This window comes from Schistocerca cancellata, chromosome 6 (genome assembly GCF_023864275.1).
Source record: "Schistocerca cancellata isolate TAMUIC-IGC-003103 chromosome 6, iqSchCanc2.1, whole genome shotgun sequence".
Taxonomy (NCBI): domain Eukaryota; kingdom Metazoa; phylum Arthropoda; class Insecta; order Orthoptera; family Acrididae; genus Schistocerca; species Schistocerca cancellata.
The window spans coordinates 397,608,670-397,752,848 of record NC_064631.1 but is presented as its reverse complement, the minus strand read 5'-3'; the positions used below and the strand labels follow the sequence as shown (position 1 = coordinate 397,752,848).

The window sequence follows — 144,179 nt, the reverse complement described above, 5'->3', positions numbered from 1 at the left end:
TGAATAAATATTAATATGAGTAAACAACATTCATTTTAATATTATATACTTGAAAACAGCTTTCATTATAAATGCTTGCATTGCCACCACCTCTAATACATAACACAAATGAAAAGAAAGCATGACAGTCACTACCTTTACAAGCGACATGTCTTCTGAACAACGAAATTAGAGTTCCCAAGCTGTTTTTCGCTGTCAGGTTACATGTTAAGGTCTGACAGAGAATTGCTGGCCCAGTTAAATGTGGCATCTGGAAAGTTGCTGTTCCAATTTCTGATTCAGTCGACACAATCGTAGTTTCTCTTCACTTAAATATTAGAGATAGACAGCTTCTTGCTCAGTCTAATACTTCTGTTTCTCCTTCACTGCACATTAAGTCCATATTTTGAAAATAAGACGTATCTTGACAACTCAGCATGTTTCAAAAACAGTTATGCGTTCTATTGGAGCGAAAATCGATTGCAGAAGTGGAAAATCGGCAGCTAGAAACGGATTTCCAGAATCGATTTTGGAGTGTTCACATGACCAACCAGACCAACCAGAAGCGGTATTGGGAAATCGGTTTACGAAATTCGATTTTGGTTGTCCCATGTAAATGAGGTGAGTGTTAGTGAATGACCACATTTGGTAATCAAATTCACCCCATTTACATGGGGCTCCCAAAAGTGGATTTCGTAAACTGATTTCCCAGTACCACTTCTGGGTAGACATGCAAACACTTTACAATCGATTCTGGAAAATCATTTCTAGTTGCCTGTTTTCCAATTCCGCAATCGAGTTTCGCTCCCATGTAAACACAAACGGTTTTGAAACGCGCTTAGCCTGTCAGGTTTCGTCTTATTCTTTAAAAAATTTGGTAGATCATTTCGAGCCCAAGATAGTAAAATTATTTGTACATGTGCTCACCACAACCTACACTCCTGGAAATGGAAAAAAAAAAAAACACATTGACTCCGGTGTGTCAGATCCACCATACTTGCTCCGGACACTGCGAGAGGGCTGTACAAGCAATGATCACACGCACGGCACAGTGGACACACCAGAAACCGCGGTGTTGGCCGTCGAATGGCGCTAGCTGTGCAGCATTTGTGCACCGCCGCCGTCAGTGTCAGCCAGTTTGCCGTGGCATACGGAGCTCCATCGCAGTCTTTAACACTGGTAGCATGCCGCGACAGCGTGGACGTGAACCGTATGTGCAGTTGACGGACTTTGAGCGAGGGCGTATAGTGGGCATGCGGGAGGCCGGGTGGACGTACCGCCGAATTGCTCAACACATGGGGCATGAGGTCTCCACAGTACATCGATGTTGTCGCCAGTGGTCGGCGGAAAGTGCACGTGCCCGTCGACTTGGGACCGGACCGCAGCGATGCACGGATGCACGCCAAGACCGTAGGATCCTACGCAGTGCCGTAGGGGACCGCACCGCCACTTCCCAGCAAATTAGGGACACTGTTGCTCCTGGGGTATCGGCGAGGACCATTCGCAACCGTCTCCATGAAGCTGGGCTACGGTCCCGCACACCGTTAGGCCGTCTTCCGCTCACACCCCAACATCGTGCAGCCCGCCTCCAGTGGTGTCGCGACAGGCGTGAATGGAGGGACGAATGGAGACGTGTCGTCTTCAGCGATGAGAGTCGCTTCTGCCTTGGTGCCAATGATGATCGTATGCGTGTTTGGCACCGTGCAGGTGAGCGCCACAATCAGGACTGCATACAACCGAGGCACACAGGGCCAACACCCGGCATCATGGTGTGGGGAGCGATCTCCTACACTGGCCGTACACCACTGGTGATCGTCGAGGGGACACTGAATAGTGCACGGTACATCCAAACCGTCATCGAACCCATCGTTCTACCATTCCTAGACCGGCAAGGGAACTTGCTGTTCCAACAGGACAATGCACGTCCGCATGTATCCCATGCCACCCAACGTGCTCTAGAAGGTGTAAGTCAACTACCCTGGCCAGCAAGATCTCCGGATCTGTCCCCCATTGAGCATGTTTGGGACTGGATGAAGCGTCGTCTCACGCGGTCTGCACGTCCAGCACGAACGCTGGTCCAACTGAGGCGCCAGGTGGAAATGGCATGGCAAGCCGTTCCACAGGACTACATCCAGCATCTCTATGATCGTCTCCATGGGAGAGTAGCAGCCTGCATTGCTGCGAAAGGTGGATATACACTGTACTAGTGCCGACATTGTGCATGCTCTGTTGCCTGTGTCTATGTGCCTGTGGTTCTGTCAGTGTGATCATGTGATGTATCTGACCCCAGGAATGTGTCAATAAAGTTTCCCCTTCCTGGGACAATGAATTCATGGTGTTCTTATTTCAATTTCCAGGAGTGTATTTCAGATACGATGGAGAATTTTATGAACAGGTTTGTGGGGTAGCCGTGGATTCGCCACTTGCTCCAGGGATTACCAATCTCTATATGGAGCACTTTGAGGAGTTGGCACTAGAAGCGATGTGGCTTAAACCTAAACACTTCTTCAGTTACATTGCCATCACCCAGCATATCGGCACATCGTTCTAACGCCGCTGGTTCACAGAGCATGGGCCATCAGTGACAAAGACAGCCTTTCAACTGAGCTGCAGCAACTTAAGTATGTGTTTCGTCGGAATGGTTACAGCAAAGTGCACATTAAACATGCTTTGAGGGAGAAAAAGAGTGACACAGCCATCCACAAAGAAGAGGAAGAGGAAAAGAATCTCGCCTTTATCCCCTACATTGGGCCCCCGTCAGCCAAAATTGCGAGAATAATGGGAAAAAAGAACATGAAAGCAACTTTTCGACCACCTCCAAAAACGAAGGAGTTAGTGGGCTCGGTGAAGGACAAATTGCAGCTACAAGCTCCCAGTATATATAGTATACCATGCAAGTATGGGCTCCAGTACACCGAGCGAGGTGGCGCAGTGGTTAGCACACTGGACTCGCATTCGGGAGGACGACGGTTCAATACCGCGTCTGGCCATCCTGATTGAGGTTTGCCGTGATTTCCCTAAATCGCTTCAGGCAAATGCAGGGATGGTTCCTCTGAAAGGGCACGACCGACTTTCTTCCCCGTCCTTCCCTAATCTGATGAGACTGATGACGTCGCTGTTTGGTCTCTTCCCCCAAACAACCCAAGCCCCGCTCCAGTACATCGGTCAAACACATCGCTGCATCTCACAACGCTGCCAGGAACACATTAGATGCGTACGTCTGAGGAACAAGGACAAATAGGCCGTGGCAGAACACAGCCTCGATGAGGGATACACCTTCCAATTTGAAGAAACGAAAATGCTTTGCCGAGCCAGTGGCTTCTGGGAGAGCGTCATCAAGGAATCAGTCGAAATAAGATTACATGACAATCTCGTCTCTAGGGACTAGGGCTACCTAAATGGTAGCTCTCATCCCTATTGTCGAGATTCTCATGTAATCTTATGGAATGGGACTCTGCAATAGCAGCTATACGCCTGGACTGTGCTCAGCTGCTAACGCCCCACAATTCTAACAAGGGAACCTCCCCATCACACCCCCCTCAGATTTAGTTATAATTTGGCACAGTGGATAGGTCTTGAAAAACTGAACACAGATCAATCGAGAAAACAGGAAGAAGTTGTGTGGAACTATGAAAAAAATAAGCAAAATATACAAACTGAGTAGTCCGTGCGCAACATAAGCAACATCAAGTGTAAGTGTAAGAGCGGCGTGGTCCCATGGTTAGCATGAGGAGCTGCGGAACGAGGGGTCCTTGGTTCAAATCTTCCTGCAAGCTATAAATTTATTGTCTTTATTTTCGCAAAGTTATGATCTGTCCGTTCTTCATTGACATCTCTGTTCACTGTAATAAGTTTAGTGCATGTGTTTTGCAACCGCACCACAAAACCGTGCGATTAGTATATGAAAGGATGTGCCTCTCCAATGGGAACCAAAAACATTTGGTCGCATGGTTGTAGGTCAACCGATTCGTCCACAGAAAAACGCGTCTGATTTATTCTATACAACACTGGTGACGGCATATGCGTCACATGAAAGGAATATGTTATCGACCCACCTATCTTGTACACTTGGCGAATGGGTAAAAAGATTCTTCTACCTTGACCGATTTAGGTTTTCTTGTGGATGTGATAATCACTCCCAAAAAAGTGATGAAAACATTTTCTGCTTTCCCCTATAATCTTCGCTGTGAAAAACTATGCTAAATAACTTTCACTGTCACTGTTTACAAACTACAAGAACAAGATGGCGGACATATGCAACTGGTCAACTGTCCACCATCTTGTTTTTGTAGTTTGTGAACAGTGACAGTGAAAGTTATTTAGCATAGTTTTTCACAGCGAAGATTATAGGGGAAAGCAGAAAATGTAAGTGAAACACACACACACCATATTTCACATAGGATTAGTTAATGTTAGACCTAACCATAATATTTCCAGTTGTAAAATTTCGAAGTAGGTAACTTTTCTATACTATGTTCTATATGGTCACTTATACTGACCTAATCATCTTACCTGAAAACGGAGTTTCCACCACTGTTGTCATGAATTGCAGGCGTCTGTCGATAATATGACTACTCCACCTATAAAACCTGCCAGAATGATCCCATCCCAGAAGTTCAACAAAACCTCCAATCCTTGCTTAAGGCTTCAGGACTTTCCCAGAACCTCTCGCCTGAATTTATTTCCCTCCTAACTGCTATGACATCCCACACTCTCATGCTCTCCAAAATCCACAAAGCCAACAATCCTGGACACACTATTGTGCTCCCACTGAAAGAATTTCGATGCTCACTGACCGACATGCCCAACCAACTGCCTACCATCTATCCTCTCACGTCAAAGATACCAGTCACTTCCACCATCACCATCCCTTTACCTCCTGGATCAGTACTCGTTTCTGTTCCCTATACACCAATATCCCTCATGCCCATGATCTTACCACTATTGAAAATTATCTTTCCCAACGTCCTCCAGACTCCAAACCCACTACCCTATTCCTTATGAACCTTACTGAATGTATCCTAGATCACAACGACATCTCCTTTGAAGAGAAGATCAATTGCCAAACCCATAGTCTGGTTCATTGATAATAACTCCGTGACCTGGATTGAGGGCCAAGACTACCTATCCCCAATCTTTCACAGCCTCAGCACCTCCTCCATCTGCTTCACCTGGTCCTCCTCAACCCAGAATGCCACCTTTCTTGACATTAACCATCTCCTCTTTGATGGTTCCACCCACACCTCAATCCACATGAAACCCACCAACCACCAACAGTACCTGTATTTTGACAGCTGTCATCTCATCCACACCAAGAAATCCCTCCCACACATCATGACTACCTAGGGACAGTGTACCTGCAGTGGCAAGAACTCACTTGCTCTGTGTGCTGAGGGCATCACCAAAGCCTTTGCAGACAACCCTGTCCCTAGATACAGTCTGCAAGCAAACCTCCCATGGCATTTCCCCTCACACCCCCAATCCTCACATAGAACTAGTCACAAAGGAATGCGTCCTTCATCACCCACTACCACCCTGGACTGGAATAACTGAACTGCATATTTTGTCAGGGCTTTGATAGGGACATCCTACTGAAGACCCTTCCCACTGCTGCTAAAGTGGTGTTCTGTCGCCTTCTCAATGTCAACAACATCTTAGTCCATTCCTATGCCACTCTCAACCCGAGCCCCTTGCCACTGGGATCATACACCTGTGGAAGACCCAGGTGTTAAGACCTACCCAATTCATCCACCTGGCACTTCCTGTACCAGTGCTGTCACAGGCTTATCCCAGCCCATTAGAGGCCAGGCCTGCTGTGAAAGCAACCATGTCATGTACCAGTTTGTTACACATTAAGCACTTTTTATTATTTCTGTTGCTCTTATGCTGGGAACTAACATTTCGCAATTTACTGTCGGTGCCATCTTGAAACTAAATATCATTCCACCCACTACCCTCTGACACAACTCCATTGCAATTTTGAAAAGACACAGTTTTTTCAACTGTTCATTATTTATTTGGGTTTTGAAGTATTGCTTGCTGGCATTAAATCATTGCACCAGAATATTAATGCTATTGGTGACAAGAGTACATAGTATGCACTTTAATGAATCCTCATTTATTTACCACAATTTACTTTCCAACAAAAGAGTACAACACAGGCACATTTTTTACAGCTAGACAGTAGTACAAAGAAAATACAAAAGATAATAAAATAAAAGATATAATGCACAATATAATGTTCAACTTCTTGGTTGTTGACTATTGCACTCACCACTTTAGCTCCCACCCCTCCTTTTCGAGAACTAAGCTTGAACAAATGAGTCACTCTCACTCTGGAAATCTGGAGTACCCTGGACCTCAATATAGTTGAATTTGATATATCTACCAGAAGGTCTGAGGGGCTGGAGTGGAGGGGAGGGGGACATGTCTGGCATGAGAGGCTGAGGAGGATTGGCCAGAGGACCCACACACTGAGGGGGGGGAGGGGCTGTGGTAACCCAGTAAATGCCAGTTCCAGGTGGTCAACTGAAACTGTGACATGTTTTCCATTTTCATCAACTATGAAGATTTTTGTGTTATGGAAAATTACAGTTAATAGTCCTAAATAAATAGGAGACAATAGCCAATGACTAAGAAGTCGAACATTATATTTTGTGTATGTCTTTTGTTTGATTATCTTTTGTGTCTTCTTTGTGCTACTGTCTAGCTGTAAAAATGACAATGGTGAATTGGTCCACGTCTGAAGTAATGTTGTACAGTTGAAAAATGGTGACCACTTGTGTGGACCATAATTGCAGCCTAGCAGGTCAAAAAGGCAGTAACTTCACATTATCATCTCAAGGTGTTGCCAGAAGAAGCAGTATGTAATTCAGGAACAGTAGGAGATTGTAGGGAAGAACCAGTTGCTGGCAATCCTTAATCTTCTGTGTTGACAGTGGCTGGTGGTGTTGTCATAATGTCGGAGCATAATTATGGCTCAGAATAAAAAAGAAATTCCATAACAGCTCACATCAGGGTCACCACTATAGGTGACAAGTATACACAGTATGCACTTTAATTAATACTTCTTTATTTACCATAATTTACTTCCCAACAAAAGAGCACAATGCTATTGCCATGTTGCCACCTGCCACATCTGTCAAGGAATTACAGGCATTTTTAGGCAGAATTGCATACTACCACAAATTCATACTGGACGTTGTTACTATCCCACAACCAGCCCATTCATTATTATGTAAAGATGTTCCTTTCCACTGGTCCCTAGCCTTTGACCAGGAATTCAAGTTATTGAAATCTAAGCTGCAGCCAGCCCCTTGTTTGGTCACTTTTCAGTTGGGCTATCACCTTGTGTTAGCATCAGATGCTTCCAAGTTTTTCCTTGGCTCTGCCCTTGCTCATAAGTATGCAGGAAGATCTGAACACCCTACTGCATAAGCCCCTAAATCCTTAGTTTCATCTGATCACAGACCAAAAGGCACTGGTGTTTCTTTTTAACCCTGTGGCATCCTTGCCGGACAAAGCTTCACATCACTTACAGCAATGGGCTTCTTCCTATCATGACAACAATGGGGTTTTTTCATGTCATGATACGAGGGTAATCCCAAAAGTAAGGTCTCCTATTTTTTTATAAGTACATAGACCTGCTTATTTCTACATTGGTTTATACCACTTTACAGCTTGAACATTTAGCTATTTTTTGACATAATCACCATTTCTGTCGATGCATTTTTTTAGATGCTGTGGCAGTTTTTGTATGCACATGTCATACCAACTCACCACCATGCTGTTCAGAAAGTTATGAACCTCTTCCTTCCACTGAAACTGTTGCAGGAGAGCAACTGTTTGTTGAGTGATGTGTGGGCGAATGTTGTCATGGAGAATGTGTACGCCCTTGTTCAACATTCCTCTTCTCCGGTTTTGAATTGCCCGTTTGAGTTTTTTCAGAGTCTCACAGTACCTGTCAGCGTTAATTGTGGTCCCAGAGATTCAGCTCCGATGACAAGGTGAAAGAAGAGGTTCATAACTTTCTGAACAGCATGGCAGCGAGCTGGTATGACATGGGCATACAAAAACTGCCACAGCGTCTACAAAAATGCATTGACAGAAATGGTGATTATGTCAAAAAATAGCTAAATGTTCAAGCTGTAAACTGATGTAAACCATTGTAGAAATAAACAGGTCTATGTACTTATAAAAAAATAGGAGACCTTACTTTTGGGATTACCCTCGTACAATTATGAGACAGATTTTCAACCTACAGCACAACATGCAAATGCTGATGCCTTATAGCGTTTGCCTATTGATCCGGATCCTGAGTTTGATAAAGAGGAATTACTTTTATTTTCAATTAGAGGTGCAAGCTCAAAATGTTGCTGATGGTTTCCCTATTAGCAGCACTAAAATTGCAGTGAAAGTAGCTGCAGATCTGTTTTAAGTAAAGCTGTTTCTTTCATACAACACAGCTGGCTAGACAAACCTCTGGGCTGTGCTTATAATCCTCTGTGAAATTATTTTGCATTACAGAATCACCTTTCTGTTTGGGATAGAATGCTGCTATGAGCTACAGAGGACACCACTCCATGGGTTGTAGTCCTGTCCTCCCTTTGGCGTTAGATTATGCATTTATTACATGTTGACCACTGGGTGTGTCACATACAAAAGTGTTAGCACACAGACATATTTTTTGTCCAGGCATTGATGGGGAAATAGCATAAGTTGTAGAAGCCTGCCCACAGTATGCCATCCATCATGTGGCTCCCCATGCTTCTTTGTCCACAGCAGCCTTGGGAAGAAATTCATGTCTGTTTTGCAGGACTTTTTTTTTTAAATTCTACTACCTTATTGCAATTTATGCTTCCTCTAAGTTTCCATATGTGGTGCATTGTCTGTCTACTTCTGCGGTGGCAACTGTTCGAGCTTTGTCAAAAATTTTTGCAATGGAAGGTCCTCCGCACATGTTTTAAGATTTTTATAAAATAAGTGGTGTTCGTCATGCCACACCTCATTTTTTCACCCTCAGTTGAATGGGAAAACAGAATAACTAGTACAAACACTTAAGGCTCAGATGAAAAAATACATTTTGGATGTGTCACAGGAAGTAGCTATTGACCAGTTCCTCAGTTCTTAAAGTTTCTTCCCTGATGATGATAAAAGTGCAACAGAGTTGTCGCATGGTTATCAGCCTTGGATTCTGCTACATCTGCTTTGGCCAGCACCATGCAATCCACAGGCACTGGCAGCACAATGTCTCCAGCCTGGTACATGAATTTGACCTCTGGCTGAAATGGGAGCTGGTAGTAATTGAGAGTACCCTTGGCCAACGTCTTTGTGTTGTCCACCAGGCTGAGGGGAGAGCATCACAATATATCAACCAGCTATGACATTTAATGGGCAGCAGCGTGCCGAGAGTGGATCTGCTGCCACTGCATCCTCCATCAGCTGGGCCATTTTCTACACCATGGCCAGTGCCCTCACTTCTGCCACCATTGCTGACATTTTTTGCAATTGTCTCCTCTGCTGTGGATGCCCCCTTCAGTGGTCAGTGGCCACGAAGGGACACCAGCTTCTGTGATGTTGTAGCTGACACTCTGCCACTGCTGCTTCCATCATGGCCGGTGCCACCTATTCCACTGCCACCACCCTGGGTTTAGACTCAGATGTGGAAACAAAAGCTGTGCCAGCATCACCTGTTCAACTGTGTGGTCTCTCACAGGGATGCGGTGCCACACCTATCCTTGCTCATATCACTTCTGAACCTACACACTGGTCACACCATGTTGCATGACTTGCCACACCATTTTGTCCACAGAAAAATGAAGGTGAGCACAGTGCTCACTTCTGCACAAAGAAAGAGGAGTGCTGTAACTATTTTGTGTGCGCACCGTTTCACAGTTTGTATGTGAAGTTTGTGCTTGATTTGGCCACTGGTGGCCAACAGGCCTGCTAATATGACAGCAGTTGCATGTGCAGCCTGCCGTCTGTGCCCCTGTTGGAATTAATGTCTATATGGACCAGCTTGCTAGTCCCCACCAGCCACCTGTGTATTGCTAATTGTCTTGTATCTTGTTTTCCATGTGGGTGTACTGTTTGAGCAACAAATTACAATGTTCTTAGGTAGAACAACAACACATCCACTAAAGTGAGAATGACCTTTCACATTTATTTGCGTATTACTTTCTGCATTTTTGTTGTTTTGCACCAACTCAACTCACCAATTACCAGTAGACTCATTATAACTACTTCATGACTCTAAAAAACATAAAGAACTTGACATCAAAAACATCTTGTGTATGTAACAACTATTTTTATGGGTGGAGCTCTCCAAATGCATTAGATTTCCAACATTTACAAAAGAAGTTGAACACTTGGTTAATCATGATATGACATATGTGCGAGGTTTCATAAGTATAACAAATAACATCAAATGATACAAACTTTCATACATAGAATTTCTCCGTGTAGTTTTAAAAAATAAGTAAATATTTTATTCTTATCTTTTCCAAACTTACTCTGGTATTGCTTTATCCCACTTTGTACTCTTAGTAGTTTATGCACAACTGAACATGTAAGATAGATATATACATAACTATTAGTGGAAACATTTGCATAAGACTGACACAAAGATCAGTATGAGAAAATATGACATCAGAAACATGAAATTGTGGAAGTAAATATCACATAGTTTGGGCCCTTGCATTTTCCACATGCATGACACATAGCAGAGAGTGCCCCCCTCCCTTTCCCTCTCCCCCCCAATCGACTCTCTATAAATATGTGCTATCAATTGACTATATGATTCATTTACCATATCATCATCATAAGACTCTCACGTTCCACATAATAACCCCTTTCATCCAACTATGCAACCAACCTGATTTGGTTACTACTGTTATTGTTATTTATAATTACTATATTTGTTTCAGAGCAAATTTCACTTTTTGGATCTGTGAATAATAACATCATGTCACCCCAATTGAAGTCAACTTTTACTTTTACAATCCAGTACATGGCCAAAAACAAATTTTCATTCAGGTCCTCTATCACTAAGCAACCTCATACAAAAGATGATGATAAAACTTGCTTTTTCACCAACTTACTATATCTCCCCAAATAAAATAATGTCTGACATTTTAGACACTAAGTACTGTATATCATGAGAAAAACAGTGTAATAATGTGTTCAACAAAAAATTAGTAAGACATTATGTAACTATGTATATCATAAGCCAAAAACTGACATGCCTCATCTACATCTACATCTACATACATACTCCACAATCCACCATACGGTGCGTGGCGGAGGGTACCTCGTACTGCAACTAGCATCTTCTCTCCCTGTTCCACTCCCAAACAGAACAAGGGAAAAATGACTGCCTATATGCCTCTGTATGAGCCTTAATCTCTCTTATCTTATCTTTGTGGTCTTTCCGTGAAATATAAGTTTGCGGCAGTAAAATTGTACTGCAGTCAGCCTCAAATGCCGGTTCTCTAAATTTCCTCAGTAGCGATTCACGAAAAGAACGCCTCCTTTCCTCCAGAGACTCTCACCCGAGTTCCTGAAGCATTTCCGTAACACTCACATGATGATCAAACCTACCAGTAACAAATCTAGTAGCCTGTTTCTGAATTGCTTCTATGTCCTCCCTCAATCCGACCTGATAGGGATCCCAAACACTCAAGCAGTACTCAAGAATAGGTCGTATTAATTTTATATGCGGTCTCCTTTACAGATGAACCACATCTTCCCAAAATTCTACCAATGAACCGAAGATGACTATCCGCCTTCCCCACAACTGCAATTATATGTTTGTCCCACTTCATATCGCTCTGCAATGTTACACCCAAATATTTAATCGACGTGACTGTGTCAAGAGCTACACTATTAATGGAGTATTCAAACGTTACGGGATTCTTTTTCCTATTCATCTGCATTAATTTACATTTATCTATATTTAGAGTTAGTACTGTATATCATGAGAAAAACAGTTTAATAATGTGTTCAACAAAAAATTAGTTAGACATTATGTAACTATGTATATCATAAGCCATTCTTTACACCAATTACAAATCCTGTCCAAGTCATCTTGTATCCTCCTACAGTCACTCAACAATGACACCTTCCCGTACACCACAGCAGCATCAGCAAACAGCCGCACATTGCTATCCACCCAAACCAAAAGATCTCTATCTCTATGCTAAGATGAATATAAATACAGTACAATACGCCTTTGTATTTAATCCCAGTTACCGGAAACTCAACAAAATTTTCCACACTCTATCCCTTAACTTTCCTGAGATTCCAATTATAGGACTTCCAGAGTCAACCAGGCATTTCATTTTATACACAAATGTATGGTCTCCCTTGCACATCACTTTGACCTTTATTCTCAGCTTCATCTAACAAATCATTTCCTGTTTCCTTAAATTCCATATCTTTCCGTTCTTCTTTAACTCTACTTCTATGAACAGTTGCAAAGCACCAAAAGAACATTACAGCCTGTTAATTTGTTATTTGTTTTAAAATCCATCCAACACCCATTCTAGATGCACAACCTGATAAAGCTCTTTCATATACCATGTATCTGACTACCACTTCCCATATAATTAAAATGCTCCCATGTTACCTTCAGTATCTTATGTTCAATAAGTTCACTTTGCTTTTTACATCATTACCAGTGGACATTATTTCACTGGTGTCTACAGGTGTGACCTGAATATGGTGAACTTCCATAGCATTCTTTCGTTTTTCCCTACCTCATATGGTTGTGTCTCCAGTAGCATTTCTTACTGTTTATTCCTTCTTAACTTCATCATAAATCATCCAATCTAATTCTTCACAAAGGAAAGCACCTTCCTATTCTTCAGAATCAGAAATGTCACTACTGACACTGCCATCTATAACGCAACTGTCTGTCTACATCTCTTCATTATCCTCAGTAGAAACAACACTAATAATCTCAATATGCTCCTCACAACTACCAACTATTTGCTTTCTTCCCCATTCAGTACATGATCCTCAGTTTCAACACATTCAAGCTCAGGATATTCATTGTAATTATTGTTACTCTCTCTCCTGCTGACACAGATTGCCTACTAGATTCATCAAAAAGGTTTGTCAAAACATTCTCATCCAGTTCTATTTCAATATTCTGATTTTTGCCTTTTTCGTCTTTCATTTCACTTGGTATGGCTTCCCAGAGTTTCTTGTCAAAATTAATTCTGTTAGTCTGACATGTTCTCCCATTTCTTCCTTGGTGGAATCTTGTTTACAAATAATTTCTTCCTCCTCTTCTGCAACTATTAACTTAATTTCTGTGCATTTTTCTTGTCATAAACTGGCAGGCTCCCAGTGGTATGCCCCTCAGTTTCCCTAATCATTCCTTCTATCTTTTGCCCTGTTATTTTCTTCCCATGTTCTACCTCTCTATTTATCTTCCTTATTTTCATTTCTATTCCTGTCATTCCAAAAGTTTTCACTCCCATTATAAGTCCACTGATAATCATTTCTATGATTTCCTCGCTCTCTTGTCCTATATCTTTGCCCATGATAATTTTGAGACCACCCCTATCCTAGCAGTGACCATATTCCCTTTGTCTGTCTCTTTGTCTTTCATTTCTCTCCCATGCCTTGTCTAATTTGTCTACATAACTTAGAAACTGTTCAATAGAAACGTCTGATCCATATATTAATCTCCACAGGACTTTGTTCATTAACCTACTGTTTAAACCATTAATCTGAATCCATTCTTCAAGTTGCTTATCCAAATGTTTGAATGTTTTTAACTATTGTTTACCGAAATTTCTCATCCAGCCACTACCTTATCTCAAATTACACCCATTTATGAATTCACTTTTTATTCTAGGTTGCTTAGTATCTGACCCAAACTCTTTTAAAAACATATTTCAAACTCATTGAAAGTCATATCTAAGCTAATATAAATAAAGGTAATGCTTCTTCATCCAAAAACTATTCACAAATTTGATTTTAAAGGCTTCAGGTACTCCAGATACAATCTTTACACTGGTAAATAAAACCAACAGAATTTAATTTAATGCCTCCTGGAAAATTTTCATATTTACATTTTCCTATACATTGCCACAAATACTAACAATACTCTTAGTAACTAAGCTCTCTTGTAATTCAAACAGTTTATTACTATATCTGGTATGCTACTTTGACATGCATCAACATTACTGCTTGCATTGGTGACTTTGTGGTGAATTTTGTTCATTTCCCCTCCTATTTTACTGCCTACATCTACCAGCTTCCCACCGACAGACTCTTTTCATTTAATTAATTCTTCTTCAAATATTTTCCTTTTATTTTTAATAATCCTATGCATTAACTCAAAACTTTTGCTCAATACTGACATACATTTTGAAACTGATTAGTCCTTAAAGTTGTTGACCTGCATGTTTGTGTTGGTCAGGTGGTCTTTCACTTCTTTTACATGTCTGCTTATATTGTAAACCTTATCCCCTCGGACCTTCCTTAGCACTTCAAGAATGTTGCTCTGTTTTTCAATATTTTCTTTTATGTGCTCGTCCTGTTTGCCCAAACTTTTCCCCTAAGAATTATGTGTGCTGTTTAAATAAATTGCTGTTTCTGCCTAACAGTTCCTAGTTGTCAAAACCCACTAAAAGGAGAGAAATCACTACTTAAGTCTCTGCCTACAGCTCCCTCTTCATGACTTCCATCAACTGTTCACTAAAGACTGCATGTCATTACTGTCTTGTTCTGAGTCTACATTCTTATCTATTTCCTGTTTCTCTTAAACAACTTCACCAAGGTCACTGATTTTTAATAAATTACAAACGAACAAAAATAAACAAAAAGTTCTTCTCATGACCTAAAAACATTGGGCAAAGCAAAGAAAATGATATAAATTTATAAAGTACTTATCTTGGTTGTTGGAGTCCACGATATTGATAATCACATGTATAATTTTGGCTCCAAAATTCAATTTTTAGTCTCTTAGTTTCACTCCAGCATTTTGCTAGACAGTCGTGGTTTGAATTTATAAATACTCACGATGGAAATGGAAATGAGCATATGGCATTGTTGGCCGGGAGGCCCCATGTGGTGGAGTTCGGTTGCCGTATTGCAAGTCCTTTTTAGTTGATGCCACTTTGGTGACTTGTGGGTCAATGATAATGAAAATGATGAAGAAGGACACACAACACCCAGTCCCCTGCCGGGAATCGAACCCAGGCCCCCTGCGTGATAGGCGGAAACGCTACCGCTATGCTACGGAGGTAGACAATACTCATGGTGAAAATTCTTCTTAAAAACTTATTAGGAGTGGGTTGATATGAACTTGCTGCAAATGAGTCTCATCAAAATTATTCAGATCAGATCAGTGGTGTAAAAATATACTTAACTTCTTCTTATTCATGTCCTGGTGATCTTGGCAAGTTTAGGATTGGTAGAATTACCCTCAGCGTGCAACACGACTTGAAATAACAGGTACACTTTTATATGTTTTTTTTAAGACATTTTATTACTCAGTGCAAAGAGTTGGTCCATCGTAAATAACAGCTCAACAGTGAACCTAGAATTCCCCAACTCACATCCTTATATACATTTTCAAGCAATTGCACCATTGTTGACATTCACAAATACAAATTAGCCAGGAAACGATGATAAATTTGAATTTACATCAGATTTGCAGTTTAAACAACGACTTTGACAATGTCATTAATTACACAATAAAAAAATTAAGTATGGTGTTCCTACCATGTTTTCAATAGACATTTTTACAGAGCTTTCAGTTAACATTTGCAGTAATTTTGTATTTTACACAGAAAGTATTCTTTGATGATTTGTTGACGTATGTTGGATTTTGTTACTTGATTAAACTCACACAATTACATTAAATATCGGTAAACTTTGTGCTTATGAATATGGATAACAATAGTCCTTTATTATTATAAACAATGCTCTATGTATATTGATAAAAAGGAGCAACTAGGTGTAACACATTTTCATTAGATGTTGATTAAAACAGAATACAATTTTAGATGTTCCTATGAATTAACTGTGTTTTATGGGTTTGATATGTTATTACTTCATAATCATTTACATATTACATTATCCAGTAGGTGAAGATCACTGCTTTTTTGCATTTCTGACATGATTATCTTGTTCTTTGTCTAATTTAGAGTGGTTATATAAGATACAATTAGTGTAATAACATGATATACAAAACAGATGTGGCTGGCTCTCAATGAAGTAAGAGTTGTGATAACGATTTGTTCAATTTGCTTTCCATTCAGGTCCGTTATTTTAATGTGTTGCAGGAAAGAAACTTGCATCAGAATGTGGGAATATCCCTTTTTTAAGTCCCACAGGGATTGGATCTGGTCACACTCCTGTTCTTGACATCAGAAATCTTAACATCTTCTACAGACTTCAAAGAGCAATTAAAAAACTGCAACATTTGCTGATGATGCAAGCATATTAATAAATGCTCCAAACTCAGCCTTACCAACTAAAAATAAAATGAGAGCTGAATACACTGACAAATGTCTCATAGCAAAAGTTGAAGTCTTGATTTATCAGGTTTATAGTATGTGATTTCAAACAAGCCAAACTGATTTACTAGCACATTGTTGTTATTACTGGCACCAGAAGAAGACATGAGGGATCATACACTGAATTAAACATTCCATGTAAAATTCCTGGAGGTTCAGTTTGATATCAAGTTAAATTGGAGTTGACACATAGACAAACTATCAAGAAGCGTGTTTTGGCATGTTTTGTCTTTAAAAGCAGCTCTCATTGTGTTGAGCTAAGGACAAGAGTGTTGGTTTATTTTGTATATTTTTACTCCTTGTTGTCTCATGGAATTATCTCCTGGTGCAATGCTCCTAAAATAAATGAAAAGTTTAATCATCAGAAGCACACATTAAGAACTATGTTAAGGTTTATACTTACTGATAGTTTTTATTCCACATTTGCTGGAGAGACAAACAGTGAACAAGATGTTCAGAGTCACATAGTTAAAGAGTAGTCTAGGTCCAAGGTGGTGGTTGTCATCACTAGGTGGCAGGTGTAATATGCAGATCACACAGAGCACCAACAAGAATTGCCATTCCTGGCGGAGTGCCCACTTATATATCAGGCAGGTGAGCCACAGGATCCCACTAGATGATGCTGTGATTGTCTCAAGGACATGGCTTCATTCCAGAATTTGTCTTGCAGTGACCCCTCGAAGCTCACAGCACCATTGGTGGTGCAGGCATCAAGTATGGATTGATTCTGGAGAGTTGTGGTAACTCCATCTTGCTGTCCGAGTCAGTTATGTCAAAGAATGTGTACAGTAGATAACTACACAGCTTGCAGAATTCTTAAACTTACTTTGCTATATACTTATTCCTTAATGTCATTTTTGTTACTGAAAATACAAGTATAGAAATCAATATTGCCTCCTCGTCTATGGTTCAGAGTGGAGTAATCTACTCTGGTGCAAGTTACAATGTAACATTAAGCAAGAAATTGGTAATACATGCCTCAATAGTTTCTCTTTTATAAATTATCTGAATATTTGGCCTCAAGGATTGAAAAATTCTGGTAGCTGTATGACAAGCGGCGATGTTCATTGTAAGGCTGCATGTCAAGTAGAAATGTGCTGTAAACATGACTCAGTATTTACAGATACAGGTAACTGTTTTCTTTGAAACTATAGTTGCTTTCCAGTAAATAATTAGCTACCAATAGCAGATAAACAGCAGATGTTCAGCTTGACTTAGGAGACCACAGCTTGTTCCACTTTCCTGAACAAATGGGATCCACAGAAAACAGTGAATCAATGAATGTTCACTGAGGTAGAAATGGACAGTCTACACAATGAAAGGCCTTAGCGAGGTTGCCTATATTGATAATAATTTTTTTTTTTTTTTTTTATCTCCCAGGACTTCTTTCTGAGATTATATGCAACGCTCTATGGAGAAACTTAGATGCCATGGACATGTTGCACTGTGATAAATAAGCAAAAATCTGTTGTATTCCACTTTTTCCTAAACTGACTGAAATGTGTATGCAGTTAAACATGACTTACTTATCTACATGCTTACAGTCATATGTATTGTTGTATGTACAACTCTGACAGGAAACATCCCTTCAATTGTTCATTAATTCTAAGATAGCTGAAGGCTGGAGCTATCAATTTAGCATACTGAATTTGATACTCTGCTGGAAATGCCAACATAGGCAGAAGAATTACCGTTTTTAATGACAAATATTTGTTGTAAATAAAGAACACACACACACACACACACACACACACACACACACACACACACACGTGCTCTCTCTACATTGTGCTTTCTCAATACACAATGCTGAGACAGCAGCTTGGCAGCTAGATTGGGGTAGGATGTTATGTTGGGCGGGATGGCTAGAGTGAGAATGTAGGCAGAAGGAAAGGTTGGGGAAGGCTGGCTGACAGCTCAGAGGGAGGCAGCAAGGGTGTGCAATAAGAATGAGGGAGGGAGTGGCATCAGATGCATGGGATAGGAATGGGACACATGGACACTGCAGCCAGTGAGTTTGCCCAGAACATGATGATGATGCATGGAGGAGCAGATTGGGAAGGGGTGATGGGTCAGAGGAAGGGGAGACCATTTGGAACAGGGTGTGGGTGCAGTGCATTTATAGAGTTTGAGGCCAGAAGGATTACATGAATGATGGATGGGTTGCAAGGATAACTCCTGTTTACATAGTTCAGAAAAGCTGGTGCTGGGTTGAAGGATCCAAATGACATGGGTTATGAAGCAGCCATTAGACTTGAGCATGTGATGCTCAATTCTGCTATTGGCTACAATTTTGTTGCGGACATTCATTCTGGGAGGCAGCTGGCTGGTGTTGTTACATAAAGCGGTGCGCAGAAATTGCAGCAGAGCTGGTACATGATGTGGCTGTTTTCACCAGTTGCCTTGCCTCTTAAAGGATAGAATAAGCCTATGACAGGACTAGAATAGGATGTGCTAGGTGGGTGAATCAGAGAGGTCTAGTACCTGGGTCTTCCACTGGAATGAGACACCTCTGACGAAGGGTTGGGAATGAAAGTGGCATACGGATGAAACGGGATGTTGTGTAGGTTGGGTGGGTGGCAGATACCACTTTATGAGGAGTGGGAAAGATTGTGGGAAGGATCATGGATGGGATATCTCTTGTTTCTGGGCATAATGTATGATAGTTGAAGCACTGGTGAAGGGTATGATTCAGTTACTCCAATCTGGGATGATGATGATACTGGGTGACGAGCGGGGTGCTTCTTTGCAGTTCGTTCTTGGGAGGTGGCAGGAAGGTTAGGGTTGTGTGAGGATATGACATGGGAAATCTGTTTGCGAACTAGTTTTTGGATATAGTGCCTGTCTACGAAGGCCTTCAGCACTCTGTGCAAGGGAATTCTTCACTGCAGATATGCCATTCAAAGGTGGCCAGGTTATATGGGAGCAATATTTTGATGCAGAAGCAATGACAGCTGTCAAAATGCAGGTACTGTTGATAGTGAATGGGCCTGATATGTACGGAAATGGAACTATCATGGAGGTGGAAGTCAGTGTTGAGGAAGGTGGCACTTGGGCTGTCGAGGACCAGATGAAGTGAATGGGAGACAAAGTGTTGAGGCTGTTTAGGAATGAGGATAGGGTTTCTTCATCCAGGGTTGAGTTCATGAAAATATTAAGGAACCTGAAACAGACAAGACAATTAAGGCTTTGGGAGGGCAAAGAGTGTGTCTTTGCCCTTACAAATGTCTGCTTGTTGCTGTGTATGTGCGGATGGACATGTGTGTGTGTGCGAGTGTATACCTGTCCTTTTTCCCCCCTAAAGTAAGTCTTTCCACTCCCAGGATTGGAATGACTCCTTACCCTCTCCCTTAAAACCCACATCCTTTCGTCTTTCCCTTTCCTTCCCTCTTTCCTGACGAAGCAACCGTTTGTTGCGAAAGCTTGAATTTTGTGTGTATGTTTGTGTTTGTTTGTGTGTCTATCGACCTGCCAGCGCTTTTGTTTGGTAAGTCTCATCATCTTTGTTTTTAGATATATTTTTCCCACATGGAATGTTTCCCTCTATTATCTTCATATCATTAATTTGAACCAAACTAAAAGTTTACCTTGACCCCAGATGTAAGTTACTGATTCATGTCATTGCTATTAGGGATATCTATATACTTTATAAGATAAAGGTGCAGCTAGCTCATTCATTTGTAAATTACCCAATGTGTGTCAAACTGGGATGGCAATACCACATTAATAGAAGGCATTTTGCGTTCTCTGTTCCAATAGTTGCAATCCAGTTACAACTTTGTGGTTTAATTCTCATTGCGAGTATGGCACTGCACCCCCAACAGTTCAAAAGTCACCGTGTGTCTCATATAAGACATAAATCACATTAAATAGAGTTTTGCATGTAGCTCACAGAGGAGTACTTATGCCAGCCTAGAGTTAGACACTCCTCATGTGTCTGTCTCGTGGTCTGATGTCTGTGTTTCAGACCATGCAGGATTTGACTGCTACAAGCCCTTCAATGTAAACAACAATGGTGGGATGTTTTCAAACTATTATGGGTGTGGGTATGGAAAAAACAATTTCATTTTATATCTATTGTTCAGTAATGAGGCTAAGTTCCCTTTAATCTAAAAGTGAACAGACACAATGTAAAAGCACAGGGAACACAAGAGTCTCACAGTCAGTCAGGCATGAGATGGATTCCCCAAAGCTTCATGTGTTTTGCAGTTCCCCAAGAAGCTATGGCCCATATTTTTTTGTGGAAAAGAGGGTTACAGTAATCATGTGATAGGATATATTGATGATCGAGTTTCCACACTAGTAAGAACATGCTAAAAATTTAATTTTTAATGGGGGCAGAGTACTGCCATACTGGCTTCTGCAAATAAAAGCATTTATTAACAATGAGCTACCTCAACAATTGAATGGCCATAAGGGGCAGAAGGATAGCCTGTAAGGGATGTATGGACCTCCCATTGCGTCATTGGCCTCAAAGATCACCTAATGTCATGGTCTATTTTTTGGGGGGGGAGGGGGGGGGGGAGATGATGTGAAGACTCCATCCATGTGCATCCCCTTCCAACAACTTTGAATGAACTGCAATGTGGCATAGCAACAGCAGCAAATGCAGTAACTCTTGTTGTGCTCACAATTATATGGGGAGAGTTTGGCTATTGTCTGGATGTTTGTAGCTGGTGTACGTCTGATATAGGACACACTGCATATCTGTGAAAGGTAAATGAAAACTTTGAGCCTAAACACAACTGTAAATTACCTGAAGGTCATATGTATATGTGTGCAAAAGATGTATCCCTTATGAAATCAGATAGTTCTACTGAAAATAAAAACATTGTAGTTCTGTCTATAAGTTAATATTTATCCTCAGTGTCTATCTTAAATACTGTAATCTACTCATGTGACTATATTTGAAAATTTTGAAAAAAAATTTTTGTTTTTTTCTATGAATCCTTGTACCTGATTTTATAATTGTTTTAATTTTTTTTAGTTAAATTTAATCAAAAAATTTATAATTGAGGTAGTCAAAGTGCCCCATCCCCCATTTGTAGGAAGTGTGACTTTTCACAAAAATGTCATAGTAAATATTTTCAGGTTCTATACCATACATACACATCAGTATCTCTTTAAGAAATATGTTTTTAATAAAAGTCAAAACTTGTACTTTTTTAGCGATAAATTATTCCCCCCCTTTTTCTCCATAGGTTGCATACATTATTGAAAATATCTTTATATTGCTAGGGTTAACTTTTTGCAGTGCTGATGTTACTTCATTGACTTCTTCTTGTTCTGAAAGAATTTGAATCAGTCAAGGAGTTACTGTACATTTGTACCAACACCATATGCATCTCTGTTGCCATTTCTCCATCACAAGGATACTTAAATAATATGAATACAGTACTCATATTTGAGATTTTTTCCCCTTCAATACTTGCAATCTCATGGGAAATATTCATGGGAACTCAGGATCTGTTCAAAGGAATATCCTTGCAGTTCAGAACTGGTTTTCATAACTGATTACGAAAACAGTACATCAACAAGATCTTTATTACCCAAGAATAACAAAATTAACAGAACAGTGTCCATGGCAACAAAATGTTTCACATACATTAAAAATATGTCAGCAAAGTTTGTTCTGAAAGCATGTGTGATATAATAGCATAAAGCAAAGAAAAATGCTAGAACTAGTAGATATCACGTGCATAAGGAATGCAAAATAAAGAGTATTTAATAACAAAAGAAACATATAAAAATATACAATAATTTTTGAAAAATATCTCAAGTTGTCCAGAAGAAAATACTGAATATCAACTATACTTGCTTCAATAAATAAAGCAATTATAACTCCTTCCAAAACAATTGTCTCAAGAAATAAAATGTAATCTCAATCTGAAGCAGGTATCACTTATCACATGCTGTAAAAAATATTCCTTCCAAGTGGTGCAAAATTAAAAGACAAATAAAAATCTGTAACATCACATAAAACAGAGTCTAAGTGCATGATCACTCACAAAAAATACATAGCAATGGAAAATTAACACCATAGTGTTCATGTATTAGCTTTTTTAAAAATAAGTAATACAAGCTATTGCCAAGTTTTTAAGTTTAACATAAAGGGTCGCAAACAGCTAGATTATTGGCAGAATTATTTCTCATTCCATGCATAATTGTTTAAGTTATAATAATAATCATTTCAATTAACAACATACAGCTGATGACTAAGCGTATGTCATGAAACAGCAGTGTCTACATTCATTTTTATAGAACATTTTTGGCATAGTATGTAAGTCTAATTCTTCAATGAGCGATAATGAAGTTAGTGGAACTTAACTCTGCAATAACTGACCTCTGTGCATTTCCTTTCTCTCTTCCGACTAATCTCCATGGCATCAGAATATCACACGTGTACAACTCTTCGATATCATGCAGCTGTAACAGTTGCTTGTAAGAGTAGGTGCAGAGATGGAAGTGGAGATTTGTTTTCTGCTCACTTGTGATTTTTGCAAGGCTATAGCTGTAAGAGGCAAGTATCTGTCTTCTCTTAGTATGTGTTAATAGCATTTCTTGATGATACAAGGGAGAAAACTTTTATCAACTGGTGTACAGTACCTCATTAGGGTATTCTGTGTATTCAGCCAGTCTCTTGCATCAAATTTAAACATGTGTGGCTCACTAGGCAGTGTGTAGATGAATTGAACAGTATTTCCACTGGATTATTTTCTGTGGTTATTAACAACTGGTTTACCCTCTGTTGATAAAACCTGTATGGTCAGTTGCAATTCACATATGTCATTTACAGATCACAACAATAAACCTACACTTAAACAATAAACCTACTATTTACTTCATATGATCACAACATAACTCTTGTATAATTTACCATGGGTCATGCGAGGAAAATGAACTACAAAATATACAGCATGATCAGTTCAGTAACCTGTGATTATCAGTTTCATTAATGTCACACATAAACATAACCATTATGGCAGGTCATTGTTGGTAAACTAATTATTGTTCTCGAAATACTTGTGTTTCATCTAGGAAGCTATGAAAAATATTTTTTCCCCACAAAAATTTAATCCAGTGTACATGAACACTGCTGATGTCATATGCAGAGGGAACATAACCAATGACATAAGAGAAAGTGTAAATCCAAAATATTCAGAGGATACAAATAAAACTTTTAAAACTGATAATTCTCATGCAATATTATTAGATATGAATAACTGATGTCAGCATACGGGAGTCACAAACAATGTAAATAACAGAGTGATAATGAATATATTACTGAGTAGTTGAAATGAACGCTTAAATGAATTATAAGTGTGATAGAAGTAGCTACCACATTACCAGCTCTGTGGCAATCAAATATGCGAAGGCAATCTTCACTTCAGACCACTAGGTTTTCCAGTGTACCAGTAATATATTACACAAAGTCATTAACACAAAGTTAATGTGATTTGTATAGAACCAACCAAACTTGCAGCTGTGTCACACTCTAGGATTGCAAAATATAATCACAAAATGAAAAAAATGTGGTTACTGTAGGGTTTGCTGACACAACAATGAAAAATAAAAGAATGAAGACATGAAGAAATGGAGTGAAGAAAGAAGTATGTTAAAAGAAATGATAATTGAAAACTCATGCAAATGGGAATACTTTCACAGCAAAAAAGAAAATACAAAGTGATTGAAAAGGATGACATTCCCAGATTTTGAACAAAGATAAGTAAGTAAATAAATCAGTTAATGCATACACTTCTTAACATCATACAAAGAAAAGTGGGAGTAGAAAAGGCTGAGGAATAACAGGAAGACTTCAGAAACATTGTATCAAGCATGCATAGGGTTTGGATATACGATTTTGGATTCTAGTGCTTGGTGAAATGGATATGCTGAAGCTCAACCTAGTTTAGTATACTGAAGGATAGAATACATTTAAATGTGCAGCAACAGGGATATTTAATGAATTTGGTTCAAATCTGCTGTCCAAACATCTAGATTTTGATTTTCTGGCAGCTGGTTGGTCCTGTTGGACCTTCCAAGGCCTGTTCGAACAGAGTTAATTTTTTAGTGTTTCTCCAGATCACTTCAGACAAATGCTAGGCTAGTTGCTTTGAAATGCACATGGGTGATTTCCCACCAATCCATGTTCCATTTGAGCTTGTACATATTTCTAAGATCTTCACAGCCGACGAGATTTTGAACCCAAATTTTCTTTCCTTCCTTGGTGAATTTGTTGGCCATGGGCTGGGCAAAAGCAACAAAAATAGTTCAGGGGGGGGGGGGGGGGGGCAAGGGAACAGTAGCAGCTTGCAGAAATAAAAAATAAAATGGTAAATAATGAAGTAATTGACTTGCTCATAAACAGAGTACTGTGCAAATTCACATTACTATTTTGATTCAAATTTCAGTCTGATCGCATTTGAGGTGGTTCCTACACTGGGACATGATCTCCTCAACATACTGACATGTCCATGTCATCTTAAGGGTACAAAAGATAAAATTTTAGTATGGAAGAACAAAGTCTCCATGCAGAGATTCATTTGTTACCGAGATGAATACTTGTTACAGAGATGAATATCTATGTTAACAAGGTTCAGGAAACCCACCTTCAAGGGTCCAATAGACCAACATAAAACAGTCAGTTTCTGCAATGTTTTAGTACCACATGCCTCGAATATCTGTCATCTGTAATATGGTATCGAGTGAAGACAAATGCCAACAATATATCTGAATACAATGGATATCTGAACAATGACCTGGAATGTGGAATGCTGACAGGTTATCTTAATGAATGAGATTAATTTACCAAATCACACTGGTTGCAGATGGTTTGAAATCATTGCAAACAACGGTAAGGAGATTTAAGTATCAATGTCACACTATACCAGAGGACTATTTATGTTTCCAGTTCCATTATGTACTGTCCACCATCCTATTAAGGAAATTTTCATCAATCAATGTCAAAAGATTTTTTTTATACATTCCATTCCTGGGATTATATCATGACAGGATGAAGCCTATACTTGGTACCGCCTGACAGAAAATTGCATTCTTTCCTTAACATATAATTACAGACAGTTTACTGCAGCTGAATATTCTTGGTAAAATGTCTGTTTCAGAAATACATTGGTAGGTACTTAAACTTGTCCTGGACCTCTCCTGTGCTCAGTGCTTTTGTTCTAATTATTATATACACTGAACAGTTTCATTTCATCTAGAAACATGATGTATTACATATTGTTCCACAAATAACAGATGCATCAAACTTCATTATTTTAATGCTTGAATTTCTAAAATTTTATCACTGCCAGAAATGTTCTGTAACCAGTAACTAAGAATGTACACTATGGAGATCCCGAGGAGCACAACCAAACAAAGTTTTTTACAGGCCTGCTTTAAAACTTCTATGAAGTAGAGATCTGCATAAAATCCATGAGAAGAAAGCAAATGGCTATCAAAAAGTAAAATCACTCTCACAAAAGTCCATTTACTGTATACATTTTCTTACAAATATCAAAATTTGTAACAAACAGTTATGATTCCTTCTATCATAAAAATCGGTGATACATTGTGAAATTCATATAATCACTGCCGTAACAAAGCTATTACCCTCCAGTGGAAGACAAGATAAGTACAGGGTAGTGTTTGCCTTTTCCTTACACCATAGCTAAGGAACAATATCATTCAAATGCAGCTGAAAATGACTAGCAAATGAGGAGAGAAAATCTTCTAGTAAAAATCCATCAGCTTTTTTCATCATCTTATACATATCTGTCAAAATATTAATTTAAAATATATATATATATCGAGTTAATTCTTTACTGCTACTTTAACAGCAAATGATGTTACATTCAATCAGTTAAATATTTCAGTCTTTGAGTGTCAAACATTGGAAAAAAAAATGTGATGGCTTTCCCCATGGAGCAATTATGGAAACACATTTTACAATTGTAACTTATCAATTTGACATCCTTGCCCCCCCCCCCCCCCCCCCCGCCTCTCTCTCTCTCTCTCTCTCTCTCTCTCTCTCTCTCTCTCTCACACACACACACACACACACAGACACACACACACACAAAGGAAAAAAGAAGCTTTGAAAAACTGTGTACAAGGTTCTTTTGGCTAATTCTGTACAACAAAAATAATCTCTTTAATTCTGTGTTTATAACTGCAGAAGGAATGCTACAGACAGTTGTAAAGTGTGGGACCATTACTCCATTTCTACAACTGCAATGTCTGTTCCACCAGACCATGTTGCTGGCAAGATTTAACCTCAAATATTTATTGTGATGGACTAGAAACACATGTAATGTCTTACTGCCAAGGTATATAATAACTGATATACGTACACAATCCATTATTAATGTTCGATTTTCCCTTAACAGGCATAACGAAACTGTAGCAATAAATCATAATTATAACATTAATGGATGTAAGAAAGGCAAAGTTCTATAGATATAGGTTAATACTGTTGCCTCTTAGAAGTTGGCATTTTGAAAAGTTATACTTTGGTTCGATAAACAACCATTGAACACTTTCTTGGGAATCAAGACGGATGTACCGATTTGTTGCACTTCCAAAGTCAGCAATGTTGTCATATGAACTGAAAATAAAAATAAAAAATTGAGGTGAACAGTATGTTATGTATATATGCTAGAACAACATAAACAGCAATTGTTAAGATATTGACTACATTGATTTCCCTACAAAATAGATCACATGAAACCAATGTTCCATATTAACTATATACTACTACATAACTGTAATTAATGATATGAGTAAATCGTGAAACATCTTTTTATGGTCCATGTTCATGTCCATGGGTGAACAATGCATACCTGGCAAGTTAGCTAATTCTCTCCTATTTAGAGTGTAAATGTAAATTACGTTAAAAAGTGTTCTTTGTTTCAAAAGTATGAAATTTAAGACATCTCAACATCAGCTGTGTATACTGTCTTTAAAAAAGAGTGACACTTCGACCGTGTAGTAAGCCATCATTTTAATCTTCATATGCCTCTCTACCAGTCTGCATTTTATCATAATGGCGATGGTCTATTGTTGCAATCACTGTTTATTTTCTATTCAAATTACTAATCTGTTATGTATATAAAGCAGAGTGAATGTGTGTATGTCTGAGATCTCCTCCCTGATTTCAACCAAAGAACCAATAGGCTACCCAAGTATCAGCAGTGTAGGGTTTATAACCTCCTAGCTCCAATAGGGGGAAAGATATGGACAAAACATGATTTTTCAGCCCCCGTCATCTACGCTGCCCTGCATGACAGTCATGTTGTATGGGAATAGTAGCAGCCTGCCAAATCAACCTGCTTTGCAGGGCAGTCTATATGTAAGGGGACAAGAAATAGTTTTCCAGGCTCCAACATGTAGGCTGCCATCCATGACAGGCATGTTATGGGAGCAGTATTGGCCTGATTTATTGAACAGTATTGCAGGGGCTGGTCAGCATGGCTGGAGACGGGTTGAGATAGACAGAGGAGAGGATGGACAAAGTGAAGAGGAGGAGGAAATTGAAAGGGAGAGGGAGGAGGGGGAGATGCAAGAGGCAGGTGGAAGGTGTAGAGGGATAGTGGGTAGATGGAGAAGAGAGGGAGGTGTAGATAGAAAGAGGGGGTATGTGGATATGGTCAGAGGGCAGAGGGAAGGGGGAAGAAGATATGGTCAGAGAGTGGAGGAAATGGGCAAAGAGAGTGGGAGGAAAAGATAGACATATAGAGGTGGGAGGATGAGGTGGACAGATACAGGGATGCAGAGGTAGATGCAGAGGAGGAGGAGGAGGAGTGTTCAACATATTTGTGCAACCAATTCTTGAGAACTATTCCAGTGTAACAGAAATGCTCAGGGAATTCAAACTGGCCAAGGGAGGAAGACAACATAGTTCCTGCAAAATCTTGTTGGGTAAATTTAGAAAACTTCTACTTGAAGAAGGCTATATGGCCATTACACTGCCACCATCGTCTATCTTGCTTAGGGATAGCAAGAATAAGAGAGCAGAAATTAAGAAATGTCACTCATACACAAAAGAGATAGAAAAGAAAACAGATGATACTGGTAAGATCTGATCATCATTGTGCAATGTGCAATGGCTTGTGGAGTGTATAGATGAAGATGTAGAAAGCTCACACTGCTTTACATTCCTGATGGAGTTACAGAGTAGGGAGGTAGTGGTGGTTGTTAATGAAGCAGGACAGACAGACAGAGAGAGAGACTGCTGAGAAAACAGTGTGGATTGTGCTCCATAGATACAAACATGGGCAATATAAACTGACCAGGCTTTAGGTGAGGGGTCTCTGGAGTCGATGTGGGTGACATGGTTCTCTGAGGTGTGTTTAGAATGCCTCTCCAGCTGCTGGAGGGTCAAGATAGGCTACACTCTTCATAAATATCTTCAGAAAATACTTTCTACCATTTGAATTTATATTCAGTGTTTCCAAATATCTCTTTTTCAGAAACACTTTTCTTGTTATTGTCAGTCTGCAGTTTTATGTCATCTCTGTCTCATTTCCTAATATAATTCCCTCAGAATTGCCTGATTTAATCTGACTATAGTCCATTACCCTTGTTTTACTTTTATTACTGTTCATCTTCTTACCTCTGTTCAAGACACTACTGATTCCACTCAACTGGTCTTCTAACTGCTTACCCATCTTTGACAGAATTATAGTGTCATCGGAAACCTCAAAGTTTTTATTTTGTCTGGTTGTTGTTTTTTTTCCAAATTTCTCTTCGGTTTCCTTTACTACTTGCTCAAAATACAGATTGAATAACATTGGAGATACGCTGCAACTCTGTCTCCCCATCTTTTCAACTACTGCTTCCTGTTATGTCCTTTGACCACTATAACTGCAATCTCATTTCTGTACAATTAGTACACATTCACTCCCTTTATTTTGTTCCTGCTATCTTTAGAATTTCAAAGGGTGTATTCCTGTCAACACCATCAAAAGCTATCTACAAATGCTGCAGTGGTGTACAGAGATACCACACAAGAAGAATTTGCAACAAATAGAAGTACCATGGTCAGGGACGTCTGCCCTCAGCAGAAACATTGCTGCACACAAATTATTCATGCTGTCCATAAGAATCATGCCCCATGGAGTGACAGCACCACCAAGAAAAGACATTCACACTTAAGTAACCATGCACAAGCATGAGTTCCATGTTGTAAGTTGTAAGTCGTCCGAGACTTGCTAGTGAGTTCCTGTGGAATGTTTGTCATGTCTTCAAGTTGTCATGTGAGACAGAAACAGTGCCCGATAGTTAGACAGTGGTTAGTACTTAGTAGAAACAGAACAGTGTATAGAATTATCGTATATGGACACAGGTCACCTGCCTAGAGATTTGATTGAATACTGTTAGTTTGGAACTGTTCTTCTTAGAATAGTACATCAAGAAAGAAGATTAGTTTTCTTCTGACTTTAATCCCGAGAACATTATTAGTCAGTATTCACGGAACTGTAGTCACTGCAGGACATGTAGGCTAAACTTGCATTCTACAATTGCTGTAACACACATTACCAATGTTGGATAACATATTTTACTATTCTGTGTTACTGTCATTGTGTGTGCGCTGCTCTAGAACCCACGCATATGTCCTGCCAGGAAATCTCTATTAGTCTTTTTCAGTGGCAGCGAGATTTTGATCAAAGTAGATGCCTCCAATCCACAACAGCTGCAAAAGTACATATATCTTTCTTCAGCCTCTCTCTGAAGATAAGTTGTAGTGTCAGTATTGTCTCACATATCCCCACATTTCTCTGGAACCTTTACTGGTACTCCCAAAGGTTGTAATCTACTAGTCTTTCATTCTTTGTATAACTGACTATGTTATCAAGCTTTCGCCAAACTGGGTACATCCCTTCAGTTTAGATGAATGCATTATGCAAACAAAATCTCAAGAACAAACAATATTTCCATCAGTTAGAAGCCACAACTCTATTAGATGTCTCTAGCAAATAATAATATGAGCTGAATGAAACACATAATACTCCACTAATGAATGAAAGATCTTGGCAAATGATCACTTGGTTTTATCATGAGAAGCAAATAGCTAGGTTAACAATTAACTTCTCATGAAGTTTTTTATTTATTATTATTATTTTGAACTTTTACTCATTACAGAGGCTTATCTCCAACATAATAATTTGCTCGGAAATAAGAGAATAAACGTTCTTAAACTATATTTTCAAAATATTCCTCCAGGTGTTTCGATCTTGTGTGCCTCTTCCTCTGCACCCATTCTGCTCACTGTGTGCTGTACATTTTGGAGCCAGGTGGTCATAGGTCGTCGTCTTCTTCTTCTCCCCTCCGGTTCCCACTCCAGCATCAATTTTGATATTCAGGCTTCCTCCATTCGTAGTACATGCCCATACCACTGTAATTTCTTCATTCCCATACACCATATATTCTTTCTTTTATTTCCATTCTCCTTATTATTTCAGTGTTCCTTATCTTTTCTTTCCTGGAGATTCTTGCCAATCTTCTCCAGAAGTCCATCTCTAGAGCTTGTAATTTTTTAATGTGCTTCAGGTTAATTGTCCAGGTCTCCGTTCCATACAGAACCACACTCTCTAATGTGGATTTGTATATTAATTGTTTAGTTCTGCTCATTACATTCCTGCTCCATAAGACTGAGTCAAGCATCCCAATGACCTTCCGTCCACTACTAATTTTTTTATTGATTTCTGACTCTGATTTTCCCTCGATTTCTATAAGGATCCCAAATAACAGAAAGTGTTTATCTTTTTGATTTTCTTTCCTTCAATGTATAGCTCATCTGAATCATTGGTCAAGTATGCTGTTTTCTGGTAATTAATCTTCAAACCCCAAGTTTTGTATGCTACTGCTAGTTGATTGCACATATAGTTAGCATCCTCCCCATCTTGTGCTACGACTACTTGATCATCAGCAAACAATAAATGATGTAGATAAACTCCATCTCTTATTTATAATCCCATACTATTACATTTGTGAGACCATGTTCTAAGGCTAATATCTATATAGGTTTTAAATAATGATGGTGACATGGGAAGTTTTTTAATCTACTTATTTTTAATACAACAAACAAGACATTAAAATTTGTATACAGGGTGACTCATGAAGATATGTAAATATTTTAACGTGTTATTCTACAAGTAAAACTAAAGAAAAAAAGTTCATATAAACATAGGTAAGCAAATGTTTGGTTATGGAGTTACGGCTAATAAAAGTTTTTGCCTGAAATTTACAAAATTCACTAATATGAAGCCATCACAAAACTGTACGAGGTTAAAGTAAAGCATGATTTCCATTTATTTTGTTGTTATTGATCTGGTGAATCTAATGAAACATGTCCCAGACATGTATCTGCGGCAGTTTTCCACAACATCTAGAGAGGCAAAGATATAATTTCATAAACTACTTGGCCCAATTTCTATCTTAAATTCCAGACAATTGCATAAAGTTTTCAACACAAGTTGTAGAGAATTTAATTGGAAAAATGATGGTAATAATGTTAACTGAAACTGTATGAATGTGTCAGATAAACTGCTTTTATTAATTCATGTTAAGCCGGAAAAAGCAAAGCTCCCTGTTAACGAAGTTGTGCAGCATACATACAATTTCATAATACAGTCTCAATATATGTTCAAAAATGTCTCCACCGGGTTCAATGCATTTAGCTTCATGTGTACGAACAGATTTTGTTGTTCGTTTCAGTTTCACAGGATTATTATGAATTTTGTCTATTGCATTCATAATGTGAGCTGTCCTGATAAACTATGTCTTTCATCCACCCTCATACAAAAAAATCCATTTGTGTGAAATCGGGTGATCTGGGTGGCCACAGATGTGTAGCACCATGACCAATCCATTTCTGGGGAAAATATTCATTTAAATGTGTAGTAACTTAAATATTCTGTTGTTATTATGATCTTTCACTGAACAATACAGAAAACTAACTCGTTTCAATGTTAAGAAATGACTGAAACAACTCACTAACGTTTGCCAAAAATGAAATAAACATTTCTACATTCTTAATGGAAAATAAACAAATTTACTTCTATAATAATCTTTGCTACTCTGGATGTTCTGGAAAACTACTGCAGATACACCTGGGGCATGTTTTATTAGACTCACCAGATCAGTAACAACAAAATAAATGGAAATCATGCTTTACTTTAACCTCATAAAATTTTGCAATGGCTTCATATTAGCAAAGTTGCTAAATTTCAGGCAAAATCTTTGATTAGCCATAACTACGTAACTAAACATTTCTGGACCTATGTTAATACAAACTTTTTTCCTTTAGTTTTACTTCTAGAATAACGTATTAAAATATTTGCATATTTCATGATTCACCCTGTATACTAATAAAGAATAGTGGTAAAGCTTGAACTGGTGTGTTTAACTTCACCTGATCTCTATTTTTAATAACTGCATTCTTATTAAAGTTTCAAAACTTACTAAGTTATAATTTTGCTATGGAGACACTTGCCATTGTAAGCAGTGTACTACAGATATACAGCTGAATCTGTTTGTGTATTATTTCTGTGACAACAATGGAAATACTACACCGAAATCACTCTTAATGCCATAGCAAATGCTTGAATTGTTGCAACCACTATTTAATGAAATGATCATCTCCAGCACTAACTTTTACAATAGCTTCATTCTGCTATGTCCCCCCCCCCTCCCTCTGCCACCCCCACTACATGACGCACTGCATGCAACTGACTGATTTCTTCCTATGTTTAGAACTGACTGTCCAAACAGCTTTATCAGTGAGTGGTTCAACAGCCGACAGTGTGAACATCATATTATTTCAGACAGCAAACCTTTAATTTGGCCCTAGATCAAATCCATTGGGCTAAATGGCAGTGAAAATGTGGCATGCTCTTTACTATATCCCCAAAAGTTTGTCAGTACAATTTCATATCTCTGGAATAGTGGTTTGTTAGGGGATTTTATTTCCAGAAGTCCCACTTCTTTAAGATTCTGATTTACTGGGATGTAATGCTGAAGTCAATCAATTATACTCTCCTATCACTTTCCCACAGTGTGCACCTTAATGACAACAACAGAATAGTATGAAGTATTATAGATTACAACTGTTGACAGTTTTTCCATATTTGATCTTACTGAGTCTGCAAACCACTTTGTAGACATATCAGGATTCATTTATTATCACAATATCCTATCTTTCTTCTCAAAACCAGGAGGTAGTTTAGGACAGTATAATATAGATGCCTGCATGCACAAACATAAGTCTGTTTCCCTAGCTGAATGCACTGCCATTGTTTCTAGTGCTACGTTATTTGTGCAGTACTGCTTGAAAATATGTCAAAATTGACTTCAGTTTAATCAAGCTACACCATTTCACTGAATTCATGTCACAGATCTGCCTTGAAAATGTGCATCACCATGTCTCTGTCTCCATCAGCAGCTTCAGCCAAATGTCTACAAATGTCTACAGTGGAAGTCCAGTTTGCGACAAGTTGCAAATAATGATTCATAACTACCTTTCAAAACACCTGCTTCCTTCGGGGTAACTGAATAATTATCTTAAACATGCTGGCATATAACATGTATAGCAAATGAATCTATGTTAATACTCTGCTAATCTATACAATATTTTTTTCCTCAGAGTTTCCAGCTTTGATGATTCTCAAGCACCCACTCCTGTCTCAAATATTTTCTTGCCAATTTTTACAACTGTGTGCCTGTTTATATTTAAAATTGTAGCAATCCTTTTGTTCACTTCAACAAAGAAGTGGGTCACCTTTAATATGTTTTGAAGTAGGTGAGTAACAAATGCACCATTTCTCTCAACTAATATCATATAGTAATTCCCACCCCAAAAAAACGATATCAAACTTTTCAACAGGTCATCTCTTAAATTTTCTTTTGATACTGTTAGGCATCATACAGCATACACTAAACAAATAAACTCCAGAACCCAAATGAAACTAGAAACAAACACAATTATAATGTGCAATGACCAATCACATAGGACAACGACTGCCTGAATCTGCTCAAGCCAAAAATGTTGTAGTAGGAAGAGCAGGGTGCAGGGAGGTGACTGAGGTGTAATGTTTGACTACAGTGTGTGGTCACTGTGGCTAGGAAATCCATGAGATTGCCTGAAAGCATAATGTGCTTCCCTGTGAGGCACACTGTTTTAATTCCGAACGCAATAAAAGACAGTTTTAAGAAAATAACTATTTACTCGTATTAAGCCATGGCATGACAGCTTTAGTGCAATAGAGAACACATGCAAGATTGCCGGCAGATGCCTATATAAGAACCACTTGCCCGCTAGGGTCTTCTTGCTACTGACTGCAAGCAATAGAGACACTGGACCAATGAGTGCCTACTGGTGGAGGCCCGGAGCAGCTGAACGGCTCATTACTCAAATGAGTGAGTGTTTCGATACGTGTTGTGGTAGTGGTGGCAGAGGTGCAGTGATGTGCAGATTACTGTACTCACCCCATTACTTTATTTGTAGCTATTAATTCGAAAGTAATTTTGAGGTGCACACATTATGTAGGACACTTACTAAACAAGTGCAGGTCAGATGATATCATTGCTCAAAGCACAATTTTTCACTTCACTTGATGTAATAATGTAGAACCTATTTGATACAAAGAGATTTGACATGGCTGCATAAAGGAAAATCAAACTGTATAAAAAGGACATGTTTTAGAAACATAAATTATACATAAAAAAGTGATTTATCAGTCATTATGTACTGATGTGTAGTGACATTAAAAATAATTTTCTGTTCAAGCGCTGATTCATAAATGCACAAGATGTCTTGTGGGTGAAATTAGAGAAAAAAGTGTTTTTTCTCAGAGCTTCCAACTATGATGATTTCCAAGCTTCCGCTCCTATCTCAAGCGTTTCTTGCCAATCTTTACAAATACCAGTTGATAAGGAGACTTTGTCACATTTGTGGCTATGTCTGGGATTTTAATTCAGCAGGTTTATAGTATTTAGCAAGTTTCATTCTTTTCAGAAGATATATATGAGTTCATCTAACAAGGACACTAATAGGTGTGGCTTACTGAAAATTACAAATAAAGGGAACACACAAAAATATGTGCAGTATATGGCAGTGAACATATAAAAGTCATTAAACATGAAAATAGTAGACAGATTAACTACCTTCATTTTGGACGTATTTTTTCATAAGTAAACTGCTGCACTTTCTCAGAGTTTGAACTATCCTTAATTGCCAGTATTTTCTTTTTTATATAGTGGAACTGCTCCAAAGCAAACTCATAAAGTTCATTTTCCATCTTCCATACTTTTGACTGTTTTATAATTGATACTGTTTCTTCAGACGGTTCTATTTTCTGTGCAGTTTTTCTTAAATGGGATTTCTTACCTAAAACAAAGCAATTATTAATGAAAAATGTATAATGTATTTCGAGTGTAGCATAAGAAAGCAAACCCAACATTTCACAATGAATAAGTGACCAGTAATAAGGTATGAAATGAGCAAGAACATCTATTTCTTATATTTCACTCAAATATTTGTCAATTACAGTTGCGATAGTGTGCACGATTGCTTCATAACACCTAAAACTGTTTGAAAATTTACAAATGTGTTTACAACTCCTAATTCATAACAAATTATACAAATACCTGGGTGTAAAAGTTTGTAGAAATATGAAACAGAATGATCATGCAGAATCAGTCATAGCTACAGCAAGTGGCTGAGTTTGGTTCATTGGTAGGACACTACAGAAATATGATCAATCTACAAAGGAGATTGCTTACAGAACACTTGTGCAACCCACTTGCAGTACTGGTCAGGCATGAGAGATCTGTACCACAAGGAGCTAACAGGGATTATTGAACTTTTAAAATGAAGTGCAACATGAATTGACATAATTATTGGAGATGCTGATAGAACTGAATTGTCACATGCTTGAAGACAGGTGCAAACTATACTTTGAAAGCCTCTTTAGTAAGTTTTAAGGATCAACTTTAAGTGATGAATCTAGGAATATAATAATATACTCCTATGTCTTGGACCCATCGGGATCATCAAAACCGAATTAGACTAATTACTGCATGCACATAAGTGCTTCAACAATTCTTCCCCCATTCTGTAAAGGAATGGAATGGGGAAAGCCCTAATGAAAATGATAAGGTTGCAAAAGCCGCAATACCCATGATCCAAAAACAGCGCAATAATTTGGATGATCGGACATACAACTACTTATTTAATTCACAACTGACTAGCAGTTTTCAACAATTATTACTCCTGTATAGAATTAGCACACCAAACAACAAGACTCAATAAGAACCATGCAGAATTACTTGACAATTGGCTGAACAGAGGGATTACACCACCATAATTAAGAAGGATGAGGAAGCAGAGGAGGAGGAAGGGAAAAAGAAAAAAGGAACTGCAACAATGGTCTATTGAGACATGTTCGTAAGGGCCAAGCTTTTTTTACTGTGTTAAATTCTAAATGTCAATTTTTTGTAGTAATATTACTATGTACAATGATTTGTATCATTATTAATAAATATTTATTAAATAAACTGAACTTCTGGTACAATGGAAAGTGCCCCATTTCACTGCGGTTTGCAGCGTTATGGATGTAGATGTAGACGCCAGTGTGTAGTGCTTTACAGTATTTCATCATCAATTTAATTACTGTTACTTTACCTTTTTCAGTCTATTTGCAGAAAACCTACACAAACCTGGACAAACAATCTGCTATCCAAGTCTCATGGAGACAATCTTGGGAGTCTTAGAATACAGAGGCCCGCTATCTATGTAATCAGAAAGACTGGGGTCAGACAATGATATCAGACAGCTCTGAACAACAATGTAAGTTTAGAAACTAAGGAAAAATCTATACTCCTTTTTGCATGAGTGTCCATTATTCACTGCTTCAAATTTAAGTTGAATGGTGAGCCGTCTTTCTAACCGCATTAAAAATTAACTTTAAGACACCAAGTAATATGTATAATTAAATATATTAAAAATAAGAGAATTCCACAAAGAAAGGAATGGAAGATTAGGATCTAGTGTCACATTGTTGAGGTCATTAGAGGATGCATGATAAGTTATGATTAGAAAAGGATGGAGAACGAAAACCAATTGTGTCCTTTCGTAAGTATCATTGCAAACCATGTTAATCAACATGACTGGTAAAGAATTTGTACATTGCTTTTGTTGAATACACTGCATCACCTCAGTTGTTATGAATTCTATGGGCACAAACTACTGATTACAAGAGAGCTCTAAGATATGAATCCATATCACATATAAGGTATAGATGTTTTCAGGGCCTGAAAAAGTTCTAGGGGAGTGAGTAGGTGTGGGATTATAAAGAGATGAAAGCAGAGCATGTACGCCTATATCACACATTGCACACGAGCTGGCCACAGTTCTTAGACAACTGAAGATACTTATGGCCACTGTCAGTCATCTGCAGGCTGCTGCCCCATGGTGTGGCAGCAGCAGAGAATACGGCACATCGCATGGAATACGTCAGGTGTCGCTTGTTTTTTCCTGTGGGCTCTGCTGTCAGTGCACCTTCCAGTGTACCGGTGCAAGGGATCTGTGCTCACTGCAGACTGAGTGGCGGATTGCTATGCGCTCATGGCTCATGTCTCTTGAGGTGGAGAGTCAATGTGGAGGCTAGCTGTCTCATCTTGCCCACTATTTCTATGAGTGGACAGGTGGCTGCTCCTTCAGTAGGGTCTGAGTGGGCACACAAGTGCGAGAGGAGGGGGGGGGGGAGGGGGGGGAAGGGTTTATTAGTTATCAGAAGCTCCAATGTAAGGTACATTATGAAGCCCCTTGGGGAAATAGCACTGATGACCAGAAAGCATTCCAATGTACACTTGATATGTCTGCCAGAGGGGGTGGGCCCTCATCCAACATGTAGAGTGTACTGAGTGCAGTAGACAACAAGCTGTTGCTCATGTTGACATCAATGACACTTGTAGCTTGGCTTCTGAGGCCATCCTCAGTTCCTACATCTGGCTGGTGAGCATGGGGAAGATAGTTGGCCTCACTCATGGACTGCAAGTAGAGTTCACAATTTGCAGCATCATACCTGGAGTCGAGCAGGGTCCTTTGGTTTGGAGCTGAATGGAGAATGAAGTAGATGTTCCCTTGATTCTGTGACAGTGATGGCTGCAGATTTATGGACTTGTGTTATTGGGTGTGGAGTTGCAGGACACTCCTTGATAGGTCAGGGACGCTCTGTACAAATGCGGCAGCTGGTTGGGTTGCCCTTTTTTTTTTTTTTTTTTTTTTTTTTTTTTTTTAAATTTAAAGCTAGGAGGTAGAGTGAGGTCTTCTGATGAATGCTTGCCAGTCGATATGCAGAGAACGAAATCAGTTTCTGTACAAAGTAGACACACTTCAACAGTCACAATTTTAACAGTAAACTGTTGAGGTATTCATAACAAAGTTCCTGTACTTACTGCCCTCCAGGAAAGATGTCACACTCAAATTACCCTCAGAACTGAAAGCTGGCTGAAATTTGAAGTAGGAATCTCAGAAATATTTAGCGAGGCATGACATTTATCAAAGAGACAGATTAGATGCCATAGGAGAAAGTGTGTTCAGTGTTGTTGACAAAAATTTTGTGTCTATTGAAGTCAAAATAGAGTCTGCCTCTGAAGTTATCTGGACACTGGTTGCAGGCCTAAGTGAACTCAATTTAATTATTGAATTTTTTTACTGGGCAGCTGATTCTGTCATAACAGTTTTAGAATAATCCACAGAAAGTCTATGCTCAGTAGCATGAAAATACCCACACCATACAATATTAAATGAACAGACCACAATTTGGCTGCATTCTTGTTTATTTAATTAAGACCCAGGTTCAAGCCTTTTATGCCATTTTCAATTAATTGAGTTTATGTCATTAACATATATTGCAGGCATCAAGCTCAGTGATATAAATATGTTAATGACAAACTCAGTTACTTGAAAATGGCATAAAATGCTGAAATCTAGGTCGTAATTAAATAAACAACAATACAGTCAAACAGTGGTGTGTTCATTTAAAAATTATTTTATGACTGTTGCTCAGCAACATCAAAAATTGTTTCATGCAGTATTAGTTGGAGGTAGTTTTAATCTACTGAGTACAGACTGGGACATCTAAGGATTCACTACAGATGTTAAGGGTAGGCAGACTTGTGAAGTACTTTTAACACATTTTCCAAAAACTGCCTTGAACAACAAGTTAGACAACCCACATCTAATGGATATATTTTAGACCCTTCAGTTACAAACAGATCTGATCTTATCGACAGTGCCGGCATAGAGGCAGACATACTGATCATGATGCCATCATGGTGATGACAGTTATTAAAGATAATAAATCCATCTAGAAGGCTAGGACAGTATTTATGCTAGATAATCAGTTGTTAGCATCCCATTAAGATGCCGAATGAGCATCATTTAGTTCCAATATGATGGATCTAGAGGAATCATGGGTGAAGCTTAAACTGAGTGTAAACTGTGCTCAGGAGAAATATGCGCAAAGTAAGTGGACTGAGGATGGAAAGGATCCTCCGTAGTTTAATAATCAAATTTGGAAAACACTGAGGAAACAGAGATTGTTGCACTCTCGGTTCACATAGAACATGCAAATGTTGCCAGAAAAAAGTAGGAGAAATTCTTGTGTATGTAAGACAATCAATGTGTGAAGCATAAAACTTCCACAGTCATACCTTAGCAAAAGATCTTGCCAAGAACCAGAGAAAATTCAGGTCATATTTAAAATCACCAAGTGAGTCGAAGGCATCTATCCAGTCACTCATCGATCAGTCTGGGATGGCAACAGAAGATAGCATAAGAAAAGCTGAAATTTTAAATTTCGCGTTTAAGAAATCATTCACGCAAGTACAAATGTACCATCATTTGACTGTCACACAGATTCCTGCAAGGAGGACATAGAAATTGGTGTCTGTGACATACAGAAGCAACTGAAAAAAAATCGCCAGGTCCAGATGGAATCCCAAGTGACTGGAAAAAAGCGCAGATGATTACTGTGTATAAGAAAGAACAGATCTGCACAATTAAGGACCAATCTTTGACATCAGTTTGCTGCAAAATTCTTGAACAAAAGATTCTGTCTACAAATCAGCACAGATTAAGAAAGCATTGCTGGTGCAAAGCTCAGCTTGTCCTTTTATCACATGATATCCTGCAAATCATGGATTGACGGCAACAGGTAGATTCCATACTCCTAGATTTCCAGAAAGCGTTTGACATGGTACCCCACTGTAGACTGTTGACAAAGGTCTGAGCATCTGGTTTGGTTTCCCAGATATGCGACTTTGTAAGTAATAGAACCCACTACGTTGTTCTCGACGGCAAATGTTGATCAGAGACAAGGATATTGTCAACAGTGACCCAGGGAATTGTGATAAGACTTCTCTTATTTCCTATATACATAAACGCGTAAATGATCTGACAGACAGGGTGAACAGCAATTTACAGCTCTTTGCTAATGATGCCATGATGTATAGGAAGGTGTCACTGTTGACTGACTGCAGGAGTATACAAGATGACTTAGGCAGTATCTCTAGTTGGTGTGATGAACTACAGCTTGCTCTAAATGTAGAAAATGTAAGTTAATGTGGATGAGTAGGAAAAACAATCCTGTAACATTCGAATACAGCATTAGCAGGGCACTGCTCATCACAGTCACATTCATTAAATATCTAGGTGTAATGCTGCAAAGCGGTATTAAATGGAATGAGAATGCCAGGTTGGTAGTAGGGAAGGTGAATGCTTTCAATGGAAGAATTTTCAAATCATATAGCTTATCTATATAGGATATGGTATACAGAATGCTAGTAAGACCCATTCTTGAGTACTGTTTGAGTGTTTGGGATCCTCACCTGCTCAGATTCAAGGAAGACATTGAAGCAATTCAGAGGCAGGTTGCTAGATTTGTTACCAATATATTCAATGAGTATGTCAATATTAGAGAGATGCTTCGTGTACTCAAATGGGAATCTCTGGAGGGATGACGACACACTTTCATGAAGCACTGTTGTGGAAATGTAGAGAACCAGCATTTGAGGCAGAATGCAGAACTATTCCACTGCCATCACCATACATTTCACATTAAGGACAACAAAAATAAAATGCGAGAAATTACAGTTTGTACCAAGGCACTTAGAAAGTAATTTTTCCCTCACTCTGTGAGTGGAACAGAAAAGGAAACGATTAGTAGTGGCATGTCGTACCCTCCACTATGCACTGTGGTAGCTTGTGGAGTACATATGTACGTGTAGATGCTGAATGCAATGGTTACATTCAAAGTTATTACCCTTAGTAAGTTCTATAATTATGCTAGCGCCTTTGCTACTTTTCACAGGGAATTTGGAACTCAATTTCTGGAATACATCTATATACACACCCTGCAAACCCACAGCACAGGGTACTTAGCATGTACCAAACAATACGTTCTCTTCCCATTTCACTTGCCTATGGAGGGTGCAAAGGGCGAGTGCTTAATACCTCTGAACAAATTGTAGTCAGTCTAATTAATCTTGTCTTCATGGTCCCTATAGGACTGATACATATGGGACTCAAGTATATATGTATATCCATCATATAATACTGATTCTGGACATTTAGTAGGTACATTTTCGCAGAATAATTGATGTTTGTCAACAAGTGTCTGCTGTTTCAGGATATTTAGTATTTCCATGAACACTCCCGGATGTCAAACACATCTGTGACCATTCATGCTGCCCTTATCAGTGTATGTTCAATATCCTCTGTTCATCCTATCTGGTATGGGTCCACATGCATCAGAAATTTTCTAGGATGAATCATACAGATGTTTCGAAAGCAGTCTCATTTACAGACAGTTTGAATTTTCCTAGGATCCTGCAAATGAACTGAAATCTGGCACCTGCATTGCCTGTGCCTGCCCATATGTTTTATTTTATTTATTTACACATCAAATTCCGTAGGACCAAATTGAGGAGCAATCTCCAAGGTCATGGAACATGTCAGTACATGAAATTACAACATAAAAGTAATAACAGATAAAAATAAAATGTTTATGAACCCAAAAAAGTCAAGTCATAAGTTAAAGTAAATGCAGTCAACAATACAACAAGAATCAGCTTAATTTTTCAAGGAACTTCTTGACAGAACAGAAGGAGTGACCCATGAAGAAACTCTTCAATTTTGATTTGAAAGTGTGTGGATTACTCCTAAGATTTTTTAATTCTAGTGGTGGCTTATTGAAAATGGATGCAGCAGAATAATACACACTTTTCTGCACAAGAGTTAAGGAAGTGCGATCCAAATGCAGGTTTAATTTCTGCTGAGTATTAACTGAGGGAAAGCTGCTTATTCTTGGGAATAAGCTAATATTGCTAACAAGAAATGACGGTAAGAAACATATACATTGAGCGGCCAATGTCAAAATACCCAGACTCGTGAACAGAGGCTGACAAGAGGTTGTGAACTTACACCACTTACTGCCCTAACCTCCCATTTCTGAGCCAAAAATATCCTTTTAGAATGGGAAGAGTTACCTCAAAATATAATGCCATTTAACATATGCGAATGAAAATAAGCAATGTAAACTAATTTTCATGTCGAACGATCACTCACTTCAGATACCGTTTGAATAGTAAAAATGGCAAGATTAAGGCTTTGAACAAGATCCTGAACATGGGCTTTCCCCAGCAGCTATCTATCTGAACACCTAGAAATTTGAACTGTTCAGTTTCACTAATCATATGTCCATTCTGTGAAATTAAACCATCACGTTTTGTTGAATTGTGTGTTAGAAACTGTAAAAACTGAGTCTTACTGTGATTTAGCATTAGTTTATTTTCTACAATGGACTTATGTCATGAACTGCACTATTTGAAACTGAGCCAATGTTACAATCAATTTCCTGTTCATAAAAATTGTTACATCCATGTACTTGTCTGAGTTGTTCTGATTCCAACTGAGACTCACTGATATGTAGTCACAGTGTAGCATGTTTCTATAGTTTGTGAAGTGCACCGCTTTACATTTAAGTACATTCAAAGTACGTTGCCAATCTTTGCACAAGTTTGGAATTTTATCATGACATGCCAGGATGGTTGTGCAGTTTTTTCCAGACAGTACTTTATTATAGGTAACTTCATAATTTGCAAACATTGTAGGTTACTACACATAATGTCTGTAAGGTTGCACAGCAAAGTTCTCTGGGGTAGGCATGATTCCTCCTGTCAATGACTCTACATCCATGTTAGCATGCTGTGTTCTCCCCTCCAAGACATCCTTAACCCAGTCAAAATTTTTTTTGATTTGCCATATGATAGTTATTTTATTAAGAAATTTTAGTGTTGTACTGACTCAAATGCTTTCCTGAAGTCTAGAAATACTACATCCATCTGCTCCCTTTGATCTTTGGCTTTCATGACCACTATTTATGGCATAAGTAGATCATTATGTTCAAAACTCAGAACCTGCAACAGGTGGACATAAATGAAATTGGACTGTAGTTTTGGGGATCACGCATTGCAGCAGAAAGTCACTGGCTTCAGTGTTCATGCTTCGCTTTCCTATCCTGTATGTCTGCTGCCTCCCTCCAAGCCATCAGTTATCCTTCACCAACCGCTCCTCCTGCTTCCTGACTCTTCCTCCCTCCAACCATGCGACTTGATAAAACATCTCACTGCAGTTATCTGTATGAAGCAGCTTTTATCTGGTCATTTTCTGGTAAATTGGAACGAATTTAATGTAACTGAAAGACACCAATTATCCTATGAAAGCCTATTTTAAAAGTTTCAAGAACCAGCATTAAGTGAGGAATCAAGGAACATACTGCAACCTCTATGTACTACTCTCACAAAAGACTGCGACAACAAGATTAGATAAATTACAGCATGTGCAGCGTACATTGCAAAATTAGTCTCTCTTGATATTCACAGCCCGTTCTCAAGTACAGGTACTGAATCCCACATATTGTGTTTAAATGACATGAATTCAGAAAAACAGCTGAGCATAACCAATACATACTTACATCCTTGTTCCATAGATCATGAATACAACATTTCGTAATGATGTGGAATGTGTCACTTTAACATAAGTTTTCGTTACACAAAATAATTAATTTCTTTTTTTTACAGTTACTACTTCATATCTAAGAATTCATCTATTGTGTAGCAGGAGCTGTCAATCAGAAAATTCTTTTAATTTGCTTTTAAATGTTGGTTGGCTATTTGTCAGACTTTTAATACTATTTGGCAAATGACCAAAGATTTTTATGGCAACATAGTTCACCCCTTTCTGTGCAAAAGTGAGATTTACTCTAGAATAGTGAAGATCGTCCTTTCTTCTAATGTTGTAACTATGCACTTCGCTGTTATTTTTGAATTGAGATGGGTTATTAATGACAAATTTCATAAGTGAATATATGTATTGTGAAGGTACTGTGAATATCCTGAGTTCCTTAAATAAATGTCTGCAAAGTAATCTTGGGCGAACTCCAGCAATTATTCTCATTACACCCTTCTGTGCAATGAATACTTTCTCTTTTAATGACGAATTGCCCCAATAAAAGATACTATATGAAAGCAGTGAATGAAATTAGGCATAGTAGGCTAATTTACTGATATGTTTATCGCCAAAATTTGCAATAACCCTAATAACATAAGTAGTTGAAGCTAACCGTTTCAGCTGATCATCGATGTGCTTCTTCCAATTCAATTTCTCATCAATGCCCATACCCAGAAATTTAAAAGTATTCTGCCTTAGCAACAGACTTCTGTTCATAGTCTATATTTATCAATGGTGTTATGCCATTTACTGTACAGAATTGTATAAACTGTGTTTTCTCAAAATTTAGTGAGAGTCCATTTGCAGCGAACCACTTAATAATTTTTCTGAAAAACATTATTTACAATTTTTTCACATGATTCTGGCTTGTTGGGTGCAATTACTATACTTGTATCATCAGCAAAAAGAACTATCTTTGCATCTTCATGAATATATTGTGGCAAGTCATTAATATATATTAAGAACAACAAGGACCCAAGACTGAAGCCTGTGGGACACCATTCTTGATCCCTCCCCGGTTAGAAGACTCTGCTGATTTTTGCAGACTATCTGTACTGTTAATTTCAACCTTCTGCATTCTTCCAGTTAAGTATGAATTAAATCAGTTGTGCACTGTCCCATTCATACCACAATACTTAAGCTTATCTACAAGAATTTCATGATCACACAATCAAAAGCCTTTGAGTGATCACAAAATATACCAATGGGTGATGTTTGGTTATTCAATGCATTTAATATTTGATCAGTGAAAGTATATGTAGCATTTTCTGTTGGAAAGTAGAATGCCATTTATATCAAAACTATTTCTGACTTCAAGTAAGCTATTACAAGTAAGCAGATGGTCTAGCAATGGGTTCATCCTTAACCCACTTGTTAGTAGAAATGTTCATGACAAATGAGAGACTGATTAGAGAGTATACTAGTGAAGATATGTGGATGATATTTTTTGTATATGGAAAAATTCCATTAGTCAACTCCAGTAGTTCTTGCAAAGCATGATCGAGTGGCACACAAACAAAAAGGTCAGTATGGGTTAAATGGTTTCACCCTTAATTTTCTAAACACCAACTTAAAGATACAAAATAGTAACAATAAATATCAGTTGGGCTCCAGCATGCGGAGACAGTGGCCATATCTGTGTCAGTTGTGCTTATGTGATGTGTGTGTATTCTAATAAGAAGAAAGACTTTGTCCAAAAGCTTAATATTTCAGTAGTCTTTTTCTTTTTTCCTGTGTGCAAACCAAAGCCTCCTCTATGTGATGAGTAGCAATCTATCCTTTCCACATTATTGTTATACCAACGTGGGCTTTCCATTGTCTGATTTAACCACAAACTTAAAATTTACTGGAAAGACTCCTGTACTGATGCATTCATCCTAACTTCCTCTCTACACTGAACAGCTTACAAACATGCAACATTCCATGACATGATCCACCATATCCTTGCTATCTCTATGTCCCAAGAAGATTATGAAAAGGAACTTAATACAATAAAAACAATTGCTTATTTAATTCCAACATTATTGATAATATTCTCAATAAAAAACTGAAGAAGCAAGGCAGGTCCCCTCTGTACCTTGTGAACATAAGTAGACCAAAAAGGAAATGATGCAATTTATCTTTTGGAGTTAAAATTGCTAATAGGATAGGCTAAATTTTAAAAGCAAAGGGTTTCTCTGTATTTTTCATTTCTCACAAACATTAAGCAGATGTTTCTTCAACTCACAGGATAAACAACCTGTCATCATGAAAAGTAGGGATTATAAGATCACCAACCAAGAGTGTCAGTCCTGCTACATAGGAGACTGGGTAGTCAATTTGTACAAAGTTCAGAGGACACCAAATAAGCTGGAGACTTAACACACCTTATTCATTGTTTGCTAAACATTGCTTAACCTAGACCCACAAATAGGTAAAGATGTAGAAGTCTTGCATATAGAGGCAAAGGGTGCCAAGCTTATTCAATAAGAAATATTAGAAATTAAAGAACAGATTTGCATATCACCACATTTAGAACTGAATCAGCAGACCCAATTCAATGATTCACACCTTTTATATAAAGTTATAGCTTCTACATGGAAGTGTAACTAATACCATTTTTGGAAACATTATGCCTTCATTCATAAATAGGTAATCTCACAAATACCCATTATTGTGCACAAATCTCTGCTCCAGTGTGTGTTCATTTACAATTAGAGTAAATGCTACCCTAATGAATGTTGTAATGTTGTACAACACAAATGGAACTGTATCGAAATAGTCAACAGAGATAACTTTTATCAGTTAAATCAAGAACTCATAGATTAATAAGTTGATAGGTGTTTATCTGTGCTCGGCTTGCAATAGTCACTTGAGTACTGGAAAATGGGCTAACAACCCAAAACCTAGGTCATACAAAAATAATTAACTTTCGCAATAAAAAAGTATGTTGTTTAGAGTTGAAACAAATGAGCCCTTGGTCACAATTTTTTGTCTTATTAACCAGGTTTCAACACTTCTAAGAGTGCCTTCATCAGAATTTAAATTTTTAAAGTGGGCTGTAACATAATTACAAATTTATGGGAAAAGAAAATTTTTATATAAAAATGCTGACTAAAAGTACTGACTAACAATACAAGACAGAGACAGTACTTACATGTCACGTATAAAATAAATAACAGGCCAGAAGGGCTTTAGTGACATTTTTTTTAAAAAAAGAATGCATGAAGGCGAGCCACTATGGGCTGCTCATATCTGTAAAGCCACAGGTAGTAACAAACTGAGGTGCCCGTGTTAACAAGTGCGAAAAGGTGAACATGACACCAAGAGTGCCATCTGGTAGTCATAAATATAAGTAGGCTACTTAACATTTAAACTACAGACAGCTGAATGTTAAAATGAACAGCATTTAGTACTTGAACTCACAGGCAAAGTTTTATATGTTTAGCTGTTCTAACATACAATGTTTCACCAAGAACCCACAGTTGAATCAATTAACAAGTGCACAGAACAGTCATTTAAGTAATCATTCTACTCATCCTCCATAAGCAAATGACATGGAAAGAAGCCCTAATAAGTGGTACCATGGGAAGTAACTTTTCCTCTGCCATGAACTTCACAGCTGACGAGCATATACAGGGTGTTTCAAAAATGACCGGTATATTTGAAACGGCAATAAAAACTAAACGAGCAGCGATAGAAATACACCGTTTGTTGCAATATGCTTGGGACAACAGTACATTTTCAGGCAGACAAACTTTCGAAATTACAGTAGTTACAATTTTCAACAACAGATGGCGCTGCAAGTGATGTGAAAGATATAGAAGACAACGCAGTCTGTGGGTGCGCCATTCTGTACGTCGTCTTTCTGCTGTAAGCGTGTGCTGTTCACAACGTGCAAGTGTGCCGTAGACAACATGGTTTATTCCTTAGAACAGAGGATTTTTCTGGTGTTGGAATTCCACCGCCTAGAACACAGTGTTGTTGCTACAAGACGAAGTTTTCAACGGAGGTTTAATGTAACCAAAGGACCGAAAAGTGATACAATAAAGGAACTGTTTGAAAAATTTCAACGGGCTGGGAACGTGACGGATGAACGTGCTGGAAAGGTAGGGCACCCGCGTACGGCAACCACAGAGGGCAACGCGCAGCTAGTGCAGCAGGTGATCCAACAGCGGCCTCGGGTTTCAGTTCGCCGTGTTGCAGCTGCGGTCCAAATGACGCCAACGTCCACGTATCGTCTCATGCGCCAGAGTTTACACCTCTATCCATACAAAATTCAAACGCGGCAACCCCTCAGCGCCGCTACCATTGCTGCACGAGAGACATTCGCTAACGATATAGTGCACAGGATTGATGACGGCGATATGCATGTGGGCAGCATTTGGTTTACTGACAAAGTTTATTTTTACCTGGACGGCTTCGTCAATAAACTGAACTGGCGCATATGGGAAACCGAAAAGCCCCATGTTGCAGTCCCATCGCCCCTGCATCCTCAAAAAGTACTGGTCTGGGCCACCATTTCTTCCAAAGGAATCATTGGCCCATTTTTCAGATCCGAAACGATTACTGCATCACGCTATCTGGACATTCTTCGTGAATTTGTGGCGGTACAAACTGCCTTAGACGACACTGCGAACACCTCGTGGTTTATGCAAGATGGTGCCCGGCCACATCGCACGGCCGACATCTTTAATTTCCTGAATGAATATTTTGATGATCGTGTGATTGCTTTGAGCTATCCGAAACATACAGGAGGCGGCGTGGATTGGCCTCCCTATTCGCCAGACATGAACCCCTGTGACTTCTTTCTGAGGGGACACTTGAAAGACCAGGTGTCCAGAATCCAGAAACAATTGAACAGCTGAAGCAGTACATCTCATCTGCATGTGAAGCCATTCCGCCAGACACGTTGTCAAAGGTTTCGGGTAATTTCATTCAGAGACTACGCCATATTATTGCTACGCATGGTGGATATGTGGAAAATATCGTACTATAGAGTTTCCCAGACCGCAGCGCCATCTGTTGTTGAAAATTGTAACTACTGTAATTTCGAAAGTTTGTCTGCCTGAAAATGTACTGTTGTCCCAAGCATATTGCAACAAACGGTGTATTTCTATCGCTGCTCGTTTAGTTTTTATTGCCGTTTCAAATATACCGGTCATTTTTGAAACACCCTGTATGTAGATGTACATGCTAGCCTTCTTGTAGATGGATATGATCTCTGCTTTCTTCCAAGTACTGGGCACAGTTTGTTGTTTCAAGGGATTTACGGTAAATTTGGTAAAAATGGGAGCAAAGTCAGCTGCAGATTTTATACATAATCTGATAGGGATTCCATTGGCCTTGTAGCCTTGTTTAATTTTAGCTGTTCCTCAATGCTACTGACACTATTACACTATCTGTAAAACTCATATTTGTAGTGGTGTGAGAATTGAAATGGGACAAGTTCTGTGTGTTCATTTGTAAACAAATACTTGAAAATGGAGTTTGTTGTTGTTGTTGTTGTTGTGGTCTTCAGTCGTGAGACTGGTTTGATGCAGCTCTCCATGCTACTCTATCCTGTGCAAGCTTTATCATCTCCCAGTACCTGCTACAGCCTACATCCTTCTGAATCTGCTTAGTGTATTCATCTCTTGGTCTCCCTCTACAATTTTTACCCTCCACGCAGCGCTCCAATACTAAATTGTTGATCCCTCGATGTCTCAGAACATGTCCTACCAACCCATCCCTTCTTCTAGTCAAGTTGTGCCATAAGCTCCTCTTCTCCGCAATTTTATTCAACACCTCCTCATTAGTTATGTGATCTACCCATCTAATCTTCAGCATTCTTCTGTAGCACCACATTTCAAAAGCTTCTATTCTCTTCTTGTCTAAACTATTTATCATCCACGTTTCACCTCCATACATGGCTACACTCCATACAAATACTTTCAGAAACGACTTCCTGACATTTAAATCTATACTCGATGTTAACAAATTTTTCTTCCTCAGAAACGCTTTCCTTGCCATAGCCATTCTACATTTTATATCCTCTCTACTACGACCATCATCAGTTATTTTGCTCCCCAAATAGCAAAACTCCTTTACTACTTTAAGTGTCTCATTTCCTAATCTAATTCCCTCAGCATCACCCAACTTAATTCGACTACATTCCATTATCCTTGTTTTGCTTTTGTTGATATTCATCTTATACCCTCATTTCAAGACACTGTCCATTCCGTTCAGCTGCTCTTCCAAGTCCTTTGCTGTCTCTGACAGAATCACAATGTCATCAGCAAGCCTCAAAGTTTTTACTTCTTCTCCATGGATTTTAATACCTACTCCGAACTTTTCGTTTGTTTCCTTTATTGCTTGCTCAATATACAGATTGAATAACATCGGGGATAGGCTACAACCCTGTCTCACTCCCTTCCCAACCACTGCTTCCCTTTCATACCTCTGGACTCTTATACTGCCATCTGCTTTCTGTACAAATTGTAAATAGCCTTTATCTCCCTGTATTTTACCCCGGCCACCTTCAGAATTTGAAAGAGAGTATTCCAATCAACATTGTCAAAAGCTTTCTCTAAGTCTACAAATGCTAGAAACGTAATTTTGCCTTTCCTTAATCTTTCTTCTAAGATAAGTCGTAGGGTCAGTATTGCCTCACGTGTTCCAACATTTCTACGGAATCCTAACTGATCTTCCTCTAGGTCGGCTTCTATAAGCTTTTCCATTCGTCTGTAAAGAATTCGCGTTAGTATTTTGCAGCTGTGACTTATTAAACTGATAGTTCGGTAATTTTCACATCTGTCAACATCTCCTTTCTTTGAGATTGGAATTATTATATTCTTCTTGAAGTCTGAGGGTATTTCGCCTGTTCTTGCTCACCAGATGGTAGAGTTTTGTCAGGACTGGCTCTCCCAAGGCTGTCAGTAGTTCTAATGGAATGTTGTCTACTCCGGGGGACTTGTTTCGACTCAGGTCTTTCAGTGCTCTGTCAAACTCTTCACGCAGTATCATATCTCCCATTTCATCTTCATCTACATCCTCTTCCATTTCCATAATACTGTCCTCAAGTACATCGCCCTTGTATAGACCCTCTATATACTCCTTCCACCTTTCTGCTTTCCCTTCTTTGCTTAGAACTGGGTTTCCATCAAAGCTTTTGATATTCATGCAAGTCGTTCTCCTTTCTCCAAAGGTCTCTTTAGTTTTCCTGTAGGCAGTATCTATCTTACCCCTAGTGAGATAAGCCTCTACATCCTTACATTTGTCCTCTAGCCATCCCTGCTTAGCCATTTTGCACTTCCTGTCGATATCATTTTTGAGACATTTGTATTCCTTTTTGCCTGCTTCATTTACTGCATTTTTATATTTTCTCCTTGCATCAATTAAATTCAATATTTCTTCTGTTACCCAAGGGTTTCTACTAGCCCTCGTCTTTTTACCTATTTGATCCTCTGCTGCCTTCACTATTTCATCCCTCAAAGCTACCCATTCTTCTTCTACTGTATTTCTTTCCCCCATTCTTGTCAATTGTTCCCTTATGCTCTCCCTGAAACTCTGTACAACCTCTGGTTCTTTCAGTTTATCCAGGTCCCATCTCCTTAAATTCCCACCTTTTTCCAGTTTCTTCAGTTTTATTTACGGTCCATAACCAATAGATTGTGGTCAGAGTCCACGCCTGCCCCTGGAAATGTCTTACAATTTAAAACCTGGTTCCTAAATCTCTGTCTTACCATTACATAATCTATCTGATACCTTTTAGTATCTCCAGGGTTTTTCCATGTATACAACCTTCTTTCATGAGTCTTGAGCCAAGTGTTAGCTATGATTAAGTTATGCTCTGCGCAAAATTCTACCAGATGGCTTCCTCTTTCATTTCTTAGCCCCAGTCCATATTCACCTACTATGTTTCCTTCTCTTCCTTTTCCTACTGTCAAATTCCAGTCACCCATGACTATTAAATTTTCGCCTCCCTTCTCTACCTGAATAATTTCTTTTATCTCCTCATACATTTCATCAATTTCTTCGTCATCTGCAGAGCTAGTTGGCATATAAACTTGTACTACTGTAGTAGGCATGTGCCACAATAATGCATTCACTATGCTGTTTGTAGTAACTTACCCTCATTCCTATTTTCCTATTCATTATTAAACCTACTCCTGCTTTACCCCTATTTGATTTTGTATTTATAACCCTGTATTTACCTGACCAAAAGTCTTGTTCCTCCTGCCACCAAACTTCACTAATTCCCACTATATCTAACTTTAACCTATCCATTTTCCTTTTTAGATTTTCTAACCTAGCTGCCCGATTAACGGATCTGACATTCCATGCTTTGATCCGTAGAACACCAGTATTCTTTCTCCTGATAACGACGTCCTCTTGAGTAGTCCCCACCCGGAGATCCGAATGGGGGACTATTTTACCTCCGGAATATTTTACCCAAGAGGACGCCATCATCATTTAATCATACAGTAAAGCTGCATGCCCTCGGGAAAAATTACAGCTGTAGTTTCCCCTTGCTTTCAGCCATTCGCAGTACCAGAACAGCAAGGCCATTTTGGTTAATGTTACAAGGCCAGATCAGTCAATCATCCAGACTGTTGCCACTGTAACTACTGAAAAGACTGCTGCCCCTCTTCAGGAACCACACGTTTAGTTTAGAATTTTTATCACGCCACTGGGATAGTTGACTATTTCATTAATATTATTAATTTAAACTTTTCCTAGTTGACTATTTCATTAATATTATTAATTTAAACTTTTCCTGGAGTTACCTTTGTAAATGTTATGCAAATACTAATTATGTTTACAATTTGTTCAAAACCTTAACCTTTAAAAGCACAGTTTAGAATTTTTATTTCTGCTCTGTTACCCTTAAGTCCATTTCATGTGCCACCCATGAGTGTCTGGACACTACCTTTGGTGGAACTGATAGTCTTTACATATGACCAGAATTTCTTTAGATTCTCTGACATATCTTTCAATAAGATTCTGCTATTGTAGTCACTGAAGGCATCATGCATTGCCCTTTTGACAGTCAAACAAGTCCCATTCAGTATCTCTCTTGCTATAGACTTTTTATGCAATAGTCACTTTTCCTTTAGAGGTCTCTTTACAATATCTGTACACCACAGCGGGTCCCTCCCATTATTAACTATTCTGGAATGTCCTCAAAATGCTTTCTATTTAAAAATGAAATGATCTCCAGGGGGAAAAAATGGTATTGGCTGCATGACCATGGAAGTGTAGCAAACGATGACTAAAAAAACGATGTATAGTGATTGATCATTAGAATATGAAACTTTACAACTAATGTTCTTTCTTCTTGCACAGTTAAAAGGTGCAAATTAACAATTTCAACTTCATATGTCCAATAACATCTGTTAAAACATGACATACTATACAGGGTGCAAACAGTAGCTGTTTATAATTAACCATAGAGGTGTGGAGCAAGTAAAGGTGATAATTTTGATATAGCACACATGTGGTGTGTCAAGTGAGAAAACAAAAACTGCCTAAGCTACAACACATGCAGTGTGCGACATTTTCAATATTCTCTTGCTCTCTCCCCATAGACTGTTTGTCCTAGAGAAAACATGAATAAGACCTTTTTAGCAGGAAATTTAATGTGTATTAATTTTGTACAAGGATCCTTTTTTGCAAGACACTATGCTTTTTGAGTTATTAAAGAAAAAAGTGATCTTCAAATGTACATTCACTCATACACTCATTCTTCCCCACCCCAGCCAATATTTTTATCACCTTATTCATGGCAGTCCCTTCTATCACTGCACAAAAATGTGTGATTACATGAAATATTTCCCATATTCGGCCTTTTTGGGTCTCTGCTGCCTACGCTATCATGCCACTGGCATATTGACTATTTCATTAATATTATTAATTTAAACTTTTCCTGGAGAGCAATAAACGTAAAATTACCTTTGTAAATGTTATGCAAATACTAATTATGTTTATAATTTGTTCAAAAAGTTAACCTTTAAAAGCACAATAGTTTTGTAGTACAAACAAAATGATTTAACTTGTAACAAATTTGTTTGCATGGGCATCCTCTGCTGCAAGCTCAGTAACATTTGCTTTGTAAATAAAAACCACCTTTTCTTACTGCACTATGTTTCATTTCTCCCATATGTGTTTCGCCTTTTTCCCTTTAAGGCATCCTCAGTGGGATCTAGAATTATACAGATTTGTAGATTACAAAACAGTTGATGTCACATTTTTTATGTAAATAAGTGATTATTACAGTTCTTCACATGTTTGGTTGGCATCTGGTCACATGCTGGAGTCATGATGTGCACTCCAGCATGTGTCCAGATGAGAGGAAACGCAGATGCTAATAAAAAATGCAAAGGACTCTCAGTAACCACTTACATAAAAAATGAGATACGAACTGTTTTATAATCAACAAAACTGTATCATTCTAGATCCCACTGAAGATGCCTTAAAGCAAAAAGGTGAAAGTCATTTGGAAGAAATAAAACACAGCACAGCAAGAAAAGGCAGTTTTTATTTACAAAACAAATATTTAACTTTCAATTTTATGCTTTCACAATTCATGAAACTGGGAGGTAAAATTCACACAAACATCAGTTTTACAATTCGTAAGTGCAAGACTAATCTGTGTGCATAATAATAGCCCAGTCAGCAAATACCAAAAAAGGTCATAATCAGAGATAGTTCCTGTAGTCTTAAATTTTTGTGCAGTGGTAGGAAGGGGTGTCATGAAAAATGTACTAAAAATTCTGACCAGGTGGAGGTTGAATGTGAGGGTGGAGGTGCATTTGAAGGGACTTTTATAAGTAAAACTGCAGCCTCTACTGAAAACACATCCAAGTACAAAACTGAACTACATTAAATTTCCTAAAAAATGATAATAGTTGTGTGTTTCTCTAAGACAAATAATCTCTATGAAAATAGCGAGAGAATATTGAAAACCTCAGGTGATGCATATGCGCTGTAGCTTAGGATGTTTTCATGCATCAATTTGAGGTGGTTTTCCAGCTTGATAGCCCACTAGTTTCCTCTATAAAATTGTTCATTCTGACTTCCTCTACACCACTGCGGTACATTGTAACAATTATTGTTTACATCCTGTATATGTATCTGCTTACAGTTACTATCTTTTTCCATTTCCTCATACATTTATCCATTACAATTATTCTGGATAAAGTTAACTGTAACTAATTTTACACCAAGCAAGAAAGATAAAACAGTTGAATTACATAATGTAAGTTTAAACCACAAATAAAAATAGCTTACTGGTTTCAAAATGAGCAGCTGCACCACGGAAAAAGTTAGGAAGTGCCACCTCCAATATCTTCACAAAATCTGCCAGTTCTTCAGTGACTCCAACTAAGAAATAGTGATTGATAAGATTTCTTTTTGCTTCTTCAAGGGCCCACTCATTTCCTGGAATCCTACAAATAGAATTTCCCTCAAAAAATACAATTTTTGATAAGTTGAGGCTTAAGTAATATGGAAAGGGATCCAGAAAGAGGGATTACTGGAATTGGTCAGATCATCAATAGTGCCCTATCTCAAAAAAATAAAAAAAAAATAAAATAAAAAAATTGGAGTTATTGACTATAATATAGAACAGAACTGTTAGTGATTGAAAACTGACCAACACGGTGCTGCATGCCCACAGAAGAATGGAATCTGGAGCCACATATTATCAGGATCACAATCCGGCTGGTTTAACTGCACACATTCATCAAATGTCTGAAATGAAATTTAATGAATATTAAAACAATGATAACCTTTTTATCACAAGGTAACCCTGCAGTTTTCACTGATGAGAATATTGCTCAGTATAGTACAAAGAATATCACAGCTTTAGCTTTTCTGTTTCTAATTATTTTACAATTGGCTCTTTACTCATATAAGAATGAGATTCTTGAAGAATTCCTTCAGATACAAGCAGACAGACACCACATTTTAATAGAGTCTGTAATGGCATTACTATTAAGAGCTGTGTTGTTGCCTTGCATCTGTTTTGTGTATATTTAAATGAACTGAATGTAGAGAAACATTCCACTGACCACAATCAGCAGGGATATGACTTTGAGTCTCTGAGTGGCACACAAACCACTTTAGCTGTCTGTCTCCTAGGTCACATCCTTGACTTTCCATGTAAATTGATACTCAGTGGAATGTTGCTTCCTTTCGCTGCCTCTGTAGTTGGAAAATAATGGCCTGTGTAATTTGATATTGTTTATATGGTGGATACAAACCTGAAATAACTTGAACAACACTTTGGAAGCAGGAACAGTTTAATGGAGCTGGAGTACATAAGGAACTTCATCACATAATCATATATTGTCTGCCCCAGTGCCCTCAAGATCTGATATTGTTTCACAAAGTAGATGGAGAAGCATATGTTGAGGACACATTTAAAAAAGATAAAAGAGCAGCCTCTCAGTATAGGCAGAGAAGTGTTGGAAGACATAGTTACTCATATAAATCAGGAGAAACCATGTACCTTAAGAAACACTCGTAGTATGGTCATTTCGCAGTACAGTAAGCCCAAAATCACTCTAGGTCTTCAATGTATCCTAAGTGTAAAACAGCTCCATCAGTGGACAGGGAGACTCACTGGATCCACTTTATTAACTGTTACCATGATTCTGCAGTACACAAATTCAAAATGGATTCATTACTTGCAATAATTTATAAAATTTCGTTATGCCGGCAGGAGAGTAGCAGTGTGGTACATTTGTGACTGTAACAGAAACCAAATGCTATATGCACCCAGAGGACTTGTTTCTGGCTGGCAAGTGGAAGTGGCCTGCTAGACTTAGAACAGAGCCTAGTGGTATGTTTGATCCTGGAAGTATTATAGAACACTGTCCACAATAGGCAGCAATTTGAGCTTGTGTCTCAGAGTGGCATCCAGATCTAATTCATTACAAATGTCCATTGCAGTGTATATTCCAACAAAGATTAGAAAAATGCCATGTCTCCTCTGAAATGAATCGAATACAAGTGTCTGCTGTCCACTTCTCTAGTCTTCTATTTTTCAGCTTTGCATGAACAATAACTTCTGCACTGAGTTCTTTCTTGTGGATTTTTACTCTAGTGAAACTGTAAAAACAATCATACTTAAAATACAGTCATGAAGGTGTTAGTGACTTGTTCAGAATGGTTTGATAGAATTTATTCAAAAAGTTTTCTAAGACAGTGAGAGGCAGGAAAAACAAGTGCCTGTGAAACTCCACTTTGAAGCTGATTGATAACATCATAGTTCCACATAGTGTTTATGTAGTAGTGGTAGTAGTTGCTGTTGTTTTTTGATTCATTCATAGATCACTTTAGACATGTCTGGCATTACAATGTAAGAATGACAAGAACAACATAATTCATATGTACAGGCATTTATATACTTACAGGTCTAGTTTGAGAAGAACAGGAGAGGTGGTTGGCTGTGGTCTTATAGAAGGAACCATGTACAGGCATTTATATACTTACAGGTCTACTTTGAGAGGAACAGGAGAGGTGGTTGGCTGTGGTCTTATAGAAGGAACCATACAGGCATTTGCCCAAAGTAATTCAGAGAAACAACAGAAAACCTAAATCAAGAGGGCTGGATGAAGACTGGAGCCTATAACCTCCCAAATAAAAGGCCAGTCTGTTTAAAACAGTGCTACCTCATCTGATTAATCCCAGAGTACAATACTGTATTACACAGCAGTTATTTAAGGCACTTTTCAATCCGTCATTGCACACACTATTCATGTTTCATGATGTAACATTAACACACTATCAGCTGGTGTCAGGTTGAATGTTTTTTCAAAATAAAACGTAAAAATGCAACTGCGTGCAGCCAGCATACTAATGTCTGCTGTATATATATTGCAGTACTTCGAGAATTTCCACATAAATTCTAGAACCACTTGTCCTTCCTCCATCTCAAACCAATGATATTTTAAATGGAAGTGTGAGACAAATCTGACCTACTGCGCATTGCATGTTTGTGTGTGCAGGTCCAAAAACAGTCACGAGCAAAATGTGGATGTGGCAGCCGAAGCTGACAAGTACCTGCTGTACGAACCGTAGAGTTTCAGTGTATGTGAGAGAAGAGCCTGTGCTATTTTTTGCTGGTTTAGGGACTGTGATGGTTGTTAAGAACAAATGAAGAAATGAGACTAGACTTTTAAGTAATTCATGTGCTGGACTTGCTAGAAGCAAGACATGTTCATATTTTCTGGTGGTTATTAAACCAACCCTGCTGTTAATGTATGCTAATAGAGTCTAATGTTTGACAACTTGGTTGACTCGCACAAGTTTGATTATTTATATGAAAAGCGGTGAATTTGTTTTTTGTGGAAGTTGATATATACCATGACTGAACTAAAGGTATTCTTCAAGTACCAAATTATTTCAAGAGTAGAGAGAGAGTCTGATAAATTTCCTTAACCAGCATTATTCTTCAGAGAATAAGCTTTTGGAGATCGACGTGGCCGGCTATCCAGAGAAGAAGATCAGCTGTGCATACCGAGTAAGTCAGACTATGGGAGAGAGGTGGGAAGTTTGCAAACCAGCCATTTATGTGAAAGCATGGGAAATTTGAAAACTGAATTTGACGCTTTAACTACTAAAGTAGAAAATTTTAAAATATATTAGAAAGGTGAACTAACTAGTTCTTTAAGTAGTCACGTAAATCCACTGTTAACTGACTTTAATCAGAGACAGAATGAGCAATTTCAAGATTTGACAAAGAAGTTAGAATCTGATATTGAAGATAAATGTAATGATGTAGAATCTGAACTTAGTGAGAAGTTAGGATCATTTCAAAATGTATGTAATGTTACATTTGATGCTGTAAAGCAAAGATTGCACAATTTGAGAGAGAGTGTTGAAAAGCAGGATAAGTTAATACCAATAGTCCAATTGCAAATTGCAGGCATTAACTCTCGAGTAGATAACGTGGAAAGAAACTTTAAAGAGAAACTAGCAACCTAGACTTAATAAATATAAGTAGTCCAGAGGAACAGGTAGAGGAAATAATTGACCGGAAAGTTGCGGCAAGAGTAATCTTGGAGAACGTATCTCCTGTCTTATCTTCTGAACTCAATGGTAACAAGTAAGGTATGGATGAATTATGAAAAGAATTCAAACTTATTCAGGACAAGGTAGATAAGAGGATGACTTCTCCTAACATGGTATTGACTAGTGAGGTAATGACGGATTTACAATGGGGAGCCAATTCAGTGTTATCTAGGCAATTCCCTAAGTTTTCATTTTATGAAAAGATTTAACCAAGCCTTGCCGAAGAACTGGGAAGATTCAAAAAAAGATTGCATTTGCTGTTGGGTACCTTTTAGGGGAAGCCGGAGATTGGGGTACTGTAAATATTGAGAACTTTTCTTCTTGGGGAGACTTCCACAAGAAATTTAAGGAAAAATACTGGTCCGCTAGTGTCCAGGAAAAACTCATATCAGATTTGTCGGAACCGAAGTATTACAATAATACGTGGGGAACAATGAGAAAGTATTTCAACTGGCATTTAAGGCGGGTGAAGTACTTAGATACACCAATGGAAGAAGAGGGGTTAGTTTAAATTTTAATCAGATGCTTACCATTCTATGCAAGAAAAGACATCTTCTGTAGCAGCTGGAAAACAATAGAAGAATTGTTGTCCTTTATGGATGCACTTGATGCCTTAAATAAGGACAGCAATGAGAGCGTACACCAAAGTGTAAATCAGAATTACAAAAGGAATAGTAGAAATAATTTTAAAATACATGAGGCCAACTTAGCTAGAGTACACCAGTGCAACAGAAATAATGGCAATGATAATTATCAGAAGAAGCATCCACCTTCGAATTTAGGTCCAGTAACTTCACAGGAATTTGTGCCAAGTAATAATAGAGCACAAAGTAGTAATGTAGTACCCAATTTGGTAACCAATCAGTGATTACTAATAATGAGAAAAACGCAGTGTGATCTGGATCCAGGGGCAGGGCCCAGGTCCTAGAGATACACTAGGAGGCCTGGTTCATAATAAGTATGTTAATTTCATGCACAAAATACCAACAAAAGAATGGTTGTTACTGGAAAAACCAAGCTTGACTACCAGCAATCCACTACCAATAATAGCAGGAACCATGGAGACTTCTGAAGTTAACATATTTATAGACTCAGAGAGTGAGACGTCACTCATTTCTAGTGCATTCTTTAACACATTACAGATTAAACATTACTTACCGCTGTTACCAGTAACTGGAGTTTTACATAGTTGGTATAACCAGAACGAAAAGTAAAGTTGTGAAACATGAAACCCAAGTGAACTGCCACATCGGAAATATCAGATTTTGCCAAACCCCTTGTAATAGTAGAACATATTAACAGGGATGTTTTATTTGGCCTAGACTGGTTATTAGAATTTAATGTCATATTGAATTTTGAGGAAAATCTTCTTTGCTTTGGTAAAGATGACAGTAAATGTTGGGTACCGTTTTTAACTCATAATTACATTGCAAGACAAATAACTGAATGTCAATGTTTACGATTAACTGCTACAGCACAATTGTCACCAGAGATCGATAATGTAAATCATGTTATCACATTGAACTGACATACAAAACAAAGTAAATGGATCTCTAATATTAACCAGTGAACAAAAATTAGATTTATATAAAATTCTAATGGAATGTGAGCACTATGGGACTTAACTGCTAAGGTCATCAGTCAATGGAATATGAAGTAGTACTTTATGATCATCCCAGTAATATCAGCGATTACATATGTAAGTTTAAAATCAAAGATGACACTTCATCATTCTGTAAGCCATATCCAATACCGGTAAGGTTAAAAGAAGCAGTTAAGGAGGAAATTGACAAAATGATTGACAACAATATAATAGAACGTAGCCCTAACCTCATGAATAACCCTTTAGTAGTGGTAAAAAAGGATACAGGAGGTGCGCGATTAGTGCTAGATGCGCATATATTGAATAAACATATAGAGACAGAACAAGACAGACCAATTAACATCGATGAATTGTTATCCAAATTTAAAAAAGCAAGGTTTTTTAGCACAATGGACCTGATGGTGGGATATTGGCAAATTAGGCTACAACCTGAATCAAAGAAGTATACAGCATTTCTGTTTGATTGTAAATCGTCTCATTTCAATGAGTTACCATTCGGTCAAAATATCTCAGTATCCATATTTATACATGCTCTGTATGAGGCATTAGGAAGAAATTTATTGAAGTATTTAATAATATATGTAGATGATATCCTCATAATCTATGCTACCTGGGAAGAACATTGTCTAACCTTGAGTAAGACCCTCAAAAAATTTAAAGAAAGAGGTATTACAGTGAAATTGTCTAAATCGCACTTTGCGCAACAAGAGCTTAAGTTTCTAGGGCATATTGTAGGGGTGCAGGGGATTAGACCCGATCCTGAGCGCATAAAAGCTATTAAAGATTGTCCACCCCCTAGAAACGTAAGACAGTTGAAGGGATCTATAGGAGTGGCCGGATACTATAGACAGTATATACGGGATCAAGAACTGAATGATACAGGAATTTTATGTTTATTAAGAAAGGGAATACTGTGGGTTTGGGGTCAGGAGGCAAATGATGCATTTGAAAACGTAAAAAGAGCACTGGTAGAGTCACCCATATTACATCATCCGAGTACGGGTGAGCCATTTATAATTTCAACCGATACATCTGATTAGGGTACCGCAGCAGAACTTTTTCAAGGAGAGTTGGGTCTAAATAATGTAAATCATAGCTCCATAGCTTTTGCTAGCCATAGTCTTAATAAACATCCTTTCGTCTTTCCCTCTCCTTCCCTCTTTCCTGACGAAGCAGACGTTGGTTGCGAAAGCTAGAAATTTTGTGTGTATGTTTGTGTTTGTTTGTGTGTCTATCGACCTGCCAGCGCTTTTGTTTGGTAAGTCTCATCATCTTTGTTTTTAGATATATTTTTCCTATGTGGAATGTTTCCCACTATTATAAACATGAATTAATATATATAAAAAACAAAGATGCTGTAACTTACCAAACGAGAAAGCTTTCGCAACCTAAGGTTGCTTCATCAGGAAAGAGGGAAGGAGAGGGAAAGATGAAAGGATGTGGGTTTTCAGGGGGAGGGTACGGAGATGACTCCTTACCCTCTCCCTTAAAACCCACATCCTTTCGTCTTTCCCTCTTTCCTGATGAAGCAACCTTGGATTGTGAAAGCTTGAAATTTGTGTGTGTGTTTGTGTGGTTTTTATTGTGTCTATAAACCAGCGCTTTCTCGTTTGGTAAGTTACCACATCTTTGTTTTTTATATATTTTTTCCCACGTGGAATGTTTCCCTCTATTATATTCATAAACATGAATTAAGCTACACAGCTACTGAAAAAGAACTATTGACAATAGTATGGAGTATCCAACAATTCCAAAAACTAGTATGGGGGTCAGAAATCCATGTCTATACAGATCTACCTCTTTTAATGATAAGTCGGTTGTTACATAGTAGATTATTGCGATGGATGTTGTTCCTACAGGAATATGACATTAGGATACAGTATGTAAAAGGTTCTGAGAATATTGTACTGGACGCTTTTTCTAGGTTACCAGTAGGAACGGGAGAGTTAAAATGTACGGAGGGACCCAGCGTAATTTTTGCAATTAATTTTATGACAGTAGAATATCCGTACACCAGGGTACAAGAGGTGGCCCAAAGAATAACAGAAAACATCCATCATGATTGCTATTTTACAGAAATGTTTGCTATGTGTATAAGGAATTCCATAGCTCCTAATCAAGCAGGAAAGAGGAAAATTATAGGGCATAATTTGTTTTGGAGAGACAGTATAACATCACAATGTTGGCGCATTTGCATTCCGAAGTTAATGGAAGACAAAACTGTGTGGTATATTCATACAGGATATGGACACTTTGGAGTAAAAAAGTGTATAGCTCATATGAATAAGTTCCATTATTTTAAGAAGCTAGGACATAAAGTAGCATCCTTAATTAGGACATGTGAAATCTGCCAGAAGGTGAAAGAGAGTAACACTCATGTTAAATACAAAATGTATCCAATTATTCCTAAATCATTACACGATCTTACAGCAGCAGATTTTTTAGGGCCGGTTCCTAAAGGAAAGGGAGGAGTGTCATACATTTTTGTCATCATAGAGTGCTGGTCAAAATATGTTAAGTTATATCCTATCAAAAGAGCAAATACACAGATGGTTATATGCTGTTTGCAACAGTGCTTTCTGGAGGTGGGAAAACCAAAATGATTTCTCACAGATAATGGACCACAACTTGTTAGTAACAAATTTAAAGAATTTCTAGCTTGGGAAGATATTCAAATGGTAATACATCCCAAAACATTATTTTTAGCGGATCCTACAACTGGGTCAGAAAAAGTAAAGTACAATGTAAAGGACATATTGTTTATTCTCCCAGGGATGTTGACGTTCTGTGTTAATGGACAGAGTGACGACTGTCGAATCCCGAGTTGTTTTTGGTGTTTCTTCTGTAATAAAATTTTCCTGCACTGAATTCCCCAACTTCTTACACTATTCTATCATCCCCCACTTAGAGGTTATTAGAAAAAACCATACCAGCAAGAATTTGTTATTACATCACCCAAAATTGCTCCTGGTACGTGACTGCGTCATCCTCGGTTGACAGAGGGTTGTGCCTGCTAGGAATTTTGTCTGCGTCATCCTCAGTTGTTAGAGGGTTGTGCCCACTAGCAATTTTGATTGCAGCTTCCTCGGTTATTCCAGGGGTGCCCCTACCTGTCTTCATGACTCGTCCTGGCTCGCCCCAACTTATCCTGACTTTACTAGGCGGTGACATGAGGTGGGAATTGGTATGCATATTATCCCTGAAATAAGATAGATTAAATCTGCCTAGCCAGCCATTCTCTCCCACGGTTTCGATTGTAATGTCAACAGCAGCCAACACAGTCTCCACGTATAGTTAGGTTCTGTTTTTGCCTGTATTACGCCTTGTAAGTAATTTCTTCACCAGTTTTCTGTGCAAATCTGTGGGCAGAAGTCTGAGTGAAATCAATGTCATTATATTTGTATATTCTATTAATATGAATCATAACTAAAATTATCCCAAAAATGATTTTCTTGAAAGCTGCCTGGTAATCCTTTTTTTCAAATAGTTCTAAGTAAGTAGAGAAAACAATACCTGGCACATAACTTTCAAAATACTTTCTGAATTCATGAGAATACCATTCTCACACTGAATGTAAGATAATTGAGTTAAAGTCATTGAGCATATTTTTCTTAGTAAACTGAATGGAATATTATATCTGTGGAAAACATAATATTGTGTGACTAATTAAATGACTGTGATAATGGAATATATAATTTTATACTTGGTACAGAATATTTTATACCTTTTACGAGATGTGACATAGATGGGAGGGTTTGTATTTATGTCGAAAGGGGGTGGGTAGTGAAGGTAAAAGCATGGTTTACACTAACAGATAAATCATGACTAACAAAAAACACACATCACACCTTTCAAACGACCCTCGCAAACAAGTGTGCCTGATTCTTCACCATTTGCTGTTTCCATAGCGTAGCTACGATTTTCTTCGCTGACCTCAAGGGTGAAGGTAGGAATGTCCGTTCTGTAGGAGACAATTTAATACCATGCCTCCTCCAGCTTCCCACTCAAGTACCAACGAGGTAGCGATCCTAGGGAAGGGGGGTGGGAAGGGTTTCCTGTCTTTGGGGCTGTCTTCTTTCTCTTCTTCGATCTTAGCAACCACATCTATCTTTTTTTCCTTTCTTACTTCTCGTTTGAGGACCTATCTATTTTTCCCTCTTTTCATGTTCATCTACTTCTATTGCAGAAGTGCTTCCTAGTTTCCATGGTTTCCAATAAACCACAACTTGTCTTCAGATAAGAAGGCCAAAGAATCCGACTTCACGAAAACACTTCCGCATACACACAAAGAAATATGAATACACAAACAATGAAGTTCCAGATTAAAAGGATGTAAGAACCGCCAAGGGTTGTAGGGGTTAAAAATATGTGTACATCTGGAAAGACACACACATTGTTTTTTTAAGTTACGGTTCTACATTGTTCCTTTTTTGTCTTATATATAAAAAACAAAGATGATGTAACTTACCAAACGAAACCCCTGGCATGTTGATAGTCACACAAACAAACACAAACATATACACAAAATTCAAGCTTTCGCAACGCAACCAATAGTTGCTTCACCAGGAAAGAGGGAAGGAGAGGGAAAGACGAAAGGATGTGGGTTTTAAGGGAGAGGGTAAGGAGTCATTCCAATCCCGGGAGCGGAAAGACTTGCCTTAGGGGGAAAAAAGGACAGGTATACACTCGCGCGCACACACACACATATCCATCTGCACATACACAGACACAAGCAGACATTTGGAAAGGCAAAGAGTTTGGGCAGAGATGTCAGTCGAGGCGGAAGTACAGAGGCAAAGATGTTGTTGAATGACAGGTGAGGTATGAGCGGGTGTCATAGGGGTCAGGAGGTTGATGGAGCCAGGTGAAAGGTTTTGTAGGGGGCCTAAGGTTCTGAGGATTCCTTGAAGCTCCAAGCTTCCTTGAAGCTAAGAGACACAGGAGCAGGAGAGATTGTGGAATAATTATAAAACAGTGATAAGCAAGGTTGTAAAAATCGCGATAATCATTTAAGAAAAGTCAGGGTAGCAAACACTCTGATGAAGAGATGAGTCATAGACTAGTAGGACTTGATGATTATGTGTAGACATAGTAACTAGCATGAGTTGAATAATATTTATAGACATAGTATTTACTAAGATTATAGAAGTTGAGAAATGGAAGAGGACTCTTGGTATTAGAGGAGGCACTAAGAAGTGAGAGTGAAGTGTAAAACAGAGTTTAATTTTACTAGGACATATTTAATTATAGTGTACATAAAGATGTATAATAGGGCAATGAACCATGAGGCCTACTCATAAAGGATAAGGGGGACATACCTGGCAATTCCTAAGGATATAGGGCAGGCATACCTACATAGATATAGGACGACCTGTGGCTTGATGAACAGGGATGTTTTATAAAGGGGGCATACCTACCAGAATGGTAGGAGGAAGTGCACTCATAGGGTCGACCCACATGTAAGGTATAGGTACTGATCCTAGGGGAAAAGGAAAGTATATGACAGAAGTCACAGATTTAATAGGAATTATTCTGGTAAGTTTGAATTCTATATACCACTAGCTTTATTATGTTATATGTGAGTTTACAAGAGTTGAAAAGAACACTTTCATTTGCCCAGAGTTCCTCCAGACTACAAACTACTACAAGTAATGATACTAGTATAAGAAATTAGAATAAAGTACTCAAGTGTCATGAACACCTGGAATTTACATTGGATAAAGAGCAGAAAAAAGAAAAACAAATTGGTCTTAATGATTTTTTTAGATATTGAAAGAGCTAACTACAACATTCATTGAAATATTCACGTTTTATAATTAAAGTAAAATGAAAAAAAGGAATAGCTAAATAATAAGAAAAAGGGTATTCATGGTTATTAAAAGAACAAGGTATACTGTTGAAAGATGAACTGTTATTCTGTGTGATATAAATAAACATAATGATGGTATATAAAATATTGCGTGTTCGATCTGAGGGGGGGGGGGGGGGGGGGGGGACATGTAGTGCTTAGAGAATTTCTGTGTAAATTCTAGAACCACTTGGCCTTCCTCCATCTTGAACCCACAATATTTTAAATAGAAGTGTTGGGGTTGTTTTGGGGAAGGAGACCAGACAGCGAGGTCATCGGTCTCATCGGATTAGGGAAGGATGGGGAAGGAAGCCAGCCATGCCCTTTGATAGGAACCATCCCAGCATTTGCCTAGAGCGATTTAGGGAAATCACGGAAAACCTAAATCAGGATGGCCGGACGCAGGATTGAACCGTCGTCCTCCCGAATGCGAGTCCAGTGTGCTACCACTGCCCCACCTTGCTCGGTTAAATAGAAGTGGGAGAGAGACAAATTAAACCTACCGCACATTGCATGTTTGTGTGTGCAGGTCTAAAAACAGTCATGAGCAAAGTGCGGACGCGGTGGCCGAATGGTGGCTGACAAATACCTGCTGTACGATCCATAGAGTTTCAGTGTATGTGTAGAGAAGAGCCTGTGCTATTCTTTGCTGGTGTTGGACTTGCTAGAAGCAAGACATGTTCATATTTTCTCGTGGTTATTAAACCAACCCTGTTGTAAATGTATCCTAATAGAGTCTAATGTTTGATGACTTGGTTGATTCGCACAAGTTTGAATATTTATATGAGAAGTGGTGACTTTGTTTTTTGTGGAAGTTGAAATATACCATGACTGAACTAAAAATATTCTTCGAATACAAAATTATTTCAAGAATAGAGAGAGAGAGTCTGATAAATTCCCTTAACCAGCATTATTCTTCGAAGAAGTAGTTTTTGGAGATCGACATGGCCGGCTATCCACAGAATATATGGGAGAGAGGTGGGAAGTTTGCAAACCAGCTCTACATTGCTTCTTGTCATCTAAAGCATTAGACTACTTCCAGCAAATTTAGGTTAGTGAAGACAGAATGTTACGTTCATAACCCACACTGAAGGGAAGTAACAATTTGTCTGGATTTCTAAACCTAGAAAATACACTATCCAGTGACATTAATGCAATCACCTTTCCAAACGCCTGAATAACCACCTTTTGCAGTATGGTCGGCTCCCAGACATGCAGGAAGAGTGTCAATGAGATCCCGGAAGGTATCAACAGGGAATGGAACCACGCTAACTCCGGTGCTGCGGCCAGCTGCACTAGGTTTATCGGCTGAATATCCATGGCGCAAGCAGCCCAATCGAGGTGGATTCTTGACTGGGTTTATATCCAGAGGTTTGGTGGCCAGGGGCATGCAATAAATTCATCCTGGTGCTCTTTGAACCATGCACATACACTGTGAACTATGAGATACATTGCATTGTCCTGTTGGTAGATGGCATCGTGCCAAGGAAAAACAAACTGTATGTAGTGGTAGGCACTGTTTCCAAGGATAGATACATACTTGTGTGTGCTGGTAGATGCCATCATGCCAGGGAAAAACAAGCTCGATGCAGTGATGGGTATGGTTTCCAAGGATAGACACATACTTGTGTTACCCAATGTGCCTTCTAGAATGATGAGGTCACCCAGGGAATGCCACAAAAGCATTCCCCAGACCATAATGCTCCCTCCTCCAGCCTGGGCCCTTCCGACAATTGCTGCAGGATGTTTGCTTTCAGATGTTTCACACTGTACAAGCCAATGGCCATCTATACGATAGAGCATTAAAACATGATTCATCTAAAGAGGCCACTTCTTGTGACTCAATTCTAGCCATTGTCACTAGTGACCAGCAGTCAGCACAGGTGCTTGAAGCAGGCACCTGCTACTGAGGCACACATTCAGCAACTTCTCCTGAATGGTCACTGAGGAGACACTGTTGGTAGCTCCTTGATTCATCTCGGCAGTCAACTGCTCAACAGTTACACATCTATTTGCCCATACACATCTCCACAGCTGTTGTTTACCCCTGTAATCTATGGTCTGGTGCACCACAGCTGCCTTGGTGCCATTTTCGGATAGTTCCATCTTGTCATGCATGGTATATTTTAACCACAGTGGCATTTAAACACTTTAGAAACTTAGCCATTTTGGAAAAGCTTCCACCCTTGTCTTGAAGGCCAATGGTCATGTCCTTTTGAATGTCAGATAAATTATTCTGTTTCTGCATTACAATAATGACTGCACTATTTTTCGTGTCCCCTGGCATGCTTTATATACCCTCCTTGATAGTGCTGCTACCTGCCGCCCGTGAGTGATTATTGCACATTGGCATCGAACATAGACGATGGTCCCATTAATGTGAATGGACCCAGTATGTTGGTTGACTGTAGGTGTGAGAACTCTTCCTGAATATCTTATTTATGGAGCACCATGGGGACTTTTGTGGCACTTCCATTGTTTTACAAGTTTTAAAATTCAGTGAACTTCCCTGTCAGGCAAATGTAAATAACACAACATACTACAGTGTATTCTGTCACCCCAGCATGCCAGTCTCACACATCTGTAAGTGCAGGTTCCTATTTTAGCACATTGGAGGAGCAGCCATGCAACTTGTATTGGTAGAGCTGACATTATAACTGTCCCTTTCCACAGGAATCTGATGGTGAAAGGATGTTGGACCATGGTTCATTGCTGTAGTAACATAGAATAAGTATTCAGTTATTGTCTGAGGTAATGTTAAGTTGTGGTTCAATGCAGTATAGCTATGAAGTATGGGCAATCTTGACACCCCTATCAAAGATTCCTCGAATACGTTTCTACCTGATGAAACTTTTGGATACAATTTTTGAGGAAATGGGCTGGTATGATAGGTAAAGGACATCCAGTAGACTACTACTGTATCTAGGCTCCACAATCCACGTTATGGTGAGTATAGGAAGCTATTTCTTGTACTCATCCCTGTTTTGTTCAAAAATGCTGCGTGGGAAGAACAACTGCCAATAAGCCACATATGAGCCCCAGTTCATTTATCTCATTTTCACACCACTGTCATTTTGTAAGACGCACAAAACATTTTAACAATAAATCTCCATGTGATGCACAACATCCCTCTTATAGCACCTGCCACTGGCGTTTGAGCAAATTCATAATGTCACTAAGAAAAACAGTTGGTGCAGGTTTCTTCTTCATAGACAGTAACATGCTTCTACGTTGCGTTATCGCATCAGACAATGTTTTTTTAAAGGTGTTCATCACATGAACTGACTAGTAGATATCTGGAGTTGAATCCTATACAGCATATCCATTATGCAATGGGGGAAAAAATTGAAGCCAACAACTGATGTCGGGGACTCTGCCAATTCTTCAAACAAATTACTGTTGACATCCAGTTTTAAGTGAAACTTGTAGGGATATGTAATAATGTGGCTTTAAAGTGTCAAATTACATAATGCCAGTTGCTAAGTGCCTTGTGGTGACATATGGGTCATAACACATGCAGAAAAGGATTGTTAGACAGGCTAGCTGTGCTTGATGAAGTCTGCACCACACAGCAGTAACAGTCATAACATATGGGTAGTTGTCACCACTCAGTGCAGCAACCCATGTTGTCAGCTATGTGACTGGGGGCTGGGTAACAGTGCTAAATGCACATCAGAACCATGTATTGAGCTGCGAATTTTGAGGCAGATTCTTTAAGAGACCAGCCGCATGACCACAGTGCCATGGCCTTACTAGACAACATAATGATTTGTCACCACCAGGTGCATGCATGGGTTCGAGGTCTCGTTGGGACAGTTGCCCCCTGCACTCCATCTCCTTGAGGGACTTGGTGCCACAGCGCTGCTGACCTGCCTTCCATGCCTGCTGTAACCAGACTCCTGCCAGGGGGTAGCGGATTTCCCCCACATGTGGAGGTCTTCGCTCGCCTATGCAGTGAACACAAATGAACCCAAGTCACTGGGTGTGGCTGTTCCGCAGTGGAATGGAGTGGCGGTAGAAGAATGAGAGCACCACTGACGTCAGAGCCTCAATCCACAGTCAGACCACTGGTTGTTGCTCAACCTGATGTCTGCAACACGACTGTGCATGCACCCCTTTCCCATGGTTGGAAGCCAGCCACCTGCTAGCTGTGACCAACCTGAGTCACCAGAGAAGAGCGTGTCTGCCTCTCATTGCTAATGACATGATGTGTATTTGAAGTCTAATAAAATATCTCTCTTGACATCCTGTATGTCACTGGGCCCCACTGCTCTGTCACTCCAGGTATTCACCTACGGGGCACTTCACAAATCTTTCTCAGAAATGGTACTAAGTTCCAACAGAGCTCTAAAACTGAACATGTTGTAGCACTGCCAAGCAGCTAGAGATAACCACATACTCTATCAACTGCTTTGCTGCTGTAGAAGATTTTTCTGGCTTTTTTATTCTGTTTTTAAATGTTCACCTTTAGCTTCAGACACATTCTAATTACATATTTTAAAAACTATTCCAGGCCAAATGTCTTGCTCCTAAGCTTTATTTTATCCTGCAATGTTTTCAATCTCCTTTCCAGAAAATATGCTATTATTTCTTGATAATAATTAATTTTTGGAAGAAAGGAAGATAAGGATCAGGGGGTCAATAGTGAGGTAATTATGAGTGGAGCATGAGTTCAGACTGGGAAGTAAATTGGTTGTGTCATTTTCAAAAGAACCACCCCAGGATTTGTCTTAAGCAATTCAGAGAAACCATGGAAAACAGAAATCAGTATGACCAGACAGGGTTTTGAACCACCCTCCTCCCAAATGTACTGTGCCACATTGCTTGGTTTAATTTTTTGATCGTAGTGTATTTGCATCCCTTCCTTTCTATCATGAGATTTCTATCTGTCTGACTGTCTTCTCTTCTTTGTCTTAATTTTAGATTTTTTACTAATTTATTTACTTAAAACTTTCTGCTCCCATTTTATGTCATGTTGATCCTTCACATGCAACATCGCTGCAACCAGTCGCTCCACATGAACCACTGCACACAAATGATCTACCAAAAATTTAAACCAGTATTATGAGCACCACTGTGCCAAGAAACTCTGCTATTGAAAATGAACAGTGTTTAGCACCACTTGCAGTTGATCTTCATATCCCCATGAACACTTGCAAAAAATAAATTAAAAACTGGAAATCATAATTTATTAAACTTGTTTTCAAACTCTTTTCTTGGGAACTGCAGATAATTTTACAGAATATATTAAATTTCTAACTGACACTAAGTGGGTTATGTACATCTTGTCAGTGTGCTAATACAATACAGTCACTTAAGGACTGATGATTGTATACTGAAGCACCGACACTGGTAGCCTTATAATAAATAACACTAAGTACCGCTGTATGTGTTCCATTTTATTACACAGTACAATTACTTTTTGTATATTAGGCCTCAATTCCTTTTTCACTCATTTGTTTTTTAAGTTAACTGCAAGTATACACAATTTGTTTTGTAATCTCAATATATGCATAGGAATGTTGTCAATAGCAACACTGATGATTGCCACAACCCTTGTTCTAAATTGTATGAGGGAGAGTCGCAATATATAAAATGACAAGGGACTTTAGTATAGTTGTATAATAGATTTGCCCTGAGCATTTAAATTAAAATATCCACTTAATATTATGGTACATCAGTCTGTTTAGAAATCAAGACTTTAATTAATGTGTACAATTGTTCATAAATAACTCAAAGTCATCTAGTACAGCTCAGTGTATTGTGACTACTACAATGAACTACCCATCAATTTTTCTTCTACATATTAAACTTCAAAATACCAATCACTGCAAAATCGGAGACTATTTTGTATCACCTCTTTAATGCAAATGGGAAATCTGGCCTCAACATCACTTCCTAACTGCAAATTCTGACAAAGTTCCTACTCAATGTGAGCAAAGCAAAATGATAAGAAAACTACACAAATATGCTCAATAACTAGACAAAGCAGTTGCAGGCAAGCAGTCATATTGCCACACACTGCTGCTAACCAGCCAGGCAGCTGTAGTACAGGGTGATCAAAAAGTCAGTATAAATTTGAAAACTTAATAGACCACGGAATAATGTAGATAGAGAGGTAAAAATTGACATACATGATTGGAATGTCGTGGGGTTTTATTAGAACAAAAAAAAAAAAAAACAAAAAAAAACAAAGTTCACAAAATGTCTGAAAGTTCGTGCGTGAAAGATCTCTTACGCGCGTCGTTTGGTGATGATTGTGTGCTCAGTCGCCACTTTCGTCATGCTTCGCTTCCCAGGTCCCCAGACCTCAGTCCGTGCGATTATTGGCTTTGGGGTTACCTGAAGTTGTAAGTGTATTGTGATCAACTGACATCTCGAGGGATGCTGAAAGACAACATCCGACGCCAATGCCTCGCCACAACTCCGGACATGCTTTACAGTGCTGTTCACAACATTATTCCTCGACTACAGCTATTGTTGAGGAATGATGGTGGACATATTGAGCATTTCTTGTAAAGAACATCATCTTTGCTTTGTCTTACTTTGTTATGCTAATTATTGCTACTCTGATCAGATGAAGCGCCATCTGTCGGACATTTTTTGAACTTTTGTATTTTTTTGGTTCTAATAAAACCCCATGTCATTCCCAGCATGTGTGTCAATTTGTACGTCTCTATCTGCATTATTGCATGATTTATTCAGTTTTCAAATTTATACTGACTTTTTGATCACCCACGAATCATGTGCAAGCCATCAGACTAACCGGTATTTCCCTGCAGTCTATGATCAGTGTCAGATCACTGCAATTTGGCCAATGCATAAGATCTGTTAGGTGACTGCACGCCCATGTGATGGACCACTGCAATCACTCGCTTGTGCCTGGGGACCTTTAGCCATTACATTATAATATAAGCAGAAATTGCATATTACTAATACTTGCTGTAATTTCCTGAAGAACACCAAGTAAAAACATAACAACTCATATTTATACTTTTTCAAATAGATCGCTACTTGTACCTTTTTGTCACCATGTTTTCTGCGCACTAGGTGCGGTCGAAAATCATCTCCATAGCGAAGGAAGTAATAGTATGAAACTAGCCTATCCAGTGGCTTCCGGATCAGATTAATATATAGCGGACGCTGTGAAACTCCAAACCTGAAAACAGATGTTTACATTTATATATGATTTTGTACAAAGAGCTGTGTGTATTTTTCAATACACTGTGCATTTTAATAAGTACTGCAGAAAAAAATACAGTATAAAAGCTTTTCTAACAAGTGACTCATCATATAGTGACTCCTAATAAAATGAGCAAAATCATCATGAAGTGTACTAAATACTCAAGAGCACAATTATTAACCTTGAATTCTCAAACAGTACATACACACTAACACTAGATAATCATAAAATGTTTCACAGATCATATAATTCTGTTGGAATCAAAAATGCAACTCTTCAGTTTATAGTGGATCCCAAGATACACTACATCAAAGAAGTAAAAAAGTAGTACTGATCATTTCCCAACCCAATGTCATTGCATATGGAAAGCTTACTTTCTTTACTTAGCATCATGGGAAGTAAATATCTTTACTTTATTTGAAGGCATTAACTTGAACATAGAAATTTAAGAACACACACTTCAAGAAAGGCAGTACGATTCTTAACTTGGTTCCTCTTAACTACATTTCACTCTGTTATTCAGATATATTTTTATCCTTTTCCCATGAACAAGAAAGTCACCAGATATCACATACCAGCAGAACTGAAGTCACAGTTTAATCTTCTATCTTTATGAAATTCCAAATGTCTGAAGTTTGTCTTAATTCAAAATGTCATTTGTACGAGCTTTAATAATTGCAAATATAATACACTTTTCTCAGCAAAAATGTGGCTACATTCTGTCTGTAAATAACACATCATTTATTTTAAGTATGTTGTTATCAGACCAAGAGACAGCATCTGACATCATTTCATTAATACCTCTAGGACAAGTTTTTGGTGTGAAAGAACATATTCTCCATTTGTCTCATAAACTAAATAACAACATACACTTTTTCCTAATTTACCAATCCATGTTATTGCTGTTGCAATTTTCAGTTTGAAGAAAAATTTGACACAACTCTCCACTCTAGCATTCATCCTCTACAAGATTTTCCTGCAATATAAACTTTCTTTTATTTAAGTTATGCAATACATTTCTTTTATTGGGAAAAACACCATTTTGTTGTGAGAAAGTGATTTTTTTAAATTTTACATTTTATAATTTCTTTGATGCAATTGCAGAAAAGTTTACTATATTATCCAGTCCGATAAAGTGTTACTTGGTGATCATTCTGATGTTGCTTCAATTGTCCTGATAATGAAAAATGGTGACCTATACTGGTTAACAGTATAAAACTTTTGTGTGTCTCCAAATAAAGAAAATATTAAGTTTAAAATGATTTTTTCCTCACTTCAATGTCATACTTTTTCATTAGTTATCTGATCTACCCATATCATCTTCAGAGCTCTTCTGTAACACTACATTTCATAATCTAGTCTTTTCTTGTCCAAGTTTTTTATGATACACATTTCACTTCTGTGCAAGGCTACACTACAGACACATATTTTCAGAAAAGACATTTATATTTATAGTCAGTATAACCAAGATTCACTTTTCCAGAAATATTTTTCTTGCTATTGCGAGTCTTCATTTTATATGCTCTCTACTTCAACCAGTCTCAATTCTTTTGCTGCCCAAATAGCAAAACTCATCTATTTTTGTGTCTCATCCCTAATGTAATCCCATCAGCATTGCCTGATTTAATTTGACAAAACTCCATTACCACTGATTTACTTTACTTGATATTTAACTTACATCCTCTTTTGAAGACACTATCCATTGTTTGAAAAAAAAGCAATCATATTTTAGCCATCAGCTGTACAATTGTATGTTTATTTTACCAGTTTCAATTATTAGTCACCCCCACAGGAGAAAAACAGTGACTAAACAAAACTGGTAGAAAATAAATATATAATAGTCCAGCTGGTAGCACAAATCTGCTTGTTTCAAATTATCTAACAGCTGTAGACGGTCAACTATGAAAAGCTCTACTATCCATTCTTTTCAACTGATCTTCAAAGTCCTGTAGCATCTCTGACAGAATTGCAATATCATTAGCAAACCTCAATGATTTTATTTCTTCTCACTGAACTTTAATTCCCTTTCCAAATTTCTCCTAGGTTTCGTTAATGGCTTGTTGAATGCACAGACTGAATAACACTGGGGATATACTACAACCTGTCTCACTTCCTTCTCAGTACCACTTCCTTTTCATGTCCTTCGATCATCTGGTTTCTGTAAAAGTTGTAGATAACGCTTCATTTTGTGTATTTTATCCCTGTTATCTTCAGAATTTGAAAGAGAATATTCCAGACACCATTGACAAAAACTTCCTCCAAATTTACAAATCTAGACTTGCTTTTCTTTAACATATCTTCTAAGAGAAGTCTTTGGGTCAGTATTGCCTTGCGTGCTCCCACATTTCTTCTGTAAATAATTCAAGTCAGTATTTTTCAACCATGACTTATTACATTGATGGTTTGGTAATATTAACACCTGTGAGAATTTACCAACTTTTGAACAGGAATTGTTATATTCTTCCAAATCTGAGGTTTCTTCACTTGTTTCATATACTCGCATATCAGATGCAACAGGTTTTTCATGGTATGTCCTCCCAAGGATAACAACAATTTTGAGGGAAGTTATTTTAGATTTTGATCAAACAATGCTTTGTCAAATTATTCTTGCAATATTGCATTCCCCAATCTCATCCTGATCTGCCTTTACTTTCTTTTCCTTGTTTATAACATTGTCTCATTGTCTTTGAGTTCATTTTTCTGTTTTATACAGGGTGAAGTGAAATTCGCACACTCGGGCTTTGCAGAGCGACTCCTCACATGCCAGCGATAAAAAAAATGTCTATCACAAAATTTCGTCCGGCAGGTACATACCGAAGAAAAGGATGTTAAAGAGTGGCAATCTGGCAACACTGTAACCACATGCATGGTCACTACCTCTGTCAGTTGGTGCAGTGGATAGAGTTTTGGGTTAGGATGCAGGAGGTCGATGGTTCAATCCTTGGTTGAGGCATATGTTTTTTATTTGGTAAATTTAGCCCAGGTGGTACGATATCTGGCATCTTAATCATCAACAGCAATTGCAGCGGATCCTCTAGAAAACATTTGCACTTACATACTACAATCGTAAATAGGGAAGATTGGTCAGCTTTGAAAGAAGCCCTTTCCACATTGTGGCCATGAATTTATTCGCACCACTTCATATACTACCTGTGAGACCCATTTTCTTTGTACCCTCCTCCAGTGGTCCCATAGATTAGTACCAACTATTATTCTTGCCTCATTCAGGTCCATTAAATTTTGTTAGGGCCTCACATTGCCAGTAGGACTAGCAACGTGCCTTGCAAATAATGTCCAAACACAGTTACTATTTGTATGTGTTATCACCATGGTCCCAATAATTATGCCTTTCAACACTGATTCTGGTAACCACATGCTGTTTAGTACATACCTCAATGCATTATTATTATTATTATTATTATTATTCTACCAACGGGACTGTGGAAACATCGTGTTTATTACCGTTAGGGTAATTTGAAAGCGAACATTTCACAATTAGCGGTGCAGGGATGAATCATGCAGAACAATATCTGCCAGAGGGATAATGTGCATTAGGTGGAACAGCATGCATGACTGACAGTGTGTTTATACTGTATGTGCTGTCCACCAGACAGGGACTAGTTGCAAGTGGAGTAATACGCCCATGACAGACTCCAATGTACATGCATACATGTATAGAGTTTTTGCATTGTAAACCTCTAAGCCAGTGTGGCAGATGTATGGCATACACAAACAATGAATATGTGGATATGCTTCTGGTCCTTGGTGCATCTGATAACCGGGCTGGCGTTTCTGCTTGTGAAATTCTGCTAGGTATTCTCATCGACACCATCCTGATAAAAATATGGTTCGTTGTCTGGAGCTGCATCTTCAGGATCAGGTTCTCTCCTTCCACCATTGTGTGACAGAAGTCATCCACTGACTCACTGTACTCCAGTTACTGGAACTCATACACCAAGAACCTCAGCAAAGTACATGCAGCATAGCAAGGCAATTGCATGTGTCGCAATGCACGGTTGTTTATGTGCTGCACGAGCATGGGCTGCACCCCTATCATTATGCTTTCTTGCAACACCTGCATCCTGCAGATCACCATCAGCAGAAGCAATTCTGTGAATGGTTCCAAAAACAACAGGAAGCCAATGATGACTTTGTAAACACCTTAATGTGGTCAGATGAAGCAGCATTCACTCCTGAGGGTGTCTTCAATGCCCACCAATGGTGTGAGGTTAACCCGCATGTCACCTGCGATGTGGATATCAAGTTTGCTTTGGTATCAACATCTGGGTCAGAATATTGGGTGACGTGTTGAGCCCCTACATGTTGCCTGACCAGTTGACTGCAAGAAGGTATCATGCAATCCTCTCAAACTTTCCACCTAATGTGTTGGAAGATGTTCAACTACATGTTTAGCAGGGCATATGGTTCCAACATGATGGTGCACCTCCACACTCTGGAATTAATGTATGACCGTATTTGGACAGAAAATTTCCAGGTAAACGGCTCGAACGTGGAGGTCCAGTTGCATGGCCACCGCATTCATCTGACCTAAATCCCCTGGATTTCTTCCTGTTGGGACATCTGAGGGAGCATGTATACTCTACTCCACCGATGACTGTGGAAGAATTGGTGGTGCATGTTCATGCTGCTCTCGTTACTGTGGACACAGCTTTGCTGCAAAGGATCCAGAGCTGTATGATCCAGTGGATTGCACAATGTCTGGATGTGCAGGAAGGTCGCTTTGAGCATCTGTTGTTCTGAGGACTATGAATTCTGTCATAAAGGTCACACGGTCATTAATATGGACATTATTATTATCACTGGCTTCTAATGTGCAACATCTGAGTGCTCATATTACATGTAGTATAAATGACAAGTAGATGTTGTATTATTGTACTATACTTTCATCTTTAGCATCTTGAAACTGATATTGTTTTTGAAGTTATTGTTCTAAAACAGGTCATTTGTTTCAACTGTCTATTTCTAATTTGACTAACCACGCATTTGTTATGTTCAGCATTACAAAATGTTGTAAATTTAGGATACATGTGACCTAAGAAATGGTATATATTACAGTATGAAACATCAGAACAAAATTAGCAAATAAAAAAAAATGTGCCCCAACCCAGGATTGAACCCTTGACCTTCTGCATGCTAACCCAAAACTCTATCCACTGCACCAACCGTACAGCACAACTAATATGTGCTGGCAGATGTACTTCGCATACATGTGGTTACAGTGGTGCCAGATTGCCACTCTTTAATGCCCTTTTTCTGCCGGATGTACTCGCCAGACGAACTTTTGTGAGAGATTGTTGGTTGGCTGGTTTAAAAGAGGGGCAAAGGGACCAAACTGCTACATCATCGGTATCTTGTTCTGAATAAAACAATGCAACAAGGGTGAGAATAAAACAAGTGAGACTGACAACACAAAACGGAGAGAAATGAAAAACCAAAAGAACGATGGAAGGGCAACAAACACTGAAATGGAGAAAAGGGCAGAAGAAAACCACAGAAATGCAAGAAACAGGTAGAAGAGATTAAAACGACAAAACAGATTATCATGGCTGGCTGATCATGAGAATAAAAATGAGAAGCCAGCCACTCTGCAACACATTAAAACATCCACCCTAAAAACACTAGGGTGGAGGACACGTGGGGCAAAGGACACGCGCTAAAACTTAGATCAAATGATAAAACCCACCCTCATGCATAAAACGTAAAACTAAATCAGCCATTGGGCAGGGAATGCTGTTTAATATGTCCTCCATGGGCATATGCCAAGTCAACGTGACCATCAGCCATTGAGCTGTCGGTGTAAACCACTTCATGGCCTCGGTAAATGGCGAAAATCAAGAGGAAGTGACAGCGGAGAGCTGCAGGGTGAATTGAGTCCTTTGGGCCTTGTGAAAGAACCCGGCAACGCCACAGCCTAGGTATACACCAAGGAGGTCAAACAGACCTCGAGTATAGGTGGTAAAGGCAAGGACTCCACTTCAGACAAAAGAGATTGGATACGAACTGCAATTGTAAGCCCTGACCTGGGCCGCCGATGCAGGAGATGAACTGCCTTGCGTGGGAAAATAAGACGGTAATTTGGATGCACAGGAGAACTGCAAACAAGTACAAAATAACTGGCAAGCTGTTGCGCACGCCTGACCTGCAATGGAGGGACTCCAGCCCCTGCCAGGAAACTGGTCACCGGACTCATCCTAAAAGTTCCCGTCACTAGTTGAATGCCACAGTGGTGCTCTGGGTCGAGTAAACGCAATGCTGAGGGTACCACCGAACCATAAACCAGACTCCCATAGTCAAGGTGGGATTGAACAAGGGCTCTGTAGAGCTGCAGCAGCATAGAGCAATCTGTACCTCAATTGGTGTTGCGCAGGCAGCGGAGGGCATTGAGGTGCTGCCAGCATGTCTGCTTAAGGTGTCAAAAACCAGTCCTAAAAATCAATATGTCTCCACTACATTGAGGGGATCGACAGTAAGGTAAAGTTCTGGTTCCGGATGAATGGTACGACACTGACAGAAGTGCGTAACACATGACTTTTTAGCTGAAAACTGGAAGCCGTGGGCTATAGACCATGACTGCACCTTGTGGATGGCTCCCTGTACGTGCCTCTCAGCAACACCAGTACTGGTGGAGCAGTACGAAATGCAGAAGTCGTCTGCATACAGAGAAGGTGAGACGGACAGCCCTACAGCTGCTGCTAGACCATTAATGGCCACTAAAAATAGAGAGACACTCAATACAGAGCCCTGCGGGACCTCATTCTCCTGGACGTGGGAGGTAATATGGGGGGCACCAACTTGGATATGGAAAGTACAATGTGACAGGAAATTCTGGATAAACATCGGGAGCGGCCTCAGAGACCCCACTCATATAATGTGGCAAGGATATGATGTCACCAGGTGGTGTCATACACTTTTTGTAAATCAAAAAAGATGGCAACAAGGTGTTGGTGTCTGGGAAAGGCTGTTTGGATGGCAGACTCGAGGGACACCAGATTATCAGTGGTAGAGCGAACCTGGCAGAAACTGCCCTGGCACCGAGCCAGTAAGCCACATGAGTCCAGGACCCAACACAACCACTGACACACCATATGTTCCAGCAGCTTACAAAGAACGTTGGTGAGGCTGATGGGCTAATTGCTATCTACATCAAGTAGGTTTTTGCCAGTTTGAGCACTGGTATGATGGTGCTCTACCGCCAGTGTGATGGAAAGATGCCACTGCACCAGATTCAGCTGAAGATAACGAGGTGTCCCTTGTAGTCAGACCAGAGATGTTTAATCATATGACTGTGGATCTGATCTGACCCAGGAGCTGTGTTGCGGGCAATGTGCAAGGGCACTGAGGAGCTCCCACTCTGTGAATGGGGCATTATAGGGTTCACTGTGGCGTGTAGTGAACGAGAGGACTTTCCCTTCTATCCGCCATTTGAGAGTGCGAAAGGCTGGGGAGTAATTCTCTGCTGCAGATGCGTGAGCATAGTGCTCAGCATTCACATTTGCGTCAGTAGGTAACACGCCATATATGTTAACACCGAGAACCCCTGCTGGGGTCTAGTACCCAAAAACTCATTTGATCTTTTCCCAGACTTGGGAAGGTGACATATGGCACCCTATGGTCGAGATGTATCTCTCCCAACACTCCTGTTTCCGTCTTTTGATAAGCTGGCAAATGCGGGCACAGAGCCGTTTAAAGGCTAAGAGGTGCTCCAGGGAAGGGTGCGGCTTATGCCACTGAAGAGCTCACCAGTGCTCTGTAATTGCCTCAGCGACTTTTGGCAACCACCAAGGGACTGTCTTTTGCCAGGGGCACCCTAAAGAACAAAGGATTGCGTTTTCCACCACAGAAACGATCATTGTAGTTATCTGCTCAACCACCACATTGATGTTATCATGTGGGGAAATTCAAGGTGACAGGAGAAGTGAAAGTGTCCCAGTCTGCCTTGTTTAAAGCCCATCTGGGCAGGTGCCCCTGGGCCTGATGCTGGGGGCAGTGACAGGAAGATGGGGAAGTGGTCACTACCGCACAGGTTGTCATGTTCTCTCTGGTGGATAGACAGGTGAAGGCTAGGACTGCAAACCAAGAGATCAATGGCCGAATATGTGCCATGTGCCACATTGAAATGCATGGGGTCACCAGTATTTAAGAGGCAGAGGTCGAGTTGTGACAGTAAATTTTCGACATCTCTGCCTTGGCCAATAAGCACGGGACCACCCCACAAGGGGTTATGAGCGTTAAAATCTCCCAAAAGTAGGAAAGGTTTAGGGAGTTGATAAATCAGTGCAGTCAATGTGTTCAGGGGTACTGCACCATCTGGAGGAAGATATACATTGCAGACAGTTATTTCCTGCGCCGTCGTTATCCTGACAGCCACAGCTTCAAAAAGGCAAGAGGGGTTTCAAGGGGCACAGGTTCACTGCATACTGAGTTCAGGACACACACACACAAACTCCACCTGACACACTATTACAGTCACTATGGTTCTTGTAATATCCGCTATAGCTGCAGAAGGGCAATGCAGAAAGCAGGTGTAAAGCTTAAGAGTTGCCGTAATCAGCCAGGTGGTGGAAAAAACTGCCGCAATTCCACTAGAGGATGACATTATCGTGAGGCTGAGAAGTCGACAGACTTGACATGTAGTGCTGGAAGTGCAGCAAGAAGACATGTGGCCGAATTTTTGGCACATAAAGCACTGCGTAGAGGGAGGGACGTATGGTTTAATGTCACAGTGGTAAATCATCACCTTGACCTTTTCAGGCAAAGAATCACCCTCAAAGGCCAAGATGAAGGCACTGGTAGCAACCCTGTTGTCTTTGGGTCCCCTGTAAACGCACTGGGTGAAATGAACACCCCGCCATTCTAAATTGGCGTGGAGCTCGTAGTCAGACTGCAAGAGGAGATCATGATGGAAAATGATCCCCTGGACCATGTTGAGGCTTTTATGGGGAGTGACAGAAACAGGAATATCACCCAGCTTGTCACAGGCGAGTAACACTCGGGGCTGGGCTGGGGATGCTGTCTGAATCAGGACTGCACTGTTTTGTTCTTGGACACCACTGTCACTTCTACAAACTTATCTTCAAGGTGTTCAATGAAAAATTGAGACATCATAGGTAGAAAGGACTCCCCATCAGTTCTGCTACAGACTAAAAACTGAGGTGAATATGGCACTCTACATTCCGTAGCCCTACGTTCCTCCCATGATGTAGCGAGGGAGGGAAACTATTTAGGGTCATTGTATTCAATCTTGCTCTTCTTAGATACTGCTGGTGCCATACGGTCACCAGCATGAGACGACTTAGTCCGCTTCATTGCGGGTCATCTCCCTTGATGCCACCCACTCAATCAGAGGCTCTCCCCACGGGTGCCACCCAGCCACAGAAAAAGCCAACTGGCATGATGGCCATTGCTGGGAGTCCTGATGCCCCAGGACAACATGCATCTACTCCTTGGCATACACGGGGAGTTTACAGCTCAGGCATCAGCAGTGCGATCTGTGTGTTGTCAGGGGGCTACCACCAAATGGGTACATGATGGCATCATCACAACAGACTGGCTACCATGCTGGATATTGGGTGCAGAGAAATCCAATATAGTCATGGGGGCGAAATACGGCAGGAGACAATGGAAGAAGATGACATATCCCGGAAAGCGTCCTCGCCCTAATAGTTGAATTGCAGGTAGAGATGTAAAGCAATGACAAGAGATTCAGGAGATCGAATCTAAGGGCACTATGGAAACTTTTGCACCACGTAAGGTGTCCTTCCCCGTATGGCACGCACTTCTGTAGAATTTTGAAATTGGCAGGTCAAATCATAGAATGGGACCTGAACTCATAGGGCCGAAAAGTGTGAGGCTCCTTTTAGTTGCCTCTTACGACAGGCAAGAATACCTTGGGCCTATTCTAACACCTGGACCCAAAGGGGGATTTTGTGAGAGATTTTTTTTATCGCCTGCATGTGGGGAGTTAAGCTGCAAAGCCTGAGTGCATGAATTTCACTTCACCCTGTATATTCCATCCATCATCCCACCTCCCCTTCTCTGCTTAGTACTGGCTTGCCACCTGAGGTCTGAATGTTCATAGGCGCATCTGCTTTCTTTGGAAGTTATTTTTAAATTTTCCTGGACCTTTGCCATCTACGTTTCCCATAGTCGTGTGCATATACAGTCTTCAGTTCCTTATCTGGCCATTCCTGCTTTGCCATTCTGCACTTCCTGCCAATCACATTTTTACACATTTTCCCTTTTACCTGCTTCATTTGCTGCATTTTTATATTTCCGTTCATCAGTTGCATTCAGTCTTGTGTATCGTACAACAATATCCGCTGGGCCTGTTACTGCTAGTGCAGAGCAACTGACGGACACTCCTGACAGACATTTCTTCATATAAATCACTTTAGAATAGTGAGTCAGCTACCATGATCTCTGGTTTTTCTTTCCAATGATAAAATTTTTTTCTATAGTATCCAGTTTTCTAGTTGGAACACACAATAACATCAGTGAATTTCCAATGGGAAAACAGATCAAAAGAGGTATTTGCAGCTGTTATAAACTCTTGTTGTCAACATTGTGAAGATGAGTGTGTGTGTACAGAGAACTATCCACAAAAAGTGGACAAGTTTAAACTAATTAGTATAGGTAGTTTCTGGAGGAAAAATTTATGGGACCAAATAACTTGAAGGTATCTCATACAAAACATTTTAAGAAGGAAGGTTAAACTTCAACATTTCATTGACGACAGGGGCATTAGAAATCAGCTGTTGATTCATTTGGAGAAGAAGGGTGGAAGGAAGTGAGTATGGGTTCTGACAGCCATCTGAAGTAACTTACGAAAGAAATAGACAAGCCTGGGAGGAATATAAAACCAACTCCTATTCAATGACAGTCAAGTATAACAGCCAGTATGCCATCTCACTTGTTAGGAAATTTTCACTATGTAATTACTGATATTGTATGCAGTTTCTCTTCTGCTATATACAATGATAGGGCATTCACAAACTGTACACAGTTTTTGATCACAGAAGCCAGACAAGTAATTAAGAGTGCAAAACAGAGATTAGATATACAGAAACAAAGTGAGAATTTCTACATAATGCAAATCTGATACCAACAAATTTGTACACCCCCCAAAACTGAAGATACCATGCATTCAACTATAAACATAAAATAAAAAGTACCTGATGTGAGAAACAACAAAGATTTTTCAGTACACATAGCAATATGTAATAATTATGTAAGACAATAGCACATAAAACTAATTACCTTCCAAAATCTAAAAAGGCCATGTGACCATGATAAAATGCTGGCTTTATACTATTCCAGTATGAAATATTTTGTACAAACTGCAACTGTAAAGCAAGAAGAAAAAAATGTAAATATAAACAGGAATTGTCCACAAAGTGGCATACAAGCTGTAGGATAGAAACAGATATAATTACATTCTACTGTCTATTTATTTAGTTCTCTCTCTCTCTCTTTTCCCCAAATAAATAACTTATTTTCTCACAAAAAGTAAACATGTTCAATTTCTTTGTATTGTAGTTATTATGATGTAAAATGTACAAAAGTTTTTTCAAATGAAGTTCTCTTAGGATTTGTTCCAATGTATTTATGGAAACTGGTAGTTCCAAATGTTCGGTACATTACAAATGTCTTAATAATATTCCAAAATTATTTCTGCTACAACTAATAAAACACACAGACATTTCATGATAGTCTATACGAATAAATAGTCACAGATATATGTACCATTCACACAAGATAAGACATTTGGCTTTTTACTTAAGAATTGAGCTGCATTTTAGTAAGTAATATTCACAATTGTCTTTATATTCATTTATGGATGTGTGTAGTCTTCAACCTGCTCCAGTCCCGTAACAACAGAAAGTCGGACACATGTTCATAGGACTTTTTCAGTTTATTTTCAGATGTTGAATCACCTCACATATGTGACATTTCTCCTGAATCATCCAGTATATGAGGCCGAGATTTAAATCACAGAAGACTAGGTATAAGAGATAATATTCATATGTTAAATAAAATTTTTATGTACATAGCTTCCAGATCCTATTAGAACAGGATGAATTTTACTACGACTATCTTAACTGAAATCACAAGGGTTGGAACTTAAGTTGTTGTTGTGGTCTTCAGTCCTGAGACTGGTTTGATGCAGCTCTCCATGCTACTCTATCCTGTGCAAGCTTCTTCATCTCCCAGTACCTACTGCAACCTACATCCTTCTGAATCTGCTTAGTGTATTGATCTCTTGGTCTCCCTCTACGATTTTTACCCTCCACGCAGCCCTCCAATGCTAAATTTGTGATCCCTCGATGCCTCAGAACATGTCCTACCAACCGATCCCTTCTTCTAGTCAAGTTGTGCCACAAACTTCTCTTCTCCCCAATCCTATTCAATACCTCCTCATTAGTTACGTGATCTACCCACCTTATCTTCAGCATTCTTCTGTAGCACCACATTTCGAAAGCTTCTATTCTCTTCTTGTCCAAACTAGTTATCGTCCATGTCTCACTTCCATACATGGCTACACTCCATACAAATACTTTCAGAAACGACTTCCTGACACCTAAATCTATATTCGATGTTAACAAATTTCTCTTCTTGAGAAACGCTTTCCTTGCCATTGCCAGTCTACATTTTATATCCTCTCTACTTCGACCATCATCGGTTATTTCACTGCCTAAATAGCAAAACTCCTTTACTACTTTAAGTGTCTCATTTCCTAATCTAATTCCCTCAGCATCACCCGACTTAATTTGACTACATTCCATTATCCTCGTTTTGCTTTTGTTGATGTTCATCTTATATCCTCCTTTCAAGACACTGTCCATTCCGTTCAACTGCTCTTCCAAGTCCTTTGCTGTCTCTGACAGAATTACAATGTCATCGGCGAACCTCAAAGTTTTTACTTCTTCTCCATGAATTTTAATACCTACTCCGAATTTTTCTTTTGTTTCCTTTACTGCTTGCTCAATATACAGATTGAATAACATCGGGGAGAGGCTACAACCCTGTCTCACTCCTTTCCCAATCACTGCTTCCCTTTCATGCCCCTCGACTCTTATAACTGCCATCTGGTTTCTGTACAAACTGTAAATAGCCTTTCGCTCCCTGTATTTTACCCCTGCCACCTTCAGAATTTGAAAGAGAGTATTCCAGTCAACATTGTCAAAAGCTTTCTCTAAGTCTACAAATGCTAGAAACGTAGGTTTGCCTTTTCTTAATCTTTCTTCCAAGATAAGTCGTAAGGTCAGTATTGCCTCACGTGTTCCAACATTTCTACGGAATCCAAACTGATCTTCCCCGAGGTCGGCTTCTACCAGTTTTTCCATTCGTCTGTAAAGAATTCGCGTTAGTATTTTGCAGCTGTGACTTATTAAACTGATAGTTCGGTAACTTTCACATCTGTCAACACCTGCTTTCTTTGGGATTGGAATTATTATATTCTTCTTAAAGTCTGAGGGTATTTCGCCTGTCTCATACATCGTGCTCACCAGATGGTAGAGTTTTGTCATGACTGGCTCTCCTGAGGCCATCAGTAGTTCTAATGGAATGTTGTCTACTCCCGGGGCCTTGTTTTGACTCAGGTCTTTCAGTGCTCTGTCAAACTCTTCACGCAGTATCTTATCTCCCATTTCATCTTCATCTACATCCTCTTCCATTTCCATAATATTGTCCTCAAGTACATCGCCCTTGTATAAACCCTTGTAATGACACATTCCTATGCAGAGACATACAATATCTTAAAAGCTGCGCCAAAGATAAATTGAGAGGCATGTATATTATAATCTTTGTAAAGTTCACATTGGATTCTCTCTTGTTTCATACTCCAAGAAGGAGCTAAGGGACACTTTCGATTGTTGCCTCGTGGAGGATGGACGTGATTTTTGGACTGTGCGGAAAGGCAGCCATGTAGTTAGTAATTATGGTTTGTGCGACGAGCAGAGCAAGTCTTATTGTCTTGTGAATAAAAAATAGTGAGAAGTATCGAAGTGTTACGAAAATTATTTAAAGCAACGTAGCATTGTATTCCCTGGTTTCCACCGTCTTCGTGAAGTGAACCGATGCCGACTTAGGAAGATACACACGGTCAACAAAGAGAAGAACTTCGATGGCGACTGATAAATTAATATTGTGGCAGAAGGACTAATTCTACGTCTAAGGTGAGAACTCTGATTAAATCAACAATGACGTAGAATTCAAAATGTAATTAATCGGAATGGTAAATTATATTACAGGCATATTTCACGCAGCACTGTATTTGTCCGCATTCAAGCCGGTCAATACAATCCGTCAAAAAGCCTTTCAAAAATTATAAAGTTAAAAAACACAATTAAATCAAATGTTTTTTTATTTATTTCGCCACACTGGCGACCGCTGACAGGGACAGTGCTGGTGGAACAAAGAGTAAGTACTTGATTGTTGTGCTACAAATGTACTTGTACTAATTACTGTTTCTCTGTTACATGGCGCACATGGAAAATGATGAATAAGGTGAAACAATGTTAACTGTATAAACAGATGGCACAATAACCAGAAGGAACAAGGACAAGGATTTACAAAACTAACGTAATCGTGAGTGACGCAGCTCAGCCGGAATTAAGGTAGGAAAGCGCAAACGCATGCAGTGGCTGCACCTTGGCTTAGCTCCACTTAAAGCAGAACCTTTTCCTTTCCATATTAAAATCCTGGTAGTGTTTGTGGCAACACACAATTACACTTTGATAATTACTTTTTATGTTCAACAATCGCAGAATTAGAAGACGTAGTGCGCCATCTTGTAAATTTCCGACGCGCAACAAATAACAATCGCGAGATATTTTTATTAATTCAACTGCGAGAGAATTTAAAGATTTAGATTAACAGTAAAGTACAGATAAAAATAATATCTCCACAATGGAATCGGAGAACTTTAATTTGACAAATGTTCATGGACACGTCACCGATTCTGACAATAGTGACGTAAATGATGACGCAATTAGTTTTTCAGCACAACATAATGTAGAAGTAAATACGATTCAATTGCACTCCACAGGGATTAACAATAATGAACCACTTGCAAATGAAACCTTGTGCACAGTCGATGAAGCATCGATTACCAGATCAGATGAAAATATTTCGCGTGAAACCAGTGAACCTAGCCCGGTTTCGATTCAATCAGATCGTGGTAGAGAAACAATGGCTACAAATAATGGCATAAATACAAACACACAAGCTTCGTCAGTTACGCTTGAGGCATTATATAGTCTAATGTCAAACGTGAGCGAGCAATTATCTGATTTAAAGATCAGCCACAACACAACGAACACAAAACTGGCGAATCTAGAAGTCAGCCACAACACAACGAACACAAAACTGGCGAATCTAGAAGTCAGCCACAACACAACGAACACAAAACTGGCGAACATGCACAGACATTTCGATCAACGCTTAAATAAACTCACCAATGAAATCGATCAAAAGATCGAAGACAAAGTCATCAAAACCGTCAATAGTGTATACAATGTATTGGCAAATGACTTAGAAAAGAAATTGTCAGATCTTACAAACAAACAGGAACAGGAACTGTCAGAAATAGTAGAAACACACAATCAAACACAAACCGTACAAAAAGAAATACATGAAAACGTACAGGCTATTCAATTAAATTTAACAAGAGTACAGTCCGCATGTGAAGAAATACCTGACCAAGTTAATAAAGTTAACGAAGAAGTCGGTTTTCTGAAACAGGAGACTCGACGTATCAAGGCGGACATTATCAAAATAAATGAAACTTTAGAAAACGGTAATGTAAATGAATCAATAACTGACCGGGAAACAAAACTTTTTGAAAAATTAGGTAATGAAATCAAAGTAGCCGAGGATAGAATACGCAAGGAAATTGCTGGTAGACTGAATGTTTCAAATGATTTGCCTACGTCAAGCAGCAGGCAGCGCGACACTTATTCGCCCGTGCCAGATTACGATGTCAATAACGCAGAACATCACGCGCCCTGTCCGGCGTATGTGCACGCACCGGCACAGGCAAACAATGGCTATTCGCCAAACGCGGTGCTGCAACAGGCAGTAGGCGTGTCGCCTTGCATCTCGACGCTTCTAGTCGATGAGAGCCTGTTGAAACATGGACAGTTTCCAGTTTTCTCCACAGAATCCAGAAAAACTCATCCAGTCGTATTTGTAAGAGCATTTAAAAATGTCTTACCAAGAAACTGGACTGAGGCACAGAAGATTAGATATGTAGTAGGCTTCACACAAGGCGACGCACTTTTGTGGGCCACAGACATGGCTGAACAGTGCGTCACCTACGAACAATTTGAACGGGCTTTCTTGGAGAAATATTGGTCTGCTGGGGTCCAAGAAAGACTGCGACGTGAGGTATTCAACCCACAACCGTTCAACCTAAAAAACGGCGGGTTGAGAAAGTATTTCGAAAAGTACTTGAATAAGACGCGCTATTGGAACAATCCAATACCGCACGTAGATGTTCTCAAAATTCTGAAAAACAGACTACCCGCGAATTTACGCGAAAAATTGGTAACCATACCGGAAAACGACCTTGAATACTTTCTTTCCGTGCTTGACTCAATTGATCTAATATACGAAGAAGAGCCGAGCACAAGTAATCGGAATGAATATTCCGGAACCAATCAAAACAACGGTAACGGATATCATTTTAAAGGCAGTGGACAAAACCCACACAGTTGGCATCCGTATGCGACAAGGCCAAATAATGGAACCTGGAATTACGGGAATCGGAGGAATTCGGCGCCACAGAGACGTGAAGACCGAAGGTATAGTACAGATTACGGTCCACGCCGGTATGGAAATGATAGAAATCATGTGAATGATTGGTCAGGCCCGCGTGATGAAAGGCGGCACACAAATGAAAATTACAATAGTTACAGTAATAGGAATGACAGACCAAGGAGGAATAGCGACGGCCGGTCGCAAGAAAATGTTGCACGCAGCGGTCCGGAAACTAATTGGCGACAGAATAACCACTCAGTACACTTTGTAGATGTAACGGACAGTACTGAAGCAACGCCGTTGTCTCCCCCGGTAAACAACAATCGGTCGTAATGAGCCCCCACCGGCCGACCGATTTGACAACAGGGGGCACAAACAAGCACACATTACATCTTAGACAATTATTTTTAAGATATGATCAGGATGCGACCGTAGAAGATGATCTATGTGAAGAAGAGATGAAAGCACCAGACAAGGTAAGTGACCTCGTGCAGGCTGTAATAACAGCAAAGATAGGAACTATAATTACCAACGTAATTTTAGATACAGGGGCATCTACGAATATTATTTCTAACAGTTTATTTAAAGAAGTTTCGAAAGCATTAAAAGTACCAGTGTTGCCAACGGAAAATTGTAAAATCTTGACAGCTGTAGGTAACACGTCAAAAAGTATTAAGTGGCAGACGCAAATACCTGTTACCATTAGCGATGTCACGATAAACTGTACATTCTTAATCGTTGACAAGTTAATCGTCAATTGTATTTTAGGTATGGAAGTTTTCCGGCAGCATAAAGTAAACATCGAAACTAGTAATCATCTGGGGGCATATGCCAGCTAAAAAACGCATAGTCAACTACACCTAATGAAACATGTGTTACTGTGAGTCTTAACGCTATAAAATAAACCATACGGTACTTTTGTAGTCTAACTCAGTTATTTAAGAGAGAGGAACGAAGACAAATTAACGCGAAGGCCAGGGTTTGTTCGCTTGAGACGAGCAACAAGCCACGCGTCGAAGTTGCAATTCAACGCTCAGCTGATGTGCACGCGATAGCTGCATGTCAAGACAAGGTCATTGGCCGCGCTGTAGGCAGCGAGCCGGGGAGAAATCTTCCCCCTTTCCCTGTCCGATCAGCTGAGTGTATACAAAGCGCGAAGGCGCATGCGCGGTCGAGTCCAGACGACACGTGACTCATATTACACGATGGCGGCTATCACGAATAATGTCCACCAACAATGCAGAGTTTTCTCCGCGCCTGCAGTCCAGTCATGGTACACAAGCGTGCATGCGCGGAACGTTTAAAAGTTTTGAGACCACGCTTACTATGAGACACAGTGACGAGAGCCATTCAAAAACAAGAAAGAAAAGGATACTCAAGTCTTGTAAATAGTAGCTTAGAAAATTTAATTATAAGCTGGTATTACGTAATAAAAGTGAACATACAAGGACATACTGGTCATGGACGGTATTGTAATATTATATTATATTGAGTAAAATCTTAGCTTGTACGGAAGGAGAAAGAAAAAAAAATAAATAAATAAATAATGCAGATAGATAACCGGAAGAAAGGCTATGTACACGAGAACAACACACAATTACATATTGGGAAAAAGCAGCAAAGAGGAAAGCAAAGAGATAACGCATACATTTACATTACACAGTAGCTAGCGATTTTTAGAATGAACAACAAGGTAAACGTGTGAATTTTTGTGACTAAGGAAAAGAATGACACCAGCCTTAAAATAGGAAAATAATAAACAGATCTATGCAACGTGAGTAACGAACTGAATCGCCCTCAAAACAAATACCTAGGGTTTATAGAGAGAGAGACACACATTAACGTTAGGAAACACCTAAAACACTCAGCAAACAACTTTGTAGAATATATAAGCTATACACGAGGTTACATGTACGAAAGCTAAAGTGTCAAGGAGGAAAATATGGAATGATTGCGCATTAATGGACCGTAAGGGTGTTATGTATGTAAGAAGAAATATTTAGTTGTAAGTATTATTAGTATAAGGGACGATGCTCAGCACGCCCTGAATTATTTTTGAATATTGAGGGAAGGGTGCAGGGTACCGAAAAAGGGCCCCACCAGCAATGTGTATATTAAGTGGTAGATATTTTTTGTGTGTATAAACGTATGTATGAATGTGTGAAAGGCGAAAGAAGCTCTGTACATGTACGAAACTTAAACAACGTAGAAGTGTATAAGGAAAATTAAACTCTAAGACAACCTCGTATAAACAGGTATACCTAACGTCAAGAACCAACTTAATTAAAACCGTAAGACTCTACGAGTTTACGTGAAAATACGAAAAACCTGATACAAAGTGCAACATTAGCGATTCTTCACTCATGTATGCGGAAGGAAGATATGAATTACTTTACACACTTGAAACATGAAATGATAAATCATGTCAAAACTATATCTTTCATACATATCACGATTTACAGTCACAAAGAATGAAAATGATATCGCCGCTGTACGAGAAACAGGTAAGTAGTGTGATCGACGACCTGTAAGCAAAGGAATCATCTATAAAATAAACTATGAAAAAAAAAAAAAGTCATACAGAATTTCATGCTGCACTGAAGCTATGCAAGTCGGATTATTCGTGTACATAGATTTTCATGACAACCGATGCATTAAAATGTCTGTATTTTTTCTCCCATGATAACACAAGACGCCTATAAGCGTACTTTAATTGAAGATGATACACGCACACAAGGGCGTGCCGCTATTATGAAACACTGCACATATTAATAGTTGCTACACCCTGAACTTCAAGATTGTATGTTTATATGTCTATGTTAATGTAGGAAATTTTATTAGAGGTAACGATTTACAAGCACACCAGAACGTGCTTAAGCGCAAAACACTGTACATATTAGGGTTACGCTGCATATAAATGATTATTTCGTGCATTTTCATATTTTATAGGTAAAAACCGTAGCATACACGTAGTCGTTGCCATTACCCTAAGTAGAAGGTAGAAAATTCCCTTCCCAAGCTGCAGTGGAGCGGCTACAGGTGTGTTCTCTGCATGCTGAGGCATGTCGTTGCGTATGAAGAATACGTAACGAAGGTAAACCTTAACTTACACTCGAGTTCAAGAGAGAAAACAAAGGACTTGTTCCTTCTAACTGATTAATGGAAAAGGGTGTGTGTGTCAGTAAAATCCAAGACGAAGAAGCCACTATGAGTGGTCAAAACTTTTTTCAATTTTAGTCGATAGTTTTTTCCTGTAATTAATGTAGCCAATATATTGTATGTGTTTTATGTTATTCCATTGTATGTGATGTACTTTGTATTTCATACCAAGTCCCGTGACTTACAAATTTGTGAATATTTATGTACATTGACCAGAAATATTGAGGGGAATGAATCTCGGTACAATAGGTAAAAGGGGTTAATACGAAGAAAAAAGTGTAGTGAAAAGAAAGTTTCGATCGCAATACTCGCGGTTAAAGTGGTGTGTGTAGAAATTGAAATTGTGCAAAGTAGTGCTACGTTGCAAGTGTCAGCGAGCCTAAACAAGGGACATCGAAAAATTGAAGCTAGTATCGTCAAACGACCCATGGCGTCACAATAGGAAAGGACAATGCCAAACAAGTTTGACATGGTACGCTTCTTACCTGGAGCGGCATCGACGGGATCGTCCTCCACCTCGCACATAGTGTGGTGTGTTCTTCGGGGCACATATTCCAATGTACCTCGTTGTATCCAGTCTAAGTACTGGAAGGAACTACAAAAAGCACACGCATACTGAGGTTCGGAAGTCTTGACGGTACCCTCACGTCGGTGTATATTCAGTGCACTGGCGCGTGCATTCAACCAACGTCGCCCGCTAACGGACGACCAAACAATCAGGCGCGCGTATCACCCGCCCATATTCAACACTGGGTCTAGCGAACAAAGCTCGTCGCCCCAGAATAAATACAGAAAGCAATACAAGGACTTAATTTTCACCTCTGATGAGGAAGGAAACATTTGTAAATAACGTTGTATTCATTGTATATTTTATTGTACAAACTTTACCACATGATGTTTTCTCAATGTTAACCAAAACTTTGTATATTAGGATTAAGGTTTGTGAATATTAGCATAAGTATACCAAAAACTGACACACACTCAGTAATACCAAAGAATTCACAGTGCCATGAAAATGAGACACAAAAAAAAATGAAGGTTGTAAATAAAAGACCCCCAAACCTATCAATTGCAAGGTCGACTACTGTATCCTGTCAATCAAATAAAATTTTCTAGTGACAGTATACAGTAGGGGGGCAGTTGTAATGACACATTCCTATGCAGAGACATACAATATCTTAAAAGCTGCGCCAAAGATAAATTGAGAGGCATGTATATTATAATCTTTGTAAAGTTCACATTGGATTCTCTCTTGTTTCATACTCCAAGAAGGAGCTAAGGGACACTTTCGATTGTTGCCTCGTGGAGGATGGACGTGATTTTTGGACTGTGCGGAAAGGCAGCCATGTAGTTAGTAATTATGGTTTGTGCGACGAGCAGAGCAAGTCTTATTGTCTTGTGAATAAAAAATAGTGAGAAGTATCGAAGTGTTACGAAAATTATTTAAAGCAACGTAGCATTGTATTCCCTGGTTTCCACCGTCTTCGTGAAGTGAACCGATGCCGACTTAGGAAGATACACACGGTCAACAAAGAGAAGAACTTCGATGGCGACTGATAAATTAATATTGTGGCAGAAGGACTAATTCTACGTCTAAGGTGAGAACTCTGATTAAATCAACAATGACGTAGAATTCAAAATGTAATTAATCGGAATGGTAAATTATATTACAGGCATATTTCACGCAGCACTGTATTTGTCCGCATTCAAGCCGGTCAATACAATCCGTCAAAAAGCCTTTCAAAAATTATAAAGTTAAAAAACACAATTAAATCAAATGTTTTTTTATTTATTTCGCCACACCCTCTATATACTCCTTCCACCTTTCTGCTTTCCCTTCTTTGCTTAGAACTGGGTTGCCATCTGAGCTCTTGATGTTCATACAAGTGGTTCTCTTCTCTCCAAAGGTCTCTTTAATTTTCCTGTAGGCAGTATCTATCTTACCCCTAGTGAGACAAGCCTCTACATCCTTACATTTGTCCTCTAGCCATCCCTGCTTAGCCATTTTGCACTTCCTGTCGATTTCATTTTTGAGACGTTTGTATTCCTTTTTGCCTGCTTCATTTACTGCATTTTTATATTGTCTCCTTTCATCAATTAAATTCAATATTTCTTCTGTTACCCAAGGATTTCTATTAGCCCGCGTCTTTTTACCTACTTGATCGTCTGCTGCCTTCACCACTTCATTCCTCAGAGCTACCCATTCTTCTTCTACTGTATTTCTTTCCCCCATTCCTGTCAATTGTTCCCTAATGCTCTCCCTGAAACTCTCTACAACCTCTGGTTCTTTCAGTTTATCCAGGTCCCATCTCCTTAAATTCCCACCTTTTTGCAGTTTCTTCAGTTTCAATCTGCAGTTCATAACCAATAGATTGTGGTCAGAATCTACATCTGCCCCAGGAAATGTCTTACAATTTAAAACCTGGTTCCTAAATCTCTGTCTTACCATTATATAATCTATCTGAAACCTGTCAGTATCTCCAGGCTTCTTCCATGTATACAGCCTCCTTTCATGATTCTTGAACCAAGTGTTAGCTATGATTAAGTTATGCTCTGTGCAAAATTCTACAAGGCGGCTTCCTCTTTCATTCCTTCCCCCCAATCCATATTCACCTACTATGTTTCCTTCTCTCCCTTTTCCTACTGACGAATTCCAGTCACCCATCACTATTAGATTTTCGTCTCCCTTCACTACCTGAATAATTTCTTTTATCTCGTCATACATTTCATCTATTTCTTCATCATCTGCAGAGCTAGTTGGCATATAAACTTGTACTACTGTAGTAGGCATGGGCTTTGTGTCTATCTTGGCCACAATAATGCGTTCACTATGCTGTTTGTAGTAGCTAACCCGCACTCCTATTTTTTTATTCATTATTAAACCTACTCCTGCATTACCCCTATTTGATTTTGTATTTATAACCCTGTAATCACCTGACCAAAAGTCTTGTTCCTCCTGCCACCGAACTTCACTAATTCCCACTATATCTAACTTTAACCTATCCATCTCCCTTTTTAAATTTTCTAACCTACCTGCCCGATTAAGTGATCTGACATTCCACGCTCCGATCCGTAGAACGCCAGTTTTCTTTCTCCTGATAACGACGTCCTCTTGAGTAGTCCCCGCCCGGAGATCCGAATGGGGGACTATTTTACCTCCGGAATATTTTACCCAAGAGGACGCCATCATCATTTAATCATACAGTAGAGCTGCATGTCCTCGGGAAAAATTACGGCTGTAGTTTCCCCTTGCTTTCAGCCGTTCGCAGTACCAGCACAGCAAGGCCGTTTTGGTTAATGTTACAAGGCCAGATCAGTCAATCATCCAGACTGTTGCCCCTGCAACTACTGAAAAGGCTGCTGCCCCTCTTCAGGAACCACATGTTTGTCTGGCCTCTCAACAGATACCCCTCCGTTGTGGTTGCACCTACGGTACGGCCATCTGTATCGCTGAGGCACGCAAGCCTCCCCACCAACGGCAAGGTCCATGGTTCATGGGGGGGGAACTTAAGTAGTGGCAACTATTTATTCACAATCGATACAAAAAGAGTTACATGTTTGCACCTGTTACTGTCCTTCAAGGTGGTAACCAGTGTTGTGTAGAACCCGTTGCCAGCGATGTGGAAGGTGTAGTATACCATTAGGAGATCCTGTTCTGTTGATGGTGCGAATTGAGTGCTCTACTGCCTGTGAATCTCTGGAAACAATTCTGAAGTCATGTGGAACCAACCGTGATGCAACCGTATACTGTTAGCAGATCCTGTTCTGTTGATGGTGTGAATGGAGCGATCTACTGCCTGTCGAATCTCTGGAACAGTTCTGAAGTCATGCAGAACCCACCGTGATGCAATTTTTTGCATGCCCAGGTGTTCCTACAGGATGCGAAGCACAGTTGTATGCACTAATCTGGTTTCATGGGCAAGCTCGTGAATCGTATGGCGTCGATCACTGTCCACTAACGCAGCAACAGCATGCACTTCTTCTTCAGAGATGCTAGGACGACCTGCCTGATGCATTTCTGCCATAGTTTGCTGACCTTCATTAAGGCTCTTACCCAATGTGCCACTGTTCTGTATGGCAATGCCGGTTCCCCGCATGCCTCTTGAAGACCTTGATGACACTATCATGCTGTATGACCTCTGGTACATTCAATCTTGATCCATCTCCGTTGTTCCTGTTTCAAAAACATAGTGACACTGTTACGTTTGACCACTCGCTCACAAGAGACTGTGTTTCCCTCGATTTTGCACATGCCAGTGAGATGGGACGGATGAGTCCATTTGCTTGGAGGTAAGGTAGGTATGTCAACAATGTGTGCTATCAGCGACAATAGCAGATTCCATTGCGTAGTGTCTCCACAGCAGTGTTGCCACTATTTAAGTTACAACCTACGTACTTTTCATGTATAATTTACATAATGTTTTCTGGAAATAATTATTTATATAAAGATTTATGCACCTAATAATTAATCGTGAAAGTTGCAAATTTTGACAATATAAAAATTATCAGCATCCTGTTCTTGTATAACTGTTGATTGAATTATCAATGATAAAATAAGAAAAATTAAAAATGAAAACAGAAATTTTTGTTTACATGAAAACTAAAGCATCATAATATTAATTTCACTGTAAAGTGGTTTTTGACTCATTTACATTAACAATCGTAGTTACTAATTTTCATTGTTCAAGATCGATGATGCTAAATGGATTGTCATAAAAAAATAAAACTGTATCATCAGAAAAATAGTGTTTTGGTAATCAAATATATGCAAAATTATCTTTAGATGTGGATTATATGATTTAAGTATAAAAATTAACTCAAGTCAGGTCGAAGTTTAAGATTAATTACAACACTGAACTAAAATTTCTTATTCACACACACTTTCTCATGATATTATTAGAGGATGCCATGTCTCTCACCCACCTGCATGCAATTTTCCACATTTTCCCCTGATATGGGTAACTTATATTTGTTGTATAACATTTTGCATCTCAAATTTCACTAATTTGCTTCCCAAATTGTCATTAGTTCAATTTGGATGATCATGGACTTTTCACTAACAAAGACTTATCATTTTTCATAACATGTTAAATTTATGAAGTGTTCATTCTCTCATAACATCATTCACTGAAAACTATCTGTCTGTGTAATATTGACCTTGATACCACTATTAACTGATGTTTATTTTTAATTATTATTCTGCACATTTGATTTTAAATACTATGTGACACTTCCTTTGAGAGAGATATTTGTTATCAAATGCTGAGTTATATGGTACTCCATATGAATGACAGCTTTCTGACTCTTTCCATATTTCGAGTGATGAAGTCTATAAGTATGTGACGTAGAGCATGAATTACTTCCCCTTTTTAGTATGCATTTGCTAATCATCTGAGTTACATTCCTCTCTGTAGTGACTCATAGACTGAGAGAGTATACACTACTTTTGATGACCTGACTATCAGACAGGGATGTCAAGCTCGGTAGCACCATTGGAGCTATTAGAGAGAAGTACACTATTTGCTGCTCTGTAATGTGTTTCAGCCTTTTTCTCCTTTTCATTTCACACTCATCACTAACAACATAAATACAAACTACACTATACAGGCAGAATCACCCACAAGGTGCACATACACATGTGATATCGAATATTAGGTCAGATGAAGGCAAAGACATGTCCCATCTCTGCTAAGACCTTGCCTGGGGCAGCAACACGGCATTCCTACATTGCTCACAGATTGAGTATGTAACTAGCTTCGACGTTTATTCCTGCATCTGGAATAATATTCCGAAGAAATTACTGGAAGACATGTCATGGATGGTGAGTATTCATGAAAGACAAAGAAGCATGATGGGAGTGCTCTTGTCCTCTATATATGTAAACGACCTGACAGATAGGCGAGCATCAATGTGTGACTGTTTGCTGATGAGATCGTAGGTTATGGGAAGTGTCGTCACTGAGTATTTATAGGCAGATTTAGGCAGAATTTATTCTTGGTGTGGCAGTTTGCTTTAAATGTAGAAAAATGTAAGTTAATGCAGAAAAATACGGAAAACAATCATGGAAAGTTCAAATACAGTATTAGCAAGGTTCTGCTTCACGCAATCAAGTTGATTAAATATTTAGACAAAAATGATGCAAGATAGTGAAGGGGAGGCAACTGGCCAACTTTGGTTTATTACGAGAATTCTAGGAAGGTGCAGCTCATCTAAAAAGGAGACAGCATATAGGCAGCATAGCGAGACCTGTTCTTGAGTACTGCTTGACTGTTTGTGGAGGGCAGATAAAATGAAGATGTCAAAACAATTCAGACACACGCTGCTAAATCTGTTACCTGTAGATCAGAGCAACATGAGTTATTATAGAAATGTGCCATGAACTCAAATGGGAGTCACAAAATACTGTTGAGAAAATTGAGAGAATTTGTGGCTGACTGCACAATGATCTTACGACCTTTCCACATTTGTTGACAGGATCGCAAATACAAGGCTAGAGAAATTTGGGTTCATATGGAGGCATCCAGTCAGTCAGTTTTCTCTTGCTCCATCTACAAGTGGAACAGGAAAGGGAATGACTAGTAGTGGTACAAGGTCCTTACAGCAGGCACAGTATGGTGGTTTGCACAGTGGGCCTATGTATTATTTTTATATTGCAGAGGGTTCAGACACTGATATGCAGACATAATAATCACACCCCCTGTAGGAACTTTTTCAACACATTCAGAATATTTACAGTAGTGTATATATTCACTGATGATGTTCTTAACATGTAACAGAAATCTTTTTCAAATCAATAATGTACCATGTCTCAAGAAGATTGATACAATTGAAAAAGGGAACAGTGAAGACCAAATGGACAGTTCAGAGTGTAAAGTTCTCTTTAAAGTTCTGTTTAAAAAAAATACTGCAACAATATTTATTAAGATATAAAAATAAAATGTTCGTTAATCACGGAACCTACACTAGGAAAAAATTAGTGTGTCAATATAATCCCAATTCAGGAAGTTATTACTAATTTAGTGTTCTGAGAGGGCTTTTTCTTACAGCACTGAGTCAGATGCACTGACAGTTTAGAACTGTTCGTTCTGCTTTGTGAGGTTATATAAGCAATCCCAGTGCTGCCTCAGGGATTCATTTACTCATTGGTTTTTGTCAGCTGTGTGTGTCACCATCAGTGAATAAGTCAGTGCCAAGTTTCGTGATGGATTGTGTTGTGCTGTTAACTGCAACTGTGAATGTGAGCCTCAAATGACTATGTACAGACATCTTTTGAAGGATCGAAATTGAACTTTTGTGTGAACTGCAAGTAGTTAAATGCCTCATCCGTTTGAGCCTGGCAGTTCATGTATGCCACCCATATTCTAAATCTGCTTGGTGAGTGGAGTATTATTACCTTCCGCTTCTACATGAACTTGACTGTCTTTTGAATTATTCAAACAATAAGTCACAGAAAGTGATTTTATTGTTAATGGAGTATTGAGGAGATTTAGATCCTGAACTGTGCCAGCTCCTAGGACATTATTAATATTTATCTGATCTATGAGAAAATTATGCATGTGAAATTATAGATTTTGAATATATATACAAATACTATAAACAGTGAACTTTTAATTTTTTTACCATCTTTTCCTCACTGCCCCAAAGTAGTGAGTAGAAATTTGTTTTTCGGCCACAGTGAGCTGAAATATGGGCAAGTGGACTGCAAACTGTGAATGACATACTTAGAGCTATTTCTGATTGCTCATTTCAGCAATTAACAGGCCCTTGTCATGTGAATAAACAAACACCTCTTCAGGAAAACGTGTAATAAAACCTGACATCCCACAGATTCACAAAATTGCATGACCAGCTTGATTCACCCACCCAGCATATCCTAAACCAGTCCTGACACAGGATTATCCTATTCTATCACAGGCAAGGTCACCAGTTCAATGGCTGATCCACAATTCATGCCATCTGGATCCTTCCCTCCAACATCAGCTTTCCTGAACAATGAAGATGGGAATTATAGGAATTAGCCTTGCAACGCGTCCTTCACTACCATAATCCTCCCGGCCTCTATCTCCACTAACCCACTGTCCCTACACTGTCTACCTGACAGCTTCCCCTCCCTCTGTCCTGTCACCTCCTTCTCATCCACACCTCCACATCAATTTCATTGTGTGCTATACCTCACTGGCCTCTCTACCTGTGTGTCACATGCCTAGCCTGTGCACCTGCCACACTTACCTCTTGTATTCCACCCTGTGCACCTGCTGCCTCCCTCCAAGACACCAGCTACCAATCCCCAACTGCTCCTCCTGATTTCCACCTCTTTTTCTCTTCACCCGTCCTACCTGAAACATTCCTTGCCCCCCCCCCCCCCCCCCCCCCCCAGTATACATACCGAACTGCAATCCTGATAATTTTTCATTCTCCTCTGTGTGGACCTCTCAATGACTCAGCACATCTGCTACTCGGTGAGTGGTCTCCTTTACTCCTAAATATTTACACTCAATGCTACACTTGTTCCATATGATGTTCTTGCTTTAAAATAGGTTCAAATACAAACTAACACACAATTCTCATTGTCCAAAATGTACCATTATTTGGCACACACATTCTCCATCACAACCTCAGACTTTAAACTGTCTGTTATGCTACTCCTCCAGTTAGATCACACTTGAGAACTGGAGAGAACTTGGGAAGTGGACTGCGGTGTACTGTTGAGAAGCGGGGTGTTTTTCTGGCAACAATGGATAGCAATCATTGCTCATCAATGATGCAAAAGATGACAGTGGCCTACTGTGGGTCTGAAAATGGACAGTGCCTGGCCCAGGAAATGTGCCTAGCCCGTTGCTTACGAATTACTAGAGTGGCTGTATAAAGTGACTGATACCAGCAGTCATTCACACAGTGCTGCTATAATTGCCTTTGACTTTTTAAAATATGGGTTTGTGGTGTTCTTCCATGATCCTTTCTGGTGCCAGTTAATTTACTTTCACCCCACACTAATCTTAAAATTTAACAGACATTACTGAGAACCATCTATTTCAAGATTATTCAAGTTGGATTTATTAGGTGCGAAATAAGTTTTAAACTTCTACATATCTAAATTGTCAAAGTTATGTTTGAAAGATTTGTCTTGCAAATAAGGTTATCCAATGGTTAATGGTTCACCGAATGTGAATGGTCACAACCACATGCAGCCTTCCACTCACCATCCACACTAGTTGGACTGTTAAATACTGATCATTATTTTGGTAAAGACTTGTTACACCACAGAACAGTATCTGCAGCACATTTACTCATGCAGTTTGCTGAGCACACACAAAAAATTTTCCTGGTGGAAGCAGACAGCACAGGCATATAGCACGGGCATTCAATGCAAAACATGCTCCTGAGAGGACTTAAATTCAAGACATGATTCCCAAGCTGGTAATCACATTCCAAAATAATGGGGATCTCAACAACAGGCTGTGAGTCAAGAGCTAACAATTACCAATAGACGAACATCAACACCTGGAACGGGTTACAGTGAGAAAAATAGCCAATATGCCAAAAGGAAATGTTGCATCCACTGAATCATCAAAATGGAATGTTTGTAAGGTTCAAGTCTGAGACTGCATTTGGTGTCAGTATTGTGTCTTCAACTCACCCCCCCCCCCCCCCCCCCCTCTTATCACTGCATACATGAGAAAGCTACTACTTCGCTTGTTAACAATAGTTTTTGTGAATAGAGATGTAAACAAAGGTTTATTTTGATGAATTTACTGTTTCTATGTGAGTGATACACGGGAAACTGAAAAATCAATAGATTCCACCGTGAAAACCTTGAATTTTTACAAGCAAATTTTTAATGAGATTATGACACTTTCTTTTATCAGTTGAGATTTTTCAGCATATCCATTACTCTTTCCCACAAGCCAAACAAGACTGTATATATTCACATCACCATCCTTTGCTATCTGCCCTCATTGCAGATTGTGTAAGTATTTTGGAGGCAATCTCTCTTTTTTCTTTTTTTTTCTTTTCACGACCTAAAGTTCCCTAGTATTTTACTCATAAATATAACCTTGTTAATGCTTTACCTACAACTGAACCCATACAACCCTTGAAATTAATATGTCTATATATCATTACTCCCAGATACTGGCACACAATATGTATAGACAATATACATCAAAATGCTTGGTGGAGTCTTGTCCATTAGATAATACGATTTTTCTGATCTTTTTTTATGATGAAACTTGCATTACTCATTGGCAAAAAAAGCATTAAATATGGCATGCACGTAAAAATTAGGCTTTGCTAAAGATTACTCTGTTACCATAATCTATAGTTGGAATTCACTCTTAAACAAATTATCAGATTCCAGCCTAACCCAGACCTCAGGCTATGCTACAGATCAGTTTGGGGTCGACCAAAGCATCCGATCCCACTCGTTGGCTTTGACCCATGACATAAGGCTGTTCTGGTGTGTGACGTCACGACGCTGCGGAATTTAGTTTGTGAGAGTGGCGTGTTTGTAGGTGTCATTTTGATGCGATCGGTGGTGCTCTCTGGTGGTGTTAGGTGATGTTTTTGGTTTAGTTTGTGAGTTTGGCATCGTGTGTGAATTTTGGTAAATTGCGTTTTTTATGTCTTTGGTAGGTACGGATATGACTGACAGGATCAACAGTTTTCAGTTGTCGGCTATGGTGGGGGACAGTGCGTTGTCTCTACTAAAATTTCTTCAACTATTCGGATTTTTGGACGAAGTCGTCAAGTGTTCAGTATGTCGTGAAGAAATGAGGCTTACTTAAAGTTCCGGCATCTTGGACCAGGGATGGCTGTATGTCGTAAGGATAGCAGGTCAAGGGAAGTGTTCGATCCCAATGTGTGGCTGTGAATGTTGGAAGCTGCTGTTGAGCTATGTAGGTCAAGGGAAGTGTTCGATCCCAATTTATGGGATCGGTAGCTGCTGTTGAGATATATAGGTCAAGGCCGATTCCAGATGATGTTGTGTTTAGCGGAATTTGGGGAGTTTTGTGATGTCCGTTTTTTTCGTTGTTTTGCGTGGATTTTTATGGGGGTGGGTGTCTAAATTTGTTTATATTTAGTTTGTCCCCACACAAAAACCACCTATTTCCCGCACTTGTCCCGTTAGTGTTATTAGGCTTTTTGTGGAACGTGTGTGTGTTTGTTTTTCGATGTATTTTCGTCCTCATAATGTGTACGTAACGACTTTATATGCGCCGTATTGGAATCGTGGTTTATGGTCGTTTCCGCCATATTTGTGACGTCATGGGTCAAAGCAGACGGGCGGGATCGGACGCTTCCGTATTTCCTCAATCTGTCACCATAACCAAGATTTCATGGAGACTCTAGTACCACATTCTAGCCATAGATAACTACAATTTTTGTGACAAATCTGAGACGGCAATTAATGTTGTCCACTAAATCCTTAATATACATGACAAACAGTGATTGGCCAATCACACTTCCCTAGAATTCAATGAAAATTACATCCACATCTGTGGATGGCTGATCATCCGGAATAATGCTGCATAACGTTAATATTAAACTACCAGTACATGAGTGACACATGAGATATATCACGGCAGAGTGGTCAGAATGGCACCCAAAAGATTGACAGTTGCAAAGATGAGGAACATTTTATTATTCTACCTGACTCTATTAGTTGTGTAGACAAATTCCAAACATATCACTAAGTGGATACCGTACCACATTTATCACACACACTACTGACGCAGCTCATCAATTCAGTGAACTGGTATTATCAACATTCATAAAAATGGAAAATAATGTTTACCTGATTTGCCAACGTCAGTACATGCATATTAGCTGTAATGTTAATATGAAGAACATGAAATCCATTTTGTTTACAAAGCTCGTATGCTACGCCAACAAAACTGGTTGATGCTGTTTTCGGCACACGGTTATAAATAATGACCATGTCAGTAAGCATTGACTCTTCTGGTCTATTGTCGAAAATTCGATGATTCTCAACATTTCTTTGGTGAAGACTTGCTACAAGATATTCTGTAAAGATTAAGGTAACATGTAGTTATTACATCATAAAGAATTACCGTACGAAGCCCATAATTCCATTGTTCTTACCTAAATCCTTAGTACTCTCTCTTACTTGTAGGATCTGAGACTCAAAAAGAAGTACAAAAATGACAAAACTCAGCAAAGCGCCAAATAACAGCACTCTTCCGACAGTAACTCTCTGTATCATCCTTTGCATTGAACGCACACGAAATGTATTTCATGTAAATGCCGCGATAATGTTCGTCCGCGTTCATTACGTGTCACAACATTTTCACTGTCGGCGAACGAGATAGTTACATTCAAACAGCTGTCTACGCATTTCTTTACTGAAGCTCTTGCTTTCCACATAAGATGCTGTCACGTATAAGATTTCACAGACACTTCTCGATCCAAAACATGTATGCAGTACAAACACCACCACGTCTGTATCATATCAACACAATAGTAAACAGCTGATCAGAAACAAACATTCAACGAAGTTACTATGCCAGGCACTGAAAAAACGAAGATCTTTGGACCTACACGGACAAGTTGGTTTCAACGTCGATTCACACTGAATCAATGGAACGAAAGGCGACACCGTAAAATGTGTTCACACAAGAAGGAATGTTGCTCACCCAAAAACTTATTGTCTGCGTGGAAATTATTGATTTACTGGAGCCCAGAAATGTTATATTGTGTTTCCACACAGTTATGGGACTGGAAAGAAACGCACAGCACCCCTGGTGGAAATGAAAAACACAGTGTATAGTCATAAGCTACTTTGAACACTGTTTTCTTAAGAAATTGACCGGCGGAAGTAGATTAAACGCACCTTCATTACTGAGGGCATCAGAACACAGCAAAAGGACAAGTAAAAACAGCTGAACCACTATTATTATCAGGAACAGAACCATCGCCATCAGCTGGTATAGCAGAGCCGTCATCAGTGGCAGCAAAACGAGCATCGACTGAAGCAAAACTATTATCATGAGAAGCAGCAGCAACAACAGAAGAAGCAACATCATCATCCCAACCAACAGCAGAACCAACACCATCAGTGAAAACAGCAGGACCACAATCGCCAGTGGCAGCAGCATCAGGTGTCACCATTCCCAGAAACAGAGCCATTATCATTAGAAGCACAAGCAACAAGGGAAGAAGTAACGACAATAGCAGACGAAGAAACAGCAACGACAAAAGAAGCAAAAGAAGAAGCAATAGGAGCAATTTACCTCCTTAACATGAAAGAAATTTAATCACCATGGCATCTGAAGGATTTTTTAGTAGAAGCTGGTATGAAGTAAAGACAGAGGTGAGAAATCTATGAAAAGTTGTGCTTAGAAGTATAAACAAAATTGAAAAATTGCTTAGTGCTTTGGAATATAAATGTTTGAAGGCAGCTAGTAACAAAATTGCAATTTATCCTCAATGAAACCAAACTGTCAAAGCTGTCTGCGTAAATGAACACTGATCAGTGACTCTGTAAAAATTTTAAATATATTGGAATGTTTCAGTGTAGCAAGAAGCTTTTGTAGGGGAGAGGGATCTCACAGAGGCTGATGCATACTTGTGGATACCTGCTTAACATATTGAATAAAAACGGATTTTGATTACTGGTACTAAAATGAGCAATACTCTTTTGAAATCTGCTGTGTTGAAGTAAAAGAGATGAACGAAATAGTCATATCAGTTTAAGAATCCCTCGAAGTAGCTGCAATAATTAAAAAATTTGTAATTCAAACTCCAGTGTCTTCTAGATAAAGTTAACAAAGAAAGGAAGAAAAATATAATAACAGCAGATGATTTCAATGTAAATGTGATAAGTCATGACCATAGCTCAAAAAAGTTTATTGACTTAATTCAGAACTCTGCTTTTAAACTAAATTTTGGTTAAATCACTAGAGAAAATGGCCATACAGCTGCCTGTATACACAATATGTCAACAAACTGCATGTTTGACAGAGAAAACAGTGTCTGTTTAGGCTTGGGAATTTCTGATTATTCTGCATTGTTTATTCAGCTGCTAGGAATAAACGATAATAATAAATAATTTTAAGGAAGGTTACATGAAAAGAAACTTTTGCAAAAATAACTTTAACCTGTTCCTTGAAAAGATAGCTGCCATAAGGTGATACCTAGATAATAGTGTGCCAGGTACTAAGAACTGTGATAGTTTTTAAGGAGTTTTCTAGCTGTATTCAGTGACTCATTCCCAGGCAAAAATGGCACCAAAATGTCAAAAGTAAACTGAACTGAATTCCTCCATGCTTCAAAATATTTCGTGAGAGAAAAAGAGAGGTACATAAAGAGCTGAAACACAATAAAACCCCACCCTTATTAAATATGTGAGACATTACGAAGCTATATTTAAAAGTATTGTTAAAACTGCCAAAAAGGTCAAATGATAAGTTCATTTTAGGACATATGAATAAGTCTGAGGCACTATGACCCATTGTTAAATCCAAATTAACTAAAAAAATTCATTATTTTGTGTAAAGACAACTTACATTAAAGCAACACGTTCCAAATGTTGTATGCACGATCTATGGAACAAGTATTAATGTATGTATATGTGCAGCGCCGGCTTTAGGGTGGGGCGACTCGGGCGGTCGCCCAGGGCGCCGGGGCCCAAGGGGCGCCACATACTAAACGCATGTAAAAAAAAAATTACAATTTACAATCACACATTTCGCGAAACTAAAATATTATTCAGTCTCATTCAACATACGTTGCTAATCTCACGAATGCGCGATGAATTCGGGGTAGCAGAAGAGAAATCATGCTGAATGCAATCTTCGTATTGTCTGCAACCATCCATGTTTGACGCGGGCTAGCACGGGCTCTACCAAAGCGCCTCTCTTATTTGTTTCAAGAACTGCAAAAAGGAAGAGCCCATGCAGCCGCACCATCTCTCGTTTACAACAGAAACTACCGGTCGCTCCAAATAAAAGAAAATACAGACTGTGAAATATACATTGCATTATGATTTAATTAATACGAATGTATTTTTATCGAATATTTGTGACTTAATGACTCATGTACATTAATTAATAGATCATGCAATGCGTGCACTGCATTAATAGAGAATTCTCCCCTAACTTACTGAAATAATACAGCGCCACACAATGTTTGTTAGACTGCATATGTTGGCAGCGCTACGATTTGCACCCGCATGTCAGTAATTGTCAGGAAGAGTCGGAGGCAGCGGTCATGTTTTTGTGGCTGAATAATTGTGAGTGAAACGAGTGTCGTGACTGTGTCAACATTTTAATTTTCTGGTAGGTGCGAAAAACATTTTTATCTTTCAGTTCAGGTTTTTTTCTAGTTACGTCTACTGATAGGTGAATTTCTTTATTTGTTATAGATCGAATATTGTGGTCGCGAAATAGAGCAGTGTCCAAGCAATAATTTGTCAAATTATTAAATCATGCCAGAAGAGAAGGAAATGATTTAAAAAAAGCTTTCTGGTTCAGAAAATCGGAAAAGAAAAGCTGAAAAAGAAAAAGTTCTTGAAGAAACTAAAAAGCACATGAATATTTATAAGTACCTTAAAGGAAATTCTAAGGCAAATACTTCAGATATCGAATCAAAAGTCCATGTATCAGCAAATATTTCTTCAGACTGTGAACAATTATACACAAAAAATATACAATCACCTATTGAAGGTGATCAAATTGGCCAGTGCAGTACACCTTTGCATGAATCCTCTGATATTTCTCCAAGTCAAAATCAACACATGACATCTGTGGTCGATGAAAGTATCAACGTTCTTGCAATAAAAGAATACAATGTTTCTGATGTAGGTACGTTGCCAAAAGTACTTAATGCTAGAGATATAGATCGCATTATAATATGTGGACCCTCACAAGTATGTCTAAATAACTTTCCAAAAGATGAAAATGGGCGTCATTTCTCTTCAACTCATTACACAAGAAAACTATCAAACGAAGAAACTATCAGACGACGGTGGCTAGTTTATTCTGTATCAAACGACAGTGTCTTTTGCTTTTGTTGTCGACTGTTTGATTTAAAGTCAACTACTAATTTGAGTACCACTGTGGGTTTCAGAAATTGGAAACATTTAAGTGAAGCTCTGAAACTGCATGAAAATAGTCCTAACCACAAAAAAGCATTTACTCAATGGACTGAAGCTGAAATCAGGTTTAAAGCTGGATTAACTATTGACAAGGAAGAACAAAAGCTAATTTCTAAAGAAAGTTTACGATGGAGCAATGTGCTTCAAAGATTGATGCACATTACTTTGTATTTGGCTGAAAATAATATGGCATTCAGAGGGTTATCAGGTAAATTATTTACCCCAAATAATGGAAAATTCTTAGGTCTTGTACAGTTATTGGCAAAGTTTGATCCAATCATGGAAGAGCACGTCAGACTGGCATTGAGTGGTGATTTGGCTGACCATTATTGCGGCAAAAATATACAAAATGAATTAATAGAACTCATGGCATCACACATTATGTCTACAATCGTGTCCCGCATAAAGGGTTCAAAGTATTATGCAATCATAGCTGACTGTACTCCAGATATAAGCCACAAAGGACAACTTTCGATAACTTTAAGATGCGCCGACATAACAGAGGATGGCGTAAGTGTAAAAGAACATTTCATCTCATTTCTGCAAATAGATGATACAACCGGTGAAGGCCTCACAGAAAGCATTTTAAAAACATTGAGTGATCTTGACCTTAACATTAATGACTGCAGAGGACAGGGCTACGATAACGGCGCGAACATGAAGGGGTAAAATAAAGGCGTCCAGAACAGAATTAAGAAGTTAAATCCACTATCTTTTTTTGTGCCATGTGGATGCCATAGTTATAATTTGGTATTGTGTGATGCGGCAAAATCATCAGTAAAATCCGTGACACTGTTCGGAATGTTATAAAAAATGTTTAATCTATTTGCTGGATCGGTAAATAGATGGAAAATTTTGACGGACCATTTGAAGATATACACCCTGAAAAATATAAGTGACACACGCTGGGAAGCTCGAATTGATAGCATCAAAGCGGTTCGTTATCAATTATGCGAAATGCATGACGCTTTGGTTTTCTTGGCCGATGCTACTGAACAAAGCGGTGCTGCGGTGTCACACGAAGCGACAACACTACAAGGACAATTAAAAGACTTCAGCTTCATTGTTTCTCTCGTGACATGGTATGATGTTCTGTTTCAAATTAATGTTGTGAGTAAAGCAAGTCAGTCACCCACAATCAACTTCGTCGAGTTTATGGGAATCCTTGACAAATGTTGCTCTTATTTGGAAACATACAGACAAACAGGTTTCGAACAAGCTATTGTAACAGCAACTGAACTGGCTTCGGATCTTGATATGCAGCCATTATTTAAACCACAAATGTGATTAAGACGTATTAAACGCAGGCCGGGTGAAGAGGCTGTTGATGATCAAATAACTGACCCAAAAAAGAAGTTTAAAGTAGAGTTTTTCAATGCACTGTTGGACACCGTGCACATATCCATGAAAGAAAGATTTGAACAGATGCAAGAATTTTCTGCGACGTGGAGTTTCTTGTTTGACATTAAAAAAAATCAAAATAAAGAAGAACTAATACAATGCTGTTCTAAATTACAAGAAAAGTTAACTGTCAACATGAAGTCAGATATTGATGAAAATTTGCTGTGCGACGAAATTTTAGGCCTGCAACACTATCTTGAAGACACCCAGGCAACGCCTATTGAAGCCTTAAACTTCATAAAAAAGCATAGTCTTCAAGAGTTATATCCCAACATCTGGATAACGTTACGTATTTTGCTAACAATACCAGTGACTGTCGCAAGCGGCGAACACAGTTTTTCCAAACTGAAGTTGATAAAAACGAACTTGCGGTCTACAATGTCTCAAACAAGACTAACCAGTTTGGCCTCACTGTCCATTGAAAATGAAGTTGCAGAAAACCTGGACTTTGCTAATCTGATCAGAGACTTTGCCGACAGAAAAGCGAGAAAGGTAAAATTTTAGTCGTTTATAATTGTTTTTCATTAGGCGTAATATGTTTTGTGTTCACATGACTGACAGAAAATATAGGTTTATGGCTTACAGTTATATTAAATTCAATAAAAATATGGTACCCAATTCAAAATTAGTGTTTTTTCGTTATACATATTACCTCCTATATATAAAAATCAATTGTTGTGTGTTAGTCTCACCAAAACAAAGAAATGGCTTGACCAATTTGAATAATTTTTGTTTTGTTTTGTTCGCTTTAGTACAGGGGTGCTTCAGAAAAGAAAAGAAATATTTGGGATATACGAGCCTGTTTAAACCACATTTTACGCATCTTTTCTTTGTTTGGAACACGCAAAAACAATTTTCTGGAGTTGTTGTAGATGTACAGTGCAGTACTACGCAATATTTTTAGACAATTTCCCAAAACGTGAATGCCCAAACAATATATCACTGCTATACTGACTGTTACGGCAGCGACAGCAGCATGCTGGACTGACGTCACAGGCTACACAAGACTCACATGGAGCGTCTTAGCGGGCTTTCAGATTATTTGGATTTCATTTCCATTTTAAAAAATAAAATACTCAAATTTACGATGGAAAAAACCATGTTATGATCATAAGATGACGCCATTAACCACTTAAGACGATTTCTAGAAAACAGTCAAATACCGTGTTGCAAAGCACTGCCAGGTTCGCTATTTATACAATAAAGAGCGCCAACTGGACGACTCGCCCGGGGCACCTGGATGGCTAAGGCCGGCCCTGTATATGTGTATGTATGTATGTATGTACAACAGTTAATTGCCAGGAAATTTAAAAATGTAAACAATACAATAACACTATTGTGAACCCCATTTGAATATCTTAATGCTTCAATGAGTTTCTTATAAATGCAGTAAACTATAATGTTGAGGCGATCACTTATGAAAACAGTATAAACGTTTTTCACCTGGATCAGAATAGGGACTCCCCACGCTTCTTACAGATACACTCCTGGAAATTGAAATAAGAACACCGTGAATTCATTGTCCCAGGAAGGGGAAACTTTATTGACACATTCCTGGGGTCACATACATCATATGATTACACTGACAGAACCACAGGGACATAGACACAGGCAACAGAGCATGCACAATGTCGGCACTAGTACAGTGTATATCCACCTTTCGCAGCAATGCAGGCTGCTATTCTCCCATGGAGACGATCGTAGAGATGCTGGATGTAGTCCTGTGGAACGGCTTGCCATGCCATTTCCACCTGGCGCCTCAGTTGGACCAGCGTTCGTGCTGGACGTGCAGACCGCGTGAGACGACGCTTCATCCAGTCCCAAACATGCTCAATGGGGGACAGATCCGGAGATCTTGCTGGCTAGGGTAGTAGGGTAGTTGACTTACACCTTCTAGAGCACGTTGGGTGGCACGGGATACATGCGGACGTGCATTGTCCTGTTGGAACAGCAAGTTCCCTTGCCGGTCTAGGAATGGTAGAACGATGGGTTCGATGACGGTTTGGATGTACCGTGCACTATTCAGTGTCCCCTCGACGATCACCAGTGGTGTACGGCCAGTGTAGGAGATCGCTCCCCACACCATGACGCCGGGTGTTGGCCCTGTGTGCCTCGGTCGTATGCAGTCCTGATTGTGGCGCTCACCTGCACGGCGCCAAACACGCATACGACCATCATTGGCACCAAGGCAGAAGCGACTCTCATCGCTGAAGACGACACGTCTCCATTCGTCCCTCCATTCACGCCTGTCGCGACACCACTGGAGGCGGGCTGCACGATGTTGGGGCGTGAGCGGAAGACGGCCTAACGGTGTGCGGGACCGTAGCCCAGCTTCATGGAGACGGTTGCGAATGGTCCTCGCCGATACCCCAGGAGCAACAGTGTCTCTAATTTGCTGGGAAGTGGCGGTGTGGTCCCCTACGGCTCTGCGTAGGATCCTACGGTCTTGGCGTGCATCCGTGCGTCGCTGCGGTCCGGTCCCAGGTCGACGGGCACGTGCACCTTCCGCCGACCACTGGCGACAACATCGATGTACTGTGGAGACCTCACGTCCCACGTGTTGAGCAATTCGGCGGTACGTCCTCCCGGCCTCCCGCATGCTCACTATACGCCCTCGCTCAAAGTCCATCAACTGCACATACGGTTCACGTCCACGCTGTCGCGGCATGCTACCAGTGTTAAAGACTGCGATGGAGCTCCGTATGCCACGACAAACTGGCTGACACTGACGGCGGCGGTGCACAAATGCTGCGCAGCTATCGCCATTCGACGGCCATCACCGCGGTTCCTGGTGTGTCCGCTGTGCCGTGCGTGTGATCATTGCTTGTACAGCCCTCTCGCAGTGTCCGGAGCAAGTATGGTGGGTCTGACACACCGGTGTCAATGTGTTCTTTTTTCCATTTCCAGGAGTGTAGTAAAGACTCAACCGAGGCTGTGAAAAATTATAATTTGTTCTCGAAAAAAATGCTGTAAGGTAGGATCAAATATCACGAAAATAATTAAATTTGTCTGTGATAAAATAGCACACCCTCCATCCTTAATTATCAATCAATCATTTAAACAAGCCAACTTCCCTGACATACTTCAGTACACACAAAAGAGATCAACAGAGAAATGGGAAATTAGCATTGCATCTATAGTGTCTCACCTTATCCAAAATATCTGAAAATATAGCTTCAGTCCATGTAACACACATTACCACAAAACATGAGGTTGTCCCCATAAACAATATTGATTCCGAAAAGGAAGAAGTACTATGAACTTATTAATGAATTGTTGATAAAAAAGCAGGTCATGACTGGCCAAAATCTATGAAGTGGCAGATATCTTCTGAAACCTTAAAAAAGCATTCGATTCTGTGAATCACTCCTGCTGCTTCATAAACTAAACAAATATGGTGTTGGGCAAACTGTTCTGCAGTGACTGGTATTTTATCTGACAAGCGTGAAGCAAGGAGTACTGATAACATTTAACACCATAAATTATGCGTCTTTGTGGAATATAGATTCACAAGGAGTTCCCCATGGATCAATATTAGAGCCAATCTTGTTTCTCTTTTACGCAAATTAATTACCTCTCAATATCAGTGCCCAACCAATCATGTTTTCTAATGATAGTTCAGGACTTATTGAAAAACGAAAAATAAGAAAAATTCTTTATAGTGTCATAAACATACTGAACAACCCAGATGTATAGTTTCAACAAAATTGTTCTAAACATAACATTTCAAAAATTTTGTTTACAGAATTTAAAAACAAAGAATAAAAACTAGTAAAATTGGTACCATACATAAAAATCAAGTTATGGAAGAAGCTCAGTCCATTAAATTCCTAAGACTAAACTTGGACAAAAATCTAAGTTGCCAAGCACACATAGATTATTTTGCAACTAAATTAAACAGCCTTGATTTAGCAATGGACATACTCTCTGGGGAAACAGACATAACTCGTAGGGGAATGGTGTACCACAGTTGTTAGGTAAGGGTTAATTTTTGGGGAGAATTCAAGTCAAAGGTCACAAATACTGCTACTTCAAAAAATAATCATAAGCAAATGTGTGCTGCCCTCCAAGTATATCCTGACACTCATTATTCAAGAACCTAAAAATGTGACCTGTCCCTGTATTGTACATATTTGAGAGTATCATCTTTTTACACAGTAATCCTGAGCTTACTGAAGAAAACCATTTCAAACATATGTAGGGATGCAAGGAAAACTTCATGTTTTTAAAACACCATTTAATACACCAGTATCAGACACCCTAGTACAAGGGAATGAAAATCTTCAACAAACTCAAGAGTAGAGATGTAATTAGCTTGAAAATATGTTCACTGAAGAGAAAACTACACACTATAGTCGAAAAATACAATTACTCAGTGGAGAAATTTATGAGTGATGAAATGATCAGTTGAATGGTCTGACGATTCAATTTCATAGTGTTGTGTGTAACACTGTATTTATAAATAAATGTCTGAGGAATTTAGACTCTATGCATTGGTATATCATAAGAAAAACAATGTAATGATAATATTGTTTTCAACATAAAACTGCGCTTGTAAAAATACTCTTAGAGACTTAAATAACTATGTGTATCACAAAATAAAAATTAACATAACTCCTGTGCAATATGATGAGATGATCTATAAAATATATGTTATGAGACGAATAAAATACAGTGTAATGCAACAGAATATTGTACAACACTAAGAGAAGACTCTTAGGGAATAAGAGACTGACCAGTGTAGTGCATTGTTTATTCCTTGGAAGAGTAACTGATTTTGAGAGTTGGATGTTTATTCTTCATTTTCATGTAGAGCTGTTACTTATGCAGTAATCTAACAAAGAAAAAAAGTCTGGAAATACATGTGGGTTTGATTTCTGACCTATATAACTGATTACCATGAAAACAATAATGACTTAAGTCGCAATAACATTTTTTGGATTATATCTGTTAAGCATGGAAGGCACAAATATTTTTTTACAAACTACTGGTGACGACAGCCGGCAGCTGCAACAAGAGATTGAAGTTTTACAATTGCCGATGCTGAGAAACGACAGCAAGATTGGCAAGACGAGATCACAAACACCAGTGATAATGGCTGCGCCACGAGTTCAGAACCGCGCCAGATATTTTCTGCGTGCCTGTTCGCTAGTGTCAAGTGACCCCCCTTACAATTGCGACCACCTCCATTTAAGCCCACACAACCAGACATATGGTTTGCGATCTTGGAAAACATTCTCGCACAACAGCAGATCACAGAATACTGTGAACAATTTATGCTGGCAGTTAGCAATTTGAAGCAGGGACCGACGATAGTAGTTTCCGATGTGATTCTACACCCACCTCATCAACAAGCATACCTCGTTCTGAAGACTTCACTAATCACTCGCTGCACGAAGTTACCTGAGCAGAGGCTTTCACAAGTGCTTTACCAGGAGAAACATGGAGACAGAAACCCGTCGAAAGTCTGGAGACATTTGCTAGCGATAGCGGACTGTAGCGTACTATCTAATGAGTTGCTGCTACATATCTGGCGACAACAGGTTCCGTTTCAAGTAAAATTGACATTGGTAGCCTATGAAGGACTAAGGCTGGTTAAATTACAGCAAGTAGCTGATAGAGCATATGCCACATTGGAGTCAACTGCTGTGACATGCGTAGCAGGGACAAATAGTAGCATCATAACAAAAGGTGACACACACACACACACACACACACACACACACACACACACATACATTGTGGTCTTTGGAGGAGCCGATTACGAATTGTGCCGCTGCATCTTATCGATAATCATCGGACATCGATGGGGAACTCCAAAAGTTATGAACCACAATGGAAAAAGTTGCAGAACTTGGAGTTATGGATGGACTCCGATATGAAAACACGGTCGCGTCGTTCATCCAGCCCACAGCTGTCAGACACCACTCCAGGCCAAACTACTGCTGATAATATCTGCTGGTACTGCCCATGCTGTAAAGTGCACTAATTGGACAGTAGAAATGAGTAACGCTTTCAGCCAGTTACAAGCCAGCCTGGAACCGGCAGTGTTGGTTGCCACCATGTCCCAGGTGCCAGCATGGTCGCGATTGGAGCAGCAAGATACCAAGAAGTAAATGGACATTGGATGTCTTTGATTTTTCTTCTTTTTTTTTTTTTTTCAACGAAGCTACAGCACAGACAGACAAAATGGCGTGCTTACGATAGGGAGTTATTGGCGTTATATGAAAGTGTAAGATATTTTCGTTCTTACATTGAAGCCCGACCAATGACAATTTTCATGGATCACAAACCTGTTGTGTCAGTCTCCGCAACATCAGCGACAATTGTTCGCCACGACAGTTCCGACACTTAGAGTTCAACAGGCAGTTCACTATGGATGTACGACATACTAGAGGTGCACGGAACATAGTCTCCGGTTATTTTTCGCGAGTATGCAGCTTAGTCAGCATCTTAAATTACGACTAGCACGCCACAGCACAAGACAGGGATCAAGAGTTGTAAGACTTACTAAGAGATCGGCACACAGGATTGCGAATGGGACGAATAGAAGTGCCAAGAAGCAAGATCAAAATATGGTGCGACGTATCATAACAGAGGCCACGGCCCTGCATTATGCAGTGATTCCGGAAAGTGCCTTTTGACGGTGTCCACAGCTTAGCACGCCCAAATGGAGTCACTCATGCCTTCAGTGTCAATGTTGTAAAGTAGGACGACATTTTAATGCAAAGGTCGGAAATTTTGCAGGTTCGCCAGTGAGGTTTAGTCACGTTCACCTCAACTTAATGGATCCACTTTCACCCTCAGAGGGTTGCTAATACTTGCTCATGGCAGTGGATAGCTGCACTAGTTGGGCAGAGGCTACACCAGTGAGAGATGTATCAGCCAAGACAATGGCAAAGGCATTTGTTGCACATTGGGTAGCATGTTTCGGATGCCCTCTACATATTACGACAGATCAGGGTCGATAATTCGAATCTAATCTGTTTAAAGAACTGGCTAGACTGTGTGGATTCCAGGGTCACCACACAACCCGTTATTACCCGGCGAGCAATGGAATGCTGGAAAAGTGGCATAGAACACTGTAGAAGGCCCTCAAATGTCACTGAGAGAGTTGGACAGAACCGCTGCCACTAGTACTTCTAGGTTTATGGACTGCGTATAAGATGGATGCAGGCACATCAGTGGCAGGGTTGGTTTACGGAGAACCATCGAGAATTCTGGCAGATTATCTCACAACGGCTCCCTACCACCACAAATGGAGCTACACTGCTGGTACAGCGCATTCGTAACCACGTGGCAAGGATGAGAGGGCTACTAGCATCTTGCGATGGTGAACATCTGGTCTTCGTCTGCAGAGCATTGGCAGATTGCTCGTATGTTATTTTGTGCACGGACGCCATACAAGCTCCTCTACAACCTTCTTATGCTGGGTCCTACCAAGTAGTGTGACATGATGCCCATAATATAGACATCTCGCAAAATGGGAAAACTGTCAGGGTTTCTATTGAAAGAATGAAACCAGCGTGGATATTACCACCGCCAATGCACAAAAACATTCCTCCAGTTCAGGATGACTGAGGGTCAAGTGAGGTACACACCTAGTCAAACTGAAGAGAAAACAACAAGATGCCAGAGGACTACAGAACAACCAATCACACCTGTGCTCGCACCTACACAACAACCGGTCGTCTGTACTAGAGCTGGACGACAAAAATTCAAGTACTCTTACATCCCAGGCACTCTGCACTTCAAGGGTGGAGCTGTGTGGGAACAAGAGACTGACCAGTGAAGTGCATTATTTATTCCTTGGAAGAGTAACTGATTTTGAGAGTTAGATGTTTATTCTTTGTTTTTATGTAGAGTTGGTACTTCCGACTGTAAGCTAACAAAAAAAGTCTCAAAATATCTGTGGGTTTGATTTCTGACCTACTACTCTACTTGATATTGAAGAACAAAAACGAAGACAGGATTAAATCTTATTATAAACTGTGCTATAAAACTCTAAGCTAAGTCACCAGAGCATTAAAATGTATATACTTTCAAGAAGATAATCTTCTTTAGTAACAAAATGAATACTATCTGTAACAATAAAAAATTAAAACAGGAAAAGCACACAAAGAAAATGAAGAATTTTTTTCAAGTTAGGTACTTCAGTGATTAAACACAACTTTAAAATTGCAAAAGCTTTTACCAACTTTTTCCCATCAGTAGCAGGTGAGGTATGCTTGTTGGTGAGATGGGTGTAAAATTACATTGGAAAATATCATCATCAATAATCGCCAGCGTTAATTGTTCACATTCTTCTGTGATCCTTGTTGTGCGAAAATGTACTCCAAGATCGCAAACCATATGTCCAGTTGTGTGGGCGTTAACGTTGGCGCGCGCAATTGTAGTCGCAGTACGTTTGATGTGAACGAGCAAGCAAGCGAAAAATCTTGCAATCTCTGGCACGCGTGTATGCTCGAGGCACAGCTGTGGTTGTTGGAACTTGTCAACTTTCTTGTCTGTCTTCCTATCATTTCTCGTCGTCCAGAGCTCTAAAACTTCAGTCTCTTGTTGAAGATTTGCAGATACTAGATATCGTCACCAATGGTTTGTCTAAAACAGTTTGCTCCTTCCATGTTTAACGAATGTGACGCGAAAAACGTTATTGCGACTTAAATTGTTATTTTTTCTTGGGATCACCAATTCTGTAGGCAATAAATGAAAGCAATGTGTATTTAAAAACATTTATTTTTTCGATCACCAACAGAAGAAACAGTATTAAATCAGCAAAGAATAAAATTTTTACTCCAAAATACGCTACACTTACACGGAATAGACAGTACAGTAACGTGTTTCAGTTACATGTGAATTACGTAACGATAGGCGCTCATAATTTGAAGTAGTCACACGAAGTGTATCACAAAGATTGATTTTGTATTCAATATTGCTTCTGATATACACAAACACATGGCTAATCAAGTTGAGAAAATCAGTTTTAACCTTCAAAAATGTATTGAGATAAAGAAAATTATTTACAGCACAAATTAAATGCAGAGAGTAAAAAATTACATCATATTATTACCGTTTTTAAAGGAAAATTCATTACCACTGCAGAGAAAAGGTGAAGTGCTGTACAGAATTTTAGGCACCGTTTTTGCACAAATAGCTGTGCACTGTTCATAGGCCTACATTGCACATCCTGGTTACTTGATCTCACCCCCAATGATGGAAAGCTTTCCTGGAAACCAGCAGTCAATGACCTTCCAGCCAGTCTGGTCTCCTTATCAGAGTCACGAGGAAGAATACCCTTATCAGTCAGTTCAAATGCTACATATGCTAGATCCTTAACTGCCATGGTAAAAAATCTTCTCTCCAACAATAAAAGGTAATAGTAATTTTTTTCTTGTTTTGAGGTAAAAACTTCTGAAAAATCCATATACCTTCTTGTTGTCAGCAGTACATAGATTTTTCTTCACAGCTCTTCCCTTCAATGTATTCTTTGAAACTGATGGGTGAGGGTGGTTGCAGCAAATTTGAAATCTTTACCATCTGACACTGTCTGTACTGCTCTCTCCATGTCATACAAATTCTACAAGTGACTGTCTCCTTTGTGATTATTAATGTACATCATCATTGTACATAAAAATAAATTATTTTTGTTATTTTATAACGATCACTATTTATTGTTATTCAGTAATTATTATATTTATTTTTAATTAGTAAAATTATTAATAGTCATGATTATTTGTTGTTTATTATAGTCACAGTCAATATTTGATCCCATAAATAACAGTAAAAATGGAAGGAAAAATTTTAAATTCATGACAGGTTTATTGACCACAATGGTCAGTATATATTGACCACTAGCTGGCCAGAGTGCCAGCTGAGATACCATTCCACAGAAACTGTTCATAGTTGGCAATGGCCTCCTATGAAGCAATTGTTGATATGAGAATTTTTTGCTAAGCAACTCCTCTTTCAACATAGTTATGTCACAAAAAAACTATGTTGTAATGTAGATTTGTAATAATTATGTGAAGTCAGAATTTACCCTAGATCACAAGAATTCTAACACATAAAACATGATTGCAAGACAATGAGATATCTTGGCCCCTTTAGATGACCATATGTGACTCGGGGGGTGTCAAGTGACACCTTTATGCAGTTATTGCACAACTGCAGTACTGTATCGACTCGCAAATTCAAATCGCCACTACACCCACCATGGCCATTGTGCCCTTACACGTATCATCCAGATGAGATTTCTATCAATGTTAAGTTCCATGATTTAGGCAGAACCTACTCTTAATATGTCTTTACTTTTACATTTTATCATCAGATAATCTTTTATTTTGAATTCTGTCCAAATATGTATCAATTGTGTCTTGACATTGGGAAAGAGAGACCATTTGATTGAAAACAGTCCAGAACATTTTCAAAAGTAGTGCTGGAAGTTGCTGTTTACAGTATTGTTGGGGCGTGGAAGAAGTTAGCCAGTCAGCATGATGAGACATCAGCAAATAAAGTGAACTGTGCCTTTTTGGCGTTTCTAGACAGGTAGATCAATAACAAAAACATAAGGAAATGTAAGGGACATAGGACAAAACCTTGTAGGATACCAAATGTTACTGTACTCTAGTCAGATGATGCTGATGACATAAACGATCTAATGCACTAGTTTTTATAGTCTTTGAAGCACATGCATCTTTGCCACATTCCATAATCATTTCGTTCTCAAGTAACACAGTTCCAATTTGTAGGGAAACATTGAGGTTATCCACAGTGATTGGTCATTCCTCAACTGACATGTTCCCACTTAGCTGCTTTTCTTTTTTTTTTTAATTTTTTGTGTATATTTCACATACCAGTATTCATTTGCAAATGGAAGTGTTAAGGGTTTGCCAATATAATTCTTTGAAGCAACAACATTATGGCTGAATTGGAAAAAAGTCTCCACTATTATACAATAGTTGAAAGCAATATTACGTTCCTCAAGAATACAAGAATCCATGGCAATATTGTTTTCTGACTATTGTTGAGGCTCTCGATTGTTGTCCCAGCTAAAAGTCTGCAACATTTATTACTGACAAGTAGCCTTAGACAACATACCCTCTAAATGAGAAAACTGGGTAACTGTATACTGCTAATAGATTTCTCTTGTGCTTTTATTCTGGAACATTCTAGATTAACATTTGGCTTTTAAATTTGTTTAGATCACTCTCGAATTTTTATATTGGGATAGAGTTCATTAAACATTTGTGTCTAAATATTGCATTCTACGATGTAATTATGGCGTTATAAACAACAGTTATGTATGTGAGTTCCCTTTAAAAAATGTTGAATTACTATAACTTAGATTCATCTTCATGGCTACAGTCTCTGTTAGGGCTTCGACAACATAAGAATTGTTTACTCACAATGCACTTCGAATGTGTAATGTTGCAACCTGTAAGCTGGGAGTGTAATGTTACCATTGAGATTTACTACTTACATAATCTTTCTACCAATATTATTGAAAGTTTCAACTTACATTAGTTTTCTCGAGCATGAGCACTTCTATACGTTTTTCTGGCTGGCAAACACACTACTCATCTGAATCTTCCTGTCTTAGCATAAACAGTATTCCTTCAAAAAAAGAAAAGAAACCAGTCATACTTAAGTAATTTATTACCCCTGTTTTTCCCAGTTGTCTCTTCACTGGTTTTAAGCATTCATCATTATTTTGTTCTTTGCCCAAATTTTTACGTATATTCTTTATTTCCTTCTCTTCAGCCATTTCTTTTCTACAAAACATTCCCACAGGTAGTCTAGACAATGAGTGTGGCACTACATTTTGTGTCCCAAATGTATACTTAAAGTCAAAACTGAATTACTGTAAATAAAGTACCTAACACATCAATCTACTGTGAATCAGTCTATATTTAGTAAAACAAGACAAAGCCTTAAGGCCACTGTAAACAAGCAAACATGTCTGTCAAATCCGCCCTCGTCTAGCCACAGATTTCTCAAAAAAACCTGTACACACACAAACAAAAATTTGCCAGTTTAACGTCACTTTGAAGCATATGTTGCTTGTATTTATGAGTATTTTTACAGTAATGAGAATGGCCACACAGGCAGACAAAGCAGTTATGGGATTAACTTTGGCACTGTGTTTACAGAAAAAGAGGATAAATACACTCCTGGAAATGGAAAAAAGAACACATTGACACCGGTGTGTCAGACCCACCATACTTGCTCCGGACACTGCGAGAGGGCTGTACAAGCAATGATCACACGCACAGCACAGCGGACACACCAGGAACCGCGGTGTTGGCCGTCGAATGGCGCTAGCTGCGCAGCATTTGTGCACCGCCGCCGTCAGTGTCAGCCAGTTTGCCGTGGCATACGGAGCTCCATCGCAGTCTTTAACACTGGTAGCATGCCGTGACAGCGTGGACGTGAACCGTATGTGCAGTTGACGGACTTTGAGCGAGGGCGTATAGTGGGCATGCGGGAGGCCGGGTGGACGTACCGCCGAATTGCTCAACACGTGGGGCGTGAGGTCTCCACAGTACATCGATATTGTCGCCAATGGTCGGCGGAAGGTGCACGTGCCCGTCGACCTGGGACCGGACCGCAGCGACGCACGGATGCACGCCAAGACCGTAGGATCCTACGCAGTGCCGTAGGGGACCGCACCGCCACTTCCCAGCAAATTAGGGACACTGTTGCTCCTGGGGTATCGGCGAGGACCATTCGCAACCGTCTCCATGAAGCTGGGCTACGGTCCCGCACACCGTTAGGCCGTCTTCCGCTCACGCCCCAACATCGTGCAGCCCGCCTCCAGTGGTGTCGCGACAGGCGTGAATGGAGGGACGAATGGAGACGTGTCGTCTTCAGCGATGAGAGTCGCTTCTGCCTTGGTGCCAATGATGGTCGTATGCGTGTTTGGCGCCGTGCAGGTGAGCGCCACAATCAGGACTGCATACGACCGAGGCACACAGGGCCAACACCCGGCATCATGGTGTGGGGAGCGATCTCCTACACTGGCCGTACACCACTGGTGATCGTCGAGGGGACACTGAATAGTGCACGGTACATCCAAACCGTCATCGAACCCATCGTTCTACCATTCCTAGACCGGCAAGGGAACTTGCTGTTCCAACAGGACAATGCACGTCCGCATGTATCCCGTGCCACCCAACGTGCTCTAGAAGGTGTAAGTCAACTACCCTGGCCAGCAAGATCTCCGGATCTGTCCCCCATTGAGCATGTTTGGGACTGGATGAAGCGTCGTCTCACGCGGTCTGCACGTCCAGCACGAACGCTGGTCCAACTGAGGCGCCAGGTGGAAATGGCATGGCAAGCCGTTCCACAGGACTACATCCAGCATCTCTACGATCGTCTCCATGGGAGAATAGCAGCCTGCATTGCTGCGAAAGGTGGATATACACTGTACTAGTGCCGACATTGTGCATGCTCTGTTGCCTGTGTCTATGTGCCTGTGGTTCTGTCAGTGTGATCATGTGATGTATCTGACCCCAGGAATGTGTCAATAAAGTTTCCCCTTCCTGGGACAATGAATTCACGGTGTTCTTATTTCAATTTCCAGGAGTGTAGATGACACAGGTCCAAGGAATTGCTTAAAATAAAAAATTTAGCCATTAAACTCCGCCAAAGGAAATATTACTCTCAGAACCCGATGGTTACACCAATGTTCTTCAAATGGACATCAAAAACTTTGATAAGTTGTTCAGTCTCTTGTAAAAGAGCGAACTTGTTTGTCAAATTCGCTCTTATCTAGTCATGGATATGTCAAACAAGCCTGTACACATACCAAAAGAGTTTGTCAATTTAATCTTACTTTTTGAAGCAGATTTTCGTATATGCTGTGTGTATTTTGACTTTAGTTGGAATGGCAACAAATGCAGATAAAGCAGTTCTAACATTGATTTTGGCACAGCTTTTAAATAAGATGCTGATCCAGGGAATAGTTTAAAATGAGAAATAAATACACACGTGAAAACCTGTTAAAGGAAATATTACAATCAGAACCTAATGATTACATCATCTTTCTTTGGATGGTACTGTGAATCTTTTAATGACTTGTTTAGAGTTACTTCATCCTCACACCAAAAAAAGACACAAGTATGTGAAACTTTATTCTCTTCTACATGGTCATCTAATGACAATTCAGTAAAATACCACAATGTAGAAACATATAGTCCACATTCTCCATGGGAGAACAAGAGAATTTCAATTTTTTTTCGTGGTACTCCTGCCTATCTGTTATGTGTAGAATACTGATTTTCTTCTTAATCCATTTCTCATAATATATGCCTAGGAAATATTTGACATCACTATCATTTTGGCAATCTCCAGTGATATTTTGTTTTTATCCTTGACTGTAGTTTCCTTAGTTGTGGAAACTCACAATACTGTGAGATAAATTGCAATAGAACAATTTCCACTGAACACATGCAGCAAAACACTGACACTGTCCTCCATCTTGTCAAACATAGGGTCGATCAAAATTTCTCACAAATACTTCAGACGTGTTCTATGCTTGACAAACACATCAAACAGCACTGTACATGATCGTTTATATAGGCCTTTATGGTCCATGAAACTAATTAACTTATGTCAAAAAGAAAATAATGGATTTTTCTGAAGCTATGGACTGTAACAAATTTCTCTTTTTTTGAAATACTATTAATTTTTTCACATTTATTTAATGTCCTATTTGCAAACTATATTATTTTGTACCCTTACCCCTTCTTATTCTCTACCAATTGTAAGAGGTGGCATCTGATCCATATGCAGTGCTGTCAGTGTTCATTTATAAAGGTTGGCTAAAAACAGGATAATTTATGATCCTATTCTTACTTATGGGCGTTATCAAGTTTTCAAAAATCTCTTGATATTCTAGAGTCCAAACACAAGTCTTGTTCTCACTTAACAGTTTGTTCTGTACAGGTTTATTAAGTGATTGGTTGGAGTCATTTCTCTATAAAAGTCACACAGTCCAAAGGATATTATTAGTTTTTTATTTCTGGAAGCAACGAATTCTTTAATGAGTTTGTTCTTTTCTAAATTATTTTTAGTTCCTTCAGCTGCCATGATACATCCTAGAAATTTTAGTTCTGTCCTAATAAATACTAGTACTTTCAGTTTAAAAGTAATCTCACCTTTCTACAGTGAATGAAATAATTCTTACAAGAGTTTTCAAATGCCTCTCCCAATTTTTGGGTGTTACTGTGCTGTTATGTTCATACAAATTAAGTTTTAAGTTCTCTTCCTCCCCAGAACTGACTCCAATGCTCTTATGAAAACTGCCATCAAAATGTCTCAAAAGGAAGAATACAATGTTGATACTTTTCTCCTGCAAACAAAAATGCAACAAATTTACATGACCAACCAATGTGGCACAGCAGTTAGCACACTGGATTTGCATTCGCAAGGACAACAGTTCAAACCCATATCCGGCCATCCTGATTTAGGTTTAACATGATTTTCCTAAAACGCTTCAGGCAAATGCTGAAATGACTCCTTTGAAAGGGCATGACCGACTTCCTGCCCCATACTTCCCTAATCTGATGGGAGTGATGATCTTGCTGTCTGTCCCTTACCCCAAATCAACCAACCAACCAAATTTAATGGCTCATAAGGCAATGATATTTTCCAGTAACCTGATCCTAGGCTAAGAGTTGTCATAAATTTTCACTATCATACTCTGGTATCAGATCTTCTATGCTTTCTGGTTTACCACATCCCTCTGCACTATAGTGTTCAACTTCCTAGCGTCTATTACCATCCACTCTCCTCCATCCACAATTACTAAGGGGTCGTTGTATTTCCTGTTGCTCCTTTTAGCAATACCTGTGTGAACCAACTTTGGAACACAGCCTTCCTTCTAGCCAAAGGTATTGAGTATGGTCTAAGAAAATTGGAGTATACTGGTTTGTGTTCAGTCAATAAGTCAAATTTTTCACTTCCCTTATTCATCAAAAAATACTTTGTCATTGTCATAAGAAATATATTATACAACTCTGCTCTTTAACTTTCACTTGTACCTTAAATTTCATGTACTTCCTCATTAACAGTTCCTTCTTTTCAACATTTGGATCTGTACAGTTTCCATAACTTTCTTATACAAAACCAATGGTATCATCGTTACCCTTATATGTCCTATCCCATTATCCTCACTCATTACCCTGATGGTACTTCAGCCCCATTCCATAGAAATGTGGTCATCCCCTTCTGACAACTAATTTTTATATTAAATTTATTCATGAAGTCCATCTTTAAAACTATATTTTAACATAAGGCAGGTATGATTAGAAGTTCATACTCTGCTTCATATCTCAGTCTCAAATGCCAAGTGAACTTGCCTTTTTATCATTTTGCTTGGTTTTATTTTGGCATGGACTACAATTACTTGAGATACAGGCATCTCAATGATTTTATTACTTTTCTTTAAATATTCACATAATGTTTCTGGTAGTGCTGTGAGCTCATTTCCAGTGTCCAACAAAACCATTTACTTCAAGGCATCAGTGTTTATCTTTATTATACATTGATCCTTCTGACATAATTCTTCTTCCGAAAATAAATCCTGATGAGTTACCTCTGCTACCTAACCAGATTTCTTTAAACTACACTGCCAGAAAAAAAACCGTAATATGCTCAAGGACAAAGTCATTTTATTGTCAAATGAGGGGACTAGTAGTTCATCATTGTAGGAATATATGATAACAAATGGAGGCTAAATGAAACACGTCACAGTAAAGAATGCCCATGCAGTTGCATCAGACCACAGTGTATCCCCATCTAGTGGCAACGCAGACATGTATTCTCAAACGAAATAATCACAAAGGTGCTGAAAAGTATCATGCTATAGATTATCTGTAGCATCTTGCGCCTTTTTTCTTTTCTTTTTTTTTTTTTTTGCAGTTCAGTAACATTTCTTGCAAATCCAGGAGAATCAGTAAGTTCCCACCTTATCATGTCCCATACATGTCCAATTGGCGAGAGATCTGGTATTCTTGCTGCCCAGAGCAGCTCTGCACGATGAAGAGAGTGTTGTTTTGCACCAGTTGTAGATGTGGACATGCACAGTTCTGCTGAAAAACCATATCACCTTCCTGTAGAAGGAATGACAACATCATGGAGATGACATTTGTTCAATGTAGCAGGCTTGTTTGTTTCCCCTGCAGAAACACCAAATGTGACTACCAGTTGTAACTGATGGCGCCCAACGCTATGAATGTCTGGGATGTGACCTGTGTAGCATTGGCAAATGCACTCTGAAACAGGCAGCTCACCAGATCTATGACATGTACATGTACGTCCATCACTCACATGCAGACAGAACTCGCTCTCGTCACTGAACCGAATAGAGCACCATTCCACTCTTCAACTCATTCACGATAAAAGAACATCTTTGCTTTGTGGTGTGATGGTGTCAGTCATAGGCTGACCAGAGGCACAAATGATCGTAATCCTTCTGCTATCAGATGATTCCTATTGGTCCCTGATGACACAGCAAGTGCAACTGGTGCTGAGATTTCGTCTCCGGATGATGTTCCATTGGCCACTGCTGCTCACATAATGTGTCGAGATTGACATACGTTTTCACTATGTGGACGTCCTGAACTTGGTATGCAGGTGTGGGAATGTTCCACAGACCACTGCTGAAAGCAGCGGCCCACCACCAATACACTGTGCCCAACACACTGTGCAGCAATCTGTCGATATGTCTGCCCAGCTTCCTGTAGAACTGCAATCCAATGCCACCCCATTCAAATGGCTGACCTGTTCACCTATAAATCGGCTGCAGAATCAAAACAGAGGATGCAGAGTAAGGCCTCATGGGCGCCATCTGATCGCCGATAATCGTGACAAATGATTTATTAACATTATAATCCCCCCGTATGCACATATTATACCCTGGTGCCACTGAACACAGTCCGTGGAGATGTTGCACATTTTTTTGTCAGTGTATTAATTTTCACAGTGGTATTTACACTCCTCTGAAACTTATCTTTAACTTCTCCTTTTTTGATTCATCTCTCCTTTCCTACTTCTCCACAGATTCTATGCACTGACAATCTTTTACTCGCAATGGATCTGCTCTCTTCGTAGCCCAGAACAGAATGATAACGTTTTTCTGCTCAGAATTTTAGGTTGAAGCTTTCTGTATTGACTGTATTCCGTTTTTAATACTCTTCACCAGTGTCAACACAACTTCCTACGTGATTGTCCTCCTCACATTTCTCTTCAGTATAATTTTCCTGTTCTCCCCCAAACTTACTTGATTCGGTTTCCTCACTATAATGTGTGTGTGTGTGTGTGTGTGTGTGTGTGTGTGTGTGTGCGTGTGTGCATGTGGTTTGTGTCTCTTTTTTTCTTCTGAATGTTCCCTAAGAAAATGTTTTAACCTATTCATCTCTTCCACACACTCCTTAAACATGCAAGGGAATACGTACAAGGGAATATTAATAACATTTGCGTCACATTCAATATTTATTTGATCTAGATTGTAATCCATTTCATTTTACCCACTTCTAAGCTACAAACCAATCTGTTTTCCCTTTTAATATTCTTTTGTAGATTATCCCTTTCATTAAATTAGTAACCTCTGTCAACAGAGCAGAATGTGTTTATTTTTCTATTTTCGTCTTTCTTTTTTTGGAGATTACTATCTTCAGATTACAACTTCATTTGAACGGAAAATCACGCCATGGAGTATGACCGCACGAGGATTCTGGTACAGACGTCGAGATACTGGGACAGCGTTGTTAGAGAGGCCATCGAAATTCGCACCAATGACGACCTCATAAACCGTGACTGTGGCTATAATCTTAGCAAGGCTTGGGAACCAGCGATTGGGTTAATCAAGAGTAAATCGAGCAAACGTATAGTTGTGACGACCACCGCGGACAGAGCCATCACACCGACGTCATCTCAGACGCCGTCGCAATCTGTTCCACCGCGCGACCGTGGCGCGGGGCGCGGACGGCGGAGGGAGCGCGCCGCGGGCGGAGGGTATTCAAATCGGCCGCCGCCGCGACCGAACGTTCACAGGAGCTCAGTCCGTCAGTTCACCTGATGATGGCGACATGTATGATCGCCGAAATATTGTGCCCGTTGGACACTATAGACCTGCAGCACACCCGTGGATATTTTGATTTCAGATGGTGTTCACAACCCACTCCAGTTAGTCTTCTGACTGTCGTGGGCTGGAGTTTTCCTCATTACAGTCATCCTGAAACTGTCTATTTGTCCCCTCCATGGTCTGATATCTCTTCTTCCTCTTCTCCCTCCATCTGTTACTGTTATCTATACACCATATTCTTGATCGAGGTTCCTTTAAATATGTCACCCAAGATTACCAAGAAAATTTCTACAGTCACCTCGATCCCAGTTGTCTGCTTCCCCAACTTTCCTCAAAAGTATTTCCAAATTACAATCCCCATCATTGATATGGCTTATTACATCCCATGGTAATTTTCTATGCATGGTCATTAAGAAATGATAATCACAGACTGGGATGTAAATATGCTGTAATTTTCGACGAGGGACGTTCAATACATAATACAACTCATTTTTTTTCTGAAAGCATATTGGTTTTATTCAGGATTCCAATACACCATATTATTCCTGACTCTTTTGGCTGTAAAACCCTATTTTTCGACCCAATCTCCATTCAGTGCGACGGCCTTATGCTCCATTACTGGGAGGGCTTGTATGCCCACATGGTACCCCTCGACCGGTCAACGTCAGAGTTAACGTCTTGCTGCATCACTCTCCCCCCTTCATCTACGAAATGCTTCCTGCAGAGTGCTTCCTTCATTGGGCCAAACAAATGGAAGTCGGAAGGCTATAGGATAGATGAGGAAAAATAATCGAATGAAGTTTTGTGAATTTCTCTCGGTTGCTCTACTTGGTGAGGCATTGCCTTGCCACAGAGAAGGAGAAATTCGTTTGCACCTTCATCTACGAAATGCTTCCTGCAGAGTGCTTCCTTCATTGGGCCAAACAGATGGAAGTCGGAAGGCTATAGGCTAGATGAGGAAAAATAATCGAATGAAGTTTTGTGAATTTCTCTCGGTTGCTCTACTTGGTGAGGCATTGCCTTGCCACAGAGAAGGAGAAATTCGTTTGCATTTTTGTGTCGACGAACACGCTGAAGTCGTTTCTTCAATTTCCTGACGGTCGTGTAGTACACTTCCGAGTTGATCGTTGCACCCTGAGGGAGGACATGAAACAGAATAATCCCTCCAGAGTCCTAGAAGACCGTCGCCATGACTTTGCAGCTAAAGGTGTGGCTCTGAACGTTTTCTTCGGAGGAGAGGTAGTGTGGCGCCACTCCATGGAGTGCCAGTTTGTTTCATGTTTGATGTGATGAACCCATGTTTCATGGCCTGTAACGATGTTCGACAAAAATTATCACCATCAGCCTCGTAACGCTCAATAAATTCCTCACAGATGGGCCTTCATTGCCCTTTATGATCTTCTGTTGGGCAGCGAAGAAACTAGCACGCACACATTTTTGAGTACCCTAACTGGTGGACGAGTGTGTCAGAGTGCTTACTGTTCAACTGAGACGTGCAGTGAGATATCTGATTGTGGTCTGTCAGTCACCTTGAATGACAGTGTCTGCGCGTTTCAACATCGTAGGAGTCACATCTGTGTGTGGTCAGCTGGCAGAAGGGAGATCAGAGAGGTTTGCACTACTTTGTTGCGATGATGAGAGACACCTCGCCCAACAACTCATCATGCTTCAGTTCACTTCCAGGTTTCTGTAGACATTAAGCTGGTGCCTATGAATATCTGCGATACTCTGGTTTTCCGCCAAAAGAAAATAAATGACAGCTCTCTGTTTGCAATGCACCTATGTTACAGACCTCATTTTGAAGGCTACGTGTTGCAGCGTCATGTATCCGAACTTCACGATACTATAGGGCCTGAAGCAGGAATATTCCAAGATGTCCTATAACAAATTCCGCATTTATTCAACCGAAATTAGGATGGAAAAATTTTGTTACATTACTTACTGAAAGCCCCTAGAATACAGATCTCCACAATATATTTTCATCTTTCTATTACTGCCAGATCTGTATGGAGGTGAATCTAAAAATTCACTGTACAGTTCCAACTCCCTACTCTGTGACCAATAGTTTCCTGAAACTCTTTCTAAGAATTTTTCAAAGTGTTACATCCTACAACAGCTGTGCTCACCCAATTTTGCATGTCTCCTGTAAACCTTTGTTCTGCAACTGTAAGTTTGTCAGTTTCAGTATATGCTTATGGAATCATCTTATTACATGAATCCACGAAAACCAAAGTGTGAAGTTCTCCCTTGGTACCATACTCTTTCATATCAATCCCTTTGTTCCTACAACATGATGGAAAAATTGTGGTTACTAGACGAGAGTTTTCTAAAATATCTGTTTTCTTGGATAATTTAAGAGTAATGGCTTTCAACTTTTTCTACCTCTGAAGCTTTTAGTTCAGAAAGTAACCAACACTGGAAGCCTCCAATGAGCTCTTTCTTCTACAAACATCTGCTTTAACTTCTTGGACTTTGTTGTCCATCTTTTTCTTGACCACCATTCGAAATTCCGAACATTTTCGTTAGTATTACATTCCACTAGCTAAACTATGTTCCTGAAGTTTATTCAGTGACTGAGCAAGAGTTGTGCAAACTTTGACTTTACATGCCGTAAGTTGTTCATCTACAGCTTTTATTTCGAGATTAGCTTTGTACTCTAGTGACCCCAACATTTTCCCTTTATTTGTCATACTCTTACTCAGTGTCACTACCTCAACACATGAAACTTCCATCTAACTGTTCAATAAAGATTACAAGTTGTTGCACAATGATTAGAGTTTCTCACTTGACATATGGTTCAACGACTGCATTTTAGACGTCTGTGCATCTAACTTACAGTTCACTGCTAATATTTCTTCCACTATTTCACTGATTTCATTGCTTTGAGTCATTTCTGATTCAGTTTTTACATTAATTCCATACTCTTGATCCCTTACTGAAGTTTTCAATTCCTTTTGATCAAAATATTAGCCTTCCCAATCCAATAGTATGTCTGTAACTGCACCTGTTTCTTAATTTAGCTTGCTGTAATTTTCTGTTTCATGAAAATACTCTAGTTCTTTATCATTACTTACTATTACGTCTTCTCCAACTAGCTGTTCCATTTCTGCTATTCTGCCATGCTGACACCATTGTCGATATGCTGAACATTACAGTCACGACTATTTAAAATTTCCTGACACATGCCAACTTGTCGAATTTATCGACATGTAAATGCAAGGTTCAGGACAAAATTAACTACTGTCCCTACATGTAACGCACCTATAGGGATTTACTGCTTGAATACATTTTCCAATTAGAAATAATCACTTAGGCACATCAGACACTCAGAGCAACACTAAAAGAAAATTTTACAAGTACACATAGTAGGGTACTTTACTTATATGTGCACAATGTTGAAATCGAAATTAGAGGTAAAAGTAATTCTGAACATACAAGAACTGGATGGTTAGCTTAGGTGTGACCAATAATTTAGTATCCTCCAGTACTTTGTTTGCAAAATAGCAGTTGGACAAATAATAGAAAAGCATTCTTACACATATTTACATGAACAACTTTATTAATCATTATGCATACCATCGCAATATTAAAGAACATTGTACAGCTAGAAAGCTTCTGTGACAAGCTTGTGATGCTACTAAATAGGGAAAAATATCAAAAAGAATTTATGAAGTAAAATAAAGAGATTTTTATTGGTAAACATATGTAACAGAACGGTTCATTTTTTGGGATTTTTCTAAAATTTTCAATAAATATTGTTTAAATATTAAAAAGGTGAAACACCTCCCAATGTTCTGCAAAACATTTAGTGTGATTAAACGATTAAAAAAGACAACTTAACTGAAATCACTCTTAAATGATGAAAGTCAAAGAAATTCAAAAAAATTATTGAGATCTATACTTCACAATGTTTCTCGGTTGACTGTTTTCGACAATCGATCCAGTAATCGACTGTAGTATGTGTTACATTGGCACAAAATTTTTCTCTGAAATCACTCTCAGTGTCGAATTATCCTGTGTGATTTTCACTGAAGCGCCAAAGAAGCTAGTATAGGCATGTGTATTCAAATACAGAGATATGTAAACCGGCAGAATACAATGCTGCGGTCAGTAATGCCTCCATAAGACAAGTGTCTGGCGCAGTTGTTAGATCGGTTACTGCTGCTACAATGCCAGGTTATCAAGATTTAAGTAGTTTGAACGTGCTGTCATAGTCGGCGTATGAGCGATGGGACAAAGGATTTCCGAGGTAGCGATAAAGGGGGGATTTCCCCATATGACCATTTCACGAGTGTACAGTAAATATCAGGAATCTGGTAAACATCAAATCTCCGACATCGCTGCGGCCAGAAAAAGACTCTGCAAAAACAGGGTAAACGAAGAACGCAGAGACTCGTTCAATGTGACAGAAGTGCAACCATTCCACAAATTGCTGCACATTTCAATGCTGAGCTATCATCAAATGTCAGTGTGCGAACCATTCAACGAAACATCATCAATATGGGCTTTTGCAGCTGGAGTCCCACTCGTGTACACTTGATGACTGCACAACACAGAGTTTTACGGCTCACCTGGGCTCGTCAACACTGACAATGGACTGTTGATGACTGGAAACATGTTGCCTGGTTGGACGACTCTCGTTTCAAATTGTATCGAGCAGATGGACGTGTACGGGTATGGAGACAAGTTCATGAATCCATGGACCCTGCATGTCAGCAGAGGGCTGTTGAAGCTGGTGGAGGCTCTGTAATGGTGTGGGACATGTGCAGTTGAAGTGATATGGGACCCGTGATACATCTAGAAACCCCTCTGAAAAGTGAAACGTATGTAAGCATCCTGTCTGATCACCTGCATCCATTCATGTCCATTTTGCATTCCGACAGACTTGGGCAATTCTATCAAGACAATGCGACACCCCACACGTCCAGAATTGGTGCAGAGTGGCTCCAGGAACACTCTTCCTTGTTTAAACACTTCCACTGAGCACCAAACTCTCCAGAAGTGAGCATTATTGAGCACATCTGGGATGCCTTGCAACGTGCTGTTCAGAAGAGATCTCCGCCCCCTCGTACTCTTACAGATTTATGGACTGCCCTGCAGGATTTATGGTGTCAGTTCCCTCCAGCACTACTTCAGACATTGGTTGAGTCCATGCCACGTCATGTTGCCGCACTTCCCCATGCTCTTCTTTACATTTCAGTGTTATGTACATTATTTTATGAAGGCCATAAGCATTATCTACCTAATTTGTGATTGACAACAAAGAAACAAGTATAAGTGTGTGCAACTTCTTTTGTGTGCAAGCTTCCTATTTTCAATTGCTATCAAGACTTTAATAAAAATGGCAATGGTAATGTTAATCAGAACACTGGGAAGAGTTGTGGTCTAAATAAGAATAGATTTATTCATTCTTAACGCCATAAGACAATAAAAATGGCTAAAGAAACGGCACACTAACCTTTTTTACTAGACAAACGCTTTCAATGATTTGCGGTCTGTGATGAGCAAAGTGATCAGCTGAGGATCAACACATAGCACTAACCAGAACTAGTCGCTTTACCTGACTCTATACACGTGAATTCGTGGCGTGGCCCAAAAACTATGCACCACAGCATCTATACCGTTCCATAAAGAAAAATATGGTTCCAAAGAACAGGGTGCTGAGAGGCATATATTGGAGCCCTATACCATATTTTACCCCCCTGCTGGTCAGGGCAGCATACCATGATGTGCTCGGCGACTGGAGTCATGGACGGCAGCAATCTGTTATTAATGGCGCTCGCCAGAAAAATACAAGTATGCGGTCTCGCGTTTGGCTAATTCGCAACGCAGGTACTCCCTATGAGCTTCTGAAACCCTGGTGGATTCCAGAGTGCAGGTGGACCTGTTTGCTGGTCTACCAAAGCAATTTGACTCCATGCCATGACTGTGCATTACAGAATATGTCAAATGTTTACACGGCCGACTCAAGACAAATAAGTACTCCCACACATCACTCGTGTGTGTAATGCTAGAAGCAGTACCTCTGACGTTTCAGATGGTGACTGGCACAGGTTCTAAATGGCACACTAGCAAAGGACACAAGTCTCACTGTTTAGGTAAAGACCTCCAGTTCTTTACTAGCAAGTGCCAGTGCAAGAGTTTACTCTTCTCTTTCTCTCAGATTTCCTCGCCAGCTCGGTAGCCTAGCACATTTACTTCTTAAATTATTCCCACTTTAGCCCAAGCCAATCACGAGCTGGAGCGCGGCACTCGAAGCTGGGAGACCGCCCCTTGCTCTGCATACACAGCTTTGACCAATCAGCGACTTTAAAAATTAAGTGGGAGGAAACGAAAGAAAATTCAGCTGCACAGCCTCTTTCCCACGTGTTTATGCCACGTGTTTTGCTAATTGCATGACCTAGATGGAACCACAGCGCTCCATAAAAAGATCGTTATCTCCCCTGTTGCATCCATTTCGAACTTTCCGAAGAATTGCCATAAACTCGCTAAAAGCCTCGTGCCTTCATAAATATGTTTTGTAGGAGTGTCTAGACGTCTGGACGCCATGACATGTCTCACAGAAATTCCCAGAAACACACAGTCGTCTCATCGGCTTCCTGCCTAACAAGGGTCCATTCCCTGCTTTATTGCTGGTCATTAATGCTCTGGCCATAGCAGTGGCGACCCCTCAGCTTATTTTTTTCATAGTTCCACACGACTTCTTCCTGTTTTCTCGATTGATCTGTGTTCAGTTTTTCAAGGTCTACCCACTGTGCCAACTTATAACTAAATCTGAGGGGGGTGCGATGGGGAGGTTCCCTTGTAAGAGAATTCAGTATGTTGTCCTGGATAACGAGTTTTCATCAGAGACAGCGGTATCGTCTGGAGTGCTCCAGGGAACTGTAGTAGGATCGTTGTCGTTCTCTATATACATAAAGTATATGGCGGATAAGGTGGGCAGCAATCTGTGACTGTTTGCAGATGATACTTTAGTGTATTGGAAAGTCGTTGAGTGAGTAAAGGAGAATACAGGATGATTCAGGTAGAATTTCTAATGGCAGCTTGATCTAAATAAAGAAGAAGTCACATTTAATGCAGATGTTTAGGAAAAACACTCTTGTAATGTTAGAATAGAGTATTGGCGGTGTGCTGGTTGACAGACGTTGGTTCAATATCTAGACGTAACGTTGCAAAGCAATATGAAACAGAACAAGCATGTGTCGTTAGCAGGGAAGACGAATTTCGGTTTGTTAGGAGAATTCTAGGAAATATAGCTCATCTATAAAGGAGGTAGCATGTAGGACTCTAGTGCGACCTATTCTTGATTACTGCATGAGTATTTGGGATCCCCAGCAAATCAGATTAAATGAAGATTCGAAGACGTTCAGAGGCGAGCTGCTAGTTATGTCACTTGTAGGCTCAATCATCATGTGAGTAATACAGAGATGCTCTTCATGAACTCAGATTGCGAATCCCTGGAGGGAAAAAGATGTTTTTTTTTTTTCGTGAAACACTGTTGAGGAAATTTAGAGAACTAGTATCTGCTGCTGACTGCAGAACGATTCTACTGTCACCAACATACATCTTGCCTAAGGATCACGAAGACAAGATAAGAGAAATTAGGGCTCGTAAAGAGGCATATATATAGTCGTTTTTCCATCGTTCCATTTGAGAGTGGAATAGGAAAGGGAATGACTATTAGTACTCTATAGTACAAGATACCCTTCGTCAGGCACCATATTGTCGCTAGTGGGGTATGTATGTAGATGTAGATTGTTGAGTTGGGTGTCATGATTTTAGTGGCAGAGTGTTATCTTTCTCTCCCGCGCTCTCTCTCTCTCTCTCTCTCTCTCTCTCTCTCTCTCTCTCTCTGTCTCTCTCTCTCACTCTCTCTCTCCCTCTCCGTCTTTATGTCGATTTTATGATTAATAATCCGTGGTGGTAAATATATTCCTTCATCATCTCAGTACATCACCGTCACTCATATACCAAGCCACATGTTTTCCTCTGTACGACAAGCGCACAAGCTATGTTAAAAAATTAAATGTACTATGGCATTTTTGGACGAGTGATGAGGACGAAACACACACACACACACACACACACTCACTCAACCCCAAGCAGGAAAATCTCCGAACCCCCCCCCCCCCCCCCCCGAGAATCAAATCCGGGGCCCCATTCTAATTTTAAAGAAGCCACAATAGGAAACCATAATAATCGTACCAACGTCAAAGAGAACGAGCTGTACGATTACCAATTTAGTTCCGGACAACTGAATGAAGATTATACATACCAGACCAAAAGGGAATAATTGAAGAACTTCGTCCAAAAAGTATTTCACTGATTGATGAATCGCTTATTTGCTACAAGTCGTAGCTCCAAATTCACTCTGGCATGCTAGGAAGTCAAAACATAAACTCTGCAATATAATCAACTGCAGCGGAAAATCTAAAAAACAGCGGTCGCTATGTCTTCTTTTCTTGTAGGAAGACAATTTACGGCATATCAGCTGTGACACTTGTCGAAAATAAGCGAAATGCCCTTGCATTTATCTCTTAGAAGCTCATTTCATGTTCCTAACGCAAATAGCTAAGGTGCCTATGAAAACTGTTTACTGAATCGATAGTACGTTTGAGGAGTATACGTCTGAACAAGAGGCGTAATGTCAGTTAAAATCTACAGGACGCTTACTGTAAACATTACGCCGCACCAAAGTCATGTGACTTTTTGAGCCGATATACAAAGTGTTAACCAATATGTGGGGACCTCTGAGGAACGGATTTTTTTTTTAAGTCATCAGTCTTCTGTCTGATTTGAAGCGGCCCGGCATGAATTCCTCTCCTGCGCTAACCTCTTCATCTCAGACTTGCCCGCCCCCGGTAGCTGAGTGGTCATTGCGACAGAATGTCAATCCTAACAGCCCGGGTTCGATTCCCGGCTGTATCGGAGATTTTCTCCGCTCAGGGACTGGGTGTTGTGTTGTCTTAATCATCATCATTTCATCCTCATCGACGCGCCAGTCGCCGAAGTGGCGTCAAATCGAAAGACTTGCACCCGGCGAACGGTCTACCCGACGGGAGGCCCTATTCACACGACATTTACATCTCAGAGTTGCACTTGCAACCTACGTTCTGAGTTATTTGCTCTACGTATTCCTGTCTCTGTCTTCCTCTTCAGTTTTTACCCTGTACAGCTCTCTCTGGTACCACGGAAGTTAGTCCGTGATGTCTTAACACATGTCGTATCATCCTGACCGTTCTTCTTGTCGGTGTTTCCTTTATGTTCCTGTCTTCGCCAGTTCTGCAGAGAACCTCCTCATTCCTTATCTCATCAGTCTCCCAAATTTTCAACATTCTTCTGTAGCACCACAACTCAAACGCTCCCTCCCCTTCTGTTCCAGTTTTTCCACTGTCCATGATTCAATACCATATAATTCTGTTTACTTCCGTCATTGCTTCTTCGATTCACAGGTTGTATAGTATGGGTGAAAGACTGCATCCCTTTTTAATTCGAGGACATCATTCTTTATCTTCCAGTCTTATTGTTTCCTCTTGGTTCTTATAAATATCGTATATTCCTCGTCTTTCCCTATAGATTACTTCTATTTCTCTCAGAATTTCGAACATCTTGGGCGTCATCTCACATTGTTGAAAGCGTTTTCTAGTTCGACAGGTCCTACGTATGTGTCTTGATTTTTCTTTAGTCTTGCTTCCATTATCAACTGGAACGTCAGAACTGCCTCTCTGATTCCTTTACCTCTCCTAGAGCCAAACTGATTGTCATCTCTGTGATCCAGCTGGTATCTCCCCGTGTCTCCAGGTCTTTTCCAAGTATACTCCCTCCTCTGGTGATTTGTGAACAGCGTATTGGCTACTACTATTTGAAATTTATTGGAGAACTCAATTAATTTTCCTCCTCTCTCATTCCTGCTGCCCACCCCACATTCTCTCGTAATCCTTTCTTCTATTCCTCCCCTACAACCGATTTCGAATTCTCCATATCGTCTCCCTTTACATACTGAATTGCCTGTTCAGTATCCCCATACACTTTATCTTCCGTCTGCGAAGTTGGTATGTATACCTGAACCATCCTTGTCTGTGTTGATTTACTGTCGAATGTCAACAAACCTGTCACTGAACTGTTCACAGCAGCTCATTCTTTGGCCTATTTCCTTATTCATGACGAGTTCTACTCCTGTTACATCGACCGGAAATCCTTATTTCCGTTTAACTTCATTGACCCTCCAACTATGGGGCGTTCAACGAGTAATGCTACACATTTTTTTCTGAAATTAGGTTTGTTTTATTCAGGATACCAATACATTCTAATATTATCCACTCTTTAGGCAACAAAACCCAATTTTTCAACATAATTTCCGTTCAATGAGACTGCCACTCTACTGATCGAAGTCGGAGCCAACGTCTTGCTGCAACAGTAATCTCCCTATCATGCACGTATGCTTATCGCGGAGTATATTGTTCACTGGACCAAACAGATGGCCGGCCAGGTTGGCCGAGCGGTTCTAGGCGCTACAGTCTGGAACCGCGCGACCGCTACGGTCGCAGGTTCGAATCCTGCCTCGGGTATGGATGTGTGTGACGTCCTTAGGTTAGTTAGGTTTAAGTAGTTCTAAGTTCTAGGGGACTGATGATCTCAGCAGTTAAGTCCCATAGTGCTCAGAGCCATTTTTTGAACCAGGCAGATGGAAGTCAGGAGGTGCGAGTTCCGGGTTATAGGGTGGATGAGGAAGGACAGTCCAAACAACTTTTGCGAGCTCTTCTCATATGCGCAGGCTTGTGTGTGGTCTCGCGCTCTCATGGAGAAGGAGACGTTCGTTTACATTTTTGTGGCAACGAACATTCTGAAGCTGTTTCTTCGATTTCCCGAGGTTAGCACAATACAGTTCAGAGTTGATCGTTGCACCGTGGGTGGACTTTTCCTAGTGGGTGAGACTTCTGGTCTGCAGCTTGTGGTGGACGAAGAGCCAGTGGCAGTTTCGAACTGTACCGACAGTGGAATTGCGTATCACGTCGGAGATATCGCGTGTCACAAGGGTGAACTGATTTGTCCCGAGTCGGCTGTCTGACGGGTTTGGTAATTCAAGCACGCACTGTCGTATGTATGAGTCAAAGTGATTTGTTTAGACCATTGAACGGGTGCACCTCGCATTGAAATCTACTTGGATTTCAAGGCTCTGATAGGAAAGTTTCCCAAGTTCTAAAAATCAGAGCGCCAGTCTATGTAATTTGCAAATTTTCTTGGACGCGTCAGAACATTACAGCTGCCGACGCGGCCGCCTCTCGCCCACAGCATGCCGTTTTCTGCAGCCGCCCTAATCAAGGTGAAAGCGTAAAGTATTGCTGCACCGACGTAGGGTTGTTAAATAATAATCACAGCTCCCTCTTCACCGGTGAACCATAGTTTGTGGTGTACTTGGTCGTAGTTGATTCCATTTGAATAGAACTGGGCCTCACAGTGGATTCATGTAAACAAAGTGAGATTGCGTAGTTGTTGTTGTTGTTGTGGTCTTCAGTCCTGAGACTGGTCTGATGCAGCTTTCCATGGTACTATATCCTGTGCAAGCTGCTTCATCTCCCAGTACCTACTGCAGCCTACATCCTTCTCAATCTGCTTAGTGTATTCATCTCTTGGTCTCCCTCTACGATTTTTACCCTCCACGCTGCAATCCAGTAGTACACTGGTGATCCCTTGATACCTCAGAACATGTCCTACCAACCGACCCCTTCTTCTAGTCAAGTTTTGCCACAAATTTCTCTTCTCCTCAGTTGTATTCAATACCTCCTCATTACTTATGTAATCTACCCATCTAATCTTAAGCATTCTTCTGAAGCACCACATTTCGAAAGCTTCTATTCTCATCTTGTCCAAACTATTTATCTTCCAAGTTTCACTTCCATACATGGCTACACTCCATACAAATATACTTTCAGAAACGACTTCCTGACACTTAAATCTATACTCGATGTTAACAAATTTCTCTTCTTCAGAAACGCTTTTCTTGCCATTGCCAGTCTACATTTTATATCCTCTCTACTTCGACCATCATAAGTTATTTTGCTTCCCAAATACAGGGTGTTTCAAAAATGACCGGTATATTTGAAACGGCAAGAAAAACTAAACGAGCAGCGATAGAAATACACCGTTTGTTGCAATATGCTTGGGACAACAGTACATTTTCAGGCAGACAAACTTTCGAAATTACAGTAGTTACAATTTTCAACAACAGATGGCGCTGCGGTCTGGGAAACTCTATAGTACGATATTTTCCACATATCCACCATGCGTAGCAATAATATGGCGTAGTCTCTGAATGAAATTATCCGAAACCTTTGACAACGTGTCTGGCGGAATTGCTTCACATGCGGATGAGATGTACTGCTTCAGCTGTTCAATTGTTTCTGGATTCTGGCGGTACACCTGGTCTTTCAAGTGTCCCCACAGAAAGAAGTCACAGGGGTTCATGTCTGGCGAATAGGGAGGCCAATCCACGCCGCCTCCTGTATGTTTCGGATAGCCCAAAGCAATCACACGATCATCGAAATATTCATTCAGGAAATTAAAGACGTCGGCCGTGCGATGTGGCCGGGCACCATCTTGCATAAACCACGAGGTGTTCGCAGTGTCGTCTAAGGCAGTTTGTACCGCCACAAATTCACGAAGAATGTCCAGATAGCGTGATGCAGTAATCGTTTCGGATCTGAAAAATGGGCCAATGATTCCTTTGGAAGAAATGGCGGCCCAGACCAGTACTTTTTGAGGATGCAGGGACGATGGGACTGCAACATTGGGCTTTTCGGTTCCCCATATGCGCCAGTTCTGTTTATTGACGAAGCCGTCCAGGTAAAAATAAGCTTCGTCAGTAAACCAAATGCTGCCCACATGCATATCGCCGTCATCAATCCTGTGCACTATATCGTTAGCGAATGTCTCTCGTGCAGCAACGGTAGCGGCGCTGAGGGGTTGCCGCGTTTGAATTTTGTATGGATAGAGGTGTAAACTCTGGCGCATGAGACGATACGTGGACGTTGGCGTCATTTGGACCGCAGCTGCAACACGGCGAACAGAAACCCGAGGCCGCTGTTGGATCACCTGCTGCACTAGCTGCGCGTTGCCCTCTGTGGTTGCCGTACGCGGTCGCCCTACCTTTCCAGCACGTTCATCCGTCACGTTCCCAGTCCGTTGAAATTTTTCAAACAGATCCTTTATTGTATCGCTTTTCGGTCCTTTGGTTACATTAAACCTCCGTTGAAAACTTCGTCTTGTTGCAACAACACTGTGTTCTAGGCGGTGGAATTCCAACACCAGAAAAATCCTCTGTTCTAAGGAATAAACCATGTTGTCTACAGCATACTTGCACGTTGTGAACAGCACACG

At 39.6% G+C, this 144,179-nt stretch overlaps 1 protein-coding gene across 1 annotated transcript; it reads right to left on the bottom strand.

Moving 5' to 3' along the window:
* Window positions 1–26,503: 26,503 nt before the first annotated feature.
* LOC126088510 (heparin sulfate O-sulfotransferase-like) lies at window positions 26,504–106,698 on the bottom strand. The gene is made up of 8 exons (XM_049906655.1): window positions 106,303–106,698; window positions 105,995–106,224; window positions 85,540–85,625; window positions 74,100–74,238; window positions 56,204–56,301; window positions 55,840–55,997; window positions 35,679–35,901; window positions 26,504–27,120 (listed from the first exon to the last, which is right to left on the bottom strand). The coding sequence occupies exons 1-7, from the start codon at window positions 106,430–106,432 to the stop codon at window positions 35,681–35,683; spliced, it is 1,062 nt and encodes a 353-aa protein (XP_049762612.1). The 5' UTR covers window positions 106,433–106,698; the 3' UTR covers window positions 26,504–27,120; window positions 35,679–35,680.
* Window positions 106,699–144,179: the final 37,481 nt, after the last annotated feature.

What these genes read in the sequence shown, in the direction of transcription:
- LOC126088510 (XM_049906655.1), bottom strand. Translation starts at nt 106,432, where the DNA reads ATGCAAAGGATGATACAGAGAGTTACTGTCGGAAGAGTGCTGTTATTT. An exon ending in GCCTTTTTAGATTTTGGAAG is followed by an intron (nt 74,239 to 85,539) that starts GTAATTAGTTTT and finishes ATCTGTTTTCAG; the next exon opens with GTTTGGAGTTTCACAGCGTC. An exon ending in GAAAACATGGTGACAAAAAG is followed by an intron (nt 56,302 to 74,099) that starts GTACAAGTAGCG and finishes ATTTCATTTCAG; the next exon opens with ACATTTGATGAATGTGTGCA.